The 144179-nt window shown below is 45.3% G+C and overlaps 1 protein-coding gene across 6 annotated transcripts; it reads left to right on the top strand.

Annotated features, from left to right (window-relative positions):
• Positions 1-50694: 50694 nt before the first annotated feature.
• On the top strand, positions 50695-111116 carry LOC144134869 (uncharacterized). Of its 6 annotated transcripts, none has more exons than XM_077667680.1 (5): positions 50695-50933; positions 62333-62484; positions 70347-70444; positions 78666-78749; positions 82986-83062. In XM_077667680.1, the coding sequence occupies exons 1-5, from the start codon at positions 50784-50786 to the stop codon at positions 83045-83047; spliced, it is 546 nt and encodes a 181-aa protein (XP_077523806.1). In that variant the 5' UTR covers positions 50695-50783; the 3' UTR covers positions 83048-83062. The 6 variants fall into 6 exon arrangements, with proteins under 6 accessions (XP_077523806.1, XP_077523808.1, XP_077523807.1 ...); XM_077667681.1 differs by lacking the exon at positions 82986-83062 and adding an exon at positions 110947-111116 and having other exon boundaries at positions 50696-50933; XM_077667679.1 differs by lacking the exon at positions 82986-83062 and adding an exon at positions 86166-86396 and having other exon boundaries at positions 50696-50933.
• Positions 111117-144179: the final 33063 nt, after the last annotated feature.

The following is a 144179-nucleotide window of genomic DNA, read 5'->3' as shown; positions in this document are numbered from 1 at the left end:
GATGACGAATGGCTATAGAATGATTTTAATGGCGGACAGCGTGACGCGAGCACTCCTGCCTGCGCACTGCACAGTTCTTTTACTTCGTCACACTACCCGGGGCCTCCGAGGGATCGTCCCAATCGCGAACGAGAAGATCGGCAGTTAAGGTGAAATGCTGTAGATCGCGATGGGCTTGAAGAATGGTTGAATACAGACGAAGGATTTGAAGGGCTTGCCGCCACTGTGGATGAGACGATCGATGAATGAGTCCCGGTCCACGAAGCATCCGGGCCGTAGGGAGCCAGGAGCTCATGGCAGATGTCACGGCGCTGTCCTCACATGTGGGCCGCGTCTCGTGTCGGTCGGGTCATTCTGGTCACGGCAACGTCGTCAGTTCGTCGTGTCTTGTGGTCCGGGCGAGTTGAAAGGGGGGGGGGGGGGGGAGCGGCGATGTAGGTTAACGTGTGGCGGGCTGGGGCACAGCAGGGCGGGGCGGGCCAGGTGAACACGGCTTATTACTACGGCAAGCGCAGGACGCCTAAGCTCTGGGACCAGGATGGCGACGAAGGAACCCCAGATCCTCACACTAATTTTTTCGAGGTTAATTCAGCAGCACGAACGATAGGCCGCACATAGAAAACACACCAATAAACCAGGTCATTCAAGCACTAGCTGCAGCGTCCTCATCGTCGTCAACTGCCTAGCGACAGAACAACGTCCTCTTCGCTTCGCGACTGTGTACCGTAAAACGTAATCCAAGCCACCCGCTTACGTGCCGCGGAATTTACTTGCCTGCAGCGCAACGCTACAGTCCATGTTCCAATGTCCCGGGTTCCCCCGTTCCTGATGGTGCCTACTGCACTTACCCCAATCAAGGACGTCGCTCTTCAGCGAAACGTCATCCTTCCGCACTCCGTCCTGACCGTCACAGGTAACCGCCCCTACGTTCCGGTTCTTAACTTCAGCCTCTCTACTCAAGTATTATCCTATAGAATCGCACTCGCTGAACTATTTCCTTTGGCCAAATGTTCAGTTTCTTCTCTCACAGCATACGCTCAGTTTGGTCTCGATGACCTCCGCTTGGCCGCTTGGCATCTGCATGTGCACACAACCGCGTTTCTCGCTTCTCATCTCCCCACCCTCTCTCCACTCGGTGCCAGCTGGCACGGCGCCGTCCTCCCACTGGCTTCAACTGGCCCGGCGCTCCTCCGAGCTTACCCGAGCTGTAATGTTTACATGTTGCGTTGTTGACGTCGTACTTTGTGCCGTGTATTTGAATTCGCTCCACGAAGACATATCAATCCGCGATGGCTTGTATAGGCGTGCTGATTATTATGATGTTCTGCTGCGTATTCGTGGCATAGACGCGTCATGGGGCTAATGAAATTGTCGAAGTCGGACTTGCTCGTTTATGCGAAGAACTGTTGGTACAAATGAAGAGGACGCTGAAGAAAGGCTTTGTTTTAGATGCCTGAAATTTTCGTTACCTTGCGGCAACGTAACCTCATTACGAATGATGTGACATGTTTTCCTCATACGACTTTATAGCCTGTGAAAAATGCGAATGCTGGACCACAACGCTGAGCGTCTTTTTTCAGACCGAAGTAATTTTAGTCGAATGATGCTCCAACTCAAGGACATTGATTATGAGAGGGACTTTCTACCGGACTGGTGTCCGCGGTTGATGCGCTGCCTATCTTTACCGCCCTTTTAGCTCTGATGTTTTCTGTCTATTTAGTGCAGTGCCGTCACTAGCTGCGTGCTTCGTAAATAATGTGTGCATATCCCGTTTCTGTACATACATAACCTCGTGTAGTAAATACCATGCGGAAAAAAGCAGTCATAGTGCAGTTAGTGGTGTGAGCTGTGGATCTGCAGGACACTGGTTCGAATTCTGTCGGGGCGGTATTTTCGTTCTCACCCTCTTTTTTTTACTCTTTAGCTTCGTAACATTTATGGCGGCTATTATACTGTTCCATATTTTCTATTCCAGCCCAGCGTTTCTTTCTCAATATCTTTATATACGAGATGCAAATGACATGTATAACGTGGGCATGCATGACATATGTGGGCGCATAAAGACATATTCCATAAGCATGTATCAGCTAGGCACATAGTATTAGTAGTAGTAGGAGTAGTAGTAGTAGTAGTAGTAGTATTAGTAGTAGTCGTGGTAGTATTAGTAGACCAGACATTATAAGGTACAACGTTTAGGCATCTAAGACGTCGATGGCCTGATGCACGAGCGGTCGCTGTTCTTCACTATCTGCTGAAAGCTAGTCCAACCAGGTCCTGAGAGTATGGGAGGTGGTGGGAAAGAAAGCCGATTGTAGAGCAACCCGGCAGGAGAATAAACAATAAGAAAGGTCAGCATAAGGTTCAGGGCAGTTTGGACATGAAGGGCCGAGACTGAATTTCTACTGATAATTCAAAGGCCTGCAGGTGTGACAAGTGTGTTGAGCTGATATGTTAAAAGATGTGAGCCTCCCGCACAGAAATACTAGGGTGAATGTTGGTGTAGCGTCTACGGTTGAGGCGGAGAGTATCGTAATATTTTTTGATGGTGGTGCAAAGGAACAGTCTCGACGCACCTTCCGAAAGCCTTGGCCAGAGGATCAACGGTGCCCGGCTTACAGTTTCATGGCTGAGCCGGTTAGCCAGCTCATTTCCGTCAATCGCCGAGTGCCCAGAGATCCATCAGAGCAAAACGGGGCAAGGCTGCAGTGACGCAAGTGCCGTCTCGAGTTCCATGGACAGATGCGGTGGGAGTGTTTTTGATTGAATGGCACGAATTGCTTCCCGCGAGTCAGTGTAGATTGTATAGTTAGGTACAGGTGCAGCGAATGAAAATGTTGAGAGGCGTTAATTATGGAGGGCCTCGAGCGAGAGAATGTTAGTGCGGTGTAGGAACGGGCTGCTATTGTGAGTAACAGGGCTAGAAAGTATAATAGAAAAGAGGACATGGCTACCGGAGCGGCGAGGAGCCACGTACGAGACATCTGTGGGATATATATCGAAGATTGCTCCATAGGGATGGAGTTCTGTATTGCTACTGCAGCAACAAGCCTGGGGAATTTGTGCAGACTGAATTTTTGTAATGAATTCACAACAATGGTAATTTGGAAATTTGTAAGGCAATATTTTCTGTAGTGAAACTTCATTATGATCCCTGATGAGTTTTTGCGAACGGAATTTATGTTGTAATGCCACATGAATCATTTCGTGGGGTTTAACTATGGGTCTTTCTTCTGAACATGAATTTTTTGACATCTTGTTGAGTATATAAAAACTCCATTACAAATCAAAAATATTACATGTTCATATTTGTAAGGGCCAGTTCTGTTCGTGCATCGCCACGAAGCTCCTGGTCTCCTTGCGCTATGCCTTAAACTCAGTGGTCCATTTCAAACCAACGCCTCCTTTTCTGTCGACATGAACTCGGAGGTACCACGATGACTCCTTGAATAGCACATGCACTTACAGTACAACACGTGGTGGTCGTTTTGATTCTGACAGGAAAGACAAGCGTGAAAGCCTGACTGTCAGGCATTCCTAATGACGTCTAGCTCATTGAATGATCTCAAGGTTTACGGCTGCCAGTCCCATACTATATTGATGAATTCTTAAATGATATATTTATATTGCCAAAAACAATAAATTGGTCACAATTTCACCAAGAAGAGATACTATGCAAATGAACTAGAATAAAACAGAACTAAGGAACACACGGACGTTATTTATACAAAGAGATACATAATATAGGATGTCGGTACAGTTTCTTTTTTTTTGTCCGGTTTGGACAGCATCATTTGTCAGCTCCGCAGCTGCTTCGTTATTTCATGCTGATCATCTCATTGATAAAAAAAGTTTTGCTTCTGCAAAACTTTACTCTTCTCGTAACTAACTTTACAATTTAATACTTAATTATGCTGCATAGTTGTCGATCTACAAAGCACTGCGTTTTCGCGAATTTTTACTTAGACCACACAACAGGTCCTATTTGACATTCAGCGTTCGATCTACGCCTTATTGCTTCATTCGCAACAAAATTTGTCAATTGTGATTTTGTGGAAGAGGAAGCAGAACTATACAGGCAGGTTAATTCATTTAAATACAGGAAGTAATATTTTTATTCATGAAAACTCATGCTCATAGATACCAGGTATTGGGCTTAGTCTGAAAATGTTTAAAATTTCAGTGGGCTAACTTACTACCTCAATACTGTGAGTGCAATCACATTCCGCTATTTAGTCGTATCCTACGTGGCTGCTCACGCTCGTTTTTAGGTTCGCGTAATGAATATTCCTGTAGGTGGAGTAATTGTCGCAGAAAGCAATGAACATTATCTCAGTCAGAAGTCACCGTGTTTTGTAGCATTATCTAGGGTTATAAATTTGTAATAAGCGAGCAGGTTACTCCCTGGCATCCTGTAGATTCCCGTAAGCACGTGACCAACAGTGTTAATAAATTTGTTTTATTTATGCCTGCTCCTATATCAAATATTTTCTTTGAAAGATTCCGAATGGTCGTTCTTCCTTGAAGAAATTGCCCTTATGTAGCCTGATGTAGTGCAAAGCAGGCATGATGAACTAAAAGCAGGAATATTTTGTGCTATATTAAGAATGGAATATATATTATTTATTCTGACACTGTAAGGAACTTTTAATGGCGAAGTTGAGTGCATGAGTCATTTACTAGGGCTGGAAAAAATTGCTGGATTTTTAAACTTTTGGTGATTCTAATACATTGTTTAGGGAAAGAAGCCAGGGTGGAGTTGTGGTTATCTTCTGATGCACGAAATTCTCATCTATGTCTTTAGTGACTGGCTCCTTACATGCGCTTGTTCCGCCTGTTCTTAGTTCTGTGTTTCCATCTCAGAAAGTGTTCGTTGAGAGTTTCAAGACTGGAATGGTCTGTTATACAAAAAGCAGTTGCGTTACTTTCCTTACACCTGTTATGGTTAAAACCTAAAAAAATAGGTCCTATGAAAATGACGATTAAGAAATTCATATTATTTTCATTTTCGCAAACACTCGTTCATTACTGCGTGACGGAAGTCAAGCCCTGCTTTCGTTCATCGTTATGTCATGAAGAATACCGATGGCGTGGGCGTGGGGATTCTACTAAAACTTGAGTGAGGTTTGACATGATAAATTACAAAGGTGTTAATTTTTATAATGCGCTTCAGTAACATAAAGAGAGCCTGCAGAACACAAAAGCTTTAAGCAATTACTTTTACTAGAACGGATGTCAAAAAATGAAGTTTTTTGTCTGATTTCAGTCATACTAATAGCTCGCACTTCTATATCAAACTTCATGCTTAAACTTGAATTTTTTTTAAGCCGCTTATACATCTATTCACAAATTTTCAGTCTTCCAAACTTTATAAAAAAGGATCCAAACGGAATTTAATAATTTCTGTTAACAATAATCACACTCCAAAGTGCATAAAATGTCTAAATATACGAGTGTGCCTTTTTTCGTCTTTTAGAAAAAGAAGAATCGCTTTGACGGGCTTGAAATGTAGCTTTGTGTCTCGCAGAAAATGATTTTTGTTTACTTTCAGGCATTCGAAAGGAGCAATTTTTACTGGCTGTACGGTATGAGCTATGAAAGTGAACAGATTAAGGGGAGAAAGTGCATACACGCTCGTGTTTAACGTCTTTCTTCAAAAAGCATTAATTACATTTGTGTCTTTACAGAGACAAGTGAAGTAAATTGGTAGGCAACAATTATAAGATAGGATATTTTTGCCTGTCCATAGTGTCGGGACAATCCCGCACTGAATACCATGATAGAAACTATTGGTGATCATGCTTCACGCTGTTAACCTTAGGTCAATTTAATTTAATAGCAATGTAGCAGCAAAAAACAAAGCTCGAACTCCTACAAACTCAAGCTGTCCCACAGTGATTCCTGAAAAGCAACGTGGTGACGAAAGCTATTTTCGCTTTATAAGCACAAATATACAACTTGATTTCACAAGTGCATGCTCTTTCGAGCTATTCTATCTGGTGCAGTTCTCGAGTAATGCCAAATCATACACTCGTATAATCATCCTCAGGACGTTAGGTTATCAAGAATAAAGTGTACAAGTGCTTACGGCACTATATTTGCCGCGCCTTATACGGCTCAATAATACTATTAGTTCTTTTTCTAGATGCGCAGTACTGATGTATATTAAAGTTAAACTTCACCACACGTATTCACAAAAGAAATTCCTACAAAAACCATATTTAATACCTATTACACATGTGCACAAAAAGAGACTTATTTTTGCCTCAACATCTCGAGATTCATGCTTAAGGAGCACAATCATTCTACTGCTAATCGTTCAGAAATGCTGAAGAAATGAGTGTCAAAAAAAAGAAAAACTTGTGGAAATCAACATAAAGCAATGATCATGTCATTTCCCTCGTTTATCGCTTTTCCTTTTCGTCATAGAAATGCGGCAACAAAGGAAGATGAACTTCTGGTCTTCTGACCTATCGTTTTCATGGCAATAAAAATGGCGGTACATCGTCGCCCGAAACCCATGGAATTCGCAATATTCTGAGACCATCAGAAGTTCCACTCGATCATAATTTTTTGTCTCCTGCACATCAAGCAGTGCATTTTTTATTGTTCAGCATATTTTGCTATAATTCTTGACATTGAGAGAGATAAACACTCGACGTTTAGCATAACAAATAAACTGTGCAATCGAAAATCTTGACGAAGTTAGCTAACGTCTTCGCCCCCCGCGCCCATTTAATCACTTGGTAAATTATGTTTGAAATAAATTCCGTAGATAAGTTCTTAGGTTAAGTTACTGCTTTTAGAAATGCTTCATAATTAAGGTATAAATTAAAGGCGGCGTTGTGTAACATTTCATAATCAGCCATTAAGAATACCGCCATTCTTCTCATATGAAGAGCACCTCAACAACCAAGCCAAGACGTTTAAGCAGTTGCGTAGAAATCTTTTTTGTTAAGGTGTGGGTGCTTACTTCATCTGAGGAAAACGGGGTAGATAGGGAAATGGTAAAGAAAACTGGAAGCGTTCTTGCGCCCTTAAACGGAATAGATGCGCGAAAGCATGCTTTTACATGGCTGGCTCGTGGTTTTGCTTTGACGGATCATCTGCACGTCGGAGCCGATATTAGTTCGATAATAGTATTAGGTGATCAAGACGACAACGTGCAATGCTGAGCGGGGAGTGCGCTGCAGTTTAACACGCGGTGTGATTGGCTGCGGGGATAACATAGTGCTCTCCTGCGCAGACGAGAGAAGCTTATCTGGTCACGCAGCTGCGGGTTCGCAACCAGTTGCCGCGATATTTATTTTCAAGGTCAGGCTTCAGGATCAAACGGATATTGCAGCTTGGCCGTGAAGTAGGGCTATCGCTCTGATAATTACAGAAACGTCGCGGTACCACTTCGTCTATCTTCGCGTTGGCTGATTCAAGATTTTAAGAAGGGGATTGTGGCACGAGTAATTATGAGAATGTTACAAAGGCAACAAAAGGCATAGCACATGGTAGAGGACGCTGACGCTTAGTACATGAAAGAGGGTTTAGGAAGCGGTCACGAGAAATTCATCGCCCTTAACGCTGCACAGAGATGTGAGTAAGAGCAGGAGAAAGGGGTGGTAATTATAAAGTGAAAGCCGTCATTCCTCGACGGGCGCAAGAGAAAAACACAAAAACAAACGAAACGTTTCCATTCCGCTGAAAAGACTCAACAAGACTTTGGAGGAACTCTTTTGGGCGAATAGATATTCGAATTGCTTACCTAATGTTTTTGCATGCCTCTCGTTTGAATATGCTGTCGTCTTCGTCACAATATACTCAGAAATTTATCTTGATAAATGCTCCGCTAATGTTCTTTTGATTAGTAAAAACTGTGACTTCCTTGCATTCATGATCCGGCATTTTGATGACAATTCTTGTAGAATTGCTTCTGCCTAAAATTCTGGTACGGGTTAAAAGTATGGGACAATGAAAAGCGCGAATAATGACACGATCAAAGTTCAACGACGCCAGCTCATGTCTGTTTCGAGCAATGATAAGATCAATCTTGAAGGACGCCAGCTCATGTCTGCTTCGAACAATGATAAGATCTATCTTCAAGGACGCCAGGTCATGTCAGCTTCGAACAATTAGTACATTAACCTTTCACTTGCGGCCAACGCAAACATTGCTCTAGACTCACGACCTAAAGTAAAACCGAAAGGAGCCAGTAAAGCACACCACATTGACCATTAAATTTTGTTTTGAATAACAGATCAGGTTGGAAGTGAACCGGAATAATGCGCAAAAACACCACTAGAAAGCTGTGCGCAATACGCTCGATATAACAACTCTTGTATACTGCGCAAATTAAATTAGGCTCTGATTCCTACCATAGTCTTCGCTCTAGTAGCCGCCTTTATGCACTTTGCTTGAGAATACTTGTTGCGGCTACACTAAAAAAAATTGGCTGGCACACAGGTCTGTCTATGCTTTGTTAGAGCCGTTTTAACCAAATTTCAACTTTACCTCCCAATTTTCGGATAAAGGTGTTTTGCTGTTCACGCAAAGCTTGAAAGCATTTCTTCTCTTCTTGCTTTACTGGTATCTTTCTTAAACGTGCAGTATGATGACTACCTCCAACAACTTGCTACTTGCAAAGGTTTCAACATGATCACGAATACTCTCTTTATTCCATGTCCGATCATTTTCTTCAAAGTTTTATTCCTCGGCCACGCGCAATACGTTAAATAGATGAAAAATGCGCCCGACTCACTTTGTTTCTCTGATCATAATTCATAGTAAAAGTAAAGTTGTCAAAATGGTTCTTCCTTCTTTGCGCCTCACTTCCTTGAAGGCGATCGCTTATTTGGCGTTGGACGTGTAGCCGACAGACGATGGATGATCGATGACACACGGGCGAGCAAAGAAACTGGACATTTATAAGACTCTAAGAACAGCACAGAAGCAACTATACACAAAAGAAACAGAGGCTATGCCCTCAACTACCAAAGCTGTCTAAAATTACCGCTCGAGCTCCAAGCTCGCTCTTCACAGCTTGCCGAAAGTCGGGGTCTGCCTACTTCCCTGCGCGAAGCCTCACCAAAAACCATCTAACAAAACGCAACACGCTCTTAAATAATCTCGTTCGAAAATTCAAGAAACGGGTGAGGGCGCCGGAAGAGAGTGAAGGCATCGAGGCACACCTTAAGGCTAGGTCTCCCTTCTCCCTGTTTTCCCGAATGCCGCGGAACTCTCTCAATCTTATGTCCCGCGCGCCCCGCCTCGCCAAGGTTGCGAGGTGAGGATTTCCTGGCCCCTGTGCTGGAATGCGCTTGCAGCCGCGCGTGCCTTCGGTAATGCCCCAGAAGACATCTTTTTCTTTTCGTTTTTTGGCGCGCGCCCTGGCATGGACTCCCGCAGCACTCTCGGCGAACAGGCAGCGCCGATGGTGGGTGCCTGAGCAAATTCTGTGGGAGGGGTGCGGCCGCCTGGGATGGGTGCGCGCCCAGGCGGGGCGGCTCTGGGAAAGTTTTCGGCACCGTACCAGCGAAATGGTGGTGATTTGGGCAAGTTGGAGTGACATAGCGATATATGAAGTGTGTGGGAGCATTAAAACACGGGAAAGAGAGGAACAGATGAGCCCTGGTTGCTTTCTGGGCGTCTGTTTCCAAGCATATGAAAGCTCAAAAAAAGAGCAGACGACACAAGGAGAAAGTGCGCAAGAACAAGAAGCAAAACAGAACAATGAAGTGAACGAGGAGGGACAAGAAAATACGGTGAAAAAAGAAGTATAAAAATACAGAACAAGATTTTTGTCGTACGCCCACCGCACATGTGGTACAACGTGACGCAAAGCCAGCCACGAGCGCGTCGACCGAAAGGGACTGCCTAAGGAAGTATTCCTCTGCAATTGAGAATGTGGTTATGCGAGGGGATTACTTAGGCAAAGTATCAGAGAACGAAAATAAAAATAAAAATAAAAGGGCGCTGTGGGGGAAATGGAGGAGGAAGGAAAGCGTTTGTAAATAGTGGAATGAACGGCGAGGAAGCTAAAAACGATAAGTGAAAAGAAAATACGAGAAACTGAAGAAAAGCCTTAAAACTCGCATAAGGCGGCCAGCTAGGTTCGTACAAAGCGACACAATTCTGTCTGTGAGAATGATTGAGGTAACATTAACGTGTAGTAGACTTAGGCAGAATTAATATGGAGAGGCTACAATTACCTCCCCGGTGGGGCAGTTTCCATTTTTCCCAATGACAGAAGAGTTTTTAAAGGACAGCAGTGGTGGTCTCTGCTGCGTACGTCAATATGATCTGCACTGATAATTCTCTACACATAGTACTGGTACGCGCATGTGGTAATTGGCCCAGCTTCATAATGTGACCCTATATTTGCCAATGTTCCAAAATATGAATATATGAAATTCAATTTTTAATGCGAAACCTATAGACCCATTACGAGAAAAGCCGGTGGCATGTATGTGTAAGTGTGTGTATTCGCAGATGGTAGAGCAAGTCCCTGCGATAAAAATAAAAATAGGATGACGCCATCAAGCTGCCCTATGACGCACACAGCAAGTCGAGCATCGCCACTTCAGACAATCTTATACATATATCGTTCGTCAATATACATATTCTCTACTGGCCGTCCTCTGTGTGGCGCTAGTTTTTGTGAAAACATTCGTTCAACTGTCACTTTGGAGGGGCAGTTCTCTGCAGCGAGCGCCAAGGTCCCACTTGATCACCCACATGGTACCGGTGTTCACGCATGCTATCGCGGGCACAGTTAGCCGTTTGTCCAATATAGGCCAAACTACATTTTAAGGGTTACGCAATTACCAATTGCGTCAGCGCGCGCCACCAGACGCGTTCTGTGGTTCCTGGTGCAAGAGCTTTCCTTCTGTCGAGCAGGCTAATTGGGAGCAGAAAATGCAGGAGGCGTAGTGCCGCGTAGGTCGATTTCTTAATGTGGTGAGAAAAATACGAATGCAGGGTATTGCAGTGCGCCTTCTTTTTCTCTTTTGCGAAGGACATAATGCAGTGAATCCTGACATTGGCGGTTCACTACCCGTCGGGAGGAGAGCCGCCAACCGTTACGTCTTGCTTTACATCAGGAAGCTCGTTTAGGAACGTCAGAAACCTCATCCTTTGCTAGTTATAGTAGTGCTATGCTACGCAGCAAATAAAGTTTTATCGCAGAATTGCGCGAATGCAATGAAAGAAGGAAGAATACGACGCACTCCCAGGCAGTTTCGCCGCATTTGTGCGGCGCGGATGGGCGCGCGTCTCCCAATCGGTCTGCCCTTTCCGCCGCGGGCGGCGCGCGCGCCACGCCGGAGTTACTCTTGCAGGGTGCCTATCGTGGCCCTACACGAAATCGGGTATTTACCGCTCGCTGCTCCCTTTAAGCCTCTCCTCAGTAAATGACACAAAAATCTTTCCAGGTCTCGCTGAGTGTACCTATGGACGCGCGAGCCGCCTAATGTTAGTGGTAGTTAAATTGTCAATCGACAGTTTTAGTTTCACGTACGTAGAGGGTTCACGTGCGCAAACGTGGTAAGTCTACGTAGCCTGCACGCAGGTCGTTTGAAACCCTTATAGTTACACGTACGCGACGCACGCCGCGCGTTACTCCTAGCGCCATCTGCTAAGAAACACGGACACCGGTTGCAGCCTAAATCATCCAAGACAAGCCTTTAAGCAAAGCCATTCGGTCTATTCTGGTGTTTGGCGGTTTGGCAATGTTTGGCTGGCTTAGAGCTCTCTCAGTTCGAGATCTCGCGAGACCGTTGCTATGACGACGACCACGCTACTTCGTCAGGCTTAACAGTTGAAAAATTGCCCTTCTGTCTGAAAACCTAATACTATTTTTCGCTTAAAACCTTATACGTGGGTAAGAATGGGCAAATCGTAGGCGAATACAACAGTTTAGAACACAATATCGCGTCGAGGGATTAGCGACGAAGCTGTTATCGCTGTGAAGCGGCGGGCAGGGCGCCGCCATGTTTGTCAACGCTACGTACGCAAGCAACGCAACGACGGCAACGTAACAATACAAAGCTCACGTGCGTACGTGAGACTCGCTCATACCCTTTGCGTTCTGCGCATGCGCACTGGTCACCTGTAAGAGCTCTACATACGTGAAGCCTCTACGTACGTGAAACTAAAACTCTCTAATATTTCATAGCGTCTAGTAATTTCTTGAAGTTATCACTTGAAGCAAAAATCTGATTTTGCTCGGGTCTTTGTGCGGATAATCCCCATAGAATTTTAAAATCACCTCTCACTAGTGTAGGGGAACAGATTCCTTCAGCGATAAATAGTTTATATGATTTCCGCACGCACAGTTTGGACCCGTGCCTAACGCCGTCGTCACAAGGCGCTCTTCTATAGTCTTTGTAGTGCACAAGGCACAGCGATATTTATTAAGATCAATAAAACATAGAGGATAATTTTAGGCCTTCCTATTATAGTTTTGGTGAAGTTTAACTATAAATTCTGCTATTTGCGTTCGATGTTTCGAATAGAACAAACAATACAGGCAGTCATTCCTGATTCACCAACGAACACATTGCTGTCTGCACGAATAAATTTACTAAAATAAAATTGTATATCTCAAGCATATTCTGACGCAGACGTCATCCTGTTGCAATGGGCTATTGCACTCTACGGATACCCTGTGGTGATAAGGAAAGTGCATAGGGCGCATTCTTCCAGCGTCTCCGGCGGTGCTAGAAACAACGCCCGTACTTCTTCGACGCACTTTCTTCATCTCTTTTACCATTCCGCAGCTTTGTTCTGTCAATGCTAGGTTTATCAGACACAGACATTCTGCTTTCGGCTCAGCCACCATTGTTTTCGTTTTATTCTTTATTCTGCGACGTCTCTCTATATCTTTGCATTCGTAGATGAAACACTGTTTTGCATCTCGTTGCCGCTTGGCATTTCTTTTTTTTGGCACCACACCTTCAATCATGTACGCCAGAACACTAAGCTTCCATGCCTACACAAAAGCTTCAGAAATTTCAATACCGCCATCTAACCATCTTTACATTCCTCCCCACAGCGTGCTCTCGCCTCCTTGAGTTGCATTGTTTTCTCCTCGCAGCAAAAAATGTATTTCTTCTTGCCAGTTTTGACTACACGCCCCCAGACGATAACAGCTCTTGTTGAAACGTTGGCTACTTAGCCCAGACATTCCGACTTTTCGCCCCTCGTTCAGCTCGCGTTTTTATTAAACATGAAGATAAATAGCGCACACAGCGTTCGTGTTATTTCCCCTCAATTGTGTGCGCTATGGATCCTCATGTTGACTACCCACTAGAACAAACCCTCACCCTTCTTTTTATTGAAGTCACAGTCCTTCCGCTTTCACCACACATTGCTGCCTTTTTGCTAGCAAGGAATTGGTACGCAGAAAATTACCATGCTCACTTATCTGTTGTGTGGGGTTTCTTGGGACATAGGAAATTAAAGCACGTATTTCAAACTCATAATGCCACGCAGGCCGCATTAAGGAATTTTCTGCTATCGCAGGACTAACCCCGGAAAATAACAAAAATAGGGAGAGGAAGGTCAATCACAACGGAGTTTTTTTGTGGAGGGGAGGGGGGGGGTGATGATCGTCAATCTAGCAGTGTGGTAAGCGAGAGAGTCTACGACGATAAGTGGCTTTATTAGGAAGACGTTTTATTATTTATTTACAGAAATAACCCTTCAGTCCTAAGCATGCTGCTAGCTTGAGGTATGCCAAGCTTAGCAGCGACAATGCAAAACCATGCGTTAGGTCTTGAGCGGAGACCATTGCGCGACGGGAATGATATGGTCCTCAGTCATTCTTGAAAGAAGTGAACATTCGTTCGCTTTGAATAAAAATAAGAGGTGCTCGAGCAAATACTCGCTCCCGAACATGGGAATGATCCTTGTCGCTTGCTACCGCAGATTAGGAAACAATGTTTAATAAAAAAGCGTAAAACTCCAGGACACCTACGCCCTCATTCTTTTGTCGTGATGCGGTCTAGCATGCAGTTCAATACGCTTCATTTACACTTCGGCCTCAACATTGCAGAATCGCAGAGCGAAGACCACGGAGAAAATTTCGAACTGTTGTTTGTTGTTTGCATCGTTGTTGCAAGCTAACTGCCATTTTTTTCTCATCTCACGGTGTGCTAAGTTGATGCAATCCTTAAATGGTGCATATAATTCGCTTATTTGCTTTCCACAAGCTTGAATAGCGCTTAAGTTTGCTCTCTCGTTGCCTTTAATTCCGATATGACTTGATGCCCCTGTAGAGTTTTATGTTTTATGTTGTGTATGATGTCACCAAGCGGCAGAGTGATTGCATTTGCAGAGTGAAGAGCTTGAAGTACGCTTAGGGAGTCTATGCATATAATACTGTTTGGAGGTTCTCATATATAATTTGTTCGATAGCAACACACACAATGTGTCCCATTCGGAAGGGAAGATAGATGCGCACTATGGAAGTCTGCCCAAGTAAACATCTGTTTATGAAACTCGGGCCTCATATTCATTGAAGCCACCGTATTTCTCCTCGAGTGCAAGGAGTTTTATATGATGTTTCGCTGTTGAGTTTGTTTTTTGCGGAACTGAGTAAGAGTCAAATCACGGATTGTAGGAAAACTGCACAATGGAGGCAGTGGATCTCGTCTTGCAGCGATGCCACGTAATGAAATCAGTACGCCAAGATTATGGCACATTCGGAAGAGCTGTGGGCTAGTGGCTTCGAGTTTGGTATTAAAACGTTCTAGATGGCCACTTTTTATTTATTGGTTAAAAAATACCGTTTGGGGGATTAAATATTTTTAGAATGCATGAGGATATGAGCATGTTTCTTTGGTCTGTAGCTGGTGCTTCTTGGTTTCTGCGTTAAGACTGTTGATGAGCGACGTCCTGTATCTCCAACTGAAAGACGACACTCTAAATTATCTACTGAATCCAGTCCCTTAAATTACTATGGTATCTCTGACCCAAAACTATGCATCCACAATCTAAAGCAGAGCGCACTGCAGAGCGATAAATGTATAAAGACGTGTCTTTACGGAACCCATGTGTTTTGGTCAGAGTATGTTTAGGTATGTTCAGGGATCGGGAGACGTTTGTTTTTAGTTTAATAAAAAGGCTCTCAAAGGGGCTGTCAATAATCTTGCCGTACGACTAGGATGTTAAAGCACGCGGCTTCATGAATATTCTCCAGCAATAATCTTTTTAAGGCGTTTGATAGCAGCTGAGCTACCTGTAGATTAAATTTGAATTTCCGCATTTTCCAGTCATTCTGTCCCCTCTCGTCACTTTTGTACACTCAAAATGTAGGCGGGCACCCCCCGGGCCCACCCACTCGGCCCCTCCACCGGCTTCTGATGCGCGCGGGAGTTCCCCGGGAGGCGGAGCTTCCAGCCGCGGCCATGGTAGCTGCGTGATTTCACAAAGAGCTGGCATGGCGAAACCATACCAGCCTTTCTCTGCTGACGCAACGAGTGCTGCATGACGCATTGTGCGCGTATTCGGGTGAAGGTCCGGCACTGCTGGCCGCCCCTAGGCGTGGAAGCGCGGATATTTAAAAACTAATTGTAAGTGGTCGGCTCGGCTTTGAGGTTTTTTAAGCTGCATGACCGCTCGGTGCCCAACACACTACATAATGCAAGAGTATTATAGCCGGCCTCGAACACCCTTTTCAAGTACACCTTAATGCGACGTAGAAATTTGACTTTTTTGCCTAAAGTAATCTTCAGCAATTTTATTTCATTTTTTATGTTCAACACAGATTTGTTTAGTTGTATCTTGGAGTCTTCTTGTAGAACTGGTTTGAGCGAGAACGGAATACCCACTGTTTTCATTGTTCACAACAGAAATTCTTTTTTAACTGTCTTTGGGTAACGCATACTGCTAAGTTGGAGCACGAGCAAGTTATTTCAAGATCGTCGACGTAGACTATAGTAGACTTCAGAATAATTTTTCCAGTAAATTCATCTTTACAACAAAGAGTGTTGGGCATAAAATACACCCCTCAGGAAGCCTGTTCTCTTGAATGAAGTTCATCGATGGAGCTGAGATTAGGCGAGCATGAAATGAGCTGTCCGACAGGAAATCCTTAAGGTAGTTCAACATCCTGCGGACGATGCCAAACTAAAGCTCTGTTAGGTCGCGAAGAATATCAAACCTCAACGTTGTGTCGTATGCCTGCAGATTGGAAAAACGGCAAGGCATTGTGGTTTGTGTATAAAAGCTTCTCGAGCAATTTTCAAGGCGAACAGGGTGGTCAGGTGAGCACACCTCTCTAAAAAACACATTGATGGCTATCATTTCGTTCACGGGATGCCAGGACAAATGTTCTTCTTATATTCAGGATACTTTCAAAACATTTCGAGAGACAGCTTGTAAGAGCTAATAGCTTACATATACTAAGGGATGTTGCGGCTTTTTAGATTTCAGAAATGATACTATAACGGATCTTTTCCACTTTTTACGTATTTTTGCTTCTATGAATCTTTCGGTGACGAAATTCAAATGCGCATCTGCGGAAGGCCGCGAAAAATGCGTAAGCGTTTCATGATATATTTGGTCGGGTCCTAACCCCCCCCCCCCTTTCTTTTTTGCTGGCAGAAACAAAAGTATTGATTTCTTCGAAAGTAGCTAATCTATTTTTCGTAGGCACCTGCGCTTGTTCGAAGGCTTTACTTCTCGACTACATTTCTGTATTTAAAACAAACATTGCCGATGACAACTGTAAACTGCAGCGGAGTGTTGCCCTAACACTTCTGCCTGTTCCCCTATTCTTGTATGTAAACCAGGTGTTGTCAAAAGACGAATTGTGGACGGTGAAAAGCGGCTTCTCAGTTTTCTAAATTTCTGCTAACATTTTTCAACGTTATTTGGGTGTTTACACACGAGACAAAACTCTGCCATGAAGCTTTCTTAACACAACCGCAGACGTGATGACATTGAGCGCTTGTTTTTTTAAATACCCGAGGTTCTCTTGAGTAAGGTACTTGCGAATTGTGGTCCAAGCATTATTTTGCTGCTGTTTGCCTCCTTGCATGCTTGTGTTCATCACACTTTGTGGCTCTGTAGCACCAAGACTAGAGACTAAGTTATAGCTTTGTGTGCAACAGGTATGATAAAATTCGTTAACTTTTCAATTATCACAACGGCATTGAGATTTTCTAAAGCAATATTTTCTAAAGTGGCTGTTGCTCTAAAAATTTGGCCGTCCGTTAAATGAAGCTGCCAATGCCACAGTTTTGTTGTGGTAAATTCTGGTGCAGACGTTTAGCTGATTATTCTGGGGAGATGATCACTGCCATACGGGTTGTCGATGACATCCCATTTAATATAGCTAAAACAAAGGGTGCAGAAAAAGTGAAATCTATGCAGCCCATTTTTACCGTACTCGGAGAGCAGTGTGTGTTTCTGCTTGTATTTAGTAAACAGACTTGATTGCTAAGCATAAAATCTTCAAAAATATGACCTGCAGAATATGTCGGTGGAATTCTCCAAAAAACTGGAGGGGGCACTGAAATCTCGATCTATCACGTATGACTCTGCTAGCAGTTCTAGAACTATTTCTAAATCATCATGTGTGACTGTTAGGTGTGGAAGAATATATAAAGCGCATATTTCGATCGTTTCAGTATAAATTCCGGCGACTGCAACAGCTTAGTATTTGGTTTTAGGTTTCTTTTCTTGGGTTGCAACACCACTCTGGACCTTGTTACATTGTCGTAAACTTGAAGACGGAAGAATAGCGAGGTGAGCACCCGTGATGATAGAGGTCGCAGAAATCATCGGTTTCCAACTGTGCAGCATGATAGAGAGGATTACGGGTCAGTTTGATAAGGCTATTGCCCTGGCATGGTTATCGCTTGTTGCTGCTTAAAATCAGCAACGAAACAAATGGTGAACTAAAACAAGGGTGTAAATAGCTTATTTTACCCCACTTCACGACGCAGTAAGTATGGTTGCCTGTGTTGAGCAGGCAGATATTATCGGACAAAACAAAAGCTTCTATAATGAAGCCTGAAGTATTTGTCAGTTAACTTCCGCAAAACGATAATTGTGCCTTAAAATCCCTTCCTACCATGTATATTTCTGGTTACTGAATAAACATTCCTTCTAGATCATAGAATGCTATAGAGATATGAGGTTGAAAATGTATTGAGCATATTGTAATTATTTTCCGAAATTTGGGGGACGCTTAAGCTCCGCCTTAAGTGCAAGCCGCAATAGTGCAATGTGTTCATTCCCATACATGGAAGAGGACATTCTAAAGTTTATATTCATATATCAATGGGAGTCCTCATACTCTTCCTTCGCAGTGGTACAGCAATTATGTGGTGTGCCACTGCCCTGCGATGGCAGTTAATCCCAGTGACGGGACTTATCGACCCAGGCTGCTTTTCCCGAGCAACCAACGAATAATTTTAAATCCCACCTGCCACGGTAGGGTGTTTGTTCACTGCCCGGTGGACAGATTGTTATGACGCCGCCAAGTCACGTTACCTGTGTGGCCAATCTGCCTCCTAGGTTGTTCCTTGGGGACAACCTGCCACGGCCATGCTGGTGACTTATCGCTCTCAACGCCGACAACAGATTTTCTACTTAACGGGACATTTAAAGCTGTCGCGTCAAAACCGCGTGCATCTGGAAGTGTCTCTCAAATCAAGGAAAACTAAGGCTAATGAGAAGCTGTGCTACAAAATTAATGCGGTTAATTTTAATTATCCAGGTTGTTGCCTCAAGCCATGCGTAGCTATTCCATGTCTTCTTTCTCGTTTTTCTCGAAACACACTTTTTTGGCATTCCTCCTTAAGTGATAAATCGTAGCTTTATCCCTGTATGAAAGTTTTCTTTGAAACTGTGTAGAGCTACTTATACATCTAGCTGTGGAATGAACCGCAAAAAATAAAATCTACATTTTGTTTTGTTAGTGCTCCATTCGTATGAAGATATGCATGTACGAAAACTTTGTTTTTAGTAAGTCAACTGTAATGCAACGAAAACTGATTTTATCAAATTTATCATGGTTGATTGCATGCATCCATTCTTCATGCATTTCACAAGAAAAGGAATTTGGCTTGCGACTAACTGATTATGACTGCCTGCGTCAGATGTTTATTTAGTATATTTCGAAAAATAAAAAAAATGAAATGCATTTTTTCATATCTTTTGACATTTTATTTACGGTAAAAATTTACTTCCTAAGACAGAGAATTACGTCTTCTGACTGCCATTAAAAAAATTTTTAGAAGACTGGCCGCATACCTTAATCGTTCACGTCAGTTACAGTGGATTAGAAACGCCATGATAATATTTGGGGATGCATTTAAAATCATAGGTTAAAATCCCTGATTTTGATCATTTGTTTCTGCGGATAATGCCAACCGAATTTTTAAATCCACACTGTCTAGTGTAGAAGAACAGATTCCTTCAGTGATAAAGGGTATATATGATTTCCGTACGCGCCGTTAGAACACGTGCCTGACGGCGTCGTCCTAAGGCGCTCTCCTCACGAAACACTGCCATATTTATTAAGAGCAATCAATTTCTGCGGAAAATTTTAGGCACCCTGATTATACCTTTATGATATTGAACTGTAAATTCTTTTATTCACGTTCAATGTGTCGAACTGAAAAATTAGAGGTAGTAATTCCTAATGCAGAAACCGACACAATGCTATCTGCACAAATAAAATTATTAATAGAAAAGTATATATCTGAAGCATATTCCGTTGCAGCCGATGATCCTGTGACATTGGGCTATCGCACTCTACGGCTACGCAGAGGTGAACAGAGTTGTGCATAGTGCGCATTCTTCCACCGCCTCCGTCAGTGCAAGAAACGACGCCCGTACTTTTCCGACGCACTTTCTTCGTTATCTTTTTTACCAACCTGCAGGTTTGTCCGTTCAATGCTCCGTTGATCAGACGAAGACATTCTGCCTTCGGCGCAGCCACCACTGAAATATCATGAAATATAAAATATTATTTTCTGACCCGTTGCCTCTTGCCATTCCTTTTTTTTTTCGCCGCCGCACCTTCAATCATGTACGCCAGCACGCTAATCTTCCATTTCTACACAATAGCTTCAGCAAGTTCACGCCCACCATCACTCCATCTTTACATTCCTCCCCGTGTGTGCTCTCGCCCCCTTGCAGTGCATTGCTTTCTCCTCGAAGTGAAGAAAGTATTTCTCTCTGCCAGTTGTGACTACCCGCAGACGATAACAGCTCTTGTTGAAACGTTGGCTACTGAGCCGAGACATTCCGACTTTTCACCCCTCGTTCAGCTCGCGTTTTTAGGAAAGTCACCGTCCTTGCGCCTTCGCCACACTTGCTGCCTTTTTGCTATCAAGGAATTGGAACGCAGAAAATATCCATGCGATCTTCTGTGTTGTGTGGGACATCGTGGAGCTTAAGGAATTACAGCACCAATTTCGAAAGCATTATGCCATGCTAGCCGCATTATGGAATTTTCTGTTCTCGCAGGGAAAACCCGTAAAATCACAAAAGTAGGGGTAATAATGTCAATCATAACGCCGTTTCTTTGCGGAGGGGAGATCGTGATGAACGCCAATGTTGAAGTGTGGCAAGTAAACGGGGTCACGACACAACAATAAGTAGCTTTATTAAGAAGAGGTTTTAAAATTTAATTGCAGGAATTACCCTTCAGTTCTTACCATGCTGCTAACTTGAGGTTTGCCAAGCTTAGCAGCGACAATGCACAAACAAGTGTTAAGTCTTGTGCGGAGACCATTGCGCGGCGGGAATGATGTGGTGCTTAGTCATACTTGTAAGTAGTGCACATTCGTGCACTTTGGATAAAAATTAGAGCTGCTCGCGCAAATACCCGCTTCCGAACATGGCAATAATTCTTGTCCCGTGCTACCGCAGATTCTAAAAAAATTATTTTTATATAAAAAAGCGTAAAACTCCGGGACACCTACGTGCTCATTCGTCTGTTGTGATGCGCTGCTGTCTTGCAGTTCAATACGCTCCACTTACACCTCGGACTCAATATTGCAGAATCGCATAGCAAAGGGTACAGAGAAAGTTTTGAGCTGTAGTTCGTTATTTGCTTTTTATTCCAAGCTAACTGCCATTGTTTTCTTATCTCACGGTGTACCAAGTTCATGCAGTCCTTAAGGGCCCATCTACTTTGCTTATTTGCTTGCCACCAGCTTGAGCCGCACACAAGTCTGCTCTCTCGTTGTCTTTAATTCCGATATGTCTTGGTGCTCAGTAAAGTTTTATGTGTTATGTTCTTTATGATGTCACCAAGCAGAAAAGTGATTGCATTTTCAGAGTTAAAAGCTTGAAGTACACTTATGGAGTGTATGTATATATTACTGTTTGTCAGGTCATTTACTTTTTCTTGTAGAGCCACAAACACAGTGCGAAATTCGGCAGTGAGGACGGATGCGCACTGTGGAAGTCTGCCCGTGTAAACGTCTGTTTCTGAATCATGGGTTTAATATTCCTTGAAGCCACCGTATTTCTCCTCCAGTGCAAGGACTTTTTGTATGATGTTTTGCTTTTGAGTTTGTTTTTTGCGGAACTGAGTAAGAGTGAAAACGCAGATTGTAGGAAAAAAATCACTATGGAGACAGCGGATCTCGTCTTGGAGCCATGCCAGGTAATGAGATCAGTACACCGAGATTCTCGCACATTCGGAACATCTCTTACCTAGTGGCTTAAAATATGGTATTAAAATGTTCTAGATGGCCACTTTTTATTAATTGGGTAACAAATATATTTTGGTAGATAACGAATTTTATGAACGCATGAGCATGTGAGCATGGCTCTTCTGTGGGTATCTGGTGGTTCTTTGGTTTCTGCGTAAAGACTGTTGATGAGCGACGTACTGTATCCCCAACGAAATGACGCAAGCCTAAATTACCTGCTGGATTCAGTCTCTTAGTTACTATGGTATCGCTGACCCATAAACTATGCATTCAAAGTCTAAGGTAGAGCGCACTGCAGAGCGCCAAATGTATACATAGATGTCTTTACGGAAGCCAGCTCTTTTGGTTAGAGTACTTTTTGGTATGTTCAGGGATTGGGATGGTTTCTTTTTTAGTTTATTAAAACGGCTCTGAAAGGGACTGTCAATACTATAATGTTAAAGTACGCCGCATCACAAATATCCCCACGCAAGAATCTTTTTAATACGTTTTATGGAAGCTGAGGTACCTGCAGTTAAATTTTGAATTTTGGCGTCTTTCTGTTTCCTTTCGCCACTTTTGTAGACTGAAATATCGGCGCTCACTCGCCAGGCCTACCTACTCGGCCCCTCTGCCGGCTGCCGACCCGCGAGGGAGTTACCCGGGGAGTGGAGCTTCCGGCTGCGGCCATGGTAGCTGAAAAATCTCAGAAAGCGCTGAGCGCGGGGAACCCATGACAGCCCTCCCCTGCTGACGCGACCAGCGCTGCACGACGCATTGCTCGCGAATTTGGGCGAAAGCCGAAAACTGCTGGTCGCCCCGAGGCGTGGAAGCGCGAAATTTTAAAAATATAATGTATATGGTCAGCTCGGTTTTGAAGTTTTCTAAGGTGCATGACTGCTCGGTGGCCTATACTCTACATAATGCAAATGATTATAGCCAAACTCAAACACCCTTTTCAGGGAACGTTTATGGTGCGGTAGAAATGTGTTTTTTGCCAAAAGTGATCTCTAGCAAATTTATTTATTTTTTACAGGCAAGAAAGTTGTGTTTAGGTGTATTTTGGAGCCATATTGTACGACTAGTTAGAGCGAGAACAGAACACCCACTGTTTTCTTTGTGCTCAACTTAAATTCATTTTTAGCTGTGTTTGGATATCGCATATTGCTAAGTTGGAGCACGTGCAAGTTATATCAAGATCACCGACCTAGACTATAGTAGACTTCGGAACTATTTTTTCAGTAAGTTGATGTTTACAACAAACAGTGCTTGGCGTAAAATACGCCTCTGAGGAAGCCTGTTCTCCTTAATGTAGTTCTTCGATAGAGTTGCGCCGAGGCGAATATGAAATGAGCGGTTCGACTGTATATCCTTAAGGCAGTTCAACATCCTGTCGAGGATTCCAAGAACAAGCTTTGCTAGGTCCCGATGAATCCCAAACCTCCACGTTGTGTCGTATGCCTGAAGATAAAAAAAACTGCAAGGCTGTGTGGTTTGTGTACGAAAGCTTCTCGGACAGGATTTTCAAGGCAAACACGATGGTCAGTTGAGCATGCCTCTTTAAAAATACATTGATGGCTATCAATAAGTGAACCGAATGAAAGGACAAAAGACAAAAGGACAATGAAACAATTTCAAAACATTTGGACAGACAGCTTGTAAGAGTTACTAGCGCGCAGCTACTAAATGAGGTTGCCTGCCTTCTAGATTTCAGAAATAGTACTACAACGACTCTTTTTCACTCCTTAGATATTTTTCCCTCTATGAATATCTTGATTAGACATTCAATACTGCATCTGCGGAAGGCCGAGAAAAATGCGTAAGCATTTCATAGTGAATTTGGTCGAGTTATGAACATTTTTTCCTGGGAGACACTGCAGTATCGATTTCGTCGAAAGTAGACTCATCTATTTTTTACAAGCACCTCCGCTTGTTCGAAAGCTTTGCTTCTCGACCACGTTTTCATATTTAAAAAAGGTGCGTAGTGACAACAAAATTCAACGGCGTTCCCCAAGGGAGTGTACTGAGCCCGCTGTCATTCAGCGCTGCCCTGGCTCTCCTTCCCGGCCTCCTGCTTAACAATCTCTCGCTACCCATCCACGTGACAATTTACCCGAATGACATTGATATCTGGTGCCGGGGGCACCGCAGACCGAGTGTACAGACCATCAAAAACGTCCAGCGGGCCATCGATGCTGTCGACGTCTTCCTGGAGCGTGCTGACCTTGGCGTCTCGCCTACTAAAATCCAGGCGATGCTCTGAACACCAGGGTGGGGGCCCCCCTAGGCCATACCTTCCTGCACGTTGGTGGCAGTGACCTCTCCTGGAGCGGGGAGGTGAAATAGCGTGGTCTCCGCATCGACGCCAGACTCGCGCGGGGTCCGGCAGTCCGTCATATTCCTGACCCAGTCCTCCAGAGTCCACGAGGCCGTACGGTCCCTCCTAGCCAAGGGGAACGGCATCACTTCCAAGCTGGGGCTTCAGCACTACCAGAGTATGAGCGTACCACTGTTTACCTATGCTCTCCCGCTTGTACGGTTCACGGTGGCCCAACATCTGGCTATCCAGCGCGAACTGCGGGCGGCCATACGCCTATGCCTGGGGCTCCCCCGCTGCTCTCCTATGGCTCCCACCCTGGTGCAAGCGGGCTCCTCGCCCTTCTAGCATCTGCCTTGGCGCACCTCCCTCCGCCATGTAGAGCGCCTCCACAACGCGCCTGACGGGCGTCCTTTCCTGGACCGCCTCCTCAACAGCCCAACTGAAATATGGGCAAGGTGGCCTAGGAGTTCGAAGACCTCGAGGGGGGCAGCCAGAGGCCTTCCCGCTCCCTCCTCGCCCGGACCTTCGACACCTCTACGAGACTCATCTCACCCTGCCGGGTTCTCGGACTATGCGGAACACCCCTGCTGTCGGCCTACAGCAGGAGGTCGCTGCTGTTTTGCAGGCCGATCCACTGGCATGGTCTGGATCCTCACGGATGGCACTGTTCTGCCAGAACCCTGTCCATCCGTGGCTGCAGCCTGCCCTGACCCATCTTTTCCTGTGTGCAGACAAGCCAGGCTCCCATTTGTTGCCTCGTCCACAACCGCCAAGGTGGCCGCTATTCATTTGGCTGCCGACATCCTCAGCGAGCACCTCGGAGTCATAGAGGCAGCCATCTGCACCGACTCCAGGGCAGCCTCGAGCTCCTCCAGAGGCGCTTCATGGGCCCCCATCATCCTCAGGCTGTCTTGCCGGCTGGAAACACTCTGCTCCAGGGCTACCCGCATCCGGCTGACCCCTGCGCCAGCCCATGTTGGAGTCCAGGGCTTCGAGGATGAAAGCACCCTGGCCAAGGCGGCACACACTCCAGGAACTCTTGTCTCAAATGGCTTCTGTCCCTTGGACCTGGCCAGGAGCATAGTGGACAGGCACCTCCTGCTTGACCACCCAGATTTCAGGGTGGCTCATGGCCAACCACCACGCCCACTCCCAGCTGTTGGCCTTGATGGCAAGGAGCGCATCCTGCTCATAAGTCTCAGGGTGGGCTGCGCCAACACCGGCTCTCGCCTTTACCGACTCGGCCTCACTACCTCCCCTTGGTGCACGCTCTTCAGTGACCTAGTGGAGACAGCCCAGCACCTTCTATGTGAGTTCCCTGCCTTCGTGCCCGCCAGGCCCATCATGGAGGCGGGCTTCCACACCTAGGGCTCCCCAGCTCTTCAGTGGAACACCCCCTGTTCACCGGCGGCCACAATCCTGCCAATGCCTTCCGGCGCCTCCTCTCCTTCCTGGAGGCCGCCGGCCTCTCTGGCCGCCTCTAGGCCTGAGAGGGCAGCATATGCCAACTGGAATGGACACTGCGGGTGCGTGCTTACCCTCTCCTATCAATCTTTAACCCTTCCTTACCTCATTCTATGAGACGCTGGCAGTGGACGTGGTGGCTAGCCCTCCAGCAGACAGGCCCGTGTCTTCCGCTTTCCATCCTTTTATAATTCACTGAAGAAGAAAGAACAACTGGAAACTGCAGCGAAGAGTTCCCCTATGCTTGCATGTGAACCAGTCGTTGTCAAGAGACGAATTGGGAAGAGTGAAATGCCGCTTTTTTAATTTTCAATCTTGCTCCCAACCTTTTTGATGTAATCTGACTGTTCATAGATGAAACATAACACTGCCATGAAACTTTCTCAACATAACCACGGACGTAGTGAACTTTAGCACTTGCCATTTTAAAATATCTGAGGTCCTCTTGAGTGGGGTACCTGCAAAATCTACTGCAAGCATTTTTTTTTACTTCCTTGCAGAGTTGTGTTCACCACACTTTGTGGCTTTATCGCATCACGCCTAGAGCCTGAGGAGTAGCTAAGTGTGCAGAAGGTATGACACAATTCGTTAACTTTTCATCTATCACGACGGCATTAAGATTTTCTAAAGTGGGTATTGCTGTGAAAATTTGGAAGTCCGTTAAACGAAGCTACCAATGGCACAGCTTTGTTGGGGTAACTTCTGGTGCAGATGTTTAGCTGATTATTCCGGGGAGATGATCACTGCCATACGGGTTGTCGATGACATCCCATTTAATATAGCTAGAACAGAGGGTGAAGAAGACGTCAAATTTATGCTGCCCATTTTAACCGTGCTCGGAAAGCAGTGTGCGTTTATGCCTGTATTTAGGAGCCAGGCATAATTGCTTTGAATAAAAGTTCAAAAATATGACCTGCAATATAAGTCCGTGCACTTCTCTAAAAAAGCGGAGTGAGCATTAATATCTTCAACTATCACGTACGGCTCTGCTGGCTGATCTACAACTGTTTTTAAATCATAAAGTGTGACTGTTAGGTGTGGCAAAAGATATTTATCGCATATTGTGATTTTTTTAATGAACGACGGTGACTGCCACACCTTCGTGTTTGGTTTTAAGTTTGTTTTCCTGGGTTGGAACACCACACTGGACCTTGTTACATTGTCGTAAACTTGAAGACGGCAGATTAGTGAGGTGAGCACCCATGATGATAAAGGTCGAAAAAATCCCCGTATGCTAGGGAGGATTTGCTAGAGAGGTATCGCTTTTCTCTGCTTAAAATCAGCAACGAATCAAAAGGTGCACGAAAGTAAAATTATGAACAGCTTATTTTGCCCTAGTTCACGACGCAGCAAGTATGGTTGCCTGTGTGGAGCAGGCAGACTTTATTGGACAAAATAATATCTGCTACCAAAAGCCTGCAGTATTTGTCAGTTCACTTCCGCAAAACGAGAATTGGGCCTGAGTTCGCGGGTTCGAACCCGACCGCGGCGGCTGCGTTTTTATGGAGGAAAAACGCTAAGGCGCCCGTGTGCTGTGCGATGTCAGTGCACGTTAAAGATCCCCACGTGGTCGAAATTATTCCGGAGCCCTCCACTACGGCACCTATATCTTCCTTTCTTCTTTCAATCCCTCCTTAACCCTTCCCTTACGGCGCGGTTCAGGTGTCCAAAGATATATGAGACAGATACTGCGCCATTTCCTTTCCCTCAGAAAACCAATTATTATTATTATTATTATTATTATTATTATTATTATTATTATTAATAATAATAATAAAATCACTTCCTACCAAATATATCTCTGGTTACTGAATAAAAATTCCTTCTAGATCATAGACTGCTATAGAGAGATGGCAGGTTAAAAATATATGGAACATATTGTAAATATTTGCAGAAATTTGGGGCCGCTTAAGCTCTGTCTTAAGTGCATGCCGCGATAGTGCAATGTGTTCATTCCAAAATATACAGAAGGACATTCTAAAGTTTATATTCATATATCAATGGGAGTCCTCATACCCCTCCTTGCGCAGGGGTGCATTAATTATGCGATATGCCACTTCCCTGCGATGGCAGTTACGCCCATTGGCGGGACTTATCGACCCATGATGTTTCTCGCGAACAACCAATGATTAATTTTAAATCCCACGTGCCACGGTAAGAAGTTTGTTGACTGCCCAGTGGACAGATTGTTATGAGGCCGCAAAGTCACGTTACCTGTGTGGCCAATCTGCCTCCACGGAACAACCTGCCACAGCCATGCTCGTGACTTTTCGCTCTCAACGCCGACACCAGATTTTCTACTTAACGGGACATTTAAAGCTGCCGCGTCAGAACCGCGTGTATCTGGAAGTCTCTCTCAAATCAAGGTAAACTAATGCTTAGGAGAAGCTGTGCTACAAATTTAATGCGGTTAATTTTAAGTATCAAGGTTGTTGCCTCAAGCCATGCGTAGCTATTCCATGTCTTCTTTCTCGTTTTTCTCGAAACACACTTTTTGCCATTCCTCCTTAGGTGATAAATCGTGGCTTTATCCCTGTATGAAAGTTTTCTTTGAGACTGTGTATAGTTGCTTATACATCTAGCTGTGGAATGAACCGCAAGAAATGAATTCTACTATTTGTTTTGTTAGTGCAGCATTTTTCTTAATATATGCATGTAAGAAAACTTTGTTTTCGGTAATTTAACTCCAATGCAATGGTAACTGATTGCATCAAAGTTTTTGTGGTTCATTTCATGGATTGATTCTTTATGTATTGAACAGGAAAAGAAATTTGGCGCAGACGAACTAATTATGACTGCCAGTGTCAGACGTATATTTTGTATATTTTGAAAAATAAAAATAAAAATAGAATTTTTTATTACCTTTTGACATTTTTTTGATCATGATAAACAATTTCATTTTTAAAACAGACAACTTACTTGCAATTTCTAACTGCCATTAAAATTTTTTTTCACAAGACTGGCCGCATACCTTAATCGTACACGTCATTTAGTGGATTAGAAACGCCATGATAATTTTTGGTAATGCATTTAAAACCATAGGTCAATGCTTGTTTTGGGCTCGTGACTTTGATTTTTTTCTTTTAATGCGAAAGAACTACTAGCCTATATCGGCACCAGAAGTGTCTGCAAAACGTGGACGCAAAATGTGTCTGCAGAATGCGTCGCCTGATGTAACATCATCAGCCGGTGGCATCAGCAGTCGTGACCGAATGTGTGTGGCACTTGGTGTAAAAGTGTGTACGAGTACATTGTGATGGGGGGGGGGGGTCAACTTACTCATGGTCATATAAAAGGTGCTGATTATGGTCACGAAAAGTACTGAGTCATAGGTCTCCGAATTGATGAGTCATGATTCATGAGCCATGGGTCAGAAATTTGATCATAGACAGGGCTAAGTTATGCGTCACAAGAAAGTGTTGATTCATTGGAAGAAAATTGGTCACAGAATAGTGCTGACTCATGGGTCGCAGAATGTTTTAGACGCGGTTGGAGTGTCCACTCTGATGTTGAGATCTGAGAGTTACAGCGCCCTTTCCCTTCCCCGAAAACGTTTCCTTTCCTCAGAGAATACGCTTTCGCATTCCTCCACATAAGCAGACTTAAGTGCCCTCAGAAGTTTTGTCCACTTAAGAAAGCTTTGCTGCTGCAGCGGAGGCTATCACCAATTTCTGTTCATCGCCTAAGTGGAGGGTCTGGGTTCCGCGGAGGACCCGCAGGGTGATGCATTGCGGGCTTCTCCCGAAGCTGCTAGCCTTGCGGTCTGACGACTCCGTGGCCTTCAGGCCCTTTTAGCGGGACATGGCAGACGCAGCTTTCGCTGTGTCTGCCATAGGTGCGGGTGGCTGTGCTTCACCCTCACTGTGTGTGAGCTGGGAAGGTGGCATAGGTCGGTGTGGTGTGCCGCGCCCACACACCGTTTGTAAATCGCCTATGTGCTTTTCCGCAACTTATGTTTTCTTTTTCGCTTAATAATTTCTTTCTGCTTCGTGCATGTTCGGCACGAGCTTGAGTAGACAAAATGCTCTCCTTCAAAGTTCGGACATGGTAGCACACCTTCATCGCAGTTCTGAGGAGAGTGATCCTTCGAAACGCACTTCAAGAAGATTTCGTGGCCGCGGCAACGCTTTCAGCCATAGCCAAACCTTTACCGGGTGAAACAACTCTTGGGGATAGGAGTTTAGTGTCTGACATTTACTTCCAAGCATCCCACTTTTCTGGTTTAATGTGCTGTTTTGAATGTGAGTACCGTGTGTTTTTATCTCTTCCATTGTTATCCTTCCGGTTTTTGATTCGGTGAATATCGGTGACATTTTGATGGGCATTTCTCGTTCAGTAAGATGTATGAAATCTTTTCTGCTTCATTTACATGCAGATACACTTGTAATATTGTATCCACAATTTTGTAAATATGTTGTAAAATTTGTTTGATTTTTCCTGTTATCTCCTTTTTATTGTTTATATACACTTCCTTGACGTGAATACTTTGTTGAATGTTTTGTTGTTTCTGCCCATACCACTGCTGTTTCATGTTTGCACTGCGGTACCTCCGTTTTGACCCCTCAATAATGGCCGTTCTGGCGCTGTAGGTACGTGAATAAATAAATAAATAAATAAATAAATAAATAAATAAATAAATAAATAAATAAATAAATAAATAAATAAATAAATAAATAAATAACGTCAGGGCAGTGCTGGGAAATTGCGGGGCTGTGACGGACGCATGGATTTCTCCAACAGACACAGTGTTGGCAAGTTTGGAGTTCTGGGCATTGTCACGGAGTCCGTGCATTAAACCGCCACTATATATTTAGGATACCTTGTAGCCAGGGCCCAAGGCATCTGCTAAGCACTTCGACACAAGGACCGGGGTTAGGATTCTAGCTTTGTTTACTTCTACTTCGCTATGTATGACGTGGAACTTACAGAATGTTACCTTCTTTTTTAAGGAAGAGGTCTGCCGCTTCTTTCCAACCTCTTTTGAGGTAGCGATAATTTGAGTAAGGCTGGGGAGCTATAAAGTGTATAGGTTATTCGGGAACGGAGCTAGCCGCCCACCAAAAAGCTGAACAAAGGAACGGGACAGGAACTTCAATGCCAGTCCTGCCCTGGCCAGTTATACACCGCAACTATATCGTAATATTGTCACGGACTAGAAAACGACAAAGTCAGCAGTGGCGCGGCACGGAGCTCTCGCGCTAAACCCACCGCCATTAAATCATTCCATCGCCATCTGTCATGTAGTCCTGCTTTCACCTGCTTGCCGTCACGTAACATTTGGTGTGAGGTGCGGAGTTCATTCCCATCCTGGCCCTGGAGGTTCGCGTCCTGTGTGTGCCGAGGTGATCAGTCGTGTGTTCCTGTCCACACCGCCCGGCAGTGCCCCATTCCACCAGACCAGAACCGACCACATCATTCACCCCAGCCCCGTCCCCCGCCCCGACCAGAAGACACGCCGACATGACGACGCTGCCGCAACTGGAACCTATCACGCCACCGACCCTAGAAGCCGCCAACATATTCGAACACAGCCCCTGCCCATGCCCTTCGGTGTGTTCATGGGCCTCGGCCGTCGGCTCAAGGTGACCTACGCACGGCCCGGAAGCTTCCTGGACAAGCGCTCATTTGATCATGATCTGCTCATCTCTTTCATCGTGACGGCAAGCCTTTCATCTTCTTCTCTTCTGTGTCCATCCCTCCTGTCAGGCCCATCGTCACGTCCTACGTTTCGTCTTCACGGCCGTTCTTCTAGTCCGCGTGTTCGGGACGATCGCTCGGCAGCCCCGGTAGTGTCGCGGACTACAAAACGACAAAGTGGGCAGTGGCGCGGCACGGAGCACTCGCGCTAGGCCCACCGTCATTAAATCATTCCATCGCCATATGTCATGTTGTCCTGCTTTCACTTGCTTGCCGTCACGTAACAATATGATTGAAGCCAGGGTAGTCAGCCACACAAGGTTATCCCCGATAGCGAGGAAAAAAACGAATTAACTAAGAAGGAGGAGGAGACAGGAAAGATGTATGAACCCAGGAAGAGAGGAAAAGGCGACTGCCAATTTGCCCCGGTTGGGTCAGCCCGGAGGTACTGTCAGTGGGAAGCTGGGGTGAAAGTTGTGCGTTGCCTCCGCCGAGGGGCCTTAAAGGTATAAACAGTCGGCACAGCTGAATTACCAGAAACCCCTTTTCCCCGGACCCTTCACTGCCTCACATAGCTAAGCGTGGGTGCTCGGGTTGGGCTGACACATTGTTCACAAGCTTATTCCTGCGTGGACGTCCCGCGGATGCTCAGAAAATTGCGGCGTCACAACTCAACATCATCTCCTGGTTGCGGATTCCCCTGCGGAGATTCCTACTTGTGCATAATAGCAGTCATCGGAAGTTTATCAAAATGTCCATATTTTCTAATATTGGTGAGGGCATCTTAGAAAATGGCTGCGAAAATGTCGCGCACTATCTGCCATACGTGACTATAAGTCACCATAAAGTACCTTTCTAAGACGAGCCTCATGCATAGCCTTGTCCCGCTGCTCCATCACTTTTTCTTCGTCGGGGGTACCAAAGCAGTCAAAGACGACATTTTTCGCATTGTTGCTTTCGCTCCGTTAGCTCGGTCATAGCAACGAATGAATTTATTGCTAACTTAGCCCATGCTAAGAAATCATCCGTGACAGTTATGGCCCTCAGGATTGCATTAATCAAATTTTCTTTAGAAACCCTATTGCTCTAAGAGTATCGATCATTCTTTTCCTGATGTAATGTCTCAGCAGGATGCTTAAGCGCCAGTGCTCGCTTCGTGAGCATAGTTTCCCGCTCAGAGGTGTCTACGAGACGAATTATGCCTACGAGACGTCTTTAAGGTACGTAGCTGGGCCTCACAGGTCTTGAACGGTGCCAATTTAGGCACACTTATCGCGTTTATTCGGATAGATGAGGCCTTTCACCTGCTGTGGGCGAAGTCAGTCTGATGGTGATCATGAGAAGCCAGTAAAATTTTATGAAAAGCTTAAATTTATTTTAAATTTCTCAAGGATATCTAATTACCAATCGCTGTCAGAATGCGACGAGATAAAAAACCTGGCTGTGGCCTGCCATGCCCAAGTCAACATATCATGCAAACGCATAGGGGGATTTCCCAATCTCCACTTTAGAACCTGCCAGCTAAAGCAGGTCTCAGCTGGCTCTACTGTGTACCCGCCTTGGCAGGTGACAGAATACTTCTCTTCGCAGCAGCAAAGTGGTCTCTCCCCTATGAGAGCAGAGATTTCCCTTCTTCTAGCTGTGGCAGATGGTCATAGAAAAAGTAGCTAGTAAAACACACACGAAAAAGTCAAATGAGTATCAAAACATTTCTAGGCATAATATTGAAATACGCATTCGTAACTCTGAAGCACTGTGTGAATCAGGAATGGTATACAAGTAAGCATAACTTCGTATCTCAGAGTCTTCAAAAGAGAAAAATAAAAGCATCACGGATTTTAAAACATTTTACTGAAGTCTTTTCTCGGACGCCTTTGATCATATGCTTTATTTTGTTTCTTCCTTTGCTGTACTGGTTAAGTTCAATATTAATGCAATTTTTGCACTTCCGGTTTCATTTTGCGTACTTCGTGCTTTCTTTTTAATCTGTTTCTGCAGTTTTTCGCAACATACACTTAATTGTACTGTATCAACATATGCATGATTCCGCACTCACAGTAACAAAAATTACGTGAATTTTATTTTTTCTGCTTTAACAACTGTTGGTATATATTTTTCTTATTTTCCCGTCAGTTGGTCTACTACTACGTTCATTTTTTATGCGTTCAAATGTTTATCCTGTGCACTGCCCTTTTTTCATTTTGTATTGCTTATTCTCATATAATGTATTGTTCCAAATTTGATGCTCTCCTTACAAAATACCTGTTGGGCCTGTAAGGTATTTCATACAAACTAATATCATGTACGATAATTAACATTAGGCTTCACGGATTTAAAATTACACGAATCGATGTATGCGAAATCATCTATTCGTGTAAGGTTTGCGGCCAGGGGCACAGAAAGCTGGATATTGTCACCTTCGTTTTGTGCAGGGCGCCTTTAAGAGTGCCAGATTACTTGATGTCTCTGAAAACAATGTGTCTTCTGCGCACAGGTCGACATTTATTTCTTGAAATTTTTTTAGGTGTAGACCTGACTGGCCAGTAGAAAAAGAACATTAAACATTTAGTGCAGCGTGAAATCATAATCTGTAAAACCCGCGCAGCGGCTCAGTGGTTGCGGTACTCGTATACTGACTCGAGAGACGAGGGTTGTCTCTTCTGCGGTGGTTGAATGTCTATGGAGGTAGAATGCTACACAGCCGGTACTGCGCGATGTCAGAGCACGTTAATAAATAACAGGTGCTGAAAATTATCTGGAGTCCAACACTGGAGCATCAAGCATAGCCAGAGTCCATTCGGGGCGGTGAACCTAACAAAAACTAAAGTATTTTTTTTTACATCAGTTCCTTAGAATGCCACACTGTCGCCTTTAGCCCAAGTTTTTCTCGGACAAGGAGAATTTTCTAATTTACTCTTTAGGTGCATAAAGACCAGCACCACTTAAAGATAACTAAATATTTACGTTAATCCAGGTACCCATGGAGCATGGTCAGCGAATTTTTGTAGTCGTGGTCATTATTTCGCCCTTTGCGACCGCTTTATAGTATACTAATGCTCACTTCGCAGTTTTTTCCTCTGCTTAGAAAGGACCTATCTGGGAAAGCTTTAACTCAGTTGTAGTGGACATAAGAAGGCCCACGCAGATAAGTATCTAGTTGGCGTGTTTGCATTTTTATAACCTATGGCTCGATAGGAACGAAAATCGCGCTTTGACCCGTAATATATTTTAATCTGCTCATTGCTATTTGTATTGTCCTAATATAATTAGCTGCTTCATATGAGAGTCGTGTATTTCGAGAACTTTTATAATTTAAATGTTTGACAATTGCTAACATTACGCTATTAGACAGCAGATGGGATGTCAGCCAAGCCAACATGACTTAGCAACATAGAAAGCAGTATGTGTACGCAGAAATTGCCTTGCTGTAAACTTTTTCACTCAGCCAGTGTGCTTTCTAACAATGAATAAAGCGACTTTCTTGCGGCGTACGAAGTCTGTAGACACGTCTGCTTTACGAAATCCTCAAAACGCAATATTATATCTTAGTCTTGTAACTTTAGACTGTCGCTCAGAGAGTTCGAAGTAAGATGTAATGACATTGCTTCCCAGTTCTCTATTATGTTCAACTGCGCAGGCAGAACCTTGAAAGCGTTTGTTTTATACATAGCCAAAATATAGGCGTGAGCACTGGCGTTGTCAGAAAAACATGCCCGATGTTCGAAACGTGCCGCTCAAAACTATGCATCCCAAATACAGTTGTCGCCCTGCAATCAATCAGTATTAAAAGCGCCTATAAGAAGCGAAGAACTTGAAATAAATGAAGAATTAAGATTTCTTCTGCAGATCGTGAAGATAGTGAGTCACCTCTCCAGCGACAAATTTCATAACAATCTATAAACCCTGGATATCTGCCTGCACATTGCGATATTCGCAAAACTATGAATGAATCAGGCCATATTCTGAAAATCATGGTAAGAAAAAAAAAGGGCCAAGAATATTTTACTACATGCCGATGTTAGTTTTTTATTCAATAAAATAAATTGCATTACAGAGAGAAGTTTTTCATCATCAAATCATAAAAAAAATCATATTCAGTGAGGACCATCCTAAATAAAGAAGTAAAATTGATAACATTTACTAAAATGCAGCGGAACTTTGTAGAGGACTGTCGGCAAGAATGGGCATAATTATTAAAAACAATATCCGCGTACACTTTGCTAACAAGCTAAGCACAACTGACAACTGAAAAGCGTGAAACTCACGGTTAGAAACGGCATATTAGAACAATTGAAGGATCTTAATACCGTTCGTCTAGAGTACGTCTCTAACGACAATATCCACAAGAAAAATAATAAATTGAAAAATACTTGCATGTTCGCCGCGAATGCTAGGTAGCACTTGCATTTATATTTGCCCAAAAACATTCACACCAATATCAGGCCGAAATTGGCGTAGAGGCAGTCAAGTTTTTGTAGCCTATGTCCGTCGTTCAAGCCAAAATGAGTCTAATCTTCATTGAGTTTTTTACGTCGATTGCGATTTAATACTGCCTTTTCCGTTCATTCCCTAAATATGACAACCTATCTAATCCACTGGTATCTCAAGTAATGGCGAACCGCTGGATTAATATATATCGGCGTGTCAGTACCTTTTCTTTTTGTCCATTAATGAAACCTGCCAATTCTATTCGCATTTTCAGCGTTTTCAAGCTAGTGGCCTATCCTAAAAAGGCATATCACTGGAATTTATATCTTCATAGGTAAATACGTTGGAGTAAAGGAGTATACATTAGAGTAAGAGCCGCACACGCACTGTGCTATTGGAGAGCACATGCCTGGAAAACCCGAGGAAGGGCAGAGTGACTTTCCTTGGTTTATGGAATAGAGATTATGCTCCCTATAAGGGCGGCGTGTCTTGAGAATTGAATGATACCGACAAGTGTTCAGTGGGGGATAGAGCACGTTGGAATCTTAAGGTGCGCATATTTGGCAGAGCGAGCACGTTTAATCTTTGTGGACGGCAAAAGTTGCTGGCCGAAATTCGGATAAATTATCAAAACGCAGGCATCAGTATCCTTAATTCACCTCCCATAACCGCATCTCGAGACAGCAATTTAATTTCCCAGCATATTGTTCAAGCTGTCATGTAACCAGACAATGCAGAGGAGTCACCCTTTGTTCGCCAACAGCAAATGTGTTAACGCAGGGAATTTTGCCGCGAACAGTGTGCGAGAAGATGCTTGGAAAACATTTCTAAAGAATAATTTTTAAAGAATGCCTACTAAATACCGAAACATGAAGTGCAAAACAAGAAATAGAAATTAACAATTTTGCCTTTCACAAAATGGGTAATTTGCAATCATAATTTGCCTTGTAACACTCTGAAATACATATAAAATGCCAGAAAAGGAGATAAATATAGTGCTTAATAGAAATTAATCGAATTGCAGACTTATCGTCAAAATTACGTCTCAAAACTACGTGCTGGTTTCTTGCCTTTTTTTTCAAGCAAAATTATCCCATAGGTGGCATCTACTCTCTATCGAAACAATACAATTGTGAACAATTTTTTTCTTTTGTGAATAAAATATTCCATGCAGATATAGCTTGCGCTGTTCTGTGAAATGCGCTGAATGCAGGAAACTGAGTAGCGTTTTTATTAGTAAGCAGTTTACCGAAGTTGCTTTGCATGCATGGAACATGGGATAAAAAATTCTTGCAGGAAAACCTCACGAAACCACTCTCTTGATAGCCATTGAGTGATTAATTGAGCGACAACATAAGTTAAAATTTGCTAAAACAAGTAATTCCGCATTTCCTGGTACGCCTTCAGGTGGCCAAAACAAAGACACACGGAACGAAAATATTATAAATAATCTGACAGGCCTGGTGATGTGCAAGAATAAGCGCTTTTGAAAGTCATCTTCCCCAACCTATGGAAAACCAATTTCTTGAACGCAACATGAGTTGGCCCACTTGACACTCCACCTCAGTGACTGAAAGGCTATTCAGGATCGGTAAATCCATTTCACCAGAGACGAAAATATTGTTATCACCATTCTGACTATACTCCATTGCGCACGACATCAAGCTAGACATTTTGCAATGAGTTGGCACAAAAGCTGTCGCCGTGTTTTGTCGCTTTCTCTCTTCCTACTTGAGAAAAAAATGTCTACACCTAATGAAAGGAGCAATTACTCCAAAAACCATATTCGTTTCCGAACGCACTTCAAGATACAAATACAGTGGTGCTCACAAATAGTTACTTGGGAAGCACGCAAGAAGAGTCGAGAATTAGACATGTAACCCTGTGTGTTATATTGTGTGAGCGCAATGCTGAGATTTTTTCGATAACTCTTGCTCGCTCAGACATCCGTTGGCAAATACCAAGATAAAAAGCAGCATTTCTCGCACTTTTGGTAGAGAAATATTGCGGGGGAGGAAAATAACTGTAGCAAGTGCAAAGAGGTTCGCGTTGCAAGTTATCCATAGGAAAAACAACGTCGAACAACGTCGAAAAAGAGCTGCCGTTAGAGATGCAAGTTCCTTTAGGTAAGAACCGAAGCACCACCTATGGCGTGGGAAAGGCCAAGCCGAGACAGTTTGAGGATGGTTGTTGTGGCAGAACCCACTTTGTGAAGGGGATTGCAGATTATGGGCCCATTTGGAGTTGTCTCCCGATCGGTGCAAGAATGTGGCACACATTCAGTGGTAATGGGGGACACTGGATGCCGAGGCCAGCATATTTGGAACAGGGCTGCGGCTAAACCTGTATAGGAACCTGAAATGTTCCGTGAATAGATTAGGAATTAATCACCAAATATTCGCCAGCCAGATGTGTATGCTAACTTCACCAAAACATTCTTGACGCCCAAATTTCACTCCGATACAACATACTCTCAGATTTTTGCAACCGTTTTTGGCTCAAGCAACCAAGCAGCCTCGACGGCAACAGCACTAGAGCTTGCAGCCATGTGACGGCGCTCAAGTCCCTGGCACTCTTCATGATCCCTGTCTGCGATTGCAAACTTACGGGATATTCATGTAACCTCGCTATTAAACCTTGAATATCGGGCAGTAACCTCTCCCGCTAGCCATTTCGCATCTATCGAGCGCTGGCCTATGCATACTGACCGGGGAGTCCAGGCTTACGTGAACCAGTTTACATTCTCAGCCGGGGAGCAGAGATCAGCGCCGGTAACCCCATTGCCCCCGCTAGGCTGCGAACCTGCTCCGTGCGCCGGTGGGGCCCGTCGGTTTCTCTTGGCAAATACGGAACGACCGGCTCGCCCAACAGAGTGCTCTCTTCTCTTCGCCAAATTTTCTTTTGCAGATACCGTGAACAATGAAGTTAGACGGAAACGATTTTTTAGGCTATTAGGAGAATGGAGAAACAGGAATGATCTTGTGTTCAAATTTGCCCCCGTTTTCCAGCTGCAGCTTAGCAGTGGGGCATGAATTCATCATGAATCCCCATTCACAAATGCTGCGATAAACTTTGTGTAACTACAGGCCAATTTTCCTATTATGTACTTCGGGTAAGATTATGAAGAATTTCATTTTCAAGCACTTGAGTTCTTTTTTAGAAAGTACCAATTTCTTTTCTAGTAGCCAACATGGGTTTCGGCATGGCCTGTTCACTGTAACACAACTAATTCACACAACCAATGAATTCTTCGCATGCCTGGATAACGGTGGGGGAATAGACGCAATATTTCTTGATTTCGCGAAGGCCTTTGATCGTGTTTCGCACCGTAAGCTAATGGTAAAACTCCGGCACCTGCTGCAAAATCAGCGTCTTGTTCAGTGGCTTGACTCCTACCTTTCTGAACGCACCAGTACGTCCAGATCTCTGGTTCTAATTCTCCGCCAGCTGCAGTCCTTTCAGGGAGTCTGCCCAGGCTCTGTGCTTGGTCCATTTCTGTTCCATATTTATTTAAATGATTTAAGTTTCGGTTTCCCAGTGCGATGCCGTTTTTTCGCAGACGACTGCGTTGTATACCTACCTATTCAAAAAGCTCAGGATTATAGTATAATAAACGACTACCTATCAGAGGTTTCTAATTGGTGTCTGTCCTGGGAAATGTCCTTGAACACCTCAAAGTGTGCAAAAATGACAATTACACGCAAGAAGCAGGTTCCTAATTACACATATAAAATTAACGGTGCAGCTATTTCTCATGTAAATGAATACAAGTACCTGGGGGTTGTATTTAGCAGTAACTTAAGCTGGAGCTCGCATATCGGGCATTTGGTTTCAATGGCGTCCAAAAGATTTTTGGCTGTTAAGAAATCGCTTAAAGCATTGCACAACTAAAACAAAATTAACAGCCTACACTGCATTACTAGGCCCACTGCTGGAACATGCAGAACTTCTTTGGGATTCGCACACCCAAGTAGATATAAATCACATCGAAGGCGTTCAAATAAAAGCACTAAGATTTATCTACAACGCATATGGTAGGCACGTGTCTGTCACTAATCGACTAAGGCAATTTGAACTCCAGACGCTTCAATCCCACCGCAAGTTACACCGTTTAAAACTGCTGCATGGTATTATTAATAATTTAACAAACATTAATTTTGGTTCTTACATGGATTATAATACTTCCCGCCCAACACGCGGCAAACACAGCTCGAGAATAGTAGTTCCACGATGCCGAACTAAAGCTTACCAGTTTTCTTTCTTTCTTTCCAAAAACAATATCAGAATGGAACGGGCTTCCGCGTGACGTGGTCAGCTTGACAAACTCAGATTTCTTCTTATCTGTTTTCGTGTCCCTGTTATAGACGCAGTGTGTTTGTTCATGCTCTTACGTTTGCATTTTTGTATTCTTAAGGAGGCAGAGTGTTTGTTATTGCATCTGTGCTCGTTTTCTATTTTGTGTGTGCTTGCTTTGTTGCATCGCATTATATTACCGATCTATGTTTGTTCCACTCCTGCCTTGGCTACCAAATGGCGGCTGGCAGTATTGAATAAAATAAAATAAATAGGAACTTAGTTTTGATTTTGGGGGACATCTACGTTATGCCAATAACTTCACTGCATTCAAAGAGAACACAAGCTGCATATTACATCTTTGTTAACAGAACCGCGAGCATAGCTGTTTAGCATTACCTGGTTTTTTCAAAAAATTTTCCAAAATTCTTCAATTTTTATGGAGGAAAAACGCTAAGGCGCCCGTGTGCTCTGCGATGTCAGTGCACGTTAAAGATGCCCAGGTGGTCGAAATTATTCCGGAGACCTCCACTACAGCAACTATTTCTCTTTTTCTTCTTTCCCTCCCTCCTTTATCCCTTCCCTTACGGCGCGGTTCAGGTGTCCAACGATATATGAGACAGATACTGCGCCATTTCCTTTCCACCAAAAACCAATTATTATTAAATTCTTCAAAATCCAACCTTCGAAATTACGGCGCTTTCTTAACAATAACCTCAAAATTGACTTTGATATTAACCAGTCCACCCATGTAGTTCACTTCAAGATGCCTCTGTAAAAACTCTGTTAAGTATTTCTTCGCTATTTATTGCAGAAAAAAGTTACCGACTTCTTTCCCCTGAGTCTTCTTAGGTCTCTAATTTGCCTGTAGTGAAAATTAATCTCTCCATCTGACGACCTCTTAATAAACTTGAAACTACCCAGCCTTTCCGCATCTCTATCTGAAAAAAGCCTTCAGTGGTTTCTGAATAAAGATAAACTATTCCTATTTGTTATTCTGGCAAACCGCTTGGTACAGCCATGCTTCAATGGTTGCCTAACAGAAGAGTGCCAAGTTGCCAGCCGATATTATTTAAATGTGGTGATAGGTATTTACCAAACGCCTACTTCCGTATACCACTCACATAAGTATTTCCTAAGGTTTTTGAACACCTTATCTACTCATATAACATTATTCACATCGATAAAATTCTTCCATACGTAGAGCCAATCATAGATGCCGCATGAATCTACCCAGGCAGCAAAACAGCATTGGGTGAACACCGGGTGATCATTTGCAAAAATTGGCATGAACGGCGGTCCAACATTGGCATTTAAGCAAACCGCTACCACTTTGATACATTGGCCCGACTTTCAGGCCACTTTTGGGCCAACGTTCGGCCGATCGACGATCCAAAGCAAGCCTGGCGTTCATACCGCGACATGGGCCAGTAAAGGCCTTGGATTGGCTTTCCAGTTTTCGAACATTTGTATCCCGCTTTCAGACACAGGCATATCTAGATTTCAAACATTGATATCCAGCTTTCAACAACTGTATCCTGCTTCGAAAATTTGCGCTTGCAAGCTAGCTCACTGCCCAATGACTGGAACTGTGTATTTACCATTCAACCTAGCAACTATTCATGAATGAGAGTGCTTAAAAATTCAGGAAAAAGACCCGTTTATTGAATCTAGTTAGAAGGATCACGCTTCTAGCGCACGCAGAATGGTTTGCGCTGCTAGCAGTCATCCTGGGAATTAAAGGAAAGAATGACCCAAGAGCATGGTGGCAGAGGCTGTGGGAAAATCATTTATTTTCAAGTTTGCTGCGTTCCGATGACTCAGGTTGGACAAAAAAGCTCGCCATGCTGCTGTAGCGCGGCTAAGACATTCATAAAGTGCCTAACGGAGCTGTCCGCCTGTGAACTGATCAGTCATATTTGAAGTAATCGTTGCACTCCGCTTGCAAGAGGACTCTTCCACTGCACTCAAATTCCTTGTCCAGCTCTTGCATGAAGACCTCAGAATGCGCCGAGCCCGCAAAGATATTCATGATGTCATGATGAACCTAAATATGGCCCTCACAGGACAAAAACAGAAGTGATTAACTAACATTGAATTCTGTGAGGCCCAGTCGGCGTGAAAACACTCGACACATATCTTACAGGATAATTTTTAACAACTAGCAGCGCAAGTTTTGCACAAAGTGAAATTCAATTTGCTTTGTACCAGCTTGGTGATTTTTAGTTTAATGCGCAGCTTCCCACCTCCAGTAAAATATTCAATGTGAAAAAAACTACTGTGACATTGAAGTGATATTAACGTATTATTTTGTTTCAATGTCATAACTACGTATCTCTAAATTGAGAGCGCATTTTTTATTCGGGTAAAGATGTACAGGATGTAGCAACTCCACCATATTGAGCTGATACAACAGTTTTGAACAAAGCTCGTTTTTTTGGATGGGGTTCAAAATAAATATGCCGGATGTAAAAAACTCAGAACACCTTTGTTGTTTTTAATCCAGCAGTTTATCTCAGTCGCTTCCACTGCATGCAATATAGATTCGAAACTGACTTGCAAAACACAAAACACCCATCTGACAGTCCAGAGTAATTTTTTTTTATTGAGAGATAACATGGGAAAATCCTTAACCATAAATTGCGGATTTTCTGTTGCACCTGCAAGTGTGTTCGCCAAAGAGAAACAGCGCAGAAGTAGTACACATATCCTTACCGACTGGTCTGTAGTGGAACATAAAACAGTTCCGATTCCTATCCTGCATAAGCTGTACATGACAAACGCATTGCTGAATGCATCGGATGTCAGGTCACATGAATTCAAACCTGCTTTTCAACAAAATAGTGAATGTTTGGTGAATTCATTGTACCAAAGCCGAAAAATAAAGTTCTTACCATTCGGGCAGGCCTGCACTGCGCACGACGTCAAGCCAGACATTTGGCAGAGTAGGTACATAGCAGTCGTCCTCGTGCTTTGTCTCGTTCTCTGTTCCTGACGGAAAAAGTAAAGCCGCATGTAGTCAAAGCACCACTTACTCCTAAAATCACATTCGTTTCCGAACGTATCTCAAGATAAATTATTTGTAGTACTTACAAATAAGATGTTGGAGGCCAGGTTAGCGAACCGCTTCGGAGCTCTCATACAGTATCAGATGTTGGTTGTCGCTTTCCCAGACTACGAATGGAGCCAGTTCGAGTGTGGATGCTTTTCGTCGCGCTGGTTGTGCGGTTGGGCGCCGCCGTGCCAGACAAGGCAAGACTCGTCCAGTCAAGAATGTGTCGTGGCGATGCATAGCGCTGTGACGAATGACAGGGGAGACGACGGTGATGGGGGAAGGGGGAGCCTGGGGGAGCCAGCCTGGGGGCTGCACTGGGGGAGCCATTTTTTTACACAGCTTTTGACGTCGCAAAAAAAAAGTTTGCGGCTGAAAGGTAGAGGAAAGTTCTTGGGGGGGGGCACGAACGGGGCAGGTGCGGCTATGCACGGAAGAAACAGCTAGGAGAAAGTGAGGAAAAAAAAAAGCGCTTCGCGGAGTAGGGGTTAGAACGCTGCCTTGACAAGGGCACGTCGTCCGCGAGATGAACTGGGGAGATTCGAGACTTCAAAACAGAGAGGGGGCGGGGGCCTAAACATGTGAAAAAGGTTTGGAATTCTCGGAATACGAGTCATAGCAGTTTTGAAGGCAAGGGTGTGGAAAACGCGGAAGCGTCAAAGTATTCTTGCAAAGCCGCAGGAGAAGCATCAAAAAACAATAAATATAATATTATGCAAGCATATTTGCATACGGGACATGTGGCAAACAGGCTAGGTTAATATGCGTCTAACACCATTTGTCAGTAGATTTTTTCGCTGGTCGTAGGAGAATCCTCGTTTTGTTGGTGTGGAAATTTGATGCAAAAAGCTAAAACAAACAAAACCGTGTTGAATTGTGGCTCGAAACTATTTCCGATGGTTCTCGTCCATAAAGGTAATGTTCGAAAGCAAAAAATAAAGTACTTTTCGAGCAAATAAGTAAAGACGTCAGCAAGAGCTATAGCCCTCAATGCAAATAACGCAACACAACAATAAAATAGATAAAAACAACATTTTGAAACATTACGATCTGCATAAAAGGAACGAAAAAGCAAATCGAAAAACAAGACATGGTGCGATCACATGGAAGGACGTACGGAAGCGCAGGAATCTCTTACCGCGTGATCGCGTGCGTTTATGAAGCGGCGGCCTAATGTTTCGCGCGTGCGAAACTTATAATTGTAAATCATCAGGCCACTGCTTCGTTTCTGGACGTTACCATAATTACGCACAAAGTCGGCTTAGGCAATGCACTTGCACTAAGTTATTACGTTTTATTTAGGATCTTCATTAAGCAGACACCCACTGCGCAGTGTGGCAGTGAATTCTCTAGAGTGAACCAAAAAAGCGATTTTTAATTAGAAAATTTATGACATGAAAGTCATATGATTTTTTTAGAAGGAAGCCCTCTTTTGCTGCTTTTCAGATACTCGCGCAAGTAGAGCGGCCAAAAACGCTTTCAATTACATAGGTTTCATAAAAATAGGCGGGTTATTATGCCCAGAAATCGGACAAAGGCGACAGTGTGAGCTCTGTCTGTGCACTTCTAAAAAAAGTATAAATTTTTTGTTAGCGGCTTCGCAAAGCCATATATAGTTACTCGAATCATTGCAACTGGGTCATGCCAACGCGCATTCGTTAATTACTAAATTTACGAGACATTCAAAAAAGAATTTTAGCGGTTAGCTGCAGCGAGCAGACAGAACAAAAGTCGACGGCAGCAGCACAATTGCTATACAGCGCGCGAATGTGTTTGGAATGCTTTCGAATGCGTTTGGAAATTGTTGCGAGGCACCTTGGAACACAACTTATCAGCGACCGAGCCCGCGGCAGACGTCACCGCGCCGCGCCTCGACGGCGTCGACATATACCCCTTCTTTATTTTCTCCTGTACGAGAGCTCTTTCTGGCCGGCGCGATCTGCTGAGAGCATCGGTTTCATTGAGCTTTTTTTTATAACTATATCTCCGATTGCGCAGTCGGCAAATATTTGTTCTTTATCCTACTTCACGCATGTACTGCGAGAGTATTCGGTAAGAAAAAGATGAATAAACTTCAAATTTTTGAACTCGCACAAGCCCAGCCAAGGACCTCAAACAAGTTTTAGCACGTTCGAAAATTGTTATCTGCCGAGATGTTACTCGACAATAAAATCAACCTTCTACCTAGTATAATGGATGGTACAACGTTCAAAAACATCTGCCATATACTTTTAACACTGGCTAAAGGAGTGGCAAGCCAGGGCCAATATAGCCAGGTTTCGAAAATGGTTTAACCAATTCCGGCAAAGACTAAGAGAACTCTGGCTAACATAGTCCAGGATAGCCACATTTCGAAAATGGTTTAGTCAATTCTGGCAAAGAGTGGGAGAACTCTGGCTAACATGGCCCATGATAGCCAGGTTTTGAAAATGACTGAGCCAATTCTGGCAAAGAGTGGGAGAACTGTGGTTAACATAACCCATGATAGCCTTGATATGATGATGGCGCAGCCAATATCAGATGCTCATTGGCAACTCTGGGCCTACTTAGGGCAACGGTTTGCCAGTGGCTTTCTAATATTGGCCCGCTCTCATGTGCTCCCTGGGTATATATCAAGTGCCGAAGAATTGTCTTTGTTACCACGTGGAAGAATGATCGTTTTATCGCCAAATTTTGGCTGATATTACACCACTGCCATTTTGGTTCAACGCAGTTTTCAGCTCCAAACAATTTGCAGCGACGAAGACCGTCTCCCTGCCACTGCCAGGAACTTCCCATGCAGCCGCCGCCGTGGCTCAGTGGTTATGGAGGTCGGCTGCTGACCCGAAAGACGCGGGTTCTATCCTTGCCGCGGCGGTCGTATTTAGATGGAGGCAAAATTCTAGTGTCCCGTGTACTGAGCGATGTCAGCGCACGTTAAAGAACCCTAGGTGGTCGAAATTTCCGGAGCCCTTCACTACAACGTTCCTCATAGCATTGTCGTTTCGAGACGTTAAACCCCCATTAAGCAATCCAAACCAAACTGTACTGCCGATGTTCACAGTAGTAATTAACAAATTGGTGCATTCCAAACAAAATGTGACTTGCAACTGTACTGTTCATATTTAATACTGGTAATAACCGCTGCTCCGGACAGCGGCAGTGCAAAACGAGATAATAAGAATGGAGTCGAGTGGCGTCGGCGGGTACTTTCAGATACTGAGTGCCTGTTTACCAGTATCCTTGTATAAAAAATTGTAAACAGCAGTATCTTCGCGTTACGTACGTATTGAGCAGGAGTGTGGAGACTAAAGAAAAGGGTTCAAATTGCTAACAACACTTCTAGATATGTAAAGAAAATCACTGGTGTAAAACGAAGAGGAGGAGAGCAGAATCGATCAGGGAACCAACGCGAATTAATGACAATGCATTCGAAATGAATATCAAGTTTTATTTATTTATACCTACTGCTAATGCTATTTCGGATGGTTGCAGGAGGGAAAAATAGGGTTAGTAATAACAGTTCAAAAAATACATCATTTTGGTGAAGATCGAAAAATAGACATCTAATAGTAAGGGTAAAGCAAAGGCACTGGAATTAACTATGCAAATACAACCAAAAATACAACAACGCAGAATAACAATACAATGAACTGTATCATAACCATATCGAAACTGGCTACGGGCAGGTCATCTAAAGCGAAGGCGAGCTAATCAAGGGTGATAAGTGTAATAACTGGCTTTAAAGTGAAGAAAATCTCGGCTGAGGGAGGTGGGGGGGGGGGAACTGGGGTGGCCGGATGAGAAGAGGAATTTTTTGGGGTCGAAGGTTACTGGGCAGCTACCACAAGAGCGGGTAGGTTATTTTGCGAGATGTATGTGGCAGAGGTCATTGGCCGGGGATGGGTGTAGTTCGCTACAGAGGATTATGATACATTGAAAGGGAAGAATAAAAGTCGTGCTACGAAGCACTATCTATTGATTATGCTCCGCAGGAGTTTAGTTTAATCCTCTACCTACTTCTAGTCCCAATATCTGGCCCTTATGTTTAGAAACAGCACCTCTTTTTGGGGATACTGGGTGCATTTATTTTGAGTCTATGAACCCGTCCGATTTACAGGAAAACAACGGTTATATCATCAATGCGGAATAAAAGACCGGAATTTTATGTAGTGCTCGCACTATTTGCGATGTGAATCTATTCAGCAGCGTTCCTAGTCAAAGCCTAGCAAACTGCACCCTACACAAGTTTCATAACACCTGACGGAAGATATAAGTTTTTAGGACTGTGTCCTGTGCTACATGTATGGACTTCGTGTTATGCCTTTAGCGCATCCTATTGACCATCACGTACACGACGGCAGTCTTCTCGGACTACAAACGGGCTATCTTCTCACTTCAACATGGGGAAAACGGCAACACATACGTAACCGCCACGCATTTAACCCGTCAGCTGATGCTTATATTAGGTTCAAATTTGCGTGAGTGCTCGAAAATTGTTCATGTATGTTTTTCAAAAATTTTGCCAGTAACTTGTGCGATACTTTTGCAAATCATCAGCTGATATCGGTGGAGAGGTGTCCCGTTTAATACTCAGTTAAGGAAAGACTAGGGCGAAGCTAAATGTGTATAGGCACTAGGCGCAAACTTCTCAGCCGTAGATGTAGAGAAGCCAAAATTGAGCTCCGTGGCCATTTGCCATAGACCTCTTCTCAATTCGTCCTGATTTCAGTCTAATTTCAGAAAGTGTGCGAATACTTACTACAAAATAAAGCCAGCTGTCTCTGTTATCAAGTGAAAACGAAGCTGTTTATAGGGATATAGAGACCCTTCCGGCAACTTTTTACAGCAAAGAGAGATGCTTCAAGGGAAACACCTACTATTGCTGGAGAAATAGATAAGAATATCTGACACAATTAGCTAGGTGATTGCATCTTTGTACTGATATAATATAAAGTTCTTTTAAAAAGCGTGCACCAAAAATGAGAGTATTTTTAGTCACCATATTCGTTTCATTGTCAATATTCGTCTAATTGTTCTGCTCATGATAGATTTTGCGAAGGTTTCGGTTACGCTTATATGTAAAAGGGTGCAATGGGAACGTTCCTTCCTTTCACCTAAAGCATGTAATTGTATTGCTAGGGCGCGTTTTCTGCTTCTTTTGTATCTAAAATACAGATTCTACAGCACACTAAGAGAACAGCAGGCTCATGGACAGATGGCATAGCCGGATAAGTAACTGGAGGAATAAAATTTCCGAGAATATTCATTTCATGAACCTGTAGATGTCAAATTTCTACAGTGTGTGTACATGGTCTGATTTCGTTTGATCTTTAGCGAGTTTTATTTAAATAAACAGTAGCAGGTGCGTCGGTACGGAATATCAATTTAAGCCGCGCAGCGAGGCACGCGCTTTGTACGGAGTAATGCCGAAAGATTACATCAATGCTAGCCCAATGAAGTTTTAACAAAAGCGTTTAGGGCTAAAAATTACAATGCGAAATTGAAAGCCACGCCCTTTTTTAAATTTTCTCATTCGGCAATTTGCTTGCAAAAGTCGAGTGTCAAGAATACGCTTCTAAAAGTACCATGGGTTTTATTTACTTAGTTGCACAATTATCAAATGTCGTCCGCCACACTTTCAGCATAAATAATAATGTCGGAGCTTATAAGTTTTACGATGTAGAAGTTAAAGTGATTTCGGACGATGATGCCCGTGCAGTGACGCGATTTTATAATTGAGCAACGCTGGAACGCATTTTTTTTGGTGGCACAAATTTCGAACGCGATGCTGACTGGAATAATGTTAAAAACTGCGCTTTTGGGGAATAGGAACGTATTTCAATTTCTCAATATAATCTTACGCTGTAAAACCATAAATCAAAAAGTTGATTACTGTATTTATTAATCTTCCAAATATTAGGTCAATCAGCCACAGGTGATCCCATTTTTGTAAAATCTACCTGCACAGACCACCGATATATATCTCAAGGACACTAAAACCATCATCAACCTTACTATGCCACTACAGAACAAGGCCTCTGCCACATCAATCCAGTTAAGCTGGTTCTGTGCCAGCCGGTTTCTCCCTAGCCTCGCAAACTTCTGTCTACGCAACTTTCTGCGGCCCCTGCTGCGCTTCTCCTCTGTCGGTATACAGTCTGTTACACTGAAAGGGGCTGTGAAGGGGGGTCGCAAAAAATATGTGATGTGCCTAGGATTGTAAAGGACGCCGCTTCACAAATATCCCCCAACAAGAATTTTTCAGATGCGTTTTGTGGAAGCTGAGTTATCTGTGGTCATATGTTGAATTTCAGCGTCTTCGCTACTTTTCCTCTCTCGACTTCTCTCGTCACTTTTTGCACGCTGAAATGTCTGCGCTCCTATCCCGGCCCCTCGCACTCATCCCTTTTCTGGCTGCCAACGCGCGCGAACCAATGCTAGCAGTCCGCTGCTGACGTAACGAGCGCTACATGACGTAAAGAGCGCTGATGCTGACGTAACGACCGCGGATTCGAGCGAAAACCCAGCACCGCATGTCGCCGCTATGCGCGGAAACGAGATTTTTAAAGATTGTATTGTAGATTATTGGGTCGCTTGAGAGGTACTGTACGCGACATGAACGCTCGTTGGCCTGTACTCTACACAGTGCGAGAAATTTATAGACAACCTCAAACACCCTTTTCAGGAACCCTTTAAGGATGATCAGTTATCTTGCCTACGCATTACATGTCCTGTCCTTCGTCTTGATTTCGACTAGCATGTCATTAACCAGCATTTGATCTCTGACCCATTCTGTCCCTTTTCTGTCGTGAAAGGCCGTTTAGCAATAACCCTCAAGAGAAAAGTATATAAGAGCTCTATCTTAACGGCACTCACCCCTCGGACAGAATCGTGGAGGCTAACGAAAAGGGCTCAACTTAAAGAAACCACAGCGCAGAGAGCTATAGACGCAAAAATGTTACGTGAAAGAAAGGAAGATTCTAAAATAACACGCAAAATTGTACAAAAAATTATATTTGAATAGATATCATACACTGAGCCCATCTTCATTATATGATGACGTTGAGCAGGTTCTCGAGTGCGCGAATTCATTGCAGCACACTGATACCATTCTCTTTCGTTAACAGGGAGCTTGAACTTTTCTGGCTTAATACAAAGATATCGATGAAGGCACGAAATTTAACGGACACACTTCTTTGCACAGATATGCCTTGATGAAACATCTAGGTATCTCTCTGGAAGACTAGGTTCTCTGACTGGTTCCGTGTTTACTCATCTTCTCGAAGGTCAGTGTTCTACGCCGAGAAGTATACAACCATGTTTAAATTTTATGTCCCCATGGTCTTGAGGTAAAATTAATAAAAAAAAAACTAGGTGCTATATTTCGTGTGTTTACATATTGCGACAAACGCGTTAGTCAAACGTCGTAACTGAGCACTTGTGAACATATTTGAAATGAAATTGTATCGATAATTATTAACGTAAATTTAACTATTCATTGTGGTGCTTATTGCATAAAGCGCGAATGAATGCGCTTTATTCGGCACAAGTGAAGGTGAAAAATAGGCATTCTTAGTAGTCCACAAACAATCCCTCTTTTAGTGTCCACCTCTCTGGATAAAAAGAAAACAGCTGTGGGCCTAAGAGCAAAGCGCTTGTCTTCTGTGGTTCCTTTGCTGCGTCACATCAATCACTGCTTTCTTTTCGACGATGATTCTACGTGTATCTAACATGTGGCTCTGCCTAGAAGTGAACACTATGCCTCAAGCAAAAAAATAAAAATATTGAGTGATAGATCTCACTGGGTGACAATACCCATATTTTTTTACATTTGTGGTTAAAAACCGGCATGCCGTCATTTTAGCAGTATTTAAAAGTCACCCGAAGGGAGCGTTCTTGCAGTTCTCACGTCTGCTTTGTCGGTGAACGCTACGGTCAGCCGCAAGAAGAGAAAGTGTTCATGGCGCGTACTCTTATTTCAATGCACCGTCTCATTGCTAACGCAGCAGCTTTACTAGCGATAACCCTTCCCTTCTTGGAAATCGGATCTCACGCGGGAAGACGTATTGACGAAGAAACCTACTACTATGACAGCCAAGACATCTACAAGGTAATCTTCACGCCAAAATATTATTGACGTCAACGTCCATGCATTAACATTAGGCTAAAACCTTTTTTTTCTGCGCTAGAGACATGTTATTCCGGACACCGCGTACCATTGAAGTGCTTCACATATTGGATTCCATACACAGAAAGAATTTTTGGAGCAAATTTTTTCTCCAAGTATACATTTTCTTTTCAGTAATATTTTTTTCTTTCAGGGAGTGGCTTTTTTTTCTTCGGGTGACATTAACCACGTATTACATCACTACACACGTATATGACATTAAATTATGAAGCGGCAATATCATGTTGCTCGCATGTGCGCTTATTCTAATTCGAGGGGCTGGTCGCGACTCACACCGCATCCTAACGAACGGTCACATGAATTTGGAATGCATGAGGCACAGTACTCCAATGGATGGCGCTACGTTTTGTGCTTGTGGCCCCATACACAAGCCATTTTTAGATATCTGAGCCTCTACATTAAGTCTTTCTTTTCGAGAAGGATTTTCGCATGATTCATATGTTGGTGGCGTGAAAAATGTGTGGTATAACCGAACAGCTCGGATTGGGAGCACTGACGACTACCATTGTTTAGGCGAACAACCTGCTTAGCGCAAGGCTTGAAAGGCGGCCCGTCTTTCAGCCATGACTGGGATACCATCATGCACTTACATTTACAACCATTAATCTAGGTATGGACAGCAGTGTATGGGGCATTTGAAATCCGTGTTCTTCGTAGAGGTATTAATTACACAGAAACTCTTGACTGCTGCAGACTCTTTGCCTGAAATCTCTACTAGTTTATTGTTCATCGCATTTACCTTTCATCATCTAAAAGTGCAGATGCAGGGTCCGTTCTTTTCCTGCAATATTAAAAACTGCTGAAATGCATTCCCTCATAAGAGCAGGACAAATAAATGTCAGTTTCGCAAGTTAAGACTGCAACTGTTTTTGTATCCCCGAAGATATTGTGGCGTTACAATAAGCATTTAGAGCATCCGCTGCGCCTCTACTTGAGAGCAGAGATTGTGAGCAAAGCCTTGAGCCATTGCGCTTGTGCCTGAGAGCCTGGTTTATTATAGTCTAAGCATCAGGTCACCTTGTCTAAGGCAGCTCATACGAAACGAGAGCCTAATAATAGTCATGTGAGGAGTGCGCGAGGCACCGATTGGCCGGCCCCGGCCACAACGTCTGGTGGTGGTGGTGAAAACATTAATAATGATAGTGAGATGTGTTGGGGGTCGTGACCTGAAGGGTCACGCCTTTACAATCACTAGGTTGGATGCCTAGTCAGGCACCCCATTGGCGGTTGCCGCAGCCCGGGCGTGCTGCGTTAAGGCCCTTTGGGCCTCGAGGGCACAGCAGCCGGACAGGGTCGCCTCCCAGTCCTCTCGGGTAAGGCTTGGGATAGGGAGTGGGAATAGGTTCTGCTGGCAGGCCCACACCATGTGGTTGGTGTCAGACACCTCCCCATAGTGCGAGCACCGCGCGTCGAATTGGGGATTGAAATGCTTTAGAGTTGCACGGTACAGCATCGTGTTAGTGAGCAGACGCAGGAGTACCCGCTCGCTGGAAGAGTTTGGAGCATGGATTTATAATAATCGCATCTTTCTTTAAAAGTGTAAACCGGATTGAAATCGGAGTCCTGGTCCGCGTTGGGTACCGTGGGAAATGCCCGGAGAGAAAGCGCGCGGGCAGAGGCGTCAGCTGCTTCGTTTCCGCAGAGGCCTTGGTGACCTGGAACCCAAACAAGAGATCGGTGCGCAGCATCCGAGTCTCGGCTACAATTCTGGTAGATGCGATAAGCCAGGGGAGTAGCCCACCCTTGCTCAACGTTTCGGCAAGCCCCTCGCGAGTCAGTGATTATGTATTTTGAGGAGGAGTCGGAGGCTGCCAGGGCGATGGCAACCTCTTCTGCGTGAATTGCTGACTGGGCCTTGAAAGTAAGGCCGTCTACTGTTTTGCCTTCGTGGACGACCGCGGCCGTGTGCCACCTTCTGGGGTGCGCGCCGGAGGCGTTCAGGTAGAAGACTCCTGGATTGCTTCCAAAATGGCGGTGCAAGGCTTCCTCCCGCGCTAGGCGCCTGCCATTATAGTTCTCTTTGGACATGTTGGTGGGGAGAGGCCGCACGAGGAGGGCGCGTCTCCAGTGTACGGATAGGTGGCATCTCTCCTCTGTGAATTTGGCATGCTGGATGTGAGGATGGGCTAGATGGCGGCGAGCCAACCCTGTCTTTGTGAGACGAGTGTATTGGTTGTTGAGGTGGGCCTCTCTAAGCTCGCTGAAAGCGTTCGCCATCCACTGTTCCATGAGGTGGCTGGTAGATGTAGAGACCGGGAGGTCCAGTTTCATGATTTTTCAGAAGATGACCTCAAGGGCATCCTGTTCCTGTTTCCGCAGGCGAAGGTAGGGAGTCGAATACAAGATTCGACTGGTCACGAATGTGTTCGCCAGCTGCAAGGCGTCTTTGCATTGTAACCCACCGCGCTTGTTGGAAACCCGGCTGACCATGCGGCCCACCTTGTCCCCCACCTGCCGGAGCTTGGCGAGTGTTGTGCCGCAGCATCGCTGATTGTGTATGAAGAGGCGGAGGACTCTGATTTCCTTGGATTCCTGAAAGGGATCGCTTTGCAAGGAGAGATGGATTTGTGTCGGGCATGTGCGTGAGGTGCGCAGATGCACGAATTCTGATTTCTGCGGGGAGCATTGCAGATCACAGTCTCGGGCATAGCGGCCCACTATGCTGGCGCCAGTTTCCAGGCTGGTCTCCATGTCCCCTAGGCATCCTTGCGTAGCCCAGAGGGTGATGTCGTCGGCGTACAGCGCGTGCTGGGCCCCTTCGACCGTACCCAGCAGGGCAGGTAGGCGCATCATGGCTATGTTGAATAGTAGAGAGGACATCACCGCGCCTTGTGGTGTGCCTCTCGTACCGAGCGGGAAAAGTCCATGCTCTTGGTCCTGTATTCGGTTGTAGGACTGTCTGTCTGCGAGACACTCTTTCCCGTAATTGAAGGTATCGGTACCGCAGTGAGTTTGGCTCAAGTGTGAGAGTATGACCTCGTGGGTTACGTTGTCAAGCGCTCATTTCAGGTCAAGCTCAAGGACAATTTTATCGATTTGGGGGTAGGTGATGGGGTTCAAGATTACATGGTGGAGTTGGAGCAGGGCATCCTGTGCGGATCTGTGCTGGCGAAGCTCGAACATGGTGTCCGCGAAGGTGTTGTGTTCGATTATTCGGACAGCCGATCCCGCACCATCGTCTTCATCAATTAGCCCACACACGAGGTGATAGAGATGGGGCAGAGGTTGTCCGTGTCGATCGATTTCCCGGCCATCGGAACGAAGGTGAGAAGGGCCGTCTTCCAGTTAGTGGGGAGAGGGATTTGCCCCGTCCGGATCGCATTGGTGTAATCTAGAAGGCACTGGTACGCTTAATCAGGAAGTTTCGCCAAAAGCTTGACGGTGACCATGTCCCGGCCCGGCGCGGTGCCCCTCTTCATTTTGGCCAGACTGGCCCGCAGGTAGTAAAGATAGAAAGGCTTGTCCAACTTCGAGTTTTTCCTGCCTGCGTAGGAGTAGGCCGATCTGCAGGAGTCCTGAGTTGTGCACAGGTAGCGATCCCGGAGCGCCTGGGCCAACTTCGTTTTATTTCCTTGGAATGAGTGCATCGCTTTGTGTAGTTGCTTCCTCGTTTCTGTGCGGGTATGTGTTGGGTTGATGAGGGCTCGGAAGAGCCGCCACGTGTTGCGGCTCGACATCTGCCTCGCCGCCGTGTTGCAGCGGTCCACCCAGTTGGAGTCAGCGAGTTAGGCCGCGTGCTCCGCTGCCTGCTGGGTGAGGTCCGCAATGCGGGCTTTGAGTTTCTTGTGTCTGGCGCTTTCAGCGGCGCATAAGGCCGCGATGCGCTACCCAGGGGTGAAGGAGGTGGCTGCCCACGTCCGTGACCACCTCTGGGAGCTGTATCTGCTTATCGTGGGAGCGAAGGTGCGATATTAGTGACCGGAATCATTTCGTGTAGCCCTGCTCTGTGATGTTCGTGTTGGCGTCCGAGGGGAAATTTGTGCGAAAGGGGGCGCAATTGGGGATGCGTGCTCGCGTGGTGGGGCGCTTTTAGAGGGCGTGCATAAACAGTGGTGTTGACGATGCAGTGGTCGCTGCCGAGGGAATTCACGGTGTTGATCCAGTCTGCGTGTCTTATGTTTGCGAGTTAAGGTGAGGTCCGGGCATGTGTCTCGGCTCACAGTGTTGCCTGCGAGGGTAGGGAATGCCGGGTCGGTATGGAGGGTGAGCCCCAGTGCGGACGCCAACTCCTCCAGCATGCGTCCGCGTAATTCCTCCTTACGATAGCTCCATACCTGGCTAGGGGCGTTGAAGTCGCCCACAATCAGCAGGGGGTCGCGACCCGCCTCTTTAAGTGCACGGCTAAAGAGGTCACTCGCTTCAGTTTTGGGGAGCAGTATACATTAAGTACATGCAGGGGAGGATACGATCGGCGAAGGGTAAGGACCCTTGCCATGGCGTACGAGTACGGTATATTGAGATCGAGGTCAATTTCGGTTGCTGTGTACGACTTGGTTACGTGGAGACACGACGAGGGGTCTCGCTAGAACGTCGGGTAGTTAGTAACTTGGCCGCCGCTCTTGGCTCCTGGAGGGCGACCACGGCGGGGAAGGCCTCGAAAGTTTCTAGGTAGAGGCGCAGGTTCACGCGTTGCTGCCGAGCCTTGAAGCCTCTAGAATTCCAGTTCGTTACGGTTACCAATTTGTGTGTTTTCGGAGGAGGCGAACGCTTGTTAGGCCTTCCTGGCATCAATATAATTGGAGGTGAGAGATGGCGGCTGACAAGACTCCGGCCCACAGCCAGAACCGGGTGGGAGTGCGGGGCTGGAGTCCTCCGATTACGCGTCTCTGGGATTGCCGATAATTTTCTTTTGCCTGTTGAAGGCTCGGATCCTCTCGAACCACCGGCTCGTTCGGGTAGATTTCAATTTCATGCAGCTGCTGATAGCTGCAGGGACCGATGCCGAGCATTTGGTCTCCATGCAGGTATCGTCGCTTCTACCATTTTCTGGAGATTGGAGGTGAGACGCACCTCCACCAAGGCATCCGGCGGGTATCCGAGTTCCGACGCTATGGAGAGTCGGCCCGAACTGCCACCCGCGTTCGCGTCGGCACCACGTCTGAGAAACGCCGAAACTTTATCTAGTTTGTCATTATAAGCCCAGGCGTGTTGGGCCCGACAGCTTTTATGGCGAAAGCCTTTAATGGCTCATGCTCCATCCGTCCGGCATCCGTCCGTCCGTCCATCCATTGCGCTCTTGTGCCCTTGGCCTGCAAGATGATCCGCGCCCCCTGGCGTGGGCGTGTTATCTCAGAGGCCATGTTGCGCCATTAGTAGTTCACTGCGCACGAGCGAGGTGGCGCCACCGGCGTGCGCGCTGCTGCAGTCAAAGCCTCAGCAGGCGACATTCTAGAGGTGCATGATCCAGGGGAAAACCTCATGATTGGCTTATTTCTATTTAGTCGCGAACAAGTGTATCGATGTGCAACGCGCTCATACGCTCCATAAGTGTGACCAACACTTGCCATAAATAGAAAACAACATTTTTATCGCCTTTAAGCAGCACCTTGTGAACTCACGCAACTCCGTTAAATACGCTTTTGGATAGGCACACATACGAAAGTGGGTCCAAATTTGAGTAGAAAGAGTGGCAGAAAGATAGCCTTAATTGCATCCTTGCACTAATACGACAGTGAGAACGTAAACAGCATAAAATTTTGAAACACGCAGAAAAATTAGCGCACTAGTGTGGAATTTATGCACGCCAAATAAATCAATATTCCCGAGGGCACTCTACTAATCACCTCACATTAACATAATTTTAGGCTCATACACCTTCCCTACCCTAGTGGCGGCAGTCAGAGCTGCTACGAAAACGAGGCTGCCCAAAGCCACCAGATCTCGGCAGGTCGCTATTGAACTTTGAACCTAGTAACACTGAACGCTAGTACAGAACCCAAAAAACGACAGACTAATACTTGTAAACAAGAAGTAGCACGCAGTCAATGGAATATGATAGGGCTTAGGGAGGTTAACAGTAGGTTAAAACAGATGCTTGGGCGAGTTGGTAACTCATAATAACCAGAACAGCGCGCACTAAGACACGGACACGAAGGGAGACACGACACGCGCTCGTGTGTGTCGTGTCTTCCTTCGTGTCCGTGTCTTAGTGCGCGCTGTTCTGGTTATTAAGAGTAGGTGAGGAGGACACATGAAACGTGTAGAGTAATAAGTAACATGCGCGATTTATTATGTTATCGAGGTTTAACGGAAAGCCCAGAGCTATAGGTGCGCGATTCTTGATCAATAAGGACATAACTGACAACACAGACAAATTCTACTACCCTAAATAGATGTGCGCATTCATAAAATCTGGAATAGGCATTGAGCATAATAAAATGCAGCACACCCTAATCGTGAGCGTCTTCAACGACAATACAGGCAATAAGATGGGATGCGACCAGAGAGTGGTTGACAGCGACATTGGCTCCAGCAATAGCCGGAGAAATTTATTAGTAGTGGCGGAAAAATGAAATAGTTTTCCGATTATGCATACTTTCTTCCCCGAACTGAAGAACAGCTAAATAAATTGTACACCATGAAAAACAACACCAAAACTGAAATGGACTTAATATGGTCGCGTATCTTACACTGGGGCAGGATATGGAGGCACTATATGAAGTGAGATACAGTGATCATAACCCTTTTGGTCCTTTTGTATTTAATTGAATGCACTTCAAACCCGCACTTTTTTAACTTCTGTGCTAGGAACATTTATTTTTTTCTTTTCAGGTGAATTTAGCGTCATTAATTTTGCAGATAAGGCGTTTTTAATGTCGACAAGACAACGTGGCATGAACTATATCAGAAATACACTGAGCCTGTTGCCACGTCTTCCGCTATTTTTTTCCTTATTATGGCCTGAATTCAAAATTTTTATTTGGCAATGGGCTTGAAACGTGGAACGTAAAAAATACACTTTCGAAAGCTCGTGAATCGAATTTCGCAGAGGGCATATTCGTAACATGCCTTTGCTCGTGTGGCTCAGTGGTTAGGGCGCTCGGCTACTGATCCGGAGTACCCGGGTTCGAACCCGACCACGGCGGCTGCGTTTTTATGGAGGAAAAACGCTAAAGCGCCCGTGTGCTGTGCGATGTCAGTGCACGTTAAAGATCCCCAGGTGGTCGAAAATATGACGGAGCCCTCCACTACGGCACACCTCTATTCCTTTCTTCTTTCTCTCCCTCCTTTACCCCTTCCTTTACGGCGCGGTTCAGGTGTCCAACGATATGTGAGACAGATACTGCGCCATTTCGTTTCCCCCAAAACCAATTATTATTATTATTATTATTATTATTATTATTATTATTATTATTATTACTATTATTATTATTATTATTATTATTATTATTATTATTATTATTATTATTATTATTATTATTATTATTATTATTATTATTATTATTATTATTATGGGATTATATAAACCCTAAAAAGAGTGAACCTGAAGACTCAAGAGAAGTGCACCATATTACTGCCACATCCCTAAACAACTACTTTCAATCGATTTTTACTAAAGATAACGGTTTTGATCCACACTTAAACTACAGCAACGAAAAGCAGCTAGAACCACTCACTGTGACCGAGTCAGGAATACTAAATTTATTACTTGCTTTAGACACAAAGAAAGGACTAGGCCCAGACAACCTGCCGAACTCATTTCTTAAGAGATATGCCGAATGGGCAGCCAAATATCTATGCATCATCTTTAACAAATCATTGTCATCCTGTGCTCTTCCGAATGAGTGGAAAATTGCAAAAATAATACCGATACACAAATCCGGAAACAAGGAAGATGTCGCAAACTACAGGCCCATCTCACTCACTTCCACGACTTGTAAACTCCTGGAACACATCATCCTAAAACATATAACGACATACCTGGAACGGGAACACATCTTATCACCATTACAGCACGGATTTCGAAGGGGGTTGTCCACAACTACGCAGCTAATTGAATTAGTGCATGATTTATCCTCCGGTATCGATAATCAAAGAAAAATAAACCTATTACTATTAGATTTTTCGAAAGCATTTGACCGCGTATCCCATCGTAAACTAATATTGAAGCTGGAATTTGCATTAGGAAATAGCCCCATAATTACTTGGATCAAAGACTATTTAACAAACAGATCACAATACGTCTCGCTTAGCCTGGAAAACTCGAACTTAGTGCCTGTAACATCCGGAGTACCACAAGGTTGCGCATCTGCCCCTGTCTTGTTCCTCATCTATATTAATGACTTACCGTCAATTATTTGTTCTAACATCAGGCTCTTTGCCGACGATTGCATAATATACCGCGGGATCAGTTCAGCCGCAGACAATGTAGCTCTGAACGACGACCTTGAAACAGTAAATAAATGGTGTAATGATTGGCAAATGAACCTAAACGTAAAAAAATCCGCCGCGTTATCAATAACCAGGAAAATACAAAAATCAGCATCTCAGTATGTCATTAATAATATCCCACACCCCCAAGTCGTAGAACACAAATACCCTGGTGTAATCATATCCCATGACCTTAGTTGGAACTCCCATATAACTCACATTACATCCAAGGCTCTAAAAAGACTCGTCTTCTTGAGAAGGCGCCTCAATCTAGCCCCATCAGAGACAAAACTATTAGCCTATAATACCCTTGTAAGGCCAATTCTTGAATACTCTAATATTGTCTGGTTTCCCTCTACTAAACAACATGTAAGTAAACTAGAACAAGTACAAAGGAAGGCAATCAGATTCATTTTTAATAAATATAGCCAAACTGACTCACCAACTGATTTACTCCAGAAAGCTGGTATGCTTACCTTGCAGAAGAGAGCCAAACTAGCACGTCTTAGATTCATGCACCAGTTGCTCAATAATCAGCTGCATAGTGACACTTCTACATATTTATCCTTTACAGATACCAGGCCCACACGCCATAAGCACTTTCATACTTTAAACGAGTACACTTTCCGGACCGACTGCTTTAAACACTCATTCTTCCCGCTAAGCATACGCGAATGGAATACCCTTGACCCAACCATCACAAGCTGCTCATCATTAAATAACTTTGTAGCCCTCGTCGAACACCAACTGGGTACGGAATAAATGCTTTACGCACCTTTGCATATGTACCCGCCTTCCAGTCAGGTACATATCGTGTTCATTGTGTGCTCATTTCTACATGTTCTTCCGTTGCATTACCTTACATTTTTGCCTTTCATTTTTAAAATATTGATTCATTGGCTTCCAGTGTCTGTTCTCTGTTCCTTGATTACTGTTGTCTGTTCCGTCCATTTGAAAGTTTATACATTTTTTACTTCTATTCTTGAGTTCTTGTTAAACATCTTACCCTCACAACGCTGAGTGTTTACCTTTGTGTTATGCTTGCTTGCCTTATTGTGCTTATTTATTAGACTGTTCAACTTATGCCCTTCCTGTTATAATCCCATATGAGATTGACAGTATGTACCAAAAAATAAATTTTTATTATTATTTGCTCGTGTTTTTATGCACCAAGAGCAGACTGCGTAATAGGTGAGGTGAAAAAGTTTACTTCGCCGACACTGCCACCTGCTGCGTCATCAGTTTGGCAATATGCAATGCGGGAAATACAACTTAACAAGCCCTCAGCTGCGAATTTGCAGCATCCACTATTTCGATCCACAATGCGGTTTGAGGAAATTTATCCACAGGCTTATGTCAGATGTCGAGGGCTTTCAATTTCAAAATGTTGTCATGTCCATTAATATTTTGAATACAAGTGGTGATTAGTTAGTTAATCTAATTTTTTGTCTAATTATTCAGGTGCATCGCCCTAAATTCGCCAACCTGTATCATAAAACTGCACAGACCTGAACGACGTACTTTTCCTAAATATTAAAATAAAGATATATTAAAAATAACATAAATCCTTGGGTAGAGGTTAAAAAATCTTAGTCTGTCACACACAAAAAAAAATTATACAATGCAGAGCAGAAAGGCCGTCAAGGAAGCAGACAAGACCTCTCCAGTAATATCTACCGCGTATCTAGACGACCTATTTACAGGACGGTATTGACAAGAATTGGGACTACTTAGCTATTCCAAGATGAGGTCACGTTGCAAGGCATGATAGATCGCCTAAGGAAGGGAAGCTGAACAGTTAGTTTAAAAATTAATACAAACACTAAAATAAGGTTCAACAGCAATGGAGGAATGCAGCAGTTTACCATAGACCGCCAAGTGTTGGAACCTGTAAGAGAATACATCACATGGGGCTGGTATTGACCGCAGATGCGGGCTACAGGAGTGCATCAACTATTGGAATAAGAATCAGATGAAGTGGATTTCGCGGGGATTCTAAGGTCATCAAAACGAGATTTTAACTTCACTCAAGAGGAAAGTTTTTGGGGTATGCATGTAACTTCATTACCGCGATTTTGTGGTGCATTTTGCAGCTTCAACAGTGCAAACTGAAGCAGGCGGCGTTAAGCCGATTAGGTGTGCGTGCAGCCTTGCACCGTGATACATGCACCGCAAAAACGCTGCCTCTCGGACTTCGGCGCATACACGCCTATAAAAGCTTTGCCTTCTCCAGTACACACCTATGGGACGTACGCGTACTGGTCAACGAAAAGGATTGAAATTAAATTGATGATAGCGCAGTGAGCTAAGGAAAAGAAAACAATAGGTGTAAGATTGAGACAGGATGAGAGCAGAGTGGGTCAGGCAACAATCGCAGTTAATTACATACTTGCCGAAATCATCACGAACAAATGTGCACGGGCAGGGCATTCCACTTGAATAAAGGATAACCAGTGGTTGTTAATGGCTACTGCTAGGATTCTAAAAGAAGGAAAGCGTAGCGGGGCTGGTTAAAAGTCACTTGGGCGGAGAAGCTTCGAAATTTGCTGCGGTAAGGTGGCCGCAGCTAGCACAAGGCAGGGTTGTTTACAGATAAATAAGGGATGACTTACGCCTGCATTCGAAGTACTTAGGTGGATTATGTTGAGTAAGCGAAGAACGCTGCCTTTCAGGTTCTGAAAGGAGTAGTAGTTTCTATGCCTTCTCGGAGAATCTAGTGATGGCAACGCACAAGTTTTGTTTCGGCAGAAATAATTAGCCAACACTGAGTTTTCATCGTGACAAATCTAGCTCAGAAGAGAGCATTAGATTGCCGATAGTGCTCAAGGAGTTATGAGGCCAAAAATTCGTTGGCAATGCCAAAGCGATCAAACCCAATACTTAAAGGGCGCCCATTCCCTGACCTCAATACTGTGATAATAATTAACAATAAGTTTCAAACTTCCTTTCAGGCATTTAGGATCTCAAAACGTCTTTGGCTGCATACCCAGAATTTTGTAAGAGACAAGACCAGCGGAAGAAAGTGCACTTACTTTGACATTGAAGATATTAATGAAAGTGGCATGAACTACACAAGCTACTACACCTCCATGAGCGGTAGCAAGTAAGTCTCGAAATGACCCAACGGGTACCAATATTTGCAATTCCATATTTTAATATTCAGCAACCTTCAGTACTGCACGTAGCCTTGGAATGCTGGAGGATTCGGATATAACCTACGAGCACCTGGCTCGCCTTGATTATATGCACTTCACTACGAGGATGCCTATGCCACATAAACTGTGGCAAAAGATACCGAAACAGTGCCTTGAAATTTAAAACAAATTTCGCCGTATTCTCCTTTTACGGAAATTCAATGCGTGGCTCCTGGAGGCAGAACCTGTGCAAAGTCTCTGTAACCACTTATGCTTCAATGTGAATTTTTAATGGATGAAACTGTTTTTCTACAGGGAAGCATTTGCGCAACGCAAGGTGATAGTGAGAGGTCAAGTGAAATTCGTTGTCGACCGGGGAAGCGGGGTCTTCTGCATGGTGGCATTGCCACGAGTCGGAACGGCAGTCGTTTCATCATGACTGTATCGCTTGGTGGCCCATGCATTTAAAGCTTACCGCGAATCTGTATGTGTTATCCATGGCACAGAAGACAGGTTGCACGAGCCGTATGCGGACATATTTCGAAAACGTCGCTACGAACGGGAACGCAACGAACCACTATGTCAATATCGAGCATATGCGCAGCAAATTAAGCTGAGCGAAAGCTTCACAGCCGACAGGATCGTCACTTGCAAGTTCGCGATTCCGAGAATACGAGACAACTTCCCCATATTACGTAAGTGCGGACACTTGAACACGCATTAAGCAGACCAAAGCGACAGGCGAACGGCGACAGTGCTATACAGGCGTTTCACCAAAATTTATAATCAATTTTGTCGTATTCGCGTTTATGATCAGCGAAGGGCTTTAAAACTGTTAGGAACTTCATTGGCAGCTGCCAGCTTGAACCCCTTCTCAATCAATAAAGATACGAAGATGCGTTGTCAGTTGAGCGGGCAGTGCTAATATCTACTGAGATTAGATGACTGCCTATGTAAAGGGCCCAACTAATGACTTCTGCCGAAGGTAGGCAAAGGAAGAGGGCAATATATATATAGTCACTCATCACCGCACAGCAAACAGTTCTGATATAGCGCACGTAGCAGAAGAGATATCGCCAAATGAAAAAGAATACCCTTTGCTTTCGCTTACGACCCACACACAGGAGCGAGCCAGAAATAAATAGCATTTGCAGGCTGCTCACTCGCTGTGCCTAAACATACGTCAGCCAGCTTGGTTTATTATTTTTGCCGTTTGCTCTACTACCACGGCGCGACGCGCATCCGTCTCCAGCTGGCCGTGCCACCCACCTTCTTTACCTGTTTCATCTACTAACAACGTTGCGGCATTCGCTACTAAATGACAGCCCCTTAAGCCTGACGTCACGCGTGATAGTATTCGCGCTAAACCGGCATCTGACTGCAGCACGAGGCGCGGAAAGAGGTATTGAAAAAAATATATAGTTGTGTATTATGGGCTCGATTTTTAGAACATGTACTCGGTATAAACACTAATGGGCCGTTATCATATATAACTCAGAAATTTTAACGAAACTTCCAAAACAATTTTGGACAATCTTTTATACAGCTGCGCAAGCTGTAGACGATTCTTTTATAGGTCCTTTTAGTTTAGCCCCTGCCTCCAGAAATTATCTTTCGTATGCGCTCTCAGCACGGCGGAAGGATCTTTTTGAGAAGTGGCATGTCCTGGCATGAACGTCACTTCAGACATATTTGAATGCCAGTGGAAGCAGTAACATCCCTTAAGGGACAGTTTTAGGAGTAGAAAAGGCTTAAATGATTTCCGCTGTAAATTATAAGCATAACGCAGGCGACCAAAACAGGGCGAGGTATTTCATTTTCTTCATTACTATTTTATTACTTTGCCAAGCCGACATTAATGCAAGTCCGGGTGGATAAAAACAGGGCCTGCTATTTCGTACCTACCACCTTTTTTAGAGCAGAAAAGAAAATGTTGTCAGTCAGTGCATACTATTTTCCAAGTCTAAAAGCTATGTCGGCGATGAATTGTTACGCGGGTCATTAAATATAATAGAAAAGAAAGGAGCAAAACCGATAAAGCGTGCAACTTGGAGGTGATCGCCAATATTGGGGATAAGTACACTAAACCTTTCCTCCATCAACCCCAATGGAAACCTCCCTCGCATTTAAGAAACGATAAAGTTTCACAATATTTAATAGACATGTAGCACTTAAAATGCAAAACTATTTCCTACGGACACCTGGCTAGGATATGCCTCATTATACTAGCCGCATGCCGCATCAAACTTTATTATGCCCAAGAACACTGAAGAAAAGCATTTTACACAGAGTTTAGGAGCACATGTTTTTATGTATTGTAAGATTTCCCTGAGAAAAAATCAATACAACCGCAGATCTCTCATCTGCGGCTACCATTTATTTTTTGCTCTTACGTCTACGATACAGTCAAAAAAGTTTCCCATTGGTTTTCTATTGAAGACTTAACCGCTCATTACGAACGATGAAAAAACTTTAAAAGAAGCATATTGCGACGCATCAGAAGAACAGACGATTATCTTCAATATTCCCATAATAGTAGCTTAAAATGTTACGAAATTTAATATTTTTTCCACAAATGCTCGACATGATATAAATTGAAGAGCAATTCCCTACCAAATGAGCCGTCAGCTTCCTGGAGTAGTCAATCATCAAACATTATCATGCCGGCTCATATCTCTCACATTGATAAGAGACAACAGTGATAGTTCACATTACCTTCTTTCTCAGTGTGAAGTCATCGAAAATGTTTGTGCGGTTGTTGGTTAAACTGCAAACGCGTTATCAATGAGAATCTTTCGGCTTTGTCTCAATCTAAGTGGACACATTTCATAAAGAGACATCAGAACTCTACGACGCGTTCAAGCTGTAGCTGCTCGGACGTATCTAATGAAGTTAAGGGACAGGTGGGTCTAACCAGGCGACATAGTGGAATGTTTGCTGTGTCCCACTACGGTCTCGAAGAAGGTAAGCTAGCGGGCTCATGTCTCGGCGAGCCAAATGGATGCTCAAGCGACTAGGACTGCCGAAATGTCTCTCCACGGTTCTGAACAGACTCATCGCTCACGAGCATGCCAACAACTCCAGCATTTCGCGTAATACCCTGGCAGCTAATATTCGACATATCCCTCGTATTTCCTTTCACTTGCTTATCAGCCTAGCTAAAACAGGACACGCTCATCGTTTCTGAAAATCATCTAAGCTCATCGCTCCATCGTGTAGCGATAGCTACACAACGCCAGCCACTTCACCAGATCAGCGTGGCTGCGCGTTGAGTCGTGGCATCATCGCTCCGCCACCTGTGCGCATGCGCGGGGTGACGTCGCAGTCCGCAGCTGCTCCGCGCACCGAGCCGCTGCTCCGCCTGCGGAGCAGACGCAACCCACCTCGTCAGTAGTGCACAGGCGCGGAGTGACGTCAGATCACGCAGCTGGTGTGCGCGCTGCGCGCCTGCATTAGTTAGCATTTCGAGCTTTCAGCGTGGCGGTGCCGTAGCCACCGTGGCAGCTGCCGGTGGCGCGGCGCGCCGGCGAAGCCGAGATTGTGAACAAGGCTCCCGTGTGGGAGCCGAAACGTCCAGGGACGAAGATGAATAAGGAACGTCCAGCAAAACGAAGCGACGAAAGGCGGACTTTGCATTTCGACTGATCGAATTCCACTCGGCCAGCTGTAGCTATCACGTCACTGCAGGTTTATCCAGGGCTAAACCACAGCCATTTTTTTCCATCCCAATTTTCATTATACCTCTCACTTATAGATCGTGCATCAACGTCTTGTGCAGCTCTCTGTACTAGATATTAGAAAGACAGCCGATTTATTGTTGACTTGTCTAAAACAGGTCACGGTTGAATATTTGCAAGATAGGCACGGGCGCCAGCTGCGCGTACACAGACACGACTCAGTGAACCTCATCAGTTCTTCAGTTCATAATTGAGGCTGACAGCGATTATTGTAACGACATCTCATCAGACATCGCTGAAGGTTTTACTACTCTTCATGCGGCCACTGAGCATGCAAATCTGGAAAGAATTGTTTTTTTTTGGAAAGGAAATGGCGCAATCTCTTTGACTTCTAGATGGACACCTCAAACTTGCTGTGAGAGAACAGAAAAAGGTGAGAGTAAGAGAAGAAAAAGAAAGCGAAAAAGATGTGGCATAGTGGATGGCTGCGGAACGATTTCCTTCACCTGGGGAGGTTATAACACGAGGACGTTCTCACCAGTGGTGTGATTTTCTTGGGTTGAATTCAAAAGTATACATTGAAGGCTTACAGAGCTTTTTTCTCCATGCTATTCTATGGACATCTAGCCACGGAAATCGAAGTGGTACATTAACAAAGGAGGCAATATTGTCTGCCAATTCTTTCGAGGAAAGAGCGGCATCGCAGGCAGTCACTGTTCTGATGAGGCAGCTCTAACTGCCCACCACGAAGGAGATTGTGTGCATTTCAATTACAACACTGACGTAGCAGAAAGGCTTAGAACAATTGCTCTGGAGACCACATTGCTTCGTGGGATTCCGGCCAGTTTTCGAACCTATGTCTACATTCACTCCACTCTCAACTGCAGTTCCCACTTACAAATCGTGTACCACGATGTGATGCCCAATTGCGATGCCACTTGTGGATTCGGTTCGAATCCACAAACCACTAATTGTGATGGGGATTGCTGGTCGCTGGCCAAAGTCAAAAGATGAAAAGACGTTTCGGGAGCACTACGGCTCCCTTGTTCACCATTCTTGTAATAGTGAACAAGGGAGCCGTATTGCTCCCGAAACGTTTTTTCATCTTTTCACTTTTGCCATTGTGATAGCGAACAAGGAAGCCGTAGTGCTCCCGAAACGTCTTTTCATCTTTTGACTTTGTCCAGTGACCAGCAATCCTCATCACCATGATAACTGACCAGACGGTATGCCGTCAAACCCTCGACTGCATCAATCTGCGCTATCAGTTTGGACAACCGCGCATCCGAAATTCGACGTTTTGTAAGCATCTCCGCCAGCCTCGCTGCATTCCGCACGCATTTGCACTTCAACCTCAATTTCAAGTTTTCTCAAGTTATCCCTAAATCATTGCATCTGAAGAAACCTGTTAAAGCCCACTTCGGTATCCAGGTCGTCGCGAAGGCCGAACGTCAACTGCTTCAAGCAGGAATAGAAGGGTGCAAGCTAACAAAAAAACGCCTGGAAACGGACTTGTTCTTCGCAAAACGTCAGCTGGAGTTCATTGCCCCGGACATTCTTATCAGCGTTCATTTAGTTGCCAACCAGGAAATACGCAGAAGAGAGGAAAAGCACAAACCACGAATTATTTGTTATCTATAAGGCTGCCAACCCTGCACGCGCTATATCCAGGTCGATAATATCGTACTTAACACTCCTGGTGCCTTGCCCTGCGTACAGCCCTAAAAAGAAGAATTTCTGCTGCGCGCTGCATCCTCTAAAGCGCGCCCTGACGAAAGTGACCATTATAAGACACAAAACTCGGCGATTGTATGCCGTGAAGGCCTGCAATACACTCTTCCGTTTCATGACAGCGTAGGTCCTGCTTGATAGCTTATGACATTGCAGCACGCAAATTGCATCATTTTCTTTGTTGCGCCATTTTCTCTTTTACTTCTATATCTCTTCATCGCTTCCCTCACTGCATGTTAGCAGACCAATTTTTTGTCCTTCTTGACCTTCCTGCCTATCTTCGCTTTCTCCGCCTTCCTTCATGCCAAAGGCGCCGTACTGCGCCTAGAAAGCTCTATGTAGTGCTTCCTCGCGACTAATCGTGCTAGAAGCGCCTTCTGGTCCTCTACCTGTAGAGGAATATTATATGTATAGCTTATAGAAAACATACTGCTAAGACGGAAATACAAATAGGTGGGAAGACGGCGATAAAGACATACTACTTATTCTTTGCGAAACATATGTGAAACTTTAGCTTGGAAATGTAAAGACTGGGTTTGTTGTCTTATAATTCATGCCATTGACCATGACATGCAAGCATCCTTGGCTTTGCGATGTTTATTCTATTGGACGCGGATCGATGCCCTTTGTGGGCAGTCCTGGAAAAAAGATCCCTATTTATCTCGGGCTGCTTTTGAATACGGAACGATACAAGACATCTGCTATGTGAACCCATTTTTTGCTTTAGAATTTTTATGTGAAAAATTGCTGCCTATGTTTGTTTGTCCAGAGCTGGTTCAAGTAAAAGAATCCGGAATAGGAACCCAGAACACAATCTACGAGGGCTCATATAAAGCGTTAGTGGCACACTTGTATATCCCAGACCCTGCCGCTACTGAGAATGGCTCGGTCTTTTCACTTTTTTGTTATTCGATGTCGGCATTCTTCCCAAGTCGCACAGTATTTCACGGTATTACTGCAGCTTAAGCACCTACCGCTGACTGCCAGCCTTCTAACTCGGCATCCTGTTCAGCTTCTATCGCCAATATCGATGATTTCGCGCCGCCTGGTAAAGTCGCTTCTGCTTTCCAACATAAGCAGCGATCGCAGCGTCGCTCGCTGTTTCGAACTTTCACGAGCCATTGCAATCGACCGTTCTCCATTGACCTTAGTTATGTGTATGGGTGCCTTGGCCACCTTCTCGCAGTCAAGTGCAGTGTACACAGATCTGCCAACGGTGACACAGTCCAGACATTCAATCCGTATACTCGACTAGCTCATCGGCACAGCCATGGCAGCACCATACCTGGCACGAAGCCCCTCGAAGCGCTGACTAGAAAAAAAAAGATGAGAAGAGCGGCGATTTACATCAAGTACCCGACAGGTCGCTTGTCAGGACACGCCTCGGTCGCCGCTGGAGCGACGGCCAGGTTGTGGAATATATCGAAGAAAGAAACTGCTCTGTTAGCGCTGGCACTCGTTCGAATCCAGCTTATTTTTCACATATTCTTCTCATCGCCATCATTCTTCCAAAAATTTGGCAGTTTTAGAATACTTGCGGCTGTTCTTACCGCCCGTTTTCGGATGAAGTTGGTTTTAATTTTGTGACTGAGAACTGGAACATTTCCTTTAAACTTATATCAACAAGCGCAGGTTTTAGCTGAGCGCTTTAGAGCGCATCTCTTAGACGACCATTTCGGCTTTGCGCGGCGTGCCTCGCCCTCGGCGTAAGCAAGTGTGGAGCGCAGCGGAGGAGGAAAGACTGCGAAAGCGAAGAGAGCGGGAGTAGGAAAGCGGAGATGGAGGTAGAAGCGCCAGCATGGAGAGTAGTGAAGTTCGCTCTGTCGTCTGCTCGGCTATGATGTCGCTTATAAGGTATGCAGTGCTTCCGAGAGATCGCGCCATAGAAGCGTGCATGGTAAGCACGCTTTCCGTTCACCTGTCGCCAGGCTCATATGCGGCTGAACGCTGTGCGTGTTATCCACGTCGGAACCCACAGCCGCCTCTATGCAGCAATGCGTGCTATGTATGCGGCCACCTTGGTTCGTGTAGCGCAGCGCCGACACTCAAATATTGCTATGCCGAGAAGCGTAATCTTCTGCCAATATTTTGTCATTTCCAGTGCCCCAGAGATGACCGACAGCTGCTTTAGACGTCAAAACGCCGCACGAGCTCTTACCACAATGTATTAAAGCTGAGAAGCAGCAGTAGTAGCCTGGCTCACGGTAAAATGTGTCAGTGATTGTAAAACTATTTTAGGAAAGGCTATAACAAGCACGGTGTTTTGAATGAATGGTTCCATGCACTATATATAAAAGACATTTGCCGCTGTTTGTGATGCATTTTACTGTATGGCGGAAATACAAGAACGCGCTCCTGAAAGAGCACTTTTATCAAAAACTGCCATTTTTTGTTTGTTTCTCTCTGCTTCCTGGTTTTGACAGGGGCCAAATGCACTATCACGGCAAGTTCTATAAAACGCTTCCGGTCAACATTGAAGAACGAAACAAAACCAATGCCCTCAACGTGAGCATGACATCAGGTTAGATTTTATTGGAACTTTCTTGTGTTATGCTGTGGCAGACAAGAATTTTGTGTGCCGGAGATTTGTGTCATTAGTTTCACCACCGGGCAAGTTTGTTAAGCCCTTTGCGCCCTGGAAGCCCTACTGGTAAATGTTGCTCATTTAAGTTCCGGGGATTTCCTAGGCATTTAGTACTCGGGCCTTGCGATAATGAGAGTTGTGCCGTGCTGCCAAAAATATTCAATTCGCAAATAAGTGAAGAACAATGGGTTTTGTGGTAAATCAGTAAAAAACTGCCACTCTTTCCTGGAAGCAGGAAAGGAAAACACGGAATTTCAGCTCCATCACATCTAAGAGTGTTCTAAGCCTTTATGCGGCGAGTAGGCACCTCAAAAGAAAATCTTTACTTTAAACGAGTTTTTCATATTAGGGAATAACGACGGCTATAGTTCACAATATCTTAACTCTTTTTACAGCGCTTGCAGGTCACAGTGCTTTTCAGATCAATAACTTTATATGAAGCCTATAGCTCGTCTTCAAGATTAGCTTATGCCAACGCATTCTTGCAAGCGTTTTTTCTTTGAAGTGCCTACTTAAAAGCATTCCTTTTGCGTTACAAGCCATATTTTCATTTACTCGCTGCGAGATAACAGTGTGACAATCGAAGTGACAGTGCTAGAATGACATTTTGCAGCCACAATAAATTGTGACAGTCAAGGATTCCGCTGAACAGATGACGATCTCTTAGGGAATTTCTGAAACTTAACGAATTGAGCGCATTATTAAAGCGATAACGTTAAGGAGCTCCTCTCGCGGAAAATTAGCCGTCATCGGCGTCACTGACCGGGAGCGAAAAATCCAAGAAACATCCTCAGTGAAGAAACCTAGAAGCTATGTGGGCCACTTTGGTCACCTGACCTTTTGGCATAATTAAAATCTTCCCGACAAATGTAGAGAAAACTGCCCTCCGTGGCAGATGGCAGTTAATTATTGGTCACTAGATGTTCCGGGGAAGAGCAACCTGGATGGTACAAGTGCCATCACTTGTAGCGCCAGCTATCGCAGGCACTAGCGCACCGCTTAACCGCTGTAGCACGGCACCAGGCGTGGTATGAGGACTCCCAGGGATCTATCAATCTTAAGTAGAGAATGCGCCATTCTGCACACGTGGTATCGCGTCATACTCCTGGGGTAAGGCGTGAGTGTCCTCTCCAATTTTGTTGTTCTGTATTTTACCGTCAAATCTTCCCAAAAAAGAAAAAAACGCCCAAAAGTTTATGGTAACCATGCCTGAAGCCGAGAACAGCTCCTGGGTTTGCTCACGGCGGCCTTTTCTTCGCATAAAAGGTGTCTATGTTCTATGTGCCAAAATGGTCGTCGTATGAGAATCCAGTAGCCTTCTTTACGCGCGTAATAATACCTGCGCCACAATATCTCTTAACTACAACGCAAGGTGTAATGCAAATTGTTAGTTAATATCTTTATTTCCCGAGTTGATGGCGCGCGTTAGGATTTAACTACAGGGAGAAGAACTATTAAAAAAGTTCATAAACCGGCTGACTTTCATGTGATCATAACCAACCCAATGATAACAGTCAAATCAGGACTAATTTGTTTTAAACAAGTGCCATTTTAATATAATCGAACATGGGATATTTTTATTCGTCACATGAAATCATAAGAGGAATTCAGGCAGCTGAGTAGCTAAGAAAATATCATAAATTTTGAAAGCACTGAACCCAAGTGGTGATTTTTCAAGGACTGGAAACTGTATTAACTAGAAATTAACGTAATCTGATACTGGCGGTACCTTGTGGCAAGAAGAATTTTGGATTTTAATTTGTTATAAAACACCATTGCTCAAAGCTACCATGGATGATAGTACGCATGTTATACGCGATACAGTTTCAGTGAAGTCGGTGGATAGCAAAATAGTAAAAACCCTACTGCCAATAAACATCTTCCTGTGGCGCGTTAGACATTTCTTTAAATTAGGGTTGTAGCGCGTATCGTCTATTTAGAATTATTTGGTGGCAGTGCAAGCGGAGTATGCGTTGCAGTGGTAACTTTGCCTTTATCATATGAAATATGAATCCCCCGCGTTGAAAGATTCGACCAGATAAGTGGTTGTTATCTTACCGTGCGGATGATGTAACAAAGACTGGCTGGGAGCATTAATCTTCCCTGTGATAAAGGAAATTTTTCATTTCACCTTTCCAATCCGCCTGGATTTTCATTTTTATTCTGGCTATAGAAATACAGTAAGAATAAGATCATTCTCTACCACCAGTTTAAAGCTATTATGACAAATATAAAAAACTAATCTCATGAAAGCAATGCTTTGAAGGGGGCTAGCTGGTCGTTCATTCACACACTTGGGTGCGCTATATTAGGAAAAGGCAACAAAAAGCATGACCGCGCAAATTTCTCCATACCGGGGAGTGGGGGAGGTCGCAAAGTTCATGATAGCACGCTTTCATTTTTACTGGGTAAGCATGAACAATATTGTTACGAGCAGTTTGAAGGAGAATATTCGGAGAAGATAATTAAAACTACGATGGTTCCCAAGTGGTCCGAACGGGCGAGCGAGAGAGAACCATCTTCTTTCCCTACAAATGCAGGCGCTTCTACTTCATCTACAGCGGCACGTATTACTGCCCCCTCTTCTGCAGCACCGCCACGATGAGGCTAGGAGGAAAGTATCAGCGAAAACACAGCTGCAGTGAACCGCTGTTCAGTCATGGAGTCTGTCGTGGTGAGCCTTCATGCGAACAATGTACACCACTTCAGTACGGTGCGACCGGCGCGATGAGCAAGCGGTTTGGGCGGGAGCAACTGCACAACTCACATCACTGATGAAGCGTACTGCTTCGTAAGGGCCGAAGTATCTGCGGAGCAAATTTTGAGAAAGACCGCGGCGACGAACAGGTGTCAAAACACACACCAAGTCGCCAGGCGCGTAACTGAGGCAGCGGCGTCCGAGGTTGTACCTAGCGGGGTCAACCTCTTGTTGACCGTTAATTCGCAGGCGTGCCAATTACCGCGCTTCCTCAGCACGCTGAACGAAGGTGTCTGCGGCAAGGTCAACGTTAGAGTCGCAGTAGGCTTCAACGGGCAACATAGCATCCAACGGAGTGGTCACTTTCCGACCGAAGACAAGCCGAAAGGGGGCAGTCGGGTTGTCTCCTGCAGGGCAAACGTTACGCAAACGTTACGTACGCAAACGTTACGTACAGCAGATTGGTGTCACAAGTTCGATGCTCGACGTCAGCATACATAGAAAGCATGTCGGCAAGTGTGCTGTTGAGTCGCTCTAGCAACCTGTTTGTCTGTTGGTGACAGGCAGTAGATCGTCGATGGCTGGTGTGCCTCAGAGTCATCACGGACTGGGCTAAGCGGGCAGTGAAAGCAGTTCCTCGGTCAGTAACAACAACGGTGTGGGCTCCATGACACAGAACAATGTTGTGGACGAAGAACTGCGCCACTTCAGCAGCAGTGCATTTGACAAGAGACCTGGTCTCAGCGTAATGTGTCAGGTAGTCGATGGCAACGACGATCCAACGCTTTTCAGACAAGACTTCGGAAAAAGGCTAAGGAGGTTTATGCCCACTTGGTGAAAAGAGGTCTTCGGTGGATGGACAGGGTAAATAAATCTGGCTGGTTTCAACGGATGAGACTTCCGACGTTGGCAGTCACGGCATGTTTTTACGTAGGCCCGCACCGACGAGAGTAGCCTGGGCCAATAATACTTTTGTTTAATCCGCGCGAGTGTACGACTTACTCTGAAATGGCCGGTGGAGGGTGCATCTTGACAGGCAGGCAAAATCTCTTGCCGCAACTGCGATGGTACGACAAGCAGGAGCGCTTCTTTTTTTCTAGCAAGATTGCGCTTGCAATGAAGACTAGATTGTAAAGTGAAGGTGTGGAGCCCACGGCGAAAAATAGGCGGGATGCGAGCGTCGACGCCTTCGAGGTAATAAGTGAGCGACGCGAACTCCGAGTCCGCCCGCTGAAGCTGCGCCATTTGGGTCGTTGTAACAGCGCCCAGGAATAGAAAATCATCGGCGGTGTTCTACAGGACCGATTTTGATAGGCGCACGTGACAAACAGTCCGCAACCTGATGCTTACGGCCCGACTTGTAGACGACTGTTAAGCCGTATTCTTGCAAGCGTAAGCTCCATCTAGCCAAGCGCCCTGAGGGGTCCTTGAGGCTCGCCAGCCAGCATAGGTAGGGGTGGTCGCCTATCACACGAAGTGGTCGCCCGTAGAGGTACGATCGGAACTTGCTGATGGCCTACATCACTGCAGGGCACTCTTTCTAAGTCGTAGAATAATTGGTCTCGGAGCCCGTAACTGTTCGGCTGGCATAACTGATGACCCGTTCTGCACCGTCTTGCCACTGGATCGGTACCCCACCAAGGCCAAGATTGCTGGAATCAGTGTGGATGTCCGTGGCAGCGTGTTCATCGAAATGGGCGAGTATCGGAGTATGTTGTAGACGGTTGCGAAACTCGACAAATGCAGCCTCTTGGTCGCTTCCCCACACGAGGGCGTGTCGTCTCGAGTCATTCGGTTCAACAGTTTGGCGCTTCGCGAGAAATTTTGAACAAAGAGCCGATAATACGAGCACAGGCCCAAAAACCGGCGAACGGCCTTCTTGTCAGTTGGGCGTGGAAAACCTGAGACGGCAGCGGTCTTGTCAGAGTCCGGGCGAACACCTTGTGTGCTGACAACGTGACCAAGAAAGCGAAGTTCCTCAAAGCCAAAATTTCATTTCTCGGCTTTGATGGTGAGTTGTGGGGATTTGAGTGCTTGTAGCACAATGCGCAACCGCACCAAATGTTGGTCAAGCGTGGTCGAAAATATAACATCGTCTAGGTACACCAGGCAGGACTGTAACTTCAAGCCAGAGAGAACGGTGTCCATCATGCGTTGGAACGTTGCCGGTGCTGAGCACAGACCAAACGGGAGCACCTTAAACTCATAGAGGCCGTCGGGCGTCACGAAAGAAGTCTTCTCCCGGTCTCTCACGTCCACTTCGATTTGCCAGTACCCGCTTTTAAGATCTAATGACGAGGTGTATAGGGCATCCCGCAATCAGTCGAGCGCGTCATCTATCCTGGGCAGAGAGTAAACGTCCTTTTTGGTCACGTGATTAAGTTTTCTATAGTCAACACAGAAACACAGTGTTGTTTTTTTTAAAGAATCACAGGCGATGCCCATGAGCTGGTGGGCTGCTTAATGACATCGTCGGCAAGCATTTCGGCAACCTTGTTCTGAATGGTTTCTCGCTCCATCAGAAAACACGGTAGGGGTGCTGGTAGACGGGTCGCGTAGTCTCATCAGTGATGATACAGTGCTTGGCGAGTGGAGTGCGGCCGACCTTCGAGAACGTAGCCAAACAGACCGCAAAGTCTGCCAAGAGGTCCGGCGGAAGATCCTTCTGAACCGATGGCAGGGCCGGATTTATTTTGTCTGTATGAAGAACGTGGTGTGGGCCAGCATTGTCTGGAGAGGGTCTTCCCACGGTGCACAAACCTGGTACCTCAGGAACGTCCTGGAGGAATGCAATAGCCGTGCCTTTGACGAGGTGCTGATATTCGTTGGAAAAGTTGGTCAGGAGGACGTGGGTACGGCTGTCACGTAGTCGGACGAGACCTCGGTCAACGACAACTCACCGCTCAAGTAGCAGAAGAGTATGGCCGTCCGCCGGGCCTTCGTAGTCGTGAAATAGGTCGTTCCGCACGAGGATAACGACACGGCGCCGCGGCGGAACCATGACATCATTCTCGACAATGCGCAGAGTGTTGCTGCAAGGATCTCGGAAGCCAAAGCGGGCCACGGCCTGTTTGACCGAGCACGTGACACGTGCGTCCTTAAAGTCAATCACAGCGTCGTTCGCCTGCAGGAAGTCGATCCCCAGAATCAAGTCTCTGAAACACTCGGAGAGCACAAGTTCACCAACGTACGTGAAACCACGAATTCCAACTTCAGCCGTGCACTTGAAAACAGAGAAAATTAGGTGGCCACCAACGAGGCGCATGTGGGGAGTCCCCGTCCAGGGTTTCAGAACCTTTTTAAGGTCACCAGCAAAGGCATGGATCATAACAGAATAATCAGCACCGGTATCGAGCAGCGCGGTAATCTTAGTGCCATCAATTGTCACCCGCAAATCGGACGCAGCGTAACTGGTACTGTCGCTGCCGCGCTCTGCCCAGGTATCATCGGCTCGATGGTTCCGCAATGCAGGATCTTTACACCTCTCGATGTCAGCGGCCTTGCCTGCAGAGGTCGCTGGTGTTAATTTTCCCGACGTGGACTGGGCGGGCGACGGCCCACAGAGCTACTCTGGTGGCCGGGGCTGGAAGCACGATAGCGGACATGCGAAGGCGAACGGGACTCACGCCTTCCAGAGTAAACACGGTTCTGGCGCGCACAGAGTTTCTCCGCAATCCCTAGCGGTCGTTCACCGTTTTGAGGTCAAGGTGCGTCGGGACGGAAACCGCAAGACCCACCTGGCGGTACGGACAGGCTCGGTATAGATGACCGGGCTCCTCACACTGGTAGCACAGAGGCCTACGTTCCGGGGTACGCCACAAATCCGTCTTCCGAGGACGTGGCTCAGCTGTAGCAGGTGCAGTTGCATAATAAGGGGCGGTGCTACTGACAGGAGACGTCAAGGTGATACAGTAGCCAGGTGCGGTTGCGTGACTTGTGCCGATACTGGTCATGGCAGGCGTCGGAGTAGCGGGACCGTAGCCAGCTGTGCGACGTACAACGGATGCGTATGTGGGTCTCGGAACGAACTGGGGCGGCGCTTCGGGAAGAGGAGGCGCCTGCGCAACCTGCCCCTCTTCGTCCCTGATGACTTCTGTCAGCGCTGCCAGCGGCGCAGGCGCAACCTGGGGCATACGGAATCGTTGGAGTTCCTCCCGGAGAACTGACCGAATCAGTTCACGCAAGGTGTCTGCACTGCCACGTCCGGACAGACTATTCCAGAGCAAAACATACATTGTGGAGCCTGCGCTCGTCGCTCCAGCCGTTGTAGCGGGCGACCCGCTCGAAGGCGACCCGTACGAGGCCTGCGAAGAGCTCCTGCTTAACCCCTCACATCAGATGGCGAAGTTTCTTCTCCTCAGTCATGTTGGGATCGGCGCGCTTGAATAGACGGGCCATGTCCTCGATGTACATGCGCACACTTTCATTCGTGCGCTGGTTTCGGGAGTGCAGAGCAGCTTCAGCCTTCTCACGGCAGTCGGCGTTGGGGAATGTAGCCATAAGATTCTGGCAAAACGTCTCCCAGGTGGGAAGGGTAGTCTCTTGGTTTTCAAACCACGTCCGGGCAGATTCTTCCAGAGCAAAATAAACGTTGTGGAGCTTGCGCTCGTGGCTCCAGCAGTTGTAGCGGGCGACCCGCTCGAAGGTCTCCAGCCAATCCTCAGCGTCTTCGAACACGTCACCGTGAAAAGATGGCGGTGTTCGCGGTGGGTGGCAAAGGATTGGCGCCAGGGGCTGGGTGTCAGCGGCCATAGCAGTTGGACTCAACGGGCTAGGCTGGGTCGGCGCCGGGGACCTGGTGTCACTGGCCACGTCAGTCGCACTCGGTGGCCGAGGCAGCGTAGTTCTTGTGCGCGGGGGAAGGGACCCAATTTCAGGCGACTCTCCGCGGATACAGTGGCTGGGTCGCTGGTGGACGGGTGTGAGGTCCGTAGTGATGCTGTGCGGAGTGCGGTATTCGGGAATCGCACCCAGGACCTCCACCAAATATTACGAGCAATTCAAAGGAGAACCTCCAGAGAAGACACGTAAAACTGCGGCGCTTTCTAAGTGCTCCGAGCGTGCGAGCGAGAGAGAACCATCTTATTTCTCTTCGATTGCAGGCGCTTCTACTTCATCTACAGTGGCACGTATCAATATGTTATCCACTTCGCGCCCCCTTCCAGATGTCTGTTAGGAAGCTATTTCTTCTTTTCACTGAGCAATGCGCAAGCCTTTGATACAAAAAATATAGCGCATAACAGTCGCAGTCACTCGAGGCACAGATTGCCTGTCGCGGTGTATTCCTAGAGTCGTCTCTTCAGAAGATAACGCACAACTATGACATCAATCTCACTGCAATTTGCTATTTTAAAATCAACATTTTCTCTAAATCTTTTTAAATTTTTGCTATTCTGCCAATTTTTTTCCAACTTGTAAATTTTATAAGATGTTCTAATAACGCTTGACCATCACAAACAGAACATTGGCATCCCATGAATTATCGAGTCGTTTATTCGGATTACACATGGTGCCTAATCCTTCGTGTGCTCGACTTTTATTCTGGTGAGTATTATTGTAACATGACAAAACATTTCCTTGTAAATACCTGCCTTTGTTGCAATGTTCCCACAGTTATAAATTTGCATAGGACTTATATATATCTCTTCTTTATTATCCTTGCTTGCCGCAGTTTAATTAGCGAATGCTGCACGAATTAAAAAGTAGCAGCCGTGTGTCATAAGAAGAAAAAAGGCATTTGTTTATCGATCTTTAGCGACGTGTAAACTAAATTTCTAAATGATGTTTCTTGGGAAGCGAACAATCAACTCGCGTTTTTACTCCCCGACAGAACAGCTGTGTTTCACTAATCCCATCTTTTAATTCTGGTTGTATTGTCATGTAGCGGTAACGGCAGTCAAAACAGTGAGGAAGACAGTGAAAGAAACCCTTCATAGGAAATTATGGCGCTTATCTCCGTCCACAAAAACTGAAATAACTCAGCGGCGGCGACAGCATCAAGCGTGCCGGGTGGTCGTCGAACAGAATATCCGCCGCACTCGGCCATGCTGAATTTAAAGCTGATAACGAACTTTCGGGGCATGGCGGGAAATTTACTACAGCTGTCTGGCGCTCCTAGAACCGGCACCGTCTGGATGCGATCGATCGAGATAAATCTGTTCGTGTCTTGGATCTGAAAAGAAGCAATAAAGCCGCGTGTCAGCATGTTGAAGGATGAAGAAACCAACAATATAGTAAGGTTCGCGTCATTGCTCTCCTCTCAATGAAGCATCGACTCGATGCTTTAAAAAAATATTCGAGATCACTGCGGTAACCCGCATTAGAGTAATGCGAAACCATTGTCGCCTCCTTTGAACTCGTCGCCTCTATTTGCTCTTCTTTGCTTCCATTGCCCCTATTTGCCAGAGAATCGGTGCACGTCGTCTATTCCCACCACGCTTCGTTCAAAACTTTCAAATTTGGCGCCGCACGTTGCTGCACCCACACTTCTCTTCATGTTGTACAACACTTCCGTGGTATCAAATTTTGCGCCACTTTTGCTCTGCCACGTCTACTTTTTGCACATTTCTGGCTTTAATAAATTAACTATTCATCCTATCATCCCCAAGTTTTGGCGCCGCAACCTCACGTCATCCTCCGTCGATTATAACCACTTTTTAGACGTTCTCTTTTTCTAGTTCCCCAAAATGGCTTAGGACACGTTTTGATGACACGAAACTGCCAACATAGTCTAGTAAAGCCTTCGTTTTAAAGAACATTCGCTTTAAAAAAATATCGCTTTATAAAATTTTCGCTTTAAAAACCCTTCACTTCAATTAGGTGCACTAGAAACGATTGAAACGGACCGTGCACACTAAACACCAGAGTGAAAACACAGCTTACTTTAGGACGCCTGATAGGGCTTTGGACGAACGACATGGACAACTTGTGGCCGCACGCGGCCTCCTGTGATGCGGTGACTTCCTCAGGGACGACTTCGTAGTCCAGTTCTCCTAGCCGACAATGAACCTTGTACGGGCCGATATAGCAGCGCAAAAGCTTTTAACTGAATCCACGGCGGCGAATGGGCGTCTAAACCCGAACCATGGCGTCGGTCCGCTGCTCGTCTGATTCACAAAGAGGCAAGTCTTCAGGCTTCTTGTGCGCGCTGAAGGTAGGCGGGGGCCTCGACGTTATTTTCTTCGCTATCGTTGGGCAGCACGGCGTCTAGCGTGGCCGTAGCCCCCTGCAATACACGAGCCGAAAAGGCGTCGTCTGGATGGCATTCTGCTGTGTTGTTGTAGGCAAAGACGATGTAAGGCAGGATTACGTACCAGGTCTCTTGTTCGGTATCGACATCCGGGGCCACGTGTAAGACATGCTTCGCGACGGCGTCATGCAGCCATCGAAGATCCACTGCGCGGCACCGGTTGTTCTAGTGGATAAGAAATACGGCGCACTACATTTCTAGGGGAGTCAATTACTGCCGCTTGAACAGCATACGGAAGAAAGTCTACATTGGACCGGCTCTGCAATGCCAAGTACTTCTTGTCGATGGACCTTCAAAATTCAAATTGGCTGCGTCAAAATTCCGCCCCTACCTGTACGGACGACCGTTCAGGGTGGTCAAAGATCACCACGCCTTGTGCTAGCTTACCAGTTTGAATGATCTATCCGGCGCCTGGCATGATGTACCCTGCACTCCCCCGGAATTTGCGTCACCGTCGTTTACAAGAGTGGTAGCAAGCACTCTGACGCCGACTGCCCGTCACGATCGCCTGTAGATGGACCGCCGCCGGACGACGGTGAGAACGCCTTCCAGAGACCCATCAGCTCAAGTTCTTTTTCACAGCTGCAAAACACGAGCCCCGACCTAAAACGCCTCATCATGTGCTTATAAGGCAAGGTTTCATTACGCCCGGCCTCGTTCAAGTGAGGGTTGTCTTTCTTCTGGATACAGAATGATGTCCTTATGAAGACGAACTTCGCAGCGAACGAAACAGCCGACCTCCTTGTTGTTCCTGCTTCTCTGCGAAGAAATTCTACAGGCTTCAGGTGACGGGTCGATAGGTGGACAGGTCGGGTTTTCTCGCACCCTCCGTCGAATTCAAAACAAGTATTAGTGGCCCTGACTGTCTGCCGATATCCCACAATACATGGAAACCTGCCGATATGTCAGTGACGAAAGACTCCTCGCAACCGACCCGAAGGAGTTCAGAACCCTACAGAACCCCTCTCAAGGACCTTCCAACGGATCGGCATGGAATTGCTTGGCCCTTTCTCAATGTCACCGTCTGTAAATAAGTGGATCATCATGGCGACCGATTATCTGATCCGGTACGCCGAGGAAAAGCCCTACCGAAAGAAACAGCAGCAGAAGTCGCAATTTTTTTTTCTGGAGTCAATTCTTCTGTGAAGCAGCACTCCCGATGTGCTCATCACGGACAGAGGAACAGCATTCACGGCGGTACTCACGCAAGCCATCCCGGACGAAAACTGCGTACCATCCGCCGACAAACAGATGCACGGAGCGCCCGAACAAAGCCATCGCTGATATGCTCCGTATGTATGCTGAAGCCGAACAGAAGATCTGGGACATCATCCTTCCTTACATCGTTCTTTCCTTCAGCACCACATTGTAGGAGAGCCTCCAGATGACGCCATTGAGACTCGCCTATGGCAGGGAGACATCGAGCACGCTAGACGTCATGCTGCACAAAATTACTGAAGAAGATCACGTCGGCATCGCAGCCTACCTTCAATGCACAGAATCCCGAAGTCTTGTCAGATTACGGATGAAATACCTGTTGTGGACCAACGCAAGACGCTACAACCTACGAAGACGCGACACGGATTACAAGGCAGGGGAGCGACTCTGGGGACGCACATTCACCGCCGCGGATTGGGAAAGTTTTGCGCCGCTATTTCTGCTCGTACACGGTTCTTTGCCAGCTATGAGAACTGGACTTTGAATTCATCCCTTTTGGAATGGCTTCATCCCAGCGACGCCTCGTACTACAAGAAGTTGTCAATGTCGTGCGTGTAAGTCTCTATTATGCGCTCTAAAGGTTGTGTTTGCATTCTCAGCGTTTATTGTGCACACTCCGTTTCATGTGTTTCTAGTCTCCTCACCTGTTTTAAAGCATCCTGCCGATGCCTATTTGAGAGGGTAATAATTGCACGCATCTTTGTAGCATATGTTTGTTCATTCTTCAAAGCTTCCGGCACGACGCTTTATTGCTGTGTTTTGTGTTACAGGTCGCGACCAGATTTATCTCGATTGATCGTGTTAAGACGGAGCGGATTCTACGTTCTTCCAGAACGTTGTGGTAACTTTTCACGCGAATATCGAAAGTCCGCTATCAGCTTTAAATTGAGCGGAGCGCAGAGCGGCACAGATTCTGTTCGACTACTGCCGAGCACGTTTGTTGCTTCGCCAACGCTGAGTCATGAAGTTCTTTGTGAGCGCAAGTTAGCCTAATAAAGAGTTTCATTTGGAAACACTTTGAGCTCGATTCGTGCACGCCAGACTGCCGTCACTAATACGTGACAATAATTTTATTCCAGCCAGGAGCAGATTCTGTAAGGCCACGTCGTATTTTTACCTCCAAGACCAACATGTCTTCATGTAGTACTAGATAAACTCAGGCCACTACCTAAACAGGATCCATCTCTTGTTAAAACAAACTAGTGTCCGCACTCTTCCGCTCAGATGTAACTCTGTTATGTCGCTTGTGGCAGGACTAGCTTTCACAAACTGTGCTTCAAATCTTAGTGCGATGGCATACTCTTTCATTTTAGAACAGCAGGTTCGAAGACACAACTGCACTCCTACTTGGCCACTGGCACCGCGTGGACAGTAAGTGCGGGTGGCTGAAGGCAGTCCCCTATTGTTTAAAGACACGTTCCCTAAATAAGCCAAATTTTGCTTCATCTTGGCCTGAACATTGTTATGGAATAAAAGCGATCTGTTCACTCCTAAAGGTTTGAAAGCTATATTTTAGAGAGATTTTGGGTCTTCTATGTTGCTACAGAAATTAGGGCAACCTGGACACTCTCTGTACTCGAAACAGAACTTTACATTTCTTGTCTACGATACTCATTTCTTCACTTTATGCTCTTCCTGATATGTAGTGTTCTAAACGGGCATTGCTTGATTAACCTCGCTGCGTTTTAGTTCTGCAGTCTCTCCCCTTTGTTGCGCACGCTTTTCGCCTCCTATGTACAGTTTGGAGAAACAAACAAGGAAGTGAACTGCAACCGCAGAGAGAAGAGTGCCTTATGTCCCATTTTGTTGAAGATATGATTTCATTTTGTTCTCTGTTTCGCTCACTAAAAAAATGTGAACGCTAATTTCTCGTGAGATTGGAATGCAATAGCATTAAATATCACATCGGTCGCAGCTTCATTTGAAGCTTCTGTGTGTCATAACAACCAGATGGGCAGGACGAGATTAACTCACAAGTTCACATTACCTCTTTCAACCAACCAGTAGTTTATTTGCCCCTAGTGACGCTCGGCATGTTGCTACCATTTCGGAGGCCACGTTGGTAGCTGCCATATTGAGCACGTTGTCATGATGTCCGAAGCTCACCTGACCGCTTTCGACCAATCAGGGGCTCATCAGGGCAGATTCTGATGACGACAGAAGGTCGCCTGACCAGGCATTGGCAAAGTTTTTGTGTGACAACACTAATGCTATTTCATTAGTATATCTAGCCGGCGTGTTTGTCACTTCAGCTGTGAAACTCAGTCAACAGAGTTCTATCAGAATTTTTTACCCAATTAAGGAAACAAATATGGGAAGGCAGATCCAAAATAAATGGTAGGAGAGGCATGTGGACAAAAAAAAGTTCCTTCAGAAGTCACATATGAACTGGAGGTAACAACCCAAAGTGGAGCAAAATTGAAAATGTGTAGCGGATAGAAACAGCAGCTAGCGCCAGTTTCCAATCTTCTATGTGCGCCATGATTTTCCTGCAGATATGTGTCTTAAAAAAATGCTTTTTCCTATCACTTCTGTGGCTTCGATTTTGTGACTGTATATTTATGCTTTTCTATCGAACCTCAACTAATCATTTATATCGTTAGACAATCGGAAAACGTTCCATACTTCTAAGCGCCTGTACTCATGCCATTCCAGTCTAACCTAGGGCAAGTGAAACTACCATAGACAAGTGTTCACCACACTAGAAGCGCAAATTAAGGTAGCACAAAAGCGCTGGACGGAGTTATAAAAAGAAATATAAAAGACATTTAAACAATGTTACATCGTCTGTATGGATCTGTATGTAATATATTTAACATTAAGCGTATCAGAAGAATATTCTAATGCTAACAATATATCAGTTATTGAGTTGGGGAATGTAGGGGAACAAAAATATTACTGATTACCTGGAAATTTGTTGCTTAACACGAGTTTATGCCAAACGGAACAAAAGAAGCTACGTTTGTCTAGAAATGCACAACTATCAGTTTTCAAAGTTTACTCGAAATTATGGGGTAGTCACACAAACAGCGAAATGTCAATTGGATCTTTATGGACGTAGCAAATGAGTAAAATATTGCCAGTCTGGTCAGTCTGGTCATGTAAATGCCTATTCTCATCTATGAGAATAGGCATTTATTCAAGTGGAATCATCAGTAATCATAGAGACAATGAAACAAGGACATTTAGGTGTAATATGCGAATTGCCATTTATAATAACATTTGCAAGTAGACAGCCGCTACACTGTTGCACGAAAGAAATTGACGCAATAACAAAGAAGACTGTCAAGCCACAGCGCACATTCTGTTCAGTCTAATTGAACAATACTCGGCATAGGCCTCCTAAGGGTTGCACTGCAATCACGAGTTTAAAAATAACCACTGATGCCTTAGGAACCTGTCATATCAAGGCGGCAATGGCTGCTTACATATTCAAATTTGCTCTTCTGGCGCCCTGACATCAGTTTGTGGGAGTGCTTTTCGCGCCATTTTTAAATATCTTGACGAACACATGAGATAACCGAGGCGCATGTTAAACTCGAGAAAGCATCTTCAGTGCCTTAGTGAAGGCATCAAGTATGAAGGCAGATCACTGCATAAAATTGATATAATGAAAACCAAAGTCAGAATCAAAAGCATATATATGGCGAAAGAGTTAATAACTGCAAATATAAGACCGAAACAAAGAGATCTATCGCAAGTAATAGCTACAGATTGAAATCATGTCTCTGAAATAGAGGGCAGGTTAAGAGCGGCGTGAAGTGCATACGGCATTCGTTCTCCGCTCATGATTAACAGCTTAAGATTATTCCAGAGGAGGATAGAAGAGGAAGTGCTGAATAGTTCGGCATATACTCGAAGGTTGACGAAAATGCACGAAGTCAAGTTCTCTACAATATAGCGATCCTTGGAAAAGGAAACAAGAACTTTTATCGATAATAAAAAGGATACAGAATAACTACCTAAGGAGCAAACACGTATGAATGAAATCTTAGACAATACGTCTAATAAGACAGAAATGTAAATAGGCAACATGTGTCTGCGAAGATCACAAAAATGATCACCAGTGCCGTCAGGAAGCCACCAGTGATACAATGGTTACGAGCTTTTCCTTGGTCTGGTGCTGAGTTATTTAAGGTGAAATGCTTAGGAAATCTGCTTTCAAACCCACCTTGAGAAGAAGAATGTACCTTGTGCCATGGCGCTCTTTGGCCACAGATGCCCTTGCGCAGTATAAAAACTTGATGTAACTGATTGGATTGGAAGAAAAGGTTAACGTACCAGCCTACCGCTTTAAGTTATGTCGGCAAGTAAGGGAACAAAAATTGGAGAGATTGGGTCGCCACAACTGATGCATGAGACTGCTAACGGGAGATTTGTACGACGGGTCTGTATCGTGCAGTAGATGTAAACAAGTTGATGATAATGTTGACTGTTTGCGAAAAGCAAGTCTTTCTGGTTTAGCCTGTGTTGCACGACTTTTGATCTTGCAGGATATGCCTGCATGGTTCTTGTCAAAGACCCACCAGTGAGCAATACCATGCCGAAGAATTGCTCGCTCGTGTATCATCACGCCTGCAACAAGTCGGGAATATCCGAGCAGATATACGAAAATAGCTGCCATTAATCTGCAATTTTTGAAGCATCGTATTAGTTCCCTATTTGCTATAAAATCCAACTCAACAAATATGCACAATAAAGTCCTTCACACAAGCATGTATAAAGGTGGATCTATTGTAGCCAGTATTTTCATAATCCTAACAAATGCAAACAAAAATTGATGATGGCCTAGCCCTGTTAGGCCAAAATATACTTAGCGTAAGCGCAGCGACACCTGGTTCGGAAGAGTTAATATATGAAAGGCACGCATATGCTACATGAGTTTTTATTCACGCGTAAACCTTGAGCCGTCGTGGCGGAGTGGTACCGTCTCCGCCTCAGACGCTAAAGGCCCTGTTTCGATTGGCAGCTCCGACGCAGGATTTTTTTTTCATTCAATGAGTGTGCAGGGGGTTGCTACGTGTCAGTCACGTGGTGCGAAGGAGCTGCCGGCGGCGCGGCGCCGTGGCTGGTCACGTGGTTGATCACTTGACCAGTCGCGTGGATGGTCACGTGGTGCGGTTTCCAGAGGATACGCGCGGGGGCGGCGACTCCGGCGCGCCTTTTGTGCGCCGTGTGACGTCACTGCTCCTCGCGCATGCGCAGCATGGCTCTCCAGTTGCCATGCGAAACTGCTTAACCTCGGCTAGTGTAGCTTACGCCATTATAAATATTTTATTGACAGGCTACTAGCCCTCTTTTCTGCCCACTCAACGACACACCACTGCTTCCGTTACATCATATCGATTCAAAGACGTGACCTCGAAGCTGCACACTAAGCATTATTTACCAAGGCTAATAAGTTATTATCTTGTTCGCGTTGTAATTACCCTGCAGCTTCCCGCTAAGCAAAACTATAATATCCTTGTTCAGACTTCGGCTACCTCCATCTTGGAGCCATACAGGTCAAATAACGTTTCTTAACGGAAACTGGCGCATACAACTATGTTCGTTTTATTCTCTAAAATTATAACCGCACTACAAGTATTATGTCAATGGAACAGAGTTTACATCTGAAAAAAAACCACCCGTCCGTCTTTGTTCCACAGAAAATATCGCGATCATCCTTCACATAGCCTTACCATTATCGCTCATCTCGGGTTGACGATGTCCACAAGTGTGGTTCTGTGCTTTGTTGCAGAACAACGCCTTGTATTTTAATTGCTCACACGTTTTTTCACTGCAGCCACCTTCCCACATTTTTCGCTTGCCTCTTTTATTTAGCTTGTTTTCATCATCTATTCTTTAGTTATTTTTCTTGTTATAGCGTGAGTACATTTTCAAAGAAAAACTGTTGTTTATTTTTGCAATTTTAGCTTCATTCATGCATTTTCTTTCACAAAAACCTCTTCTGTACATTTCCACGCGCGATTATTTTACTGCGCTGTTCTTGCACAGTTGTAGTAATTTTTACGCCATATACGTAAGTAGCTTGATCTTCATAAAACCCTGCGTCTCCCTTTGTCGGGCGTTAGTCTGAAAGAAATCCCAGTACCTCTGAAATCAGAATATATAAATTTAATACAGCCGCTATGGCAGTTCAAACCCAGGCGCTGTGCGCGCCTCACGCGAACGGAATTCTTAGCCCAGGAATGGTAGTTGATTCAAGCGTGTTACAAGGCATCTAGTCAACGCGTTTAGATGTCTGACCAGTATGATTACAAAACTTGTGTTTTAGAATGTACTGATCTCATAGAAGTTAAAAACATGTAACCAAATATTTATAAGCCAACGAAGCGTCAGAAATTGCGGGCAACAAAGGCAACGTTATGGTACTTCGTTGTACTCAAACAACTGGTGTGTATGTGTATGAGTACATAGGGTATAGTATGTACAGCAATAGTGTTTCGTGCAGTGTAGCCTAGACAGTGATTGCTGAAATCTCATTGATCATTATGATTGATTGGTAATCAATAACCGGATTACTAATTGTGATTGCAATCGATCATCTTGATTGAACATGTGATTGTGGATTGGGGATCGGTGGGAAATGAGAAATAAAACGTATCACAAAAACAAAGAGGAAGAGAAGGAGCTATTACGTCTTCTCTTAAAGCGAATATTAAGTGACTTCCTAGTTTTTGTTTTTTCATTGGTGTAATCTACTCTTCTTTCTGAAGCCACAGCACTAGAATGGTGCAATAAAAAGAGAAATGTTGGGGCACGCAGCAGTACAGGTCCCCTATCATGCTTTAGGTATGCAGTAGGGACGAGACTGTGTACTTTTTTCTGCAAAACGTGCTTTCTACAATTAAAGGACGTTCTCGGATCTTGGCAGAGCGGATGGTAACTTTTGCGCTTTTGAGTACCATACATAGCTGATTTTATCGGTGAAGACAAGGGGGAGACAGGTGAAAAAAAAAGAATGAAGGGCAAAAGATTTTAGTGTACAGCCGCACAGCTTGTCATCTGTGGATTCTTAGTTTTAGCTCATCATTCGCATCTCGAAAAGTGTCAGGGCTACCTGGAACGTCCAAAATGTACCGCAACTGAAAGTACCATTTTGGCGTAAGTACGAATGTTGACTTAACGTTTTAGGCTGCCACATCGTGTACCCCGCTCACCAAGAGTTTTGCCGTTTGCCGACGGGGCGGAAGGATGTGATGACACTGGAGGCAACAAGCAGCGTAATGTAGAAAGACGCCCAGGCTTCTTTATTTTTCTTCAACACAGTGTTACGTTTGGAGGCGCCAACATGCCAAGAAAGTTCAAGCCACTGGGAATCATCAATCGACAGAGGCTTCAAAGGGCCGTCGATGTGGTTGCAGCGCCACGAGTGCAGGTGGTTGCGTCTACAAGGGTCCTTCCCCCCCCCCCCCCCCCTGCTGTTTACGGGGTGAAACGGCCCTCCGCTGTCTGAGAACGGCTTTGGTGAAACTGTCTTTTGTTCTCAACGCCTGACCCACCCGGGACATGTTTCTCCCGGAGGGGACGACGGGGGAGGCGCGAGCGGCGGGACTGCAAATGAGCCGTGGCAAATGCGGCCGGGTTTGACTAAGCCAACGTCGCCGGAATCCTCGTGCTTCGAAAACAACTTCGTCTTAGACTGTGCTTTTCCTTATACGTAGAACCTTCTGCTAACTGCAGTGGCAACCTTTAGTTCCCACGCTCCACGTGAAAGCTTCTGCAAACTGCGGTGGCAACCTTTCGTTCCCACGCTACCGCTGTGAAGTGCAGGTGACTGACCTTCGACGCTGCCATGGGACCCCCTTCGGGCTATTCATCACTGAAGCCTGGACAGCGCGGACCATAATCTGCCAGAAGTGGCAAGAGTGTGTGGCTGGGGGCGTCCTGGAAGGCGGACCCGGAAGACTGGACACGTTATCTACATCACAGTGATTCGACGCATTTTTAATGAACTAGATTCCCCAACTAAGGACCTGGGGACAGGGGACCCTATTTAAGCAGCGATCTGGCGTGTGTTCGCCAGCTCCCGATTCACTCTTTCGAACTTTGTAAAAATGTAAATAAACCCTTTCAGTCTCTTCTTCACCTCGGAGCCCCTCTCATCTCCTCGTCACCCCCACAACAGCAGTCTCCCGATCCGGAACCCGGGGACACCGGCCTTGGCGAGAGACGGCACAGGCGAACCTGGGGCCCGCATCTAACAACTGGCGGCGAGCGGTGGGATAGAAGTGCAAGAAGTGCAATCCCCCAACCCCGGTGGCCTGCTACGGGAGAGAAGCCCCACACGTAACAACTGGTGGCAGCGGTGGGATCGAAGCGTAATCCCCCAACACCTGTGGCCTGCTATGGGGTTGGGGCCCCACATCTAACAACTGGTTGGCAGCGGTTGGATCGACCATGCGGCGGGGTGTTGCTTCCGTGGGTGAGTGCTTGAACTTTGCTTGAGATCCGCCAGGCTTCAAATGTTTGGGTTAATACATTGAACTGCTGGGAATCGAGGGAAGTTGATCAGAGAGTCTGAGTGTGTGCAGCTCACGTCAACAGTTGTTCAGCAAAGTCAAGGCTCAGAGCAGCAAACATGGATTTAATGAAGTTGCTAAGGAAAGATTTGCTGTCATTGTGCGAAGAGTTGGGTGTAGATGTAGGGGTTAAGATAAAAAAGTTGGACATTCGCAAATTGCTCTTGGAAACCGCCGAGGAAATAATAATTAGCAATACATGGGAACTCCTCAACGCGGAGCAAAAGCAACGGCTAGCTGCCGAGCAAGAGGAACGGGAGCTTAGAAGGTTGCAGCTTGCGCATGAAATAAAGAAACTGGAAGATGAGATCTCGAGAGCCAAGACTCCAGAGAGAGCGAGTCAGGCCGGATCGTTCCAATTAGATAGACGTGACGACGTAAAACAGTATTGTGAAACAGCGCACACGTATGAGCTAAAGAAACTGGATGATGATATCTCGAGAGGCAAGACTCCAGAGAGAGCAAGTCAGGCCGGATCGTTCCAGTTGGACAGACGTGATGACGTAAGACAGTACTGTGAAACAGCGCACAACCGCCAGGAAGACTGCGGAGCTGTAATGTTGAAACGCAATATCGAAAGCCACGCGGAGACAGAGGACGAAAACTCCATTGCAGACGAGCAGTGCGTTTCAGGGGTAAGCGCTCAAGCCGATAAGCGGGCGGTGGAGGACTGCCTTCAGGAAAGCGAACTGCCCAACTCGGGGGCAGCGGAAGGTCCGTGTGTCAGCAGTGTGGAGCTGACACTGACCTGCGAAGGCAAAGCGGCCAGTTTGCAATTGGATGAATGTCTCCGAGGTGCCTCTGTAAAACTAGATCAAGCTAGTTGTGATCAGGAGACACAAACGGAAGTGTCTAGGCGTAAAAACAGGAATAGGGCAAGGACCGAGAAAAAGCGGTTGAATTGTCAAGCCCTAAAATTATTTGCGCAAACAGGTGCCAATGTTAGCACACATGGAAATGCGGCAGAAGGGAAAGAAAAACCTTCCCGCATTGGACCTTGTAATCTTGCAGCTAAAGTTACTGGTCAGGCGGCACGCGCAGGTGCTTCCAAAGGTGACCGCAGTAACCGAAAGAGAAAAGCGCATCTTGCAAGCTGAACAGGGGCGAGGCTTTTCAAAGGGCATCGGCCAGCGGGAAGGCACAGACCCCCCGACCTAACAGAAAGGCAGTAAGGAAGAAAGGAAATCTACCCGAAAGATCAGAAGGCGCTAGACTGCGACACATCGGGCATATGCGAGCGCAGGGGTCGAGCAACAGAGGCCGCGCACGCAAGCATGTTCAGTGCGCGCTCTGGAGAAGGATGCCTCCTGCACTTTCCGCACTGTATTCGAGGAAGCGCGAAGGGGGAACGGGTAGGCGGGCTTGCTTCGGGCGAGAACAGAGAGCAGCTTCTCGCTCCGGTCGCTGTCCGTCGCCCGGAATCGGTTATCGGCACTACATGGGCTACCGGGGCCTACTGAGCGCGTCGAGGGACTGTGGAGATGACAGTAGCGATCAGGAATGTCTTCTTTCAGTTGCCCTTTGTCACGAGTTGACAGCCGTACAACCAGTCAGAGCGCGACCCCGGTGGGCGCGGCTGAAGGACTAATCCTTTCGACGCGGGGGTGGTGAGCCATGTTTGACCCCGCGTAGCAATTCGAAGTAGCTGTTTTATTCCTCTTTTTTGTGTGTGCGTGTAAAAACGGGGAAGGAAATGCTACTTTGTTTTAGGCTAAAAATTCGGATTTTATCAGGTGTTACTGTTTTCTTAACTTAAATAAAGGTAATTGTGCGATTGGGTTAGAAAGGTCGTGTGTCAATTTGAGATGCTATCAAGTGATAAAGGCACTCACAGGAGTGCAGCGAACACAGTTCCTGAAAAGACGATGAGCTCTTTGCGTAGGTAGAACCGCTGAGAGCTAGTAAGTTCTTTTTGCGTTTGAAAATTTCGCACAGGTTTACTTTTATATATTTAGTACATTAAGACTTGTAACACTTGGTCGAGATACCAAGAGCTTGTCGCTACATTCGCTACATTGACAGTAGTGTTGCTAATGTCAGGCGAAGGCAAAGAAAGCACGGATATTTGTGCCAATTTGAGTACCTGTGTTTAGCGGCGCTAGGTTAGCTAGCCGATTTTGGTATTCAAAGATTAAGCGAACGAAGTTCGGCTGCAGAATTCTGTGGAGAACAGCTGTAGCAGCTTTCTGTACAAGTGATGGTGACGAGGCGCATGACTGACACATTGAGTATAAGAGAAGTCTCTCGCCAGTACGGGACGGAGTAAGGATTACGATGCGCAGTCGCACCTTTGCGAGTTCAACTAGAACAGTTGATTATTAGACTCGAGCGTCAAGCTTCTTTGAAAAGAGCCAGTGGATTAATTTGAGCGTGGGCGATATTTTAAGCAATCTAACGGTATTCTGGTTGTATAAGGGAATCAAAGCTTTGATTGATAAGGAATAGAGTTTCTAATCAAATTTGTACGCTTTGACACACCACCGCGTATTGTACAACTTGGAAGTCTTTGGCGACATCACATGAGACGCAGATGCTCTCTTTACCCTAAATTCGGGCAAAATTTAGGTGTCAGTTTGTTTGTTTATTCTAGTTTTGCTTCCAAATTCGCCACCCCTCTTCAAGTCGTGTACGGCGAATCGGTCTTTGGCAGCGAATTTGGCAGACATGGAAGCTGTTCTTAGTAGCCGAGATTATTGCTGTCAGCTACAAAATTTTGTGCTTACGTTTACATTGACAATGCAGTAGTATTGCATAACAGCCTGGCGGCTCTCGGGTGAATTTCGTACACTGCCTGGGGAGTGGCGCCATGTTGAGTGGCTGATTTCGACTAATGCCTCCATTGTTCGAGGATTAGGACTCTACTCTGTGCTTGCAGGCAAGATGAAGAAGGGCCTCCCACGCTGCAGCTCAAGTCATCTCTCCTCGACCAGTGATTGTGACCACTGGCCGATCGAGATTGTCCTGGCCGCGGAGGAGCTGTTACGTTTGGAGGCGCCAACATGCCAAGAATATTCAAGCCACTGGGAATCATCAATCGACAGAGGCTTCAAAGGGCCGTCGATGTGGTTGCAGCGCCCCGAGTGCAGGTGGTGGCGTCTACAAGGGTCCTTCCCCCCCCCCCCCCCCCCCTGCTGTTTACGGGGTGAAACGGCCCTCCGCTGTTTGAGAACGGCTTTGGTGAACCTGTCTTTTGTTCTCAACGCCGGACCCACCCGGGACATGTTTCTCCCAGAGGGGACGACGGGGGAGCCGGCGAGCGGCGGGACTGCAAATGAGCCGTGGCAAATGCGGCCGGATTTGACTAAGCCAACGTCGCCGGAATCCTTGTGCTTCGAAAACAACTTCGTCTTAGACTGTGCTTTTCCTTATACGTGGAACCTTCTGCAGACTGCAGTGGCAACCGTTAGTTCCCACGCTCCACGTGAATGCTTCTGCAAACTGCGGTGGCAACCTTTCGTTCCCACGCTACCGCTGTGAAGTGCAGGTGACTGACCTTCGACGCTGCCATGGGACCCCCTTCGGGCTATTCATCACTGAAGCCTGGACGGCGCGGACCATAATCTGCCAGAAGTGGCAAGAGTGTGTGGCTGGGGGCGTCCTGGAAGGCGGACCCGGAAGACTGGACACGTTATCTACATCACAGTGATTCGACGCATTTTTAATGAACTAGATTCCCCAACTAAGGACCTGGGGACAGGGGACCCTATTTAAGCAGCGATCTGGCGTGTGTTCGCCAGCTCCCAATTCACTCTTTCGAACTTTGTAAAAATGTAAATAAACCCTTTCAGTCTCTTCTTCACCTCGGATCCCCTCTCATCTCTTCGTCACCCCCACAACAGCAGTCTCCCGATCCGGAACCCGGGGACACCGACCTTGGCGAGAGACGGCACAGGCGAACCAGGGGCCCGCATCTAACAACTGGTGGCAGCGGTGGGATAGAAGCGCAATCCCCCAACACCGGTGGCCTGCTATGGGGTCGGAGCCCCACACCTAACAACAGTTTACACGCACGGGCCGTGATGTGCACAGACGTCGTTATGACATCCACAGCCTTCCCTGGGCACACATAAATAATGGAACGAAAATGCAGTTTCTTGCTTACAAAAAGTGCTCCATGTAGCTATGGACAGCCGAAATGACCGACTGTTAATATGAAATAACGGGCATTATTATCTTTCTTAGAAGGTTTACATTTCCTGTAGTGAATGCAAGGACCAAAATTAAACCAGCCTTGCTGACGAGGGGAATTTAGTCATTGACGCGATGTTGGTTGCCAGGTATATGACTCTCTAAAATGAACCACAAAAAGAAAATGTCAGACATACTCTTGTTCCTCATATTTTTGGACATATCTGTACCTCCCGAAATTACCGCATTTCTCGCTCTAACTGATACGACGCAGAGTGTCACCTCGTTCTATTAAGGACAACATGATATCTAATAGCGCGCTTCACACTGCTGAATAACGATCACTCCGAGCAATGCCTGGAGAACATATACCTGCTGCAATGAAAGGAATGCCTAATGTTTCGGCACTGCACATTTTATAATTCTTCCGTGGAAAAAAGGACTCTCTTACGCGCCGACGTCGTACTCTCGACGCCACGTTACATCAGCTGTTCGCATTTTTTATTTATTTTTATTTTTTATTTTCAACATACTGTCAACCCCAACCGGGGTTTTTACAGGGGTGGGCGGATGTCAAGAAATACCTATTTTTCACATAAAAACAATTATAGAACAGTAAGCAGTTGTACAATAATAGGGATGTCTACTTAAATCAAGACAAGAACAAACAAATTCGGGATAATCAGTTATACAGAACAAAGTATATATCACGAACGTTTTAAGAATATTTAGTCAGTTTTGTGGCAGCATACTCAGCTCGGGAAGCTCAAAAAATTTGAGGACTGTCGGCTGCATTACAATCGAAGCGTCAAGGGCATTCCATTCCCGCACTGCTCGCGGAAAAAAGGAAAAAAATAGAATGTGTTATTGCAACAAAAAAATTCTTCAAGTGCAAGAGGATGTTTGCGGCCGGTGATTTTGGAGTGTCTTATATTGACGAAGTCTTCAGAGTTAAGCTTAAAATAATTGTGCAGAAGCAAGTATAGGAATTTCAAGCGGTACAGTTTCGATCGGATAGAGAAAGGCTGAAGTCCTGCGCTATGCAAAAGTTCAGTAAGTGAATCTGTGCGCCTGTACTGGTTATAGATAAATCGGGCAGCTTTTCGCTGCACACTTTCCAATGCGGCTACGCTAGTGCCTGTATACGGGAACCATGTAATATTAGCATATTCTAATACCGGGCGTATAAGTGTAGTGTATCCCAGGAGCTTTATCTCGGGAGGCGAGTTTTTCAAGGCAGGTTTGAGGAAAAACATCTTGTTCATTGCCTTATTTGCTACATACTGAACGTGCGTTGTCCAGTTCAGGTCGGATGAGATAAGCATCCCCAGATATCGGTATTCCGTAACAGTTCGTAGCGCAGTGTTATCAGAACCATAAGTGAACTTAAGCGGATTTTTTTTCTTTGTGACGGACATAGAAACAGTCTTGTCTTTGTTAATGACCATACTCCAATCATGACAAACACTGAAAAAGTTTATTCAAAGCGCTATTTAGTTTGGTCTGGTCAGACTGATGTTTAATTTCATGATAAAGAACGCAATCATCTGCAAATAGTCTCATTTGTACTTCATTTTGGTTAGTTACATCATTAATAAATAGCAAAAATAAAAGAGGCGCCAGTACAGATCCTTGGGGGACACCAGATACCACGGGAATAATGTCGAAGGTGTGTCCGTCAAATTGGACAAATTGACAACGTTCAGACAAAAAACTGCTAATCCATTTTGCGACGGGACCATCACCAATTAAATGCTTGAGTTTTTACATCAATTTTTGATGCGACACTCGGTCGAACGCTTTGAAAAAGTCAAGGAAAATTATATCGGATTGCGACTGATTGTTAATACCTTGCGCAAGATCATGCAAGAATTCAACAAGTTGTGTTATAGTGGATAGACCATTTCTAAAACCGTGCTGGCAAGGCTGAATTAGTGTTTTAGGTTCTACGTATTGAGTCAGAAATTTTAGGATAATGTGTTTCAGAATTTTCCCACATGTACATGTCAGAGATATGGGTCGATAATTATTCGGGGAGTGTTTGTCACCTGATTTGCGGACAGGGATTACTTTGGCGATTTTTCATTCAGAGGGAATACAACATTCACGAATTGATTTCTGGAAGAGAAGACAAAGATATTTGCTACAAGGCTCGGTAAACGTTTTAGAAAATTATTAGGAATGTCATCTGGACCGCTACTTTTCTTTTCATCAACATGTCGAAGCGAGGATAGCACACCAGCCTCAGAAATTGTAGGTTTACCAACGAGATGCTCGTGGCCATAGTGTTGTGGCGCAGTCTGGCCAACGTGGTTTTTATCAACAGTGAAGACCGATTGAAAATAGTTGTTGAACGAATCTGCATTAAGTTTGCCGTCCAGAGATGACATGGGAAGTCTTATCTTTTGCTTTGTGCGCAAGTAACGCCAAAATTTGCTTGGAGCAGTTTTAATAAAGTTTTGTAATGTAGTGTTGCAGAAATGTTCTTTTGCATATCGAGTTGCATGTTTAAGTTGGCTATTTAATGAATTAAGGCGAGGGTGGTAGTCAGGAATGGAGCGAAATATGTTGCGCTGTCTGAGTCTTTTGATCCTTCGTTTAATATGAATTATTTTACGCGTGATCCAGGGATTATGGTTTTTTACAACTTTTCGAACTGTTGGGACGAAGCTTTCCATGCAATGCGTAACAAGATTTTTAAAAAAATGCCAGACGCTGTCTATACTGGACTGCTTATCTAGACATAAATGGGAAATGTTCTCGTATTCATGAACGAGATAAGTCATAACAGCATCATCATTGGCCCTATTAAATGCAAAGACACGTTTTTCAGTACAATCCGGGCTAACAAGGTTAGTTATAGGCAATTTACACACTATTAATTAATGATCGGATAGCCCTTGAAGTGTTTCTATTGTTATGGCACTGCTTGGAAAGTGATCGCTAACGAAGAATAGGTCTAGAATAGAACTGGTTTGGTTATGAACACGAGTCGGCGTGTCGGCAATCTGCGTAAGGTTGAACGTGAACAAGAAATCTATCATGAGGTTATTTGTAGCTTTTCCGGGGCTAAGAGATTTCCAGTTTTTATCTGGTAGATTAAAGTCCCCAGCCATCAAAATTTTGCTGCCGGGAGTATATCTAAGCACGTAGTCGAACAACGGGTCAAGATACATTGCATCGGAATTTGGAGGCCTGTAGACAGCTCCAACGTGAACAACGCCATCGGTTAAATGGTTCTTGCACCATACAGCCTCAACACCTGCAAATTCCGGCATAATGGAGTATACTATTGCTTGTTTAAGCAGAATTGCCACGCCCCCACCTCTAGATTGTCTATCCTTGCAAAAAAGTGTATATCCGTGTGGGACAAATTCGGAGTCTGAAATGCCAGGATGTAACCATGTCTCAGTGATGGTTACGATGTCAGGCTCAATAGCCCGCAAAGTAGCCTCTAGTTCAGGTACCTTATTAGCTATGCTGCGTGCATTCAAGTTGAGGAAGGTAATCGGCTTTTGCTTCTGGTCGTTCGAGATTCTTGTTGCGGTCTTTCGTTTTTTGTTTCCATTTCTACAATTGCTTTGGCTGACGCAACCTCTCCTGAAGACTTCGTAACGAATGAAGGTTCTCTGTTTGCGTTCTTGCTCTCAAACATAAAAATTCGAGTAAGTTTCAATGGCGCGATCGAATCACGTGCATCAGGGAGTTAAATAGATGCCAGCTTTATCCTAAATTCGCCGGCGTTGCTAAGGTGGAGAACGCCATTTCCCGAGGATACCGGAGAGTGTGTTCGCTGATCTCCATTTTTAGACATCGTCCGCTATGAAAAAGCTATTGAGGCTGTCTCTGCGACTGCGACGTCCACAAAACGTTCCCGCAGCTCCTTGTCGGCGCTGAGGGTTGGAAGTGAGTGAGGAGGTGAAGTCGCAGCGCGAGGTTGCCTGGCTCTGTCAGGATAAAGAAACGCCTTATGTTAAACACGATTGTAGTTTGGGGCTGCTGGCAAAATTAAATGGCCTCAGCGTATATAGTGGCGATCATGAGTATTCATGTTAAGATGGAAAAGAGGAAAAGCTGAGTATTTCATAATAGCAGGATGCGGCGCTCGCGTGCCTTGTTTCGCCTCATGGAAGCGACGTTGCGTCGGAGAGTAGCGTTTCGGGACTGGACCGTCATCATAGGGAATGTCATTTCCCACACTCTATACGAAAACCCCACGTGAACACGTAAAAATGTAAACCGTCCTCACTTGCAGCCCACCTCTTTCAGTTTGCTTTTTTTTAATTCCGAATGGTGGGAACCTTTGTAACGTGAATGGTAATCTCAGTGCTACCTACACACGACTAACACATCACCATCAGCCTGAATATGTGCACTGCAGGACTAAGGCCTCTCCTATGTCTATCCAATTTTTTCTACGCGGCAATTCTTTCTACGTTTTTGAAGGTTATTCTACGCGCTTTTCGCACCTATATCTCAGAATCAAAAAATTTGAATTTAGCGCGCACTGAACGGGGCGCTTGTGTTCTTCGACTCCCGCGGAACAGGCTTTTGCTGTTTCCATGCCGACTATTTCACTTTTTTTGCGAAAGTAAGGCAGAGCAATTAAGATGTTCTTTGGGGCCCTTTATATTGTTTTCATGACTCCAGGACATTTCTCATGATCAAATTGCATCTGGCGTAGGTACTCGCTATTCACCGGAGCCATCCTAAACCAGCCGCAGCACAAGCGAGCGAAAAGGCTGCACTGCCACCAGAACCTGTGACAAGAATCAAAGCAGCCATCATATACACTAACTGCCACCTTAGGTCAGAGTCCCACCATTCCGCATCTGACAGCTTCTATATCTACCATAAGCTCAATAAGTACTTTGGTTTGGGCTAGTTGGTGCATAGCTTTTTGATGATGTCCGGACGGCGCGAAAACAACAAGACCTAAAGAGGCACACGAACACAACAGGACCGGCGCCAACTTGCAACTTAGGTTTATTCGCCCAAACTCTTACATTTTATGAAGCACCCGAGCCGTATCGCAGAAGCCTATCGCAGAAGAATAAGAGATTGCAAACAATAATCACAATTCACGAAGTAGGTGCTACTTCTTAAAGACCGTAAGATACATTCATGCATTCATCACTACACTCCTGATAAAAGCAAACAGGTCCCGAGATTATCCAAACGCAAAACCAACAGGAAAGCAATTCATCCTCACAACAAAGACCCGCGCTTGGCCAAGGCAAGCAGAACGCAATATCAAAATTCTTGTTTAAATACATCGTGTGATAATGAATGAATGATCAACAAAATCTCGGAAAAAATTATGGACATGAAAACTTAAAACCTTCGAGAAATCTTCTCAGCGTCAAAGTACTCAACAATTGTCAAAACTTAAAAACCTTCGAGAAATCCTCTAACCGTCAAAAAAATAAATTATTGAATTCTACACAATTCTCGTTTGGCTGTTAAAACGCATTCAGGAACAAGAAACTGTGCAGAGAAAACCTCAACACATTAAAACCTAAAGACACCCTTCGAGAAAAGCCACCTCAGCGTCACTGATTTAAAGAGACGGTTTACTAACGAATGATCTTCCCGATTTCTTAATAAAATATGCCTATGCTACTTCTCGCTCAAACTTGTCTTTACCGCTCTTCAAAAAAAAATTGTTTTGCTTAGTTCCGGAGGACACTTTGCAGGTTTTGCAGTGGTCTGCAAGGAGGCTTCTATGTTGGTAGTGCACATTCCGCAAGTGCTCACTGGCACGTTCATTGAAACATCGACCGGTTTGCCCTATGTAAGCGCGACCACAGCTTAGAGGAATGTGATACCCAACTTGTGACCTGCATTTGGTGAGCTGTTTTTGATGTTTAATAGGGCAAACCGGTCGTTTCTTCTCCAGTTTAGTCGTAGTTCAGATCTTTGACAGCTTTGAAGGGGCCTAAAACACAACTTGCACGTGATGTTTGTTTGCGAATTTTTTTTATGCCATGGGAAACTTTGTGAATGTAGGGAATGACAGGGTCAAATGTCTTTCGTGCTTCCGGAAGTCTCTTATCATGAGGCCGCTTCAACTTCTGGATTAACATTTCGGAGAAAGCCGAAATCAAAAGAAGCGGGTAACCGGCTTCTCGCAACCTCTGAACTTGGTCGCCGAAGCTCACCGACATCATGTGATGGCAATAATCGCTAAAAAAGCAATAATCGCTAATTCCTTTCAGAATGCCTTGGGTAATTCGTACCATCACATAATGTCGGTGAGCATTGGCGACGAACTTCAGATTTTGCGAGAAGCCGGTTACCCGCCCCTTTTGATTTCGGCTGTCTCCGAAATGTTAATCCAGAAGTTGAAGCGGCCTCATGATAAGAGACTTCCGAAGCGCGAAACACATCGGTCCCTGTCATACCCTACATTCACAAAGTTTCCCAAGGCATAAAAAAGTCGCAAGCAAACATAAGGTGCAAGTTGTGTTTTCGGCCAGATCAAAGCTGTCAAAGATCTGTACTACGACTGAACTGGAGAAGAAACCACCGGTTTGCCCTATTAAACATCAAAAACAGTTCAACAAATGGAGGTCACAAGTTGTGTATCAGATTTCTCTAAGCTGTGGTCTCGTTTACGTAGGGCAAACCGGTCGATGTTTCAATGAACGTGCCAGTGAGCACTTGCGGAATGTGCACAACCAACATGGAAGTTTTCTTGCAGACCACTGCAAAACCTGCAAAGAGTGTCGTCCGGAACTAGACAAAAAATTTGTTTGAAGAGCGGTAAAGAAACGTTCGAGCGAGAAGTAGTAGAGGCATATTTTATTAAGAAAGCGGGAAGCGCAGGCGTTAGTAAACCGTCCATTTCAATCAGTGACGCTGAGGTGGCTTTTCTCGAAGGGTGTCTTTAGGCTTTAATGTGCTGAAGTTTTCTCTGCATAGTTTGTTGTTCTTGAATGTGTATTAACAGCCAAACGAGAATTGCGTAGAATCCAATCCTTTATTTCTTTGACGGTGAGAGGATTTCTCGAAGGTTTTCAAGTTTTGATACTTGTTTTAGTACTTTGACGCTGAGAGGATTTCTCGAAGGTTTTAAGTTTTCATGTCCATAATTTTTTCCGAGTTTGTTGTTGGTCATGCATTCATTATCACACGATGTATAAAAGCAAAAATTTTGATATTGCGATCTGTTTGCGTTGGCCAAGGGTGGGTCTTCGTTGTGAGGATGAACTGCTTTCCTGTTGACTTTGCGCTTGGATAATCTTGGGACCTGTTTGCTTTTATCAGGGGTGTTGTGATGAATGCATGAATGTATCTTACGGTCTTTAAGAAGTAGCACCTACTTCCTGAATTCTGATTATTGGTTACGATTTCTTATTCCTGTGTGATAGGCGTCTGTGATACGGCTCGGGTGCTTCATAAAATGTAAGGGTATGGGCGAATAAACCTCAGTTGCAAGTTGGCGCCGGTACTGTTGTGTTCGTGTGCCGCTTTGGCCCCTGTTGTTTTCGCGCCATCCTGACATCATCAAAAATCTACCATAAGCCCACCCCCGGTGTCGACCCTTGTCGTCCGCAGTACCGTTGCATACTACGAACCATCGAAGGCTCCCCTGATCAAGACCTTGAACGCTAGTTCGCCCAAACTTAGCCCGTGCCAACTTTAAACATCTGGGAGAATAACACCATCTGTTGAAGTCCCCATTGTTGAGAAAATCCGTTGCCCGCGTTGTCAGCGAAAAATAGCGAGCATGATTCTAGCAGGTGGTGTCAGAGAGCAACCAAGGAAACAATTGGGCCACTTAGTTAACGTGACCTTGAACCGCCATCACAACATGGCAATCGGATAGTGAGAAAACTGCCCACTGTGGCAGGTGGCAGTTAAATTACGATTGAGAGCTCGAGAAGAGCAACATGGGCCGCACAAGGCCCACTGCTGTGAACACCTGCCATCGCGGGGCAGTGGCTCATCACTTAACCACTGCCCCATTGCTCCAGGAGGGCACGAGGACTCCCCAGGATCTATGAATGCAAAGTAGATAATGACCTACATATATGAGAATTACCCCAGACGCTATCGCGTGGTACCCTTAAGGAGGAGCTTAAGCGTGCCTTCCTATTTTCTTTTCCATTGAAGGGCCTGCTACAACGCATACGAAAACTGCATAATATCCTTCACGACGCGCAGGCTATACAAGACAGCGCTCCTGAATACCTTGACCAGCATTCAGCGTAAAGAACGGGCTCAGTACCTGCTGCATTGAGTTATCATTAGGGAAGTGAAACTGGGAGTATGCGTGTTGAAGCAATAGAGTGCCTTGCCTTGTTTGAAAAGTGCACCTGAGCATGCAACTAGAAAGGAAAGTTTGCTTTTGAAATTTAGTGTTGTAGGATATTTGGTGAAAACTTTGCTACCACCACACATATGTTAGTGCTCCGCGCTCAGCCTTAATCTTCTAAATCGTGACTCATATGCTGGCTGTCAGACGTTAACCTCACTATAGGGTGCTGATAATGACTGCATCTAGACAGTCTGCATCTAAAAAGTTCTTCACAACGTGATTTAGTAAGGTGTTATTGAGAGAAAAAAGGCTTGTGTTGTTGGAGGAGCTCAGAAGGTTTCTTGAGGCCTTATATTAAGAGCGCTTAAAACGTAAGGAAATCCAATAAACCATATCCACTCGTAATGAGCAGAGACGCCTGCGATTGAGATTTAACACCGGTAAGGACTATGCTTGTCTGTTCAGCAACCAAGGCGGCTATTGCCAGCAACATCGCTGAATCTTTTAGGACTTCCGACAGCCTGCTAGAGATTTTAACTGGTCTTCATAATATAAACAACTCATGGTTCTCGAGAACTATTTATCAACAGACAGTAATAACGAGGGAATGGCTGAAAGCTGTACCCTTTTCGTTAGCCTCCATGGTTCTGCCCCATAAGTTAGTACAGGTAATATATACCTGTTTAATACTTCTTTTTTAACGGGTTATTAATAAACTGCCAATCATGAACCGAAATGACCTGTATTATGCGCTCCACACGATTCTTTTTGTAGTTATTTCCGTCTCATGATCCGGATAAGCGATCACTACCTGCTCCAAGTAGACATATTGCCTTACCACTTCCACCATCCACCTCGCTGCCAATTCTGAACTGCTGTTTCCTCGCTATACTGTTGAGCATTGCTTTGGTTGACTGCATGTTAATTTTTGTACCCAATGTTCTGCTCTACCTGTCGAATTGATTTATCATGCTTTGCAGTTCATCTCCTGATTGACTTAGCAAGGCAATTTCATCAGGAAACCGGAAATTGCTTAGGAATTCTCTTTCAACAATTATCCCCGACTGTTCCCAATTCGGGCATCGGAAAAACTCTGGTAAACGGGCGGTGACTAGCACAGGTGGATCGTGGCTCTTGCCTGACACCATTCCTTATTTGAATTTTATTGCTCAATTTATAGAGCACAATGGTGTCTGTGCAGTGAATACAGTTATATTCCTGTATTTTCACAAAAGCCTCTTCTAGAACCTGATTCCGCAATACGTGCATGACTGCTGAGGATTCCACTGAGTCATATGTTATTTTGTAATCAATGAAGGCTACATATATGGTTCGATTTTAATCTGCGCATTTCTCTGTCACCTTGCTGCTGGTTTCAATATCACCTATTATCAAGCATATTTTAGGAAACCCTGCCTGATGGCTTGGTTTATTGAAATTTAAGGTTATCCTGACTTTATTAGCGATTACCTTAATAATTACCTTGAAGGCAACGGATAGGAAGCTGACCGGTCTGTAATTTTTTAAGTACATCACGTATGGTTTCTTATTAGATAAGATGTTAGCGCTCTTCCAAATATTGATAGGCTCAATGTCATAATCCATTTCACATACAGAATGGTTAGTTGTTCTAGCACAATCTCCCCTCCATCCTTCAAGAGATCTAGTGTTGCCTGATCCTCACAAACTGCTTTTTCCCTTTGTATTGCTGTTAAGGCTTTCTTTACTTCCTCTTTCGCTACTGACGGGATGTGCCATTGCTGCGCACATTGCACGTTCTGGGTAGAACTGTGCGGCTACTTTAACAATCTCATCCAAATTTCTAATTGCATTGTCCTCTTTGTCTCTACATACATTAATTTGTTTTATCGATACTTAGTTTCCTCTTCACTGCCTTTAGGCAGTGAATATTAAGAAGCATGTTCGATTGTGTGCATATTAAACTTCGTTATGTCATCTGCCTTTCACTCAATTATTAAACATGATAGATCTGCCACTTCCTTTCTTTCTGTAGGGTTAGATACTTTCATGCTCTGGCGTTACTTATTCAGATCTTTCGTCTCCTGAGATAGCTTGCCGGTATTTGGTCTAGCCATCCTACCGCATGCTTCTACTGCTCACTCCGTAATGAGAGCTTACAGAATATCGTTCATTGTATGAACATTAAGATCGCCATCCCCAGTTAAGGCTGAATATCTGTTCTGCAGCGATATCCTGAATTCCTCAACTTTCAGTCTTACCGCTAACTCGTTAATGGCCTTCCGCGTCAATAATTTCTTCAGTTACCTCTTCAAGCGTAAGCTATTTTGGACCTTACCGTTCTGCAGTCGCTTATACGGGTTTTTTCGAGGACCTCTATATCCCGCACGGTAGCAGGATATGAGCGTATTATAAAGTCTTTTTCATTATTTGTGTAACCATTAGAGCTCTTCCGCGTCCACTCTGTTCTTTCGTTTCCGGAAGAAGGTATTCATGATCCTCCAGCATGCTGACAAAATCGCGATCTGTGCAAAATAATTGTTGGATATTCTTGAGGTGCCCATTACTCATGACAATCGAAGCTCAACTCCAGCAATTGCACAAACATAAAAACACAACGTACCAAAATAAATTTCAAAGACAAAGATATTCTCTGTATATAAAAATATCTAGAGCGCTATTACACTTTTGGCGCGTCAATATTCAATAAAAAACGGCAGAAACACTACCTTTCATTTGTTACAAAATTTTGGAGGGATCACTGATAGCTAATAGCAAGAGAAATGAAAGCTTAAAAATCAACTTTAAAGCAACCATAAACTTCAGTACTATGCTTGGCCGGCTTATTCCATCGTTCTTTTTGTTTGTTTCAGTCAGAGAAATGAGGTATTTTCTTCAGTAGAAGCAGTGATTTCTACACTTTATAGTCATACTAAATGGCGTGCCCCGCGGTCATAACGCCGTCGATTCCGCAATGGCCCGGAACATGAGAAGCACGCTTGCCATCTTAGTTCTGGAAGGCGGCATACAGATAGCAGTTTTTATTGTACATATTGATTCATGTCCTCTCTAATTTTGTGCTACCCGACATATCTCGACATGGAGATGAAAAAAAAAATTATTCCAAAATTCCAAAATTTGACCGCGGTGAGTATTTTATTTGTCACGTCCACTTTCCGGGGTTTCCTGCTACTGAGAACGCAAAAGTCCCGAAAAGGTCGGTGCCTTCGAATAAGGTGTTTCGTTCTAAACATTTTTTAATTTTCCGAAAAATATGTACGATCAAAACAACCTTCAAGAATAAAAAAAATATTTTTTTTACACTTACGCGGGGAAATAGAAAGCGCGAGCTTTGAATGACGTTCGAATTCACGCGTTCTCAATTCCTAAAGCTGTCGCCAACCGCCAACTTCTTGCTATAGTTTAGAAGCTTGTTTCGTGCCATTTCATTTCACGCGTTCACAATGGCATAAGAGCAGTGCATCTAACGCTAGAGCCGTTTTCGCGCAACTAAATTTCCAACACCTCAGCAGCTCCACAGAGACACCATAGCTCTTTATGTCTGTTTGTTATTTCACCTATACCTTCTATGCCATACCAGCTTTCCTCGGATTTAACTTGGGTATTTGAAATGTTATTAGCTGATTGTATTCGAAATGAGTTAAACTGCGGCGACACTTAGTTTGCTGACTTTTGCTTACTGCAATAAGTTTTATTAGCAGCTTCCCAATATTTCGTAAAAATCTAAGTTATACTTACTATTTATACATTTTCTTACGAATGAATTTTCATTGAGACAAATGTAGAAACAGAGTAAGCAAACAAAGTTAATCAGGTGCATGCAGCTTTGTAAAATATTATTCATTTATTTACAGAATGCCTGCTTCGCCTAGAAGGCATTATCGCTTTGGAGACACTTTGAAAACAACGTGCTCGTTTTCACAGAAAACGTAACAAGAACATTAAGCGAAGTTAACATCAAAGTAAAACAAAACAAGAAGTGAACATTAGTAAAGGTAACAGAAAGCTTGAACAAAAGTAAGACAGCAGTAAAATCTCAGGAATACAGTCGACGATAAAAATTGCGATTATCAAACACTGAAACATACTCTTCCGGCAACAAGTGCCTCTTTCACAGTTTGTGAAAGCAACCACTCCAGTGCACGTAACTCGTCGAAAAAGGCAATATTTTTTGGCCACAGCGCTGAGGGTAACCGCATTTTCGAAATTTTCGATATGAATGTTACTTGAGGCTGTGTACACGCCTCTGTGTAATTAGGGAGCCTAACTGTAGTAGTTAAAGGTTACTATGGTTTATGGGGGTTTAACGTCCCAAAGCGACTATGGCTCTGAGAGCCGCCGTAGTGAAGGGCTCCAGGAATTTCGACCACCTGGGCTTCTTTGACGTGCACTCACATCGCACACTACACGGGCTTCTAGAATTTCGACTCCCTCGAACTTCGACTGCCACGGCCAGGATCGAACTCGCGTCTTTGGGGACAGCAGCCGAGCGCCATAACCACTCAGCCACCCCGGCGAATGAAAAAGTTACTATATAATGTTGGTTAACCAGCCTCAGAAATTTAATTACTGCAAGAATAAGGGCTTCGTGCACTCAGTCCTCCCAAGCTTTGGACTGCTGAATGTGCTAATTAGCTGAATTCGGACCTACCATAGCGCTGACAGTTCTGCGATAACAAAATCGCTCTTCTAAGTCAGAAAGCCTATTTTTAAAATGTTTAGAGTCTTATATGAAACACCTTGTATAGGGCGCGCTTCGTCGGTTCTTTTTTTCGCGCCGAAGCAGGCGCCTTGATGCACACGGTATTAACGCCACAATTGTTCTCTCAGTCCTTCCCCCCTTTTTCTCCGCCGGTCGCACGTAGCCATTGGCGAGGCGTCGAGAGAGGCTACTAGTTAACTCGGGTCGCGGATTTCAAACCCGACGTGCAGCGTGTGAGCAAAGTGGAGAGAGCATCACTGGGCACATACTATGCAACGCGCCCTCCATCGGCTACCGGGGTTCGTTTCTACAATTTTTTTACATTCTGTAAGCACGCGCAGGCAAAATTTCTGTGCACCTTGCCGACTTCAAAAAGTGCGCCGAATTTTGGGACAACAGACTTAGTTTACAACAGTCCTAGATTTACTGCAAGTGAAACAGTCACGAAACCGAGAACCTGGCACCGAGATACCACTGAAGCGGTGTAAATAAACAAGTCACATCACCTTAGAGCTGAAATAATCATGATTGCGGATCAGGTGAAATTCGAGCTGATGCAGGGTGCATTGTGAATCCATATCGCAGGAATGCTAAGCACATCGAGCACGTATTTCCAGTGAGGGTATGCATGGAGTGTCACTATATCGAGCTCCCGAAACATAATAAACGTTCGAAGTCTGGTCGCGTGACTAATGCGTGCCATGCAACCGCACACCGATGCGATCGTTATAGTAACCTAGGTTGCCCCAGGTCACCATAATTTGGATTTGACAGCAGGTTTTAGGCATTAGCAAAAGACAGCCAGCAGCGCAGCGACATCTTTCCCGTAGTTTTATGGAATTACGAAGCAAACCATAAACACTTTGCAAAGCCTTGTGGCATTCGCATTTGGATATATAATGTTGAGAAAACCACTAAATTACGGGACGCCGGAGGATAGTACTTTGTACATTAAATCCGTATCAACAATACCACCATATAAGCTAATGAATGCTGTGGCGTTTTTTCGGCTGCTAGAACGTCATAGATGCATAGACAAACTGAGGATTTTTTCACCAAGAGTTACAAGAATCTCTGCAATCATGGTGGTTTGAGACTTTGAAGAAAACTTACGAAATCCTTGCCAAGGAGACCAAATTTTCTAAGATGTGCCCTAAGTTCCTAAACAGGATATTGGGGAGATATAAAATTTTGCTCTTCGCTTTAGAAATGCTTCACGCATTCGCATCTATGTTATAAATGGCTTTTGGCGCATGAAAAAAAAATTGAGACACTCAAAGGCAGCCTTGCCTTGAGCACTAGAGTTTTGATTTCCTTCCTCTTGCATGGCAAGATAAAGCAGCACGAAAATACAAGGACGAACACAGAAGCTAACAAGACAGGCGAAAAATTTCAAACGGCAAGTGTCTTCTATTCATAGCGAAGGGCAGAATGCTTACCAGTCGCTAGCGTTACTGCTTGAATTACGGCGCCTGTCGTGTTAGCTTCTGTGTTCATCCTGCTCTTTTTGCACTGCTTCCTCTAGCATTAGCCTTGCGCACCTACAAATGGTATTGTCAGATTTTAGGATGAAATTCATTCTCAATGATTTTTTCCAGTTTATTGTGTCAAGAAACGAGACTCACTCAGAGAGCGAAGCACGTAAGGTTTCCAAGAACTTTGAACTTCGTCGCTACTGAACATTTGTAACACATTGAGATGCCAACCGCATAGTTGTTAAAATGAAGGCGCAAAAACAAAGTCAAAAGCGAAAACTTCTCCATAGCATCTGTAGCAGAAGTGCCCGTAGCATCTACGCTTCTCTCAGGCGCCGCCTGTGTCTTGGCCTATACACGACAATGGTACACACCATGTTCAACTCAGGACAAGTGGTATCTTAGAATTGTGACTGCCACACCATGATATTAAAAGATTATATTCCTTACCGTTTAAAAAAATAGCTGTTGAGGATCAAATAACAGCAGTTGTTTTGAAGGATGGAGTGGAGATTGTGCTAGAAAAACTACTCACCCTTTACATGCGCTGCCTTATGACGTCGACCGTGCTAGAAGCCTGGAAGAACGCTAACATTATCTAACAATGTATTTACTAACGTAATCGTTAAAAGAGTCAGGCCAACCTCAGACTTCAATCAACCAAAACACAAAGCGGGCTTTCGTGAAGGATGTTCCACAATAATTCATAATCAAACTATTAATCAGGTGGCAGAGAAATGTGCAGAATAGGCTATATATATATATATATATATATATATATATATATATATATATATATATATATATATATATATATATATATATATATCATTTTTGATTAAGAGAAACCATTGCACTCAGTGGAAACCACAGGTGGTACACCGCGGGGTTTAGAACAGGCAGCTCCTTGGGCCCCCACACGACGTAATCAGGGCGTAGAAGAGCCTTATGTGAAAATACTGCAAGATGTCTATAGCATTTAAACAGCTCCCATAGTCTTTCATAAAATCAGTAATAAGATTCCAATAAGAAACTCGTCAGGAAGAGAGACACGATCTTACCAATGCTATTTGCCGTTATTTGCTGGAGGTGTAGCGAGGCCTGAATTGGGAACAGTTGGTGGTAAGAGTTAATAGAGAATACCTAAATAATCGGCGATTCTCTGATTACATCGCCTTGCTCAGTCAATCAGGAAAAGAACCGCAAAGCATGGTCAGTGAGTTGGAAAGGCAGAGCAGAACGTTTGGTCTAAAAACTAACAAGAGAAAACCAAGGTAATGTTCAACAGCCTAGAAAGGGAACAGCAGTTCACAATTGATCGCGAGGTGCTGGAAGTGGTAAAGGGATATTCCTGCTTAGGGCAGATAGCGACGGCTTATTCGGATAATGAGATGGAAATATCTAAAAGAATAAGAATGGGATGGAGCACTTATGGCATGTGCTCTGAGATCATGAGTGGCTGTTAAACAATATCACTCAAAATAAAAGTATACGACTGGTATATCTTACCGGTACTCACCTACGGGGCAGAAACGTCGAGGCTAGCGAAAAGAGTTCAGGTAAATTTAAGGACAACACAGGAAGCTATGGAAAGAAAAATGAGGAGAGTAACGTTCATAGACCAGAAGCGGGCAGAGTGGGTGAAGAGCAAACGCGGGTTAACGACATCCTGGTCGAAATAAAGAGGAAGAAATGGGCATGGGCAGTGCATGAAAGATAACCGCTTTTCTTAGGGGTAAAGGAGTGGAATCCAAGAGAAGGCAAGTGTAGGATGGGCCGGTAGAAGGTTAGGGGGGCGGATGTGATTACGAAGTTTTCGGCATACGGTGGGCACAGCTGGCAAGGGATAGCGTTAATTGGAGAGGCATGAAAGAAGTCTGCCCTTCAGTAGGCATAGTCAAGCTGATGATGATGATACATAACATCTCTCATTGTGCGTTTCACCCTTTGTGTCCTCTTTCGCTCAGTATTAGCATTGTAATATTTTAAGCACCCTCTTAGATATGGAGATGACAGAGTAGGTATGTAGGGTTCCCCAGTGGTACTTCTTACGATGTAAGGATTCTGTGGTTTCAATTATCAAGACAAATATTATCAGTTTCAAAGTGCATGGTGACAGCTTTTATGCTTTAAAAAGATAATTTTTCAGTCCAGGTCTAAATCTTTTAATTTTCGGCACAGGTGACTTTTTGCGTCTGGCGGTAAAAGCAAGCTACAAATGGAAGCATTGAATGTAGCACAATTGTTTGCTCAAAACAGCACTCGACCTCAGTGCAACGGGAAGTGACTTTTGCAAAAAAAATGCCCTGCATCAAATAAATAAAATGGGACAAAGCCGTTTGCAGTCGCAATGTGTCACGTTGGCTTTTTTGACCAATGTTATGAAAAAGCTTTCAAAAAGTGTAGCACATAAAATAAAATTTATATTGTTATGCAGCTTTGAAGATGTAAGAGAGAGGAATAGATTTCATTTTTACAGCGACCAAGATATTTTTATAGGTGTAAGCAAAGCTCTTGAGCGGATATGAGAAAATTCCTAATCTTAAATTTTCATCCCTTCTGTACAGATTCAAAACTTTGTGCCAGCCCCACCATACCCTTTTCCTTGCAATGAAATACCTCAAGTGCGCAGTCCTCACCTTCATATTCAGAAGCTTTAAAAGTGGATATAATTTTGAAGGGAAATCCTGCTATAAAGAGTTCGTACGTGAAGGCTTTTATCAAGCGCACGTGAGTCCAGCTACAACGCAGTATAAGCGCTCCACACAAACACAGACACACCAGCCGCCGCTTTGTTTTCTATAAAGTAAGAGAACTGGTCGAGTGGAGCCCGGCTGTTAATGGCTCGTTTTACTGTTGAGTATCGATGCTCGCGGTGGCGTTACAGGAAGATCACGTGACTAAGCCTAGACTCCTCATGATCCTACGTCCTCCTTGTATTCTTTGTTGCTCAGAGTGGAGGCTGCGTGGGGTGTCCGGTTCCTTCTCCTTGGAACAAAAGGGACCGCTTGATCAGCTGCACAGAGTGGCCGAGATTCGGCGTGCTCATTAGAGACACGTAGAAAAAGGACGATAATAGCGCTTTTGCTGGAGTTTGCTTTAGTGCCGATAGTGGTGTTTTGTAACAAGACTGATTAAAATGACCAGCCCGAATACGCCGACAAGAGGGCAAGTGCTTCTCCCATATCCATACAAATCATCCTGACCTGTGCCAGGTGTGGCTGCCCTATCCACGAAAACTTCCTAATCTTATCCGCCCACCTAACATTGTGCCGCCATCTGCTACGCTTGCCTTCCGTTGGAATCCATTCCGTTACTCTTGAGGACCATCGGATATCTTGGCTTCGCATTACACGCCCTACCCCCGCCCATTTCTTGCTCTTGATTTCGGCTAGCACGTCGTAAACCCGCGTGTCTTCCCTTACCGACTCTGGCCTTTTTCTCTCTCTTAAACCGCTCATTTTCTTTTCCATAGCTCGCTCGGAAAACGACTATACTCTGCAGAGTGACCAGGACTACACTTGGGGTACGTTTGATGTGCTTATGCAGTGGAATCTGCGGGCGCGAGATGGCGGCTTCCATAAACGCGCTCTGCGATCGACTCACGATCGATAGACAAAGGTGTGCAAGTTGACGGCGCGCGCTCCTAGTTTCCACTCCTTAGCGGTGGAAAGTAGTCCCCGAGTATAGGTAGTATGGCACAGATTGATTTGTGCTGGCGTTCTAGTAAGTATTTCACGGACTGATGCTGACAAGGTCCGCAACCGACGACGGGCGCAAGGTGTGAACTCAGCGTCTCTCAACCAAGCGGAACTGCAGAACGAAGCTCCGGCATGACAGCACCGAAAAGACTCTAAACTTGAGACCAGTAAAATTTCTGAAATATTTCTTACCGCTTCTTCATTGCTTGTAGCCGCGAACACCGCAGTGGATGTTGAATATGGTGACGTGCGGAGTATGACGCAATTCTAATGTAATTCTAATTCTAATGTAATGTAATGTAATGTAATTATAATGTAATTCTAATGTAATGTAGTAATGTCCAGACGCTGCAAGCTATTGGCGTCACCTTCGTGATGATTTTAAACCTGCATTCACGTGGCGACCTTATCTAGCTAACCAATCTGAAACACGATTGTGCACAAACAATTTCCACAAGATAATCTTCGACTGATCCTGACGGAAACAAAGCTAAGGCAGATGACTAATAGGAGCGGGGTCTTTGTAGTGAGGCCATTGAGAAGTTCTCCTGATTCCGCTCTTTCTGGACAATGGAATGAGTGACCGGTGCGCTTTCCTGGGACATCCGAACTGCATTTAAAGTTCAGCCGCACCCGTTAATATTCACTCCTTATAAGAACCCAGTCAGTTGATCATCAACAGCGATAACTTGCAACGCACCTTCTACCCACAAAATCAATTTCTGCCAACTGGAAACCATTTTCAATTAAAATTCAGTTTAAGTAATGACGCACCACGAGAAAAATGGCTCGCGCCAGGTTACGGGCTAGGTGCCACAAGATAGGATCCTCACTAAGAGAGAACAGACACATATATAATAGTGCCCAGAGAAAGCACGAATTATAGCCGAAAACCTCAAATGTGCCTTATCAAGGAACTTGATAAGTGCACCTTGTCGTTGCTGCCAACCTGCCTTATCAAGGAACTTGATAAGGCAGGTTGGCAGCAACGACAAGGTGCATTTAAAAGTCTAAAGCTTCAAATATAGGATGAATGAAATTCTTCTTATCGCCGGCTTACCTATCTTTTATACAGCGGTTGTCCAACTGCACTCTCAATTTGCGTTCATCGTCTCTTATAAGCTCAGAATATATTTCGGATATGATTGCTTAATACTTAGTACAGTCCTAAGTTTGGTTATGCGCAAAGCCTAAAATTACCCAGCCTGTTTCCACCAAATTGTTAGCATTGTAAAAAATTTACCTTCGTGTGATTGTCAAATTACAATTTAATTACCAGATTTTTCAAATGGAACTCCTATACACTCACCCCAAAAAACTTTACATTAGTAGTTTCAGCAATGTTCTCTAATTTATTACAGCGAAACTACTGAGTCAAAGCGTTTTTTCCCTGTGATTGAAAGAGAAATGTTTCCATATAATCCTCAAAATGATCGGAGGGCGGGAAAAAATTTTCTTTGCATAATGTAAATTTATTTTTTTTTAATTAAAAAGCTATAGATGGCACCACTTCTTATGTGAAATCTTACTCCTAAGAAAACAGCAGCGCTTAGTTCAAAGCCAATTTCTCATTTTTAATGTGGAGGCATTCCCCCATCAGACATGAACTCTATTTTAAAGCAAACTCTCTAGCACTGGGACTGGACCATTGATTCCATTCAAATTATCCGAGAACACACACAGGTAGCCTCTGGATGTCACGATGAACCAGTCAGTTAGAATGTGGCTGTTTCAGAAAAGCTGAAGACAATGGTAATGAAACAGCACAGCAACCACCAATATACTTATGATATTGCGCTGTTGAATAAATTTAAGGAAGAATATCAAGACATGATTAAGGGCCTAGCGCGTAAAGCGAGTCTAAATATGACTGTGTAATAACTGAGACAATCGATAGAAACATATCACCAACGTTTGCGCTGAATCGAATTCCACACATTATCAGAAAATGCCTGACAGCAAGCTTCGCTACAAAATGTGTAGTATTGCGAAAACAGATCGCTATAACAGAACGGCAAAATCGCCGCTTATGATGTTTTGATACAATGAAGGGCGTTTTATTGCGCCATGAGACTTTCCCATCTGCAATCACTTTTTCAGTAAGTATATGGTGCCTTTGTTGCTTGAAAGAGGAATAAGATTTACGCAGCGTGTTGTTTTTTTTTAGCCTAGAAGTATTGCAAAAGTAATGTTTTAGAATAGACACTGTTCAAGAGGATAACAAAAAAAATTTTCTCCGCTGAATTGCAAGCTCCAAGACATCGTATGCTTTTTTTTCCATTTTTTCAACAATTGCCCGAGAAATACCGCATTAAAAAGAACTGTGCTTTCTCATAATTCCAGCTTTATATCTAGTAATTTATAATTACTAATGAAAATCATCAAGCTCGACGAAAGCTTTAAAACTGCTTCGAACTCGATGCACTTGAAAACTTGCTGAATGGCTCTCAGTAGCTGCATTTCTCAGATGTAAAATAAGTTCAGTGATAATTCATAATTTAGTTGAGGCCATCATAATAAGAACAAATAAAATCCACATTTGTGAAAACATGAGCCGCGCAGGTATTGTCTGCTAGAAAGATCAGCCTCGAATAGTAAGACTTCGCATGGAACAGATGTACATTTCAGATCGCATAATGGCAGAATTTTTTAACAATTTTTAGAAAACATCTTTTGACTTAATGCTTTTGATAGTTTCGAATCGCTGAATTAAATTTACAGTCGCGCTGCTTTTATGACCCTCTCAAACGCAAGCAAGACATTTGCCACATTTCTTGCATATTTTATATATAATTTGGACCCGAAAAAATCTGCATCAATGACCAGAAACTTTGGGGCAACATTCCTTAAACCGCGATTTGATGGTGTGCCACAGCACAGACAGCTTAGAAAGTTGATATACATCGATGGTGTTACAAGAGTGCCGAAGCACCGTGGATCTTGCCAGTAAATCAGTTATTTTTGATATAAGAGGCAATTGTTATTGCAGTTATGTTTCTACGCTGTGGCTCTCGTTATCTCATTCTGACTTTCCACCACGAATTTACCCAAAATGTGCCGGCATATTACAATCATAAACTGCCATGCCGCACCACTGCTGATCATGCCGAATTTTGCGTATTCAGTGAAAATGTGGCATGACATCAGTCACCCGCGCATTTTTTGTAGCACCCAGAGATGATACATAAGTATTACTACCTTTGTCCGCAAAGTTTCGAGACTGAGCCCATTAAAAATGCATTTAACATTGAAATCATTTGTGCAGCATCCCATGGAAATATTCTCCCTTGCAATCTTTAGACAGCTTCCAACGCTTCTTGAGGTCTTATAAACAGTTGGAAAACGCTTTTTTTTACAGGGCTGTCAGCTTGTTTGTCGTGACGTCTTGAATGGCCTCCATGCTCCCCATCCAGCGACCTCTTTTTGGGCTCTCTTCACACGAGGAAAGAGGAAAAAACCGTATGAGGAGAGGTCAGGCAAGTATGGCGGATGGGGAAGTACAGTAATGCTCTGTTTGGCGAGAAATTTTGTCACGCTGAGAGCAGTGTGCGGTCTTGAGTTATCGCGGAGAAGGCTCCATTGTCCAGATGCCCATACGTCAAGGCGACGGCGTCGCAGTGCATCACGCATGCGTTGGAACACGCGGATATGAAACTCCTGATTCACCGTCTGCCCTTGTGGGACGAACTCGTGCGGTTGGACACCTATGGCATCGAAAGAAACTATCAGCTTTGACTCTATTTTCGTCTCCTGTCGCCACACCTTTCTAGACGCCGCCGAGCTTGTAGACCGCCGTTCGGCGCTCTGCCACTTTGTTTGAGGATCGTATTGAAAACAACATATTTCGTCTTTAGCAATGATGCTGTTGACTAATGCAGAATCCGTCTCTGCCTCGGAGAGCAAATCAGCGCTCACTGATGCCCGCGTGTCTTTCTGGTCCTGTGTGAGGGAGTGTGGCACAAGTCCGGCATTCAGCTTCTGTTTCCCCAAGTTCTCACACAAAAGTTGGTGGCATTTGATCCTACTATTGTCGAGAGCATCTGATTGTATGCGGACTGTAATGGTGCGGTCTTGCTGTACGAGTGCCCTGAACCGAACCACGTTGTTTTCATTCCGTGAGGTCGAAGGGCGTTCGTGCCGTGTGTCGTCTTCCGCCGACGTTCTCCAAGGGACGGACCTCTTGTGCATTCAAAAACTCGCACCCGGGATAATGTCTCTTTGCCGTAAACGTCACGAAGGAGCTCATACGTCTGTGTGGCTGTCTTGCCAATCTTCACACAGAATTTTATGTTTACACGCTGTTCGAGGTTGACGTCCATCTCTCCACATTCACTCACAATAGAATGCGCGGAAGACCAGTGACAACGTATTTTTCTACATGTAGTGCCACCTAGCGGCTGCCACTGAAATTTACATAAATAGCTCAGGTTAGCCCGAAAAAATGGCGCTACACATACGCAGCAACACTTGCTTTGGAGACTCATTTGTAGAGAAGAAAATAAATCAGTCTCGAAACTTTACGGAGAAAGGTTGTACAAGCCGCGAAATTTTGAGAAATAAATGAAATTACAACAACCCTAACAGAAAGCTTCAGAATTAATGCGTCATTGAACTAAATGCTAGATATATTATTAGACATGAAATGAGAATTGCAATTTTCTCGCGATAGGCAAAGAGGGCTGTCCAACACAAAAAACTTTCCCTCCAGTAATAAGCAAGGCTTCAATAACTTCTCATGTGACGAACTAGGAGCAAAGTGTCAGTGAAGCAAAACAAATTAATTGTTGGTGATATTAAAGGCTGCAGGGTTTTCGTACTGTGGTTTTTCTAAACTGCACGGAAAGCATTTACTTGTTCTTTTAAAGAACACGCACTCGCATGAAAAAAGAATTAACACAGCACTTTCGAGCGGCATTGTAGCAATAACCTTTTTTTATGCGATACTGTGAACGCCATTAGGGTATGTGCCAGGAATGGCTGTGAAGGATACATTTGTACGGCTTAAAGTACAGACACAATCACACATGGTTCAGAGCCGTACATACATACATACATACATACATACATACATACATACATACATACATACATACATACATACATACATACATACATACATACATACATACATACATACATACATACATACATACATACATACATACATACATACATACATACATACATACATACATACATACATACATACATACATACATACATACATAAGTATGTACGTACGTACGTACGTACGTACATATATACTCATTCATCCATACATTTTTACTAACAACGTTACGACAATTGAAGAAGTCGGCTATGCTACGAACCCAACAATTGTGGACAAAATATTTTTTGAGCAGGAAACCATTTATGAGCACAATGGTTTTTTATAATATCAGATTTCACTGTAGCAATCAATATATCAGAACCTCTCCCGACGGCAGTGCTAAATTTTTTTTTCTACTGTAAGACAGGCAATTGGGGTTTGATGCCTCAGCTCCCAGTACCACCGAAGAAGAGAAAGCAGACGGAAGACGAAGCTAAGAAAGTTCCCTTTGGTACTCACGAACGCTAGATTGCTGAGCGGCCGTGTGCTAACAAAGATTGTGGCCGTCCACATTTATTCCTTGATTTGCGTCTTCACACTTAGTGGAGGTGCCGCCTATTCTCACCCTGGAGCTATGGACCTTACGGACCTACGGACTTGAAGATCTACGCCCCTTACCAGGCTCTACCACGATGACTGACACCCCGATCCAACCTGGCCAAACTATTCCCTCCGCTGTAATCTGTTCCGGTCCCGTGTGTCAACGCGACCATGCAATCTTCAACGGTGCGGACGATAACGACGTAGAAAACTGGCTGGCTTGCTAAGAACGCGTGAGCGCTTACAACAAATGGGATGACGTCGTTAAGCTCACAAATATAATTTGTTATTTCACCGACGTCGCCATTTTGTGGTTTCGTAATCATTAAGCCAATTTTTCTACCTGGGCGGCCCTCAACACCAGCCTGACCTATGTCTTCAGCCGCCCCGCTATGCGAAAACTTCGTGCCGAACAACGGTTGCGCAGTAGAGCCCAGCAGAGCGGCGTGAATATCACTAGCTATATCGAGGATGTCGTCGATTTATGCAAGCGTTTGAATCCATCCTTGAGCGAAGCTGACAAAAGCAAACACATTCTTAAAGGGATTAAGGACGACGCATTTTAGATGTTAGTGTCCAAAAATATTCAAACCGTTTCCGACGTCGTTTCTTTATATCAGAGCTATTACGAGCTCTAGAAACAGCGTCTTGTCACCCTTTCGAGCTTGGCTGTAGGCGGTCCTGCTCACGATCAGTGGACCCTTCTTGAGCACATCCAGCAGTTTGTGCGGGAGGAGGTCGCCCACCAGTTATCGTTGGGTACCTGCACACCTGCACCAACGCCATCGCTGTCGCCTTCTATTCAGCGCGTCATCCAGGAGCAGGTTGCGGGGGTCCTGCCGCCCGCTAATCCACCCCGCTTGTGTATGTTTGTACTCTCCTGCTGTCCTGTCACTTGATCTGCGCCATTATTCCGTTAAACCCCCTCTGGTCATTGCAGCGCTTACATTTGCTGAAGCTGTTGGCTTATGCCTACCTGGCACCGTCTTCCCTCAGCCGCCGCTGGCCCCTACACTGCCACTCAATCACCAGGCTTGGCCTCGCAACGGTCCACGCCCTATCAATCCGTGGCGCACGCAAGATAACCGGCCAATTTGCTATGCTTGGGGTCTTGCCGGTCATGTGGCCTGTTGGTGCCGCACGCGCGGATCCCGTCCCAACGACTACGGGCGAGCGCCGACGTACAGCGTTCCCTTGCCCTCCGCACCTGTCTCTTCTCTTCCGCAGCTTCCCTCTACGTATCGCTCCGACTCCTAGTACCGAACCCACGGGTCGCCGGCTCCTCGCCGCCGTTCGGTCTCTCCTATGCTCCGCCGGTCACCACCCCTCCAAGCGGAAAACTAGGCGCCGCAGTTCCGGAGGCAAGAACTGCGCTGTAAACGACCGTCTGAAGCTTCATTCCCGCTCCAGCGAACGTTATTGAAGTGCGGGTTGAAGGTGTTCATCTTCGTTCGCTTATTGACACTGGTGCTGCCGTGCCGCAAACAAACTTGTGCCGTAAACTAAAAAAAGTGATGACGCCGCTTTCTGAAATTTTCCTTCGAACCGCCTGCGCTGATACCATTCGACCTCTCGCAACGTGCACCGCTCGAATCATCATCCAAGGCCTCTCCTACACCATTGAGTTCTTCGCTCTTGCCCGCTCCTCTCATGGCATCATCCTCGGTGGGGACTTTCTGTCCGCGCATCACGCAATAATCGACTGTGCACGTGCTCAAATTGATTTGTCGGCGCTGTGTGATGCTCTTGTGGACGCCTCTCCTGCTACCACCGCGCATATTCTCGCTGCTGACGACACCGACCTGCCAGATTCCTCTTCTTTTCTTGTGCCCCTCACTTGTGCTGCACTTTCATACGCTACTGTCCTTTATTCGCCCTCACCCCTTTCTGCACACCGCAAAACTTTCACGCTCCCGCATTCTGTGCTCACAATTTCTGCTGGTTGGAGGGCCTTTTACATTGCGAACCCGTTCCCTATACCCACCACTTTACTTCGGAGAGAGCCGCTTTGCACGGTTGATGCCATCGACCTCGACGACGCTTCTGTTTTAGATGGCGCTGCCGCACATGACATCAACGCCCTCACTCCTCCCATCGACGTAGCCGACCAGACCTCACGCGACTGGCTTGCTCATTCCGTCGATGCCGCCCTACCACCTCTCCAACACGCCCAGCTTGTCGCTTTGCTTCAGCGCTTCCGCGCGTCCTTCGATTCTCTCCAGTGCACGTTGGGTCGTACAACAGCGGTTCGCCACCATATCGACACTAGAACAAATTAATCCTTGCGCAGCGCCTTTAGCGCACCTCCTCCACTGTACGCCGCATCATTGATGAACAGGTGAGAGACATGCTACACTGTGGAGTGATCCACCCTTCTCAGAGCCCGTGGGCTTCTCCGGTTGTGCTCGTCAAGAAAAAGGACGGTTCCATTAGATTTTGTGTCCACTACCATCGGCTAAACAAAATTGTTTGGAAAGACGTCTAACCCCTGCCTCGTATAGATGACGTGCTTGATTGCCTGCAGAGAGCGGAGTATTTTTATTCGTTGGATCTGTGCTCTGTGTACTGGTAGGTGCCGATGGCCGAAGCTAATCCCCCGAAAACAGCTTTCATCAAGCCTGATGGGCTGGTAATGGCTTTAATGTGATGCCCTTCGGTCTCTGCAACGCGCCTGGAAATTTCGAGCACATGATGGACATCTAACGCGGCCTGAAATGGGAAACATGCCTCTGCTACTTAGATGATGTCGTCTTTTCTAATGATTTCCCGTCTCATTTTCTTCGTCTTGAGATTGTCCTTCGATGTCTCAGCAACACTGACCTGCAGCTTAGTTTAAAGAAGTGCCGCTTTTGCGCCCGACAGCTGACTACCTTAGGCCAGGTCGTGTCCAAGGATGCTGTCCTCCCGGACCCTGCCAAGCTCCAAGCAGTTGCTGATTTCCCGAAGCTCACCACTCTGAAAGAACTTAGAAGCTTTATTGGACTTTACTCGTACTTTTATCGGTTCGTGAAGAATTTTGCTGCCATTCTCGTCCCACCCCACTGACACAACTCCTCACCGGCGACCACGACTTGCCGGCCTGTTCCATTGTATGCCAAGAAGTTTTTGAAACGCTGCGCAATCTTCTCACCTCCCCTCCTATCTAGTGCCATTTCGGCCCTTACGCCCCTACAGAACTCCACACGGACGCCAGCGGCATCGGCATGGGTGCCGTTCTTGCTCAGCGCAAAGCTTGCTTCAATGAGTACGTTGTTGCTTACGCAAGCTGTGCACTCACGAAAGCGGAGACTAAGTATTCAGTAACGGAAAAAGAATGCTTGATATTATTTAGGGGGTCACTAACTTCGCCCTTACTTATATGGGCGGCCATTCGCTGTATTAACAGGTCACCATGCCCTTTCCTGGGTGTCTTCACTCAAGGATCCTTACAGCCGCCTCGCTCGCTGGGCTCTACGTTTACATGATTACGAGAATAAGGTCATTCAGCGCTCCGCACGTAAACACTCCGAAGCTGATGCCCTCTCATGCTCCCCTGTGTCCTGTGATGTTTACCAACCCTCTATTTCCAGCCTCACACGTTCTCTTATACCACTGATATGGCTTCTGAGCAGCGCAAGGATCCTTGGATGGCTTCTGTTCTGGATTCCTTAGCCAACCGCTCAGCGCGCCATCCTTCTAGAGCACTCTGTCGTCAAGCCAATAACTGTCGTGCGTGAGCGGCTGCTTTACCATCGCAACTACCTACCAGATGTTCGCAAATGGCTGCTCGTGATTCCCCGGCATCTCCGCTCCGCCATTTGTGCCAGTTATCACGACGACCCGCAATGCGATCATGCCGGTCTGCTGAAAACTATTACCCGCCTACGTCTTCGGTATTATTGGCGAGGCATGTACCGTTTTGTCTGTCAGTACGTCAGCTCTTGCTTGGAATGTCAGCGTCGCAAAGATGCACCAAAGCACTCACCTGCTCCTCTGCAACCTTCACCTAGTCCTGCCGGCCTTTCTACCGTGTAGGAATCGACCTTTAAGGCCCTCTTTCTATCACTTCTGCAGGACACATTTGGATCATTGTCGCCATATATCATTTCACGCGCTATGCGGAAGCTTCCCCGTTACCAGCTGCAGCGGCCTCTGATGTAGCCTGTTTCATACTTCAGAACATCATTCCTCGCCTCAGGAGTAGCTCAGCGATCGAGGTCGCGTCTTTCTGACCGGCGTCTTAGAGGCCTTTCTTCGGGAGTGTCATATCGTTCCTCATACAACATCTTCATACCATCCCCAGACGAACGGCACGACCGAGCGCTTAAACAGGACCCTCGGCGACATGATGGCCAACTACATTGCCTCCAATCACTGAAACTGGAACCGCATTCTACCATTCGTTACCAACGCTTACAATTCTGGATTGCAAGCAAATACAAATTTTCCCCATATTTTCTTCTGTACGGCCGGAAGCCATCTTTCGTTATGTGCACCATACTCCCTTACCGCCCATATTCCTCCGAATTTACAACCGTCTCTCAAGCCGCTGCGCATGTCGAAGAATACCATCAACTCGCCCCTTCCTTTACTTCCCACCACCAGCACTGTCAGAAGATTGCCCGCGCAACATCTACCTGTCTGCCGCCGGCTTACCTTCCTGAATCCTTGGTGTGGTTTGGGTGCCCTCCTCTAGCCCGGGCCAGTTTACCAAACTGCTAAGCAAATACCACGGCCCCTATCGCGCACTTCAGCAGACATCTGCCTGTTAATTATCTCGTCGAGCCCCTCATGCCATCGCCTGAGCATCGCCGCCGCGGCCGTGAAATCGTCCACCTCGACCACATGAAACCCTACTACGACCGCGCTATCATCTCGTGCCCATAGGCCGTCAGGATGGTGCCTTTTCACCCAGGGGTATTGTAAGACAGACAAATGGGGTTTGATGCCCCAGCGGCTTCTGCCGCTGGAGGAGAGAAAGCAGACGGAAGACAAAGCTGACGAAGTTCAGTTTGGCGCTCACGAACGCTAGACTACTGAGCGGCGGTGTGTTAACAGAGATCATGGCCGTCCACATTTATGCCTTGAATTGCGCCTTTACACTACTAACATTTCAGCTACTGTCAAAAGCGTTTCTCATTGATTTTTATGCCAGTCTTGATTTTTCGACGCGGTCGACGGAAACACTTTAACAGAAATATTTTCCTGATTAAAAGAATCAATCAACTTCAGTATATCTGCAGCAGTAGCTCACAATTCTGCAATTTTAATTTTTGTTACAAGAACGTTGCACACGATAGACTGGTAGCGACAACAGACAAGTTGAACTAGAACAAAGAGCATAAGTTGACATTAGTTAGGTTGAAAATATGTTACGAGATCCGTATTAATGTGCCCTAACTTCCAAAACACAATCAAGGTGACCAAAATATCAAAGTAAACATCGAACATAATCAATTATGAATCACTCAAGAAACTAACAGGGCAGCAAACATGACATAGTGTAACAAGAAAGTGGGAGAAAAGGAGAAGAAAAAGAACTGGCCCTTTGTCCGTCTCTGTATCGTACGCAATACGTTTACGCTGGATTGCAGCTTAACCTCGAGCTAAATACACGCCTAACTTTGGGTCATTCTCAAATTATTCCTGAGCTCACCCGTACGACTGGCCTTTCATCTAACATTCTCTACCATAATTTGACTTCTCACGCAGATGAAATCTCTGCTTCTTCTTAGTAACAATATATTTTAGTCCGATTTACTTTTCCCACTAATATTACCAAATGTCCTAAAACGATAAAGCACTAACGCTATACGACAAAAGAGACTACATTAGCATGAACAGTAATCTTGCATTCTGTAACAATTTCACCTCTACCTATCCCGTACGTTCTACCGAGTCCGAATGGTCTTTCTAAAAGTCCTAATTGTTGCACCTAAAAAGTCTTCACATCCTCACCATAAGCATAACGAAGCTATCACGTTCTTCATGGTTTAATAGGACACTAAAACGTTTAAATAACAAGAAAAAATGCCTCTTTCCTTCTGTAAGTTGTCTAACACCAGATACGCATGGAACAAATACCACACCGTTGCTAAGCAATATTCTGATCTCACTACTCAACCTAAAAACCGGTTCTTTACTGCTGCCCTGCCAGAAATATTACAAACACTAAGCGCTACTGGAAAATAATTAGCCCTAATGTAAATAATACAATTTCATTCTGTGAAACCACCGGCTCACCAGTAGGCATATCCAACGTACCCCATGTTTTGAACCAATCATTCTCTTCCGTTTTTACTTGCGAAGCAATTCACGATGTTCCTGATCTTCCGCCTTGCCGCATCCGCCGATGGACAGCATCACTTTCAACCCGCATGGTTTTATGAAAATTATCGACTTGCTAAAATGTTCATCTACCTGCGGTGTGAATGGCATCAATTCAAAAGTTAAAAAAACACTAAGCATGTTTCCAGTCTTATTCTTTCTCTCATTTTTCAGCAGTCATTTGATACTGGCTCCGTCCCACATGACTGGCGAATTGGGAAGGTTATTCTATTTTCAAGAAAGGTGACCTATTATCCTCAGGTAATTACCGACCCAATTCGATAACTAGTGTATGCTTTTAGATCATGGAACACGTCATATACTCTAATGTTGCTACATTTATAACGTAAATGGACTACTTTCATCCAAACCACCACGGATTCCTGAAGGGCCACTCATGTGAAACCCAATTAACAATGTTTCCGCGCGACATTCATTCCATTCTTCACCGCAATATCACAACTGATGCACTTCTCCAAGATTTCCAGAAAGCTTTAGACAAAGTACCGCATTTCCGCCTTTTATTCAAACTGTTCCTTTTAAATCTTCATTCTGGCGTCTTGAACTGGATTAGAAGCTTTGTAATTGATCTCATGCAATTTGTTTCCGCTAATGTCTTCTCATCATCCTACTTACATGTTCTTTCAGGAGTACATGGGGCCACAGTTCTTGGCCTTTTGCTCTTTCTATAATACATTAACGACCTACCTTCTACGGTAACATCTACTATCTGCCTTTTCGCGGATGACTGCGTAGTCTACAGCCCTATAACTAACGGCAACAGAGCTTTTGTCCTCTAAAATGCACTGCATAGCATACAGCAATGGTGCACTGCGTGGCTAATGTCTCTGAATACTACAAAGACTGTACTAATCTGTTTACACTGTCGCCGTAATTATAATTTACAAAATTATAATGTTAACGACGCTACAGTTACGTCAACTAAATACTTTAAATACCTTAGTATCAACCTCTAGTGATTTATTTTGTTCTTTACCACGTAAACCAAATAATAAATTCGTGTAATCGAACAATTGGGTACATCCGTCGTAACCTGCCCATGGCGCCTTATTCCTTAAAATTACTGACTTACAAAATATTTGTGCGACCTAAGCTTCACTACACTTGAGCGATATATGACCTACACATTGTCCAGAGTTCGACAAAAACTCGCCTAGGGAGGAAATCATATCATCCTGAAAAACCTAACATTCACCAAGAAAAAGAAGGAAAATAGGGTAAAATACAAATGACACTTCGGGACCCCTACGGGTTCCTTGTTCACATATGAAAACCAAAAAGAAACGGATCAGCCGTGTTTACACGAGTAAAGGTCGCTGTAATGACCATGCGTAAGCTGCAGGCATCGGCCCACGTATCTGATTAAGTGCGTGCGGAGTTGATTAGATATGCAATGACTCTAGGAGTAGGCGAGATGATAATGAATTCTCGGTTGATATGATACATGCTGCTGCGTGCCTGGCGATACTTTGGCCGGTGCACTTTTGGTGATCTGCCAAGGCGGTTTTCTCGGTGCGCCCCTGGGCAACGTCATTTTTTTGCTCCCTGAGCCGTCTCCTGTAGTCCCCAATTTCACCGATGTAGCCTACGCCGCAATCCTGAGGTTTTATACAAAATTCCTTGTCAGGATCTCCCTTACAAGCAGTTTCTCCCTGTGTCTCAGAGGATTGGAAAACATCCGAGACAGAAATATTAGTTCCTAACGGTGGCTGTGAACGGGTTTGCACGCTACTGCTAACTGGTCGTTCGCCTTCGTTCCTCTGCGCGGACTGCCGTGCGGGTTGCCGCCGCTCGTCACTTAAACGATTCTGTTCCTTTCGATGTACAGCCTCTTTTCCAACTTTCTTTACTTGAGCTAAGTTCCTTTTTTTCATTCTATGGGGCCTGCAGCCAATTTTTTTTCGCTTCTTTTCCTCATCTTTTCGCTTCGAAGCAAGTACGAGTGGAACGACGGCGATATCAGTCCTATTTGCTGTGCCGAAGTGAACAAAAGTGCAGACTGGATGGAAACCCGTGCATAGGCGGCTCCAAATAATGAGTATAGTGCTCGTACATGTAGTCTGCGGAGTGTTTCCTACTGTTCCGACACCAGCGCAGCGAGTTGTGAGCGTTCGATCAACTACAGGAGCGTATGGTGTGTCTATGCATGGGGATATGATTTGTTTTTCACTGTAAGCACTAAATTGAACTTACTTCCCTCTTGCTTTTCAATGAATTCATGGCTACGATAAATTCACGCCGTGTGAGCAACTATCCACATTTTTTTTCATAGTGACAGCTCAGCTACAGGAATAAGGCGCTCAAAAATCTGTGCCTGATTGGAGCTTGGTTCAACTTTGAGAAGCACAGCATAGCAACAAATGGACGTCAACAGATTGACATCGGCCGATTTGGTCGAAAGTAGATATCCAACTATAAGACTGTGCCGAACACGATGGCAACCTCTAAATATGGTGCGGCTCATTTCCGAAAATTTGGTGCAGCCCACCTTCGAAATCTGACCTGGGCTGATGTTGATCAAAAGCGACATCCAACCATCATTGAGAGCACCCGACACGATGGAAACCTCCAGATGTTTCTTGTGGAATTGCCAAACTGCATTCTCTTCACGTTTCGATATAGCAACGGTTAAACTGTACATAACACTTTTTACTCGTTTGGGTTGGGAGCTGCTGTTAACATACTATGGAAAAAGAGGAGGCTATCATCAAAATCTGTATCAAGGTCTTTAATTTGGCACGTCGTTCTGACACAAAAATTTCCTTCAAGGAACGAATTTGGTCAATACCTTTCGCAACATATAGGCAATACTTGATTTTAAGACATGAATAAAATGTGCTCTATTATCGCCGTTCTATGGCGAATCTGCCAACCTACAATAGGAAACCTATGCCATGTCTTTGTTTTTAAGTTCTTGCCATTCTCGTGATGCAAATCTTATGAATGAAATGAGCTGCCTGTCACATATATTGGGAGCGAAAATAAATTTTAAAGAAAAAAGGTGTGAAAAAGACGACGCGAATTAACCGAAGAATAAAGAAGAGGAAGAAGAAGCATTCGTTGATGTGGAGAGCGGTGATTGGTGGAGAAGCATTCGGTGCGGTGGAGAGAGATGATTGGTGGAGAAGAGAAGACGACGACAAGGGTTACGTGGACTAATACCGAGGCTATAAAAGGGCGAGTGAGACCGAGGGACGGGGGGGGGCAGCAGAGAAGTGGAGGCTCCGGCGGGTCAGGGACACTTTGGCTGGAAGAGAGCGACGCCGGCTACAGCTCCGGTGAGCTCGCGTTCTACGACATCGCATTGTGGACTACCTGCCGTGCCTGAGCCCGTTCCGGGGAGTCACCAGAGGACGCTACCACCTGCTACGGCCAGGGGTGTCTCCAGCGCTGTTGCCACCCATCCGGGTGGTGCCCCCAACGCCAACAATTCCGGCATCATCTCCACGGGCGCTTGGACCTGGAGTTTGTACGACGCAGCGAGCGACGCCAGCCCGAGCACGTCGAACACCGCCAGCGACGCCTGCCCAAGCACGGCGAACGCCGCCTCGACACCGCCTACTGGATCCATACAACGCCGCAGCCGCACCGAACCAACCGTGAGCATGAACGCCGACCACGAAAAGTAGAACGCTAGTAGTAGACCCTGGTAGTAGTGTGCCCGGGCCGTGTGTATTTATAGCCTTTGCGTGTTGTGTTAGTTTCGTTAGTTTTGAGTTCTAGTGTGTGTGTCGCGTAGGGTGTATTAAATGTGGGCTCGGCAGCTCGGGCTCAGTGGGCTCGGCAGCAGCGCATCGGAAACGATGTTCAGGAGCCATTTTTGCTTCATTCTTCAGGTGCTGGTGGGCCTGTTTCAAGTGCAGCCACCTGTCTTCTGCTTGCCTGGACTGTCTGCCGTCATCGCCGATATCAACAACGACCTACTGGCACGTGCTGATGTGACAAGCGTCAACAGAATCATCGAACCAGCAGCCAGGATTTCTGCGCATGCCCCGACGTCTGGGACGGCAGAGCACGTGGTTCACCAAGCCTTTAAAAGGAGCCCTGCATCTGCGTTCATCTTCAGTGGGCTCGGCAGCAGCGCATCGGAAACGATGTTCAGGAGCCATTTTTGCTTCATTCTTCAGGTGCTGGTGGGCCTGTTTCAAGTGCAGCCACCTGTCTTCTGCTTGCCTGGACTGTCTGCCGTCATCGCCGATATCAACAACGACCTACTGGCACGTGCTGATGTGACAAGCGTCAACAGAATCATCGAACCGGCAGCCAGGATTTCTGCGCATGCCCCGACGTCTGGGACGGCAGAGCACGTGGTTCACCAAGCATTTAAAAGGAGCCCTGCATCTGCGTTCATCTTCAGTGGGCTCGGCAGCAGCGCATCGGAAACGATGTTCAGGAGCCATTTTTGCTTCATTCTTCAGGTGCTGGTGGGCCTGTTTCAAGTGCAGCCACCTGTCTTCTGCTTGCCTGGACTGTCTGCCGTCATCGCCGATATCAACAACGACCTACTGGCACGTGCTGATGTGACAAGCGTCAACAGAATCATCGAACCGGCAGCCAGGATTTCTGCGCATGCCCCGACGTCTGGGACGGCAGAGCACGTGGTTCACGAAGCCTTTAAAAGGAGCCCTGCATCTGCGTTCATCTTCAGTGGGCTCGGCAGCAGCGCATCGGAAACGATGTTCAGGAGCCATTTTTGCTTCATTCTTCAGGTTTGTTCTTATATGCCTACTAAATGCTTCCGCAGCGATAACCGCTGCCTATTGCTGCTGCCTTGCCCACTATGCATTGCGTACTTTTTATCTGATGTCCGGTCATTCACAGAAGATCTATTGTCATGCGGTGACATTGAATCTAACCCCGGTCCAACACAGGAGGATTTGTTGCTTCAGCTTGTTTCAGGCCAAACCAATATGACTGCCTCTATTAACCAGTTGCTGGAAAAACAGACTACGCTGGAGGATAAAATCGGAGGTTTATCTGTTCGCATTACCAACCTGGAAGACAAACTATCCTGTCTGGCATCTATAAGCAAAGGGGTCAGTGATCTAAAAGAAACGGTAGCTCAACTTGAGCAAGATAATTCATACATGCTAAAAAAAAATTGATGATTTAGAAAACAGGAGTAGGAGAAATAACTTGATTGTTTATGGTTTGGAGGAGGGTGACGAAGAAACTCCTACCAGTCTTCAGAATGCGATCCGGAAAGAACTCTTTGAAGAAAAATTGAAAGTTGAAATCAGTAGCATAGAGAGGTGTCACAGGCTGGGAAAAAAGAAGAAAGATCAAAGCCGCCCCGTAATTATGAAGTTTCAGGACTACAGAGAAAAACTTTCGGTGTTACAGGCTTGTTCGGGGCTGAAAGGAACCAAATTCTCTGTGGCTGAAGACTTTTCCAGCCGAGTTCGTGAAATTAGAAAAAAGCTGTGGCAAAGCTGTGCAGTGGAGAAGGCTAACGGCGCTAAAGCCAAACTGATATTTGATAAGCTGGTTATCGACGGTGCTATGTTCGGATGGGACGAAGTGAAGAATGAGCCCTATCGTATATCTAAAAAGAGGGAATGACAGACGCATATTATGAACAAAAGGTTCACACTGATAAACGTCAACTGTCGAAGTATTGTCTGCAAAGCTACGCAACTTGAGGGCCTGCTGTTGACGCATGATGTAGAAATCGCTGCACTCACTGAAACCTGGTTGGGAAAAAATATTTTTGACAGCGAATTCGTACCACAAAACTACAAAGTTTTTCGCAAAGACCGAGATGGAAGGGGCGGTGGAGTGGCCATACTGTTCAAATCTTCACTGCAAGTCTTTAGAATGCCAGATATTGACGATGTAGAAGGCATCTTTTGTAAATTTTACAAAAACAATGTTCGTTACGTTTTAGGAGCCGTGTACAGGCCACCCAATTCCTCTGTAGCACTCCTAGTGAATCTAAAAAAATATATTGAGCGCCATATAAAACAGAATGATAGGCTAATTTTGACTGGCGATTTTAATTTACCAAACATAGATTGGACTGCCTTTTCGCATTCTAATAACATCATTGAGCAAACTATGCTTGATATTTCTATTGCCTTTGACCTGCTTCAGGTAGTTAAAGATCCTACTAGAGTCCACAATGGTTCATATTCAATTCTTGATCTATTTTTTGTAAATGGTACTGTCAAAGAAAATGTCGAATGCTATGTAACGACCGGTATTTCTGATCACAAAGCTGTTGAACTGACATTGATAAATGCAAACTTTGATCGCCGAAATACTGTCGGTTTCTTTCCTAATTTTTCTCGTGCACATGATGAATCTATTCTTGATATGCTCGACTTTCATTATGACCGCTTTATGAATTTTAATGGAAACGTGAATGACTTATGGCTACTTTTCAAAAGTGTTGTCTTTCAGTGTATTGAACGCTTCGTTCCAAAAATTGAAAAAAGTCCCCAAAATGTAACCCTTGGATAACACGAGAGACATTACGCTCACAACGAAAGCTAAAAAGAATGAAAAAAATGTTAAAAGCAGGAAACTATTCCCAAACGATCATTGATGAACAAACAGAAAAACTCAAACAGCTGATTGCCCATGAGAAGGAAAAGTACTTTTCTACTCAGCTACCTACCTTCATTAAAACATGCCCTGAGAAATTCTGGAGGCAGATAACTCCAGCTTCACGATCTCATGATACTTTCAAAGTAAATGGAATATGTGAGCGTGATGATGCTTTGGTGTCCACGGCTTTCAATGACTACTTCAAATCGGTGTTTACGCAGGATGACAGCTCTCTTCCCTGCTATTCCGTGAATTTGCCTTCAATTCCTGATGTGATTTCCGAGGCAGGTGTTCTCAATTTATTATTGAAGCTTGATGTAAAAAAATCTCCCGGACCAGATGACATTCCCAACGCATTCCTGAAGCGTTATGCAGAATGGTGTGCCAAGTACTTATGCATCTTATTTAACAAATCACTAAATGAAGGATCATTACCGGATGACTGGAGAACGGCAAGAATCAAACCAATTCACAAAACTGGAGACAAAGCATCTATTCAGAATTACCGTCCGATATCGTTAACATCTACAGCATGCAAGGTCTTGGAACACATCATTCATAAACATATAGCAGATTTTCTTGAAAAAAACAATTTTCTAACTAATGCACAGCATGGCTTCAGACGAGGATTTTCCACTGCCACTCAGCTAGTACAAACTATACATGATTTTGCGCAGGCAATAAATGAAGGAAAGCAGACTGACGCTATATTTATGGACTTTAAAAAAGCATTTGATAAAGTTTCGCATAACAAAGTTCTTCACAAATTAGGTAATGTACTAAAAAATGACAAATTACTTGCATGGATTACAGCCTACTTAAGAAACCGTCGTCAGTTTGTAGTAGTAAATAATTCCCCTTCCCCTCCAGTTCCTGTTGATCCCGGCGTTCCCCAAGGATCTGTTCTTGGGCCACTCCTCTTCTTGATTTTTATTAATGACATTGTCGATAACATCTCAGTTTCTGTTAGATTATATGCTGACGATTGTGTGTTATATGAAAAGATTACTACTACTGAGGACCAAGTACGGTTAAATAACGATTTCACTACGATAATAACATGGTGTGACCAATGGCAAATGTGCGTTAATTATGATAAAACAGTGTTCATGCGTATAACCCAGAAAAAGAAGCCTCTTTTGTTTAACAATACTGCTAAAAACAAAGTTCTCTCTCAAGTGAATACTTACAAATGCCTAGGTCTGCGGATCTGCAATAACCTCTCCTGGACAGAGCACATTGACAACGTTACAGCTATTGCCCTACGCAAACTATTTTTCCTCCGACGTGCTCTGAAGCTCGGCCCCCCCCCCCAGTGTATGTTCACTTTCGTATAACACTATTATTCGCCCTATGTTAGAATATGCTGTCATAATCTGGGATCCTTTCACTAAATCTAACATTGCTAAATTAGACAGAGTCCGAAAGAAAGCAGCACGGTTTATTTACAATTCATATAACCGCACATCTATCACTGCACTTCTTAATCAAAGTGGTTTGCTTCCAGTCTCTCATAGAAATCGCATCTGTCGTCTAAAAGTTTTATTTCAGTTAATCAAAGGTCAGTACAATATTGACACATCCAATATTATATCGTTCTCCTCAGGGTACAACACAAGACAACGCCATGATTTTACAGTAACACCATTAAACGCACGAAATAACACCTTTAAGTACACTTTTTTCCCCAGAACGATTACAGACTGGAATAATCTAACTAATGATGCAGTAACCCAAACTTCACTAAAAAGGTTTGAAAGCCACCTTTAACTTTTTTTTATAATGTCGTACCGCTACATTTCTTTGTTTCATTGTTTCTTGATCTTAAATTGTTGATCAATTGTTCTTGATTGTTTGCTTGTTCCTGAGGTCGTTTTTGTTGTTTCCAGAATTTATGTATTGTGTGCCCACCCCTGCGAAGGTCTTGTAAAAGATCGCAGTATCAATAAATAAATAAAAAATGTGCATTTGTGTGGGTACACCCGTCGCCTAGTTCATTCTTTCGGTCCGAGTGTTCTCCGGAGAGATGCTTGACAAAGATAAGTAGGGCCCCCTCTCTTGAGAGTTTTTCCATGAAAAACTGCTAACGTCATCCTCATCTTCAAGCCTTCCAGCCAGCCGACTATCTTCTGTGGCGATCCTGGACTCAGCACACAACACACCACAGAGGTCCAGCACACATCAAACGCACACCACGAACACAGCACATCAAATTGCGTGTTCAGAACACAAACACACCACTGCCGCTGTCCGTACAGAGTCCTTAATAAACATGTTCGTGTCCACAACACACTCCCTTGTATAATCACATAACACCAACAGCAACAACAACAACAAGATGAATCCCAGAGATACATTAACACAACAATCACAACCAGATACATGCCAGAGATACCTAGAGCAGTTCAGTAGGCTCCAGTCATGAAATCCTCTCCAACGTTATCTCTGCCTTTAATATATTTCACCTGAAATGATTATTCTTGCAAGACCAAACTCCATCTCATAACTTTACTATTGTTCATTTTGGCCTTGGTTAAGTATTCAAGCGGCTGATGATCTGTCTGAATCCTGAAATGTCTCCCATACAGATAAATGTGTAATTTCTTTACCGCCCACACCACCGCCAAACATTCCTTTTCAACGGAGGAGTAGTTGCGTTCACTAGCCGATAATCTCTTGCTTGCAAAAAATACCGGATGTAGCACGCGATTCTCTTCTTGCAAGAGTACGGCTCCTAAAGCTCGGTCTGATGCATCAGTGCGAAGCACAAACCCTTTATCCATATTCGGAGCAAGCAGAACGGGCGGTTTTGCCATACACCCTTTTAACATCACGAATGCATTTTCATGTTCAGCAGTCCAAGTCAGCTTATTGCTTGCCCCCTTCTCAGTGAGTTCGACAAGCGGATCGGCTATGTGGGCATAATCGGGAATAAAGTCCCTTCAGTATCCCGTTAACCCCAGGAACGACTGTACCTCCTTCTTGTTCGTCGGTGCCTGGGCCTGCTGTATTTTGTCCAAGATGTCGTCTTTCGTCGCGATGCGCCCCATCCTCAGCTTGTGACCGAGAAAAGAAATGGCTTCAAAGCCCACCTCACGTTTCGCTGGTTTTATGGTCAACCTGTATAGCTGAATTCTATCAAATACTTTTTCTAATGTAATTACATGCTCTTCCCACGTATCTGTTGCCACCAGGATGTCATCAATATAGTGTTCTACATTTTGTAGCCCATCCAAACCCTTCCTCATCAGCTTCGTAAATATTGCAGATGCTGTCTTCAAACCAAAAGGCATGAATTTAAATTGGAATAAACCCGCCGAGCACGAAAAGGCAGTCTTCTCTTTAGGAAAATCTTCCATTGGTATTTGCCAGTACCCTTTAGCTAAGTCAAATTTAGAAAAACCCTTTTGTGAGCCACCTTAGCGAACACCACGCCCACTCTTGGTAAGGGTTCTGCATCGGGTACTATGATGTCATTTAGCCGCCGAAAATCTACACACGGTCAGTTAGTACCATCGGGTTTTTTGACAACCACAACAGGCGCATTGTATGCTGACCACGACCTCTCAATCACACCAAGCTCCAACATATCCCGCACCTCCTTTTCTATTGATTCTTGAACTGCTAAAGGTAGTGGGTATTGCTTCACTCTGATTGGTCAATCTGTAGAGAGATCTAGTCTGCAACATATGACATCCGTTTTGCCCGGCACATCTGAAAAAACATCCTCTTTGCTTTGGAGTAGGGCCTTTATCTGTGAACTTCGGTCTTCATTCATATTTGGGTTAACTAACACCTTATCCCAACCTACAGTTTTCTTCCCACTGCATGTGGGCATCTCGACAACATCATCTGTCTCCTCGGCTACTACCGAGCATGCTACCTTAGGGGCGCACTGAACGGGAACTCTTTCTTCGTACTTTTTCAACATGTTTGCATGGAACACCTTCTTGGTTTATTTATGAGTAACTCATAATCCATGTCATTTTTCTTCTGCGTCACAAGGTAAGGGCCCTTCCACTGCATCAGTAACTTATTATGATCCGTGGGTAGCAAGATGAGAACCTTGTCGCCCGGATTCAAATTCCTATGAGTGGCTTTTTTGTCCTAGTAACCCTTATATCGTTCGCTCGCCCTTTCCAGGCCTTGATGGGCAAGCCTGCATGTTTCTTCCAACTTATCCCGCAACAAAAGAACGTATGTGTAAGTTGTCTTGAGATGTGATGCAATCTCCTTATTAGCCCACAGCTCCTTGAGTACTGTAAGTGGACCTCTAACGGTTCTCCCATACAACATATCCAAAGGCGAGAAACCAAGACTCGTTTGCGGTACTTCGCGGTAAGCGAACAAAAGAGCTGCGAGATATCTATCCCAATCAGTAGGTCTCTCCTGGCACATTTTCTTGATCATATTTTTGAGAGTGCCGTTGAACCGATCTACAAGCCCATCACACATGGGATGGTAAGGCGTCGTCTGTAACTGTCTTACTGACAAAAGGCGTTTAACCTCCTTCATTAGCTCCGATGTGAAGTTCGAGCCCCGGTCACTCAAAGCTTCCCTCGGGAACCCATAACGCTAAAACATTTCCAGAAGACCCTCCGCCATTTGGATACTGTCAATAGTTCTCAGTGGAATAGCGTCAGGATAACGAGTGGCCACGTCAACCAGAATAAGCACATATCTATTGCCTTTGGCGGATACTGGAGAGATTGGCCCCACAATGTCAACCGCCACTCGCTGAAACGGTGGGTCGATGGCTGGCATCTTGCCCATAGGTACGGGATCAACTCTTCCCTTCGGAACTGTGCGCTGGCACACGTCACATGAGCGAACAAAGCGCTTAACGTCACTCTGAACACCCGGCCAAAAGAACTCCTCGGTGATCCTAGACACCGTTTTTTGAACACCCTGGTGTCCGGCCATAATGGCGTCATGTCCTAAGCGTAGCACGGTCTCTCGCATATCTCTCGGTAACACCAGCTGTTGGACCCGCCTTCCTGAACTAAATATGCATTCCGTGTGCAGAAGACCGTTTACCTATTGATATTCGAATGACGTACGACTCTTCTTTCTTTTCACTTTTTCCCCGCCTCTTTCGAAGCAGGTCTTCAAGCTTGGGTCTTCTTTTTGCCTAATTGCAATTTCGCCCGGTGTTAGGCTCAGGCACATCGTAACAGGAGTAGAGAGCAGACGCTGCGTTGCTCGGGCTGTCGCTTGAGCTCCTGTCTCCACTGCCGACGAGAAACTAACTGCACCCGTCTGAGCTGTCGCAGGCCTTTCCTCCTTTGGATGTTCTTCACCGTCGAGCATCCTCCACTCGGGATCGGGGTCTTCGACACCTCTTGCAGCCGTAATTTTCCCCAAGATGAAATCGTAGATGGGTTGATCTACGCATTTTGCCACTACCTGCCCAGTATAATATGGCGTGGACACTTGGATCCTGGCTTCAGGAAAGTACCTTACTGTGCTATCCACAAGAGTGACGGCCGACGCTTCCCCTGTAAGATCCTCGTCCTTCACCAGGCTTTTACGAACCAAGACTGTGTTAGCTCCGCTGTCTCTAAGCACCAATATAGGACGGTCCTCTATTTGCCCATCCCTCACTGGCATTGCTGCTTTCGACTTCGGTGTTCCAATCACTGCCTCATTTTCCAGCGGCGTTTGCTCTCCTTTCAGCTGTGGAACTTCGGATGGCGTGACAAGTTCTACTCCTGAGTCGACAACGCATGCAGCTCGGTCCTGCGTTCTGTACCGGCACTCATCCAGAGTATGACCCCTCCTCTTACAAACTTGACAAACAACCTGTGTTTTTTGGGCAGCGCTACTAGTCCGACAGTCAGCTGCACGGTGTCCCACCTTGACGCAGAGAAAACACCTTACTGGCGCCTTTGACGCACCGCCATAAGCTCTTGGTTTTGCCGCATCTATCTCTAGGACCTTTTGGGTTTCCTCCTTTGCCTTACTCAAATTTATTAGCCCTTGAGCCTCGAGGAATTGGTCTGCAGTGTCGGCGAACTCTTCTAATGACCACAACTTTCTTTCCTTCAGGAATAGCGCCAGCTTTGAGCTGCAACACGCTAAAAATTTCTCTGTCACCAGCTTGTCACGCACCCCTTCAAAACTCTTTTCTCTGTGTGACATATCAAGCCACCTATCAAAATAGTTGGATAGCCTGCAGGAAAAGTGCTTAGCGCTTTCCGAATCTTCAGGTTTCGCGGTGTGAAATCTCTCACGAAAACCCTCTGCCGTAAGCCTGAATCTTTGGAGGAGTGCCTTTTTGACTTTCTCTGTCCATGGAATCAGCAGCAGGCATCCTTCCGAACGCATTCAGCGCCTCTCCGACTAAACACATGCCCAATGCTGTGGCCCACTCACTGCGCTCCCAGCCTTGCCCCAAAGCTATCCGCTCGAATCGTTGCAGATATGCATCCAAATCATCTCTCTTGTCATCAAAAGGACCCATCAGCTTCCGTGGGCAAACTCTGGCCGGTCTAGGAGTTTCTGTACCCGCTAAGGAACGCTGATCATATTCCGTGATCTTCTCATATCCTCCCGCGAGATGCGCCTGTTTCCACAAAATAAACTCCTTCTCCCGTTCTATCCTTCTTTTCTCCTGTTCTTCTGCCTCGCGGGCTCTTCTAGCTTCTCGCTCTTCTGCCTCGCGAGCTCTTTTCGCCTCGCGCTCTTCTGCTTCGCGAGAGTCTGCGCGTGCTTGCGCCCTTTCCTCTCTCTGCCTTTTTGCCTCTGCTTTCTCCTCGGCAAAGAGACGCATCGCCTCTTCCTTGGTTAACCCTAGCTTGAACGCCAGCTCTAAGGCTTTTGCCAAGTCCATACTTTCTGCCGTCGAGAGATCGGAAAAATTCAAGGCAAAGCAAAAAAGAAAAAGAAATGTATCCTGGCACAGGCTCGCCACTTATCTTTGTCACGGATCTCTCCGGAGAACAATCGGACCGAAAGAATGGACTAGGCGACGGGTGTACCCACGCAAACGCACATTTAATACACCCTACGCGACACACACGCTAGAACACAAAACTAACAAAACACAACACACAAAGGCTATAAATACACACCACCCGGGCACAATACTACCAGCGTCTACTACTAGCGTTCTACTATTCGTGGTCGGCGTTCATGCTCACGGTTGGTTCGGTGTGGCTGCGGCGTTGTATGTATCCAGTAGGCGGCGTCGTGGCGGCGTTCGCCGTGCTTGGGCTGGCGTCGCTGGCGGTGTTCGACGTGCTCGGGCTGGCGTCGCTGGCTGCGTCGTACAAGCTCCAGGTCCAAGAGCGCGTGGAGATGATGCCGGAATTGTTGGCGTTGGGGGCACCTCCCGGATGGGTGGCAACAGCGCTGGAGACACCCCTGGCCGTAGCAGGTGGTAGCGTCCTGTGTTGACTCCCCGGAATGGGCTCAGGCACGGCAGGAGGTCCGCGATGCGATGTCGTAGAACGCGAGCTCACCGGAGCAGTAGCCGGCGTCGCTCTCTTCCAGCCAAAGTGTCCCTAACCCACCGGAGCCTCCACATTTCTGCTGTCCTCCCCCGTCCCTCGATCTCACTCACCCTTTTATAGCCTCGGTATTAGTCCACGTAAGCCTCGTCGTCGTCTTCTTCTCTTCTCCACCAATCATCTCTCTCCACCGCACCGAATGCTTCTCCACCAATCATCGCTCTCCACATCAACGAATGCTTCTTCTTCCTCTTCTTTATTCTTCGGTTAATTCGCGTCGTCTTCTTCACACCTTTTTCCTTTAAAATTTATTTAGGCTCCTTAATATATGTGACACTGCCTCATTCTACTGTTGAATGCCAGTGTCAGTCCGAGGCAACTTTCCGAGCACTGTTGTCGTAATTGCGATGTGCACGCATGCTAGCTGGTGTTTTCTGCTTCTCTTTTTTCGTTCCTCCTCCCTTTCGTCTCGTTGCTCTTCTGCTCTTCTGTTGTTTTATCATCGTCATCATTATTTATTAACCCTTCAATTAACCCTTAAGAGTCCCGTAAGGGCATTACATAAGGGGGTCTTCTCACGTTTCCTCATCCTGTCCTTTCCCGAACATCTGACTGTTGTGAATGCGCTGTTGAGGCTCTTTTATACCAACTGCAATAAACTCTTTCTCATCTTGTAGAAAAGGTTCGCACATGCTGTACAATTAATTGTGTATGTCTGTGTTCCATGCTGCAATCATATCTTCATGGCGCTGCAGAAATGTAAATAAATCAAACAATAAATAAATATATATGCTGGTCGTTTCTCTCTATATACCTCTGTGTGTCGCACTATTAAAGCGAAGCATTTGTAGCGCGTAATGCTTAAAATTGATTGCCCGTCTTTCGTAACGGTAGTGATGTATGTTTTTGTCGAAGCAGTTTGGCCCATTCTGACCTTCTAAGTATTATCTTATTTTCCAGGGTAAAATGATTTGATTAATCATTGTTTAAGAGGATTCCTAATTATGTACGACTGTTAATTACACGGCTTTATTGTAATATCCACCGCGCATCTCTGCCTGTGCTCTACACTTTCATTTGCAAACACTCGCAAATACGTTCGGTCAAGCTGTACTAATGAATATACCGGGTGTTTCAGCGAAGGTGAAAAAGAATTATTAAAAACAGACTTTTTTGCGAAAGCGGCTCTTGCGGTACAATAATACCTGCGTTAGCGGACATTATAAAACAAGTGAAAATATTAACAAGTTTGTGAGTAAAATAATTGACGATTATTTTATTTATTATTTATTTCAGAATACTGCAGGCCACTGGTTGGCCCAAGCAGGAATGAATTTGCATTGTTACGTAACCAAAAGAATAAAATTATACAATATTAGCAGCACACGGATACCACAAGAATAAACCAAAATAATAAACCAAAGGAACAAAACCAGAAGAACAAAATTATACAATATTAGCAGCACACGGATAAAAAACATACATATAAACAATACTGGCAGGTAAGTAGACGATGTAATACATCAGTAAAATATTGTGAGGAAAAAACAGATACCGGTAACGAATTCCCATCTTCCAAATAACTATTGCAGGGAGACTCTTCGTTCCAATTAGAGATCAGCAGCGGGTATTTACTAATAGCTAGATAAGCTTTTATAATTTTGGGAAAAGCGATTACTCTCGACACTGTAGCGCTACAAATTTTGGATACCATGTCGAACATTTTTTGACAAAGGTTTTGAATATGACAACAATGTAAGGTGCTGATTTAGAAATATGTAAAGTAATGGTCCATTCTTCAGATATATTGCAAAATCTTTCTTTTAAAGTATTTTATAGGTCGCCTCAGGAAGGTAGGACTGCCATATAAAACCAATGGGGAATGCTTCCGACGCTAGCAAAAACATTACTAGCGCAAACATGCAAGCCTGCCGACGGTAGTGCTGCGCCTATATTGATTGTGTAAAGAGGGAAATCAGGCGCACAAGAAATGTGGACAGGCAAAATCTTTGTTGACAGAGCTTAGCTCGAAGCCAAGAGTTCGAGAGCGTCAGCTTCGTCTTCTTCGCAAACTGAACTGCGTCAGCTTCGTCTTCTTTAGCTTTCTCCCCTTCGGTGGCACTGGCCGCTGGGGCAGCAAACCCCAATTTTATATCTTATAACACCGCCGGGGTAAAAAGGCGCCATCCTGGCGGTCTAAGAGCACGAGATGATAGCGGTGTCGTAGTAGGGTTTCAGGCGGTCAAAGTGATCGATTTTGCGGCCGCGGCGTCGATGATCAGGCGAAGGCGTGAGGGGCTCGATGAAGTAGTTAACTGGAGATGTCTGCTGAGCTACGCGATAGGGGCCGTGGTATTTGCTTAGCAGTTTTGTCGACAGGCCTGGGCTGGAAGAGGACACTAAAAGCCAAACTAAGGAGTCAGGAAGGTCAGCTGGCGGCAGACAGGTAGAAGTGGCGCGGGCACTTTTCTGGCGGTACTGATCGTGGGCAGTAAAGGAACGGGCGAGTTGACGGCATTCTTCGGCATGCGCAGCGGCTTGAGAGACGGTTGTAAATTCGGAAGAATGTGGGCAGTAAGGGAGTATGGTGCCCATAATTGAAGATGGCTCCAGGCCGCAGAGAAGAAAATGCGGGGAAAAACCAGTAGTTGATTGCATTGCAGAATTGTAAGCATAGGTAACGAATGGTAGAATGCGGTCCCAGCTGGAGTGATCGGATGAAATGTACTTGGCCACCCTGTCGCCGAGGGTCCGGTTAAAGCGCTCGGTCATGCCGTTCGCCTGGGTATGATAAGAGGAAGTTGTACGGTGGACGATATGACACTCCCGAAGAAGGGCCTCCAGGACGCCGGACAAGAAGACGCGACCTCGGTCGCTGAGCAATTCTTGAGGCGCACCGTGGCGAAGAATGATGTTTTCAAGTATGAAACCGGCGACGTCGGAGGCCGTTGCAGCTGGTAACGGGGAAATTTCCGCATAGCGCGTGAGATGATGTATGGCTACAATGGTCCAACGGTGCCCAGCAGAAGTGCTAGGAAGAGGGCCGTAAAGGTCGATTCCAACACGGTCGAAAGTGCAGGCCGTACAAGGTAAAAGTTGCAGAGGAGCCGGTGAGTGCTGTGGTGGATCCTTGCGCCGCTGACATTCGAAGTAAGAGCGGACGTACTGACGGACAGAACGGTACATGCCTCGCCAATAATACCGAAGACGTAGGCGGGTAAAAGTTTCAAGCAGACCAAAATGAGCGCATTGCAGGTCGTCATGGTAACTGGCACAAATAGCGGAGCGGAGATGCCGGGGAATCACGAGCAGCCGTTTTCGACCATCTGGTAAGCAGTTGCGACGGTACAGCAGCTGGTCACACACAAAAAAGTGACGGGATTGACGACGGATTGCTCTAGAAGGGGGCCGACAGAGCGGTTGGCTAAGATATCGAGAATAGAAGCTATCCGAGGATCCTTGCGCTGCTCAGAACCCATATCAATGGTTATGAAAGAAGGCGGCTTGAGGCTGGAAATAGAGAGTTGGTCGAGCTCACAGGATACAGGGGAGCGTGGGAGAGCGTCGGCATCGGAGTGTTTGCGTCCGGAGCGGTAAATGACCTGAATGTCGTAGTCTTGTGATCGGAGAGCCCAACGAGCGAGGCGGCCGGAAGGATCCTTGAGTGACGACAGCCAGCCAAGGGCATGGTGATCTGTGATGAAAGCGAACGGGTGCCCTTATAAGTAAGGGCGAAATTTTGTGATCGCCCAAATAATTGCCAAACATGCTTTTTCCGTGACGGAATTATTAGTATCCGCTTTTTTGAGTGCATGGCTTGCATAAGCAACGACGTACTCATTGAAGCCAGGTGTCCGCTGAGCAAGAACAGCACCCAGACCGATGTCTCTGGCGTCCGTGTGGAGTTCTGTAGGGGCGGAAGGGTCGAAATGGCGCAAGATCGGAGGGGAGGTGAGAAGATGGCGTAGTAGACCAGGTCGGTAAGTCGTGGCCGCCGGCGAGAAGCTGTGTCAGTGGGGCGATAATTGCTGCAAAATTCTTGACGAACTGACGAAAGTACGAGCAAAGTCCAATAAAGCTTCTAAGTTCTTTAAGGAAGGTTGGCTTCGGGAAATCAGCAACTGCTCGTAGCTTGGCAGGGTCAGGGAGGACACCATCCTTGGACACGACGTGGCCTAAGATAGTCAGCTGTCGGGTGCCAAAGTGACACTTCTTCAAATTAAGCTGCAGGTCAGCGTCACTGAGACACTGAAGGACACTCTCAAGACGAAGATGAGACGGAAAATCCGGGGGGAAAACGACATCGTCCAAGCTGCAGAGGCAAGTTTGTCATTTCAGCCCGCGTAGGATGATGTCCATCATGCGCTCGAAAGTTGCAGGCGCGTTGCAGAGACCGAAGGGCATCACATTAGGTTCATACAGCCCATCAGGGGTGATGAAAGCTGTTTTCGGGCGATCAGCTTCGGCCATCGGCACCTGCCAGTATCCAGGGCGCAGATCTAACGAAGAAAAGTACTCTGCCCCCTTCAGACAGTCAAGCGCGTCATCTATACGAGGGAGGGGGTTGACCTCTTTCTGAGTAATTTTGTTTAGCCGGCGGTAGTCTACGCAGAATCTAATAGAACTGTCCTTTTCCTTGACGAGCACAACCGGAGAAGCCCACGGGCTGTGAGAAGGGTGGATCACTGCACAGTGTAGCATTTCGCTCACCTGTTAATCAATTATGCGGCGTACAGTGGAGGAGGGGCGGTAAGGGCGCTGCCGAAAGAGTCCATTTGTTTCAGCGTCAATATGGTGGCGAACCGCTGTTACACGACCCAAAGTGCACTGGAGACAATCGAAGGACGCGCGGAAGCGCTGAAGCAAGGCGACCACCTGGGCGTGTTGGAGAGGTGGTAGAGCGGCATCGACGGAATGAGAGAGCCAGTCGGGTGAGGTCTGGTCGGCTACGTCGATGGGAGGAGTGAGGGCGTTGATGTCATGCCTGGCAGGGTCATCTAGAACAGGAGAAGCGTCGTCGAGATCGATGATATCAACCACGCAGAGCGAATCTCTCCGAAGTAAAATGGTGGGGAGAGGCAACGGGTTCGCAATGTAAAGGGCCCTACAACCACCTGAAATTGCGAGCACAGCATGCGGGAGCATGGCAGATTTGCGGTGCGCACAAAGGGGTGAGGGCAAAAAAGGACAGTAGCGTCAGAGAGTACAGCACAAGTAAGGGGCACAAGAACAGAAGAGAAAGCCGGCACGTCGGTGTCGTCAGTGGCGAGAATATGCGTGGGAGTAACAGGGGAGTTGTCCACAAAGTATCACACAGCGGCGACAAATCAATTTGAGCACGTGTACAGTCGATTATTGCGTGATGCGCGGACAGAAAGTCCCAACCGAGGATGATGTCTTGAGAGGAGCGGGCAAGCACGAAGAACTCATTGGTGTAGGAGAGGCCTTGGATGATGATTCGAGCGGTGCACGCTGCGAGAGGTCGAATGGGGTCAGCGCTGGCGGTTCGAAGGGAATATTCAGAAAGCGGCGTCGTCACTTTTTTTAGTTTGCCGCACAAGTTGCGGCTAATGATGGACACGGCAGCACCAGTGTCAATGAGCGCATGAACAGGAACACCTTCAACCAGCACTTCAAGAATGTTCACAGGAGCGGCATTAGGACTTGAGACGGTCGGAGACGGCGCAGGTCTTGCCTCCGGAATTGCGGCGCCTAGTTTTCCGCTTGGAGGGGTGG

Source organism: Amblyomma americanum, chromosome 5 (assembly GCF_052857255.1).
Source record: "Amblyomma americanum isolate KBUSLIRL-KWMA chromosome 5, ASM5285725v1, whole genome shotgun sequence".
In the NCBI taxonomy this organism is placed as follows: domain Eukaryota; kingdom Metazoa; phylum Arthropoda; class Arachnida; order Ixodida; family Ixodidae; genus Amblyomma; species Amblyomma americanum.
Note: the sequence above shows the minus strand (reverse complement) of the source record. Positions and strands in the feature narration are given on the sequence as shown.

What these genes read in the sequence shown, in the direction of transcription:
- LOC144134869 (XM_077667679.1), top strand. Translation starts at nt 50,784, where the DNA reads ATGGCGCGTACTCTTATTTCAATGCACCGTCTCATTGCTAACGCAGCA. An exon ending in ACAGCCAAGACATCTACAAG is followed by an intron (nt 50,934 to 62,332) that starts GTAATCTTCACG and finishes ACTTCCTTTCAG; the next exon opens with GCATTTAGGATCTCAAAACG. An exon ending in ACCTCCATGAGCGGTAGCAA is followed by an intron (nt 62,485 to 70,346) that starts GTAAGTCTCGAA and finishes TGGTTTTGACAG; the next exon opens with GGGCCAAATGCACTATCACG.